This window comes from Neovison vison, chromosome 1 (assembly GCF_020171115.1).
Source record: "Neovison vison isolate M4711 chromosome 1, ASM_NN_V1, whole genome shotgun sequence".
Taxonomy (NCBI): domain Eukaryota; kingdom Metazoa; phylum Chordata; class Mammalia; order Carnivora; family Mustelidae; genus Neogale; species Neogale vison.
The window spans coordinates 28,886,526-29,030,704 of NC_058091.1; positions in this window are offsets into that span (position 1 = coordinate 28,886,526).

Here is a 144,179-nt window from a genome sequence, read left to right on the forward strand (position 1 = left end):
AAATTTTTATTTGGGACATTTTTCCAGAGCAAATGATGACAGCTATCGTATCTAAACCATAGCTATTTTATAAATCCAATATACTTTTAACAGATGTTTCCTTACAATATTATGAAAGGCAAAAAATTCAGGGACTCAAGAAAATTGCTAAGAAATATGTCTAATGTTAGAAATTGGTTAAAATTACATTCTTATTTTCAATTAGAGAAATTTCCAGTTAAATGCTTCAGGTTAAGAGAGTGGCTCCCATAAAATTATCTTGTCCTATAATGTCCTAAGATTTTTATTTCTTGTGATTTTTAAAAATAAATAATGAAGATTCTCTTATTTTACAAAGCTGTAGTCATCAAGACAGTGTGGTACTGGCACAAAAACAGACATAGATCAATGGAACAGAATTAAAACAAACAAACAAACAGAAATGGACCTGCAACTATATGAGCAACTAATTTTTGGCAAAGCAGGAAAGAATATCCAACGTGTCGGGGGGAGGGTGGCGGGAAACAATAGCAGTCTCTTCAAAAAGGGTCTTGGGAAAACTGGTCAGCAACATGCAGATGAATGAAACTGGACCACTTTCTTACACCACACACACGAAAAATAAATCCAATGTGGATGAAACACTTAAATGTGAAATAGGAAACCATCAAAATCCTAGAGGAGAACACAGGCAGCAACCTCTTTGACTTCGGCCATAGCAACTTCTTACTAGATACGTCTCCAGAGACAAGGAAACAAAAACAAAAATGAACTAATGGGACTTCATCAAGATAAAAATCTTCTGCACGGTAAAAGAAATAGTCGACAAAGCTAAAAGGCAGCCTATGGAATGGAAGAAAATAGTTGAAAATGGCCTATTGGATAAAGGATTAGTAGTCAAAATCTCTAGAGAACTTATCAAACTCAACCTTGAAAAAAGCAAAGAATCCAGTTTAGAAATGGGTAGAAGACATGAATAGACATGTTTCCAAAGACATCCAGATGGCTAACAGACATGAAAAGATGCTCAACATCACTTATTGTCAAGGAAATACAAATCAAAACCATGTTGAGACACCATCTCACACCTGTCAGAATGGCTAAAATTAACAACGCAAGAAAGAAGAGGTATTGACAAGGATGTGGAAAAAGGGGAAAGCCTCTTACACTGTTGGTGGAATGCGAACTTGTGCAGCCACTATGGAAAACAATATGGAGGTTCCTCAAAAAAGTTAAAAATAGCACTACTCTGCAATCCAGCAACTGCACTACTAGGTATTTACCCAAAAGATACAAAAATACAGATTCAAAATGGTACATGCACCCTAATGTGTATAGCAGCATTATCAACAATAGCCAAATTATGGAAAGAGTCCAAATGTCTATTGACTGATGAATGGATAAAAAAGAGTTTCTATAAATGGAATATTACTGGTAGTGTGTGTGTGTGTATAAATAGAATATTATTGGTTATTTATATATATGTGTGTATATATATATAATGTTTTATATAGAGTATATACATTATTATATGAATATTAGCCATGAAAAATAATGCAGTCCTGCCATTTGCCATGACATAAATGGAGCTAGAGTGTATTTTGTTAAATGAAGTAAGCCAGAGAAAGATTACTACCATATGATTTCACTCATATGTAGAATTTATAAAACAAAACAGATGAACATATAGAAGGGGGAAAAGAGAAAGAAGGAAACAAACCATATGAGACTTAAAGATAGAGAACAAATTGAAGGTTGATGGATGGAGGTGGATGAGGGATGGGCTAGATGGGTATTGGGTATTAAGGAGGGTACTTGTTATGATGAGCACTGAATGTTGTACATAAGTGTTGAGTCACTGACATCTACTCCTGAAACCAATATTGCCCTGTATGTTAACTAATTAGAATTTGAATAAAAATCTGAAGAAAAATAGTAATGAAGATTCTTACAAGGAGATAATCCTAAGTTGTAGAATTATTCAATTTTTGTCACTATGGTGATGAAATTCAGTATGATAGTGAAAACAAGCATACAGCCATGAAAATACATTTAGTTATCTATAAAGTATTTTTTAGAGATTTATTTATTTATTTGTGTGAAAGATAATAGTACAAGCAGGGGGAGGGGCAGAGGGCAAGAATCCCAAGCAGACTCCTTGCTGAATAGGGACCCCTGTGCAGGACTCCATCTCTCAACCTTGAGATCATGACCTGAGATGAAATCAAGAGTTGGATTTTTAGCCAACTGAGCCACCCAAGCACCCCAAGATAAAGTATTAATATACCAATTTCTAGGGTTAGACTTTTAAAATCAGCAAAAAGACCTCTGAGGCAGAGGTAGACTAAAAACCTAGAAGTCTTAGGAATTAATAGACCAAAACCTGAGCACAAACCCAGAAGAAGAGCTCTTAATTTAATACAAAGTATTAAACTAAAGATGGTTTATAAAAGTAAAACATGAAAGAGTTTGCAAATACATGTCCTGAGGTTATCACCATGACTTCTGAGTGTAAGTTAATGTTTATATTTCTTAAAGATGGATTTCCAATTATTCCAGTATCATTTTGCTGAAAAGGTGATCATTTACCCACTAAATTGCCTTTGCACCTTTATCAAACATCCATTGTCCATATAAGCGTGGGTCTATTTCTGGACTCTTGATTCTGTGTCATTGATGTATTCAACTTAATTTCAATATGAAGCTGATTTTATTACCTTAGCTTTATAGTAAGTCTTGATGTCAGGTAGTATTAACCCAATTTTCTTTTTCTTACTTGCTTCATCTCTTCTAGATATTTTTCATTTCCATGTGAATTTCTAACATTATAAGAACTAAAAATCCTACTTACAATCTCTTGAGGGAGCTTGAAGTAAAACCTTCCCCAGTCCACTCTTATAATGATTACAATCCTAGTTGACATCTTGACTGCAACCTGTTAGAAACCCTAAAGTACTCTAGAGGTCCTAAAATTATTAACTACAAAAACCAAGATAGGGACCCCCTCCAGTTTCTGGTCTGGCTAATAAGAATCTTGAAAGTCACCATTTCATCCTAAGAAGTAAAAAGGTGAGCAGACTGAAAAATCAACAACTTGTCAATTTTAAAAATAAAACAGCCAGTTATTTTATCAGCAAATTGGGTTTATCCAGGAATAGCAAAAGGAATTGCTATTTGGGACAGGCAAGGGATAGCCAAACTACAGGCAAGTCTGAAGAACAAAGAACAGGATTGCTCTTTTATAGAGGAAAGAGGAGTGTTGGGAGGGACTGTTACAAACAAAGCCCTTTGGGAGATGGGAAATGGGTGAAGGTGAGTGGGAGATACAGGTTTCTAGTTATGGAATGAGTAAGTCATAAAATAAAGGACACAATATAGTGAATACAGTCAATGATATTTTAATACCATTATATGGTGACAGATGGTAGCTACACTTGTAGTGAACATAGCTTAACATATAGAGAAGCAGAGTCCCTATGTTGCACACCTGAAACTAATGTAATACACATTGTTCATCAACTATACTCAAATTAAAAAAAAAAAAAATGTCCATTAGAGTAAACTGGCTTTTTAGTGGCCGGGTTCAGTTGTTAAAACTCAACTAAACTGAGTTGTTAGTTTTGCATTAGCTGGGCTCTTGCTAGGTAAGGAGAAAATCTCTCTTCCTCCTGCTGAGGTGGTAAAGTAAGCTTCCTCCTGTTGGGAATGTAAGGGACCTCTTTTCCTGTTGGGGTCTGCAACTGACAATGAGTGGCAGGACAGGAGAACTTCCCCTTCTGGCCTCTGATTCCATTTTAAATGAAGCTCCCTTTATCTAGTTTCATATCTTCCTGTTTTGATCAAGATCTTTTCCCAAAAACATCAGTGATCAAGTGTCAGGTTTTCCACATTCTGTGGCCTTTGTCCCTTGATGCCAAGAAGGACCTTTTCTGTGTGTCATTTCCCACACTTTAAAGTGCACAAAAGAGAAAATAGAATGGTAAATACAGGAAAAGAACTTTAGTCTTTTATGCTCCAGTATGAAGACAATGAATTGCCCAAGCATAGGCACTATTGTTAAGACCTCCAATTAAAAGGAGTCAGGAGGTGTACATAAGACCCCATAATATGTATTAACATCTGTGGATCCATTGATCAGTATAAAGTCATTAGCATTATTCTGCCAAGAGTCAGGTATTGTATTATTATACATTGAAAAGTTACCATAAAAGTGTGGGTATGTCAGAAAGCTTACAAGTGGCTCAATTTATATAGGCTCCCTTGCCTTATAGTGTCAAGAAATCTCATATTTCCATCCCAGGATTATGTGAAATTGAAGCAAGGAATGGGTTTAGGTAGGTCTAATATTCTAATCTTATGAAAAGGACCTGTGGAACAATTCAAAACCTACAGTGACATTTGGAATTTCAGAAAAATTACAGTATAAACTAAGGGCTCATTGATGTCTTGGGCAGATCAAGGTTTCTGATGGAAAATCCAACAATCAGAAAGGTTATCCACTTTCTCAAGGAACTGGGAAACACAGAAAAGGGCCTTCTTTTTCCATGAAAGAGAGAGAAGAATGAACAGTAAAGAAAGGATAGGCTTGGTCCAAAGATCTTGGGAAAGCTGTCTCATTAGATGGCATCTGCCTCAACTGGGGAATCTTTATTTTCAGGTCACCAGAAGGTATAGTCAGGGTTTGGTGCTTTCTTTAGATGTGTCATATGAATCCACTCTCTGGAGTTCACAAAAGACTTTCCAGAGAGATTGAAGAGTCTTTCCGGGATTTCTTTTCTAGTAGATGAAATCCCTAGGTTGCAAGGTGTGACACTTAAAGCCGTAATTTCCAGGAGTGTGCTATGAAAAGATTTGTGTATTAAACATAGTTAGTCTTAATAGAAATAATTAGGCCTTTACAACATTGAGGCATACCTTCTTTTATCAACTGGAGATTATAGAGGTGTGGGTAGGAACATTGGAAATCCTGTGACTGTCTCCAAGGGTGAGAGTTTAGGAGTTCCAAAAGGGATGTATTTTGAGTTCCAAAGGAGATTTACAAGGACCAAAGGCAGTGCCTTTGCCCAGGGTATTTGGAGGATCTCCAGAAATTTTGCCAATTGAGTCTTAATGAGCTGTTAGTGAATTCGACCAGCTCTTAGGATTGAGAATAATAAAGCACAATGAATGTGCTGTAAAACTGACCAAACAGCACAGACTTATCAAAGCACCTAATGTATCACTATAAAGTTTAAGAGGGGTTCCCCAATTAAGGATAATATACAAACCATAGCCGTATCCATGAGGCAAGGGAAGCTGTATGAAATCCTTTTGCCAAACCCTGAATGCTCCGTTGGGCAGTCTACAGTGACTGAGAGCAGGCAAGCAGATTCCCTGGATTGTACTATAGGCAGGTGAGTCAAATAAGGTGGGCACTTCTTTGTGGCATTATTGAACTTTCCAACAAATACTGGTTCATGTATGCTATCATTTTCTTAGTAGACCAATAGTTTAATGAACATACAATGTAAGTAGTGAGAAATTTAGAATTTCTGGAAGGGTCAGATATTTATTTGATCGAAACCAGACCTCTCTTTTTTATTGAATCAATTATAATACTTCCTGTATTGTTTTTACTTTGTTGAGATCAATTTTACCAAATTATCTCTGGTCAATTTGTCCAAATTATCATTTGGGGGAACATCCCTTTGGACTCTTGACAAAGGGTTATCTATTGGTTCCTTGAGAGTAGAATTTCTGGTGGAAATCCCAATGAGGAGGTTTCTTTTGGCCTCCTGCAAGTGGAGTCTGGCCTGGTCAGGAAACTTAATAATAGCCAGAATTAATAATAGCCAGAACAGCTGGCAAAAGTACAGCGTTTAATAAATTTGGACATAGGAGCCATTTTTATTTATCCCCATCGAAGTTTAAGGAAATCTTACTGTTTCCATATCATCCAAGGTCATGAACTACCCCAAAAGCATACCAACTCTCAGTGCAGATGTTTGAGCTTGATGCCTTGAAGAGCTACATTATTTATAGGTTATTGAATAATTCTGAAGAGAGTTTTTGAGGGATGTATTTGAATCTTGATGGAGATGCAGTGTGGATTCTGCCAATATCAGTTGAAGATTTTGTTCATAAAGAGGATGGTTCCTGATCTAGTAAGGACAAATGATCTGTGTCCCCAGACTCAGCATTAGTGCTGGAAGAGCACATAAAAGATGTTGTGGGTCATTAAGTTCACCTGATTAGTGAATTTTGATTATTACTGTCAAATTCAATAATTATTTCCCCTTTGGGAGAAAGAAATTCCAGCATGATGTATTTCTAAGAAATCTTAGACCAGTAAATGAATAAGGGTGAAGGAACTATGGGGAAAAGTGTAGGTATCTCAAAGGACCAGAACAAGAGGAAATAGGTTCAGAGACAGGATCAGAGACAGGAAACTGTTGAGATTTATTGGAGATCCCACTATTTGAACCATTTCAGTACTCTAAGGCAGGGGCTGCATTATAGCAATGGGTTTGAGCTCCAAGTGTATAGCTCCAGTGTCAGTAAGGACAGAGAAATTCACTCCCAATGTGGATTGTCATCAATCTGAGCCAATTAAGATGAAGGATTGGGAAAAGCCCCTGTATTTCCTTGGATCCCTGTTTGGGAATTAGGAGGACACTGTAAAGGCTGACTAGAGGACTCTGGATAACTGGAGTGCTTAAGTTTGTAACTTTTTTTCTAATATCCTGTATCTTTGCAATACTAGTAGAGACCATGAGGTTTTTAATTTTGTTTGGGAGCCTCCATTTGCTGGAGTTGAAAATTTAAGAGTTTTAGTAGTCTTCCTTTTAGTTGACTATCCAGGGTATAGGCCAGCCGATTTGCCAAATTAACTAAATCTGCTGTAAACATAGTTTCTTAGTCCATCCTAATCCTTTTAACTAAAAGAAAAAGATGCTATTTCAGCCCATTAATAAACACAGAGCTAAATGCTAAGTGGATTTAAGATCTAAAAGAAGACCAGAGCTTTCTTAAAAGCGAATTTGCAGTTGATTGTAACAGTCATGAACAGGTTAATCAGGCTTTTGTGTGCAAGCCTGAATTTTGTTTCAGTTAAAAGGCTTAGGAAAAGCTGTTGGAATTGCTTTGTGGAGATTTCCAGTGAGTGTGCTATCATCTTGCCAAAAGTTTGGGGTCTGTTTTTCTAGGGCACCTGGGTGTCTCAATTGGTTGTGTCTGACTCTCTTTCTCTCTTTCTTCCCTGCTCTCCCCTCTCCCCCTCTCTAAAGAAAAAGAAAAAAAGAGAGGAAAAAAAAAAGGATATTCCCATCAGCCTAGTTTCATCCAGTGTTTGGCCTGGCCATCATCAACAAGCATGGGGACTAACTGCTATACGTATTTGAACCATGTTGATAAGTTTGAATGACTCTATTGAATTCTTTAGCAAACCTATGGGGGTCCTCAGTTACTTTCAGAAACTCTAACTATGGCTCACAGTTCACCATTAGTCATAGACCATAGACCATAAGGAATGTGGGGGTTTTTGGGGGGTTATTTGGATCCTCAGAAGACTTAACTTTAAAGATTTAAACCTCTTAATAGGCTCAGGAGAGGAAGAAGCTGAGGAAGTTCAGAAGAAAAGGAAGTTCAGTGAAAGGATTACATTGAGAGAAGAGGGTATGAGGAGTGGGGATGGTACAGAGGGAATAGATGAAAATGGTGCCAGAAACAGGGCCTGAGCACAAGATCGCTGCTGTGTGTCTGGAGATAAGGAAGTTGGGAGCAGAAAAGGAAGTCTCAGAAACCATTTTGGCTTCTTTCAATTGTGTGTTTGCTTCAGTTAATTTAGAAATGGTATTACACAGAAGCAATTTTAGAACCTTGAAAATGTTTGGAAGCCTTAAAGTACCAATTAAAATAGGCATCCCATTCATGTTTGTGGTGGTGGTGGTGGTGGTGGTGATGGTGGTGTTTAATTTTGGAGCCACAACTATCTAATTTAGTTTTGAGAAAAACAAGTTTGGGGAAATTGTAAGTTTCTCATAATGGTCATTAAAGTTCTAAATTATCTTTAGCTAAGCTGGTCCAGTTAGTTAAAAATGTGTGTGAGGATGGATCATAGTTTTAAAACACAAAACCAGCCTTGGTCCCTGAAATGGAGTGCCCTCAGAGCACTTAATGACTATAATTCTTTTTCCATGGGTTTTTCTCCAGAGGAAAAGTGAATTTCCTGAACAGCCTGATTCCAAAGAAGTTGGGCCAAATATCAGAATAGTTTCAATAGGAACTCTTTGAATCCAAAGGAGTTGAACCAATTGGCAAACGAGTACTCACAAGAAAGGATAAAACTTTTAAAGTTAAAAAGCAAAACAAAATGGATCCCAAATAAAGCCTGGAGAGTGTAAGACACAGAATGGAGCTCAAATCCAGGTGAAAAGATACCCTCAAACCCTAGAATTTGAGAGAAAGCAATGAGCTCAATAGGCCCAATAGGCTAAATGTCTGTGTACTGGCACCTAATTGCTCACCAAACTCAAAGTTGTTGGAGGGATCATTTCTGGATCCCACTCCTGATCAAGTTATGTTGATCTTAAAAGTAAGAAATAGTTATCTTACCAATAAAAATGGTTTATTCAAGAATAACAAGAATTGCAACCAAGTAAGCTATAGCAAAAACCATTGGTAAGTCTGGAGAACATAGAAGAAAATTTTTATAGAGGAAAGCTGTGAGTTGGAGGGGCTATTATAAATCAGAAGTCCATTAGGGTAAACTATGAATTCAAATTATAGTTACTTTTTTATTGACTGAGTTGTGACAGTCTTTCATAGGCTGGCCTGTTTCTGGGTAAGGAAAAAATCTTTCTTCCCCCTGCCACAGTAGTAAAGTATCCTTCATCCTGTTGGGAATACAAGATACATCTCTTCCTATTGGGGTCTGTAATTGCTGGTGAGTGGTAATGGGTGAGAACTCCTCCATCTGAGTTCCCAATTCCATTTTATATGAGGTTTCCTTTATTCGGTTTTACAAACTCTTCTTGCATACCTAAGAAAGAGGAATACTGAAAAATTCTGCCCCCCAAATTGGAGAGTCAGAAGGGAATATACAGGGAGTCACAACTTATCAGAGCAGAAGCTTTCAAGTGGAACTTAGGAATCAGGAATCAGACCTGAGGCAGGAAAGCCTGAATAGCACTTGATGAATTGTGGAAGCTCAGTGTAGATATGTTTGAAAGTTAAAATTTCTAGGAAGACTCAGTCTTGGGGAGACCCCCATTGTATAATGAGATTTACCTCAAGAAGTGTGGCCAGCTTCCCATAGTAAGTATCAGAGAAAAATTTCCTCTGGCTTTTGGCAGGGAAAGGAAAAAGGAATGATTTTTAAATATACCAGAGTACTCTTTTCTCAACAAGGCTGGCCCCTAGAGGAAACTGACTAACCAGATCCTAACTTTTTAGGGTATTGTTACACCCTAACTGACCTAAGGGAAGGGAATACCCAACTCTAGCCCAACTAGGCACCTTTTTCCATCTAAGAAGGGAGAGAAACTGAGAAACTCTTATGATGCTCATAGTCAAGGGGGATAGACTCACCAAAAGACAGAGACCTAATCATTGGACTAAGACACTTTCTCCTCCACATGCCTTACCAGCACATTACTAAGGGCCATTGACAGCAGTTCTTTTTACCCAGTATATCAACACCAGCTATCAAGAAAAAGTCAGAAGGTGTACCAATAGCAGAAAACACAATTTGAAGAGACAGCAAAGAGTAGGACCAGACAGGCTAGAATTGTTGAAAACATTAGTCCAGGAATTTGAAACAGTTATGATTAATATGCTAATGGCTTTAATGGATAAAACAGACAGCATGCAAGAACATATTGGCAATATAAGCAGAAAGATGGAAATCCTAAAAAAGAACTAAAAGGAAATGTCAGCGATCAAAAACACTGTGGTAGAGGCAAAGAGTGCCTTTGATTGGTTTCCAGTTGACTAGAAACAACTGAGGAAAGAATCTCTGAGGTAAAATATATGTAAATAAATATACATGTATGTGTGTGTGTATACCTATATATATTCTAAATTTATAGATTTATATAGATAAAATCCTTAAAATATGTAGGATCCTCAAATATATAGAAATATATAGAATCCTTAAAACCTAAAATATGTAGAATCCTTAAAAACAATATATAGAATCTTTAAATACTATGTATATAGTTTATAGAATCCCTAGTATATAGAATATACAGAATCCTTACAAGTATATAGAATCCTTAAAAACTAAAAAACAAAGAGAAAAAAGACTGTAAAAAACAGAACAGAATATCTAAAGACTATGGGACATCTACAAAAAAACATAAAACATGTATAATGGGAATACCAGAAGAAGAAGAAACAGAGAAAAAAAAGCAGATGAAATATTTGAAACAATAATGAATAAATATTTTCCCAAATTAATGTCAGATGGCAAATGATAATCCAGGAAGCTCAGAGAACACCAAGCCAAGATGAATGCCCAACACAAAAAAAACACGCAGCTCAGCATGTAATTTTGAAGTTATAGAAAATCAAGGTAAAGAGAAAAATTTTAGGGGAAGCCTGAGGGGGGACAAAAAAGCAAAACAAAAAAACAAAACAAAAAATCACCTTACATAGAAGAACAAAGAAAAGAATGAACTATTTCCCTCTGTACACTATGGCCTAGAAACTGTCTCAAGGGACATAAACTGAGTTATTAAATTGCTTACACTGGATATTTTCCCTCTCTCAAGAATAATTGTCCTCCATCACTTGATGTCCACTGTCTTGAAAACAACTGTTTCATATGTCATAGTTTATTGTGTGAAGCTATATTTTTGAATCGAAAGATCTATTTACATAATAGTCCATGATATTATCTCTTGGAGTTCTTTGGTAAACGTAAACATGTTTGGAGCAGAATTTTTTTTTAAACCTAGAAACTATTCCACTATCTTTTATCTATCTACTTTAGTGCAAAATACTCTAGCAAACTTAAGTGCTTTCCAGGATAGTTCAGAATCTTCCCTGTATATACAATTTGCCCAAAGATCTATAAAACTTATTTCTACCGGTTAACTAATATTGTTTTAAAGAAAATTGAAAAATTCATATGTGTTTTCTATTTTCAAGGAAATGCAACCTCACTTTTTAAAAGATTTATTTATTTATTTTAGAAAAAGCATGAGCTGGGAGATGGGCAGAAGGAGATGGAGAGAAGCAGACTCCTAGCTGAGCACAGAGCCCCACTAGGGACTAGATCCCATGACCCTGAGATCATGACCTGAGCCAAAATTAAAAGTTGGACCCTTAACTGACCAAGTCATTCAGGGACAACAATGCCACCCCACTTTCAGTTGCAATGAAATAGAAAAAAATATTCAGTACAATTTTATTTCATAAGTATACTAAATGATTTAGATGGAAACCATAATAAATACTGAGAGTTGATGCTTTAAAAAAAAAAAAAAAAAAAAAAAAAAGCCCATTCTTCCCTGATCTTGAAGTAAGAGTAAGTTTCAGCATGACTTTGGGGAAGACACATTTGTTTTCCTCCTGAGATCATGAGAGAAAGAAGGGGAGACACCACATATTACAGAAGGAAAGGGGGAAAAGAGGAAAATGAGACTGACAAGATGCAGAGAACATATTCAAGTAAAATTTCTCAAAGATTACAAAAGTGAAAGATATTTTAGGAAATATGATGCCTGGGTGCCTGGGGGGCTCAGTTGTTAAGTGGCTGCCTTTGGTTCAGGTCGTGATCCCAGGGTCCTGGGATCAAGGCCCACATTGGGCTCCCTGCTTGGTGGGAAGCCTTCTTCTCCCTCTCTCTCTCCCTCTGCTTGTGTTCCCTCTCTCTCTCTCTCTCTCTCTCTTTCTTTCTGTCAAATAAAAAAAATCTTTAAAAAAAAGAAATATGAGGCTTGTAACACTCATTACTATTAATTGTATGACAGTGCAATAAACCCCTTTTCCACCTACCTGCAGAAATTGTCAAAAATTTAAAAATACAAATGCATACTGAGAGGGATTATTATTGTAGGAGCTAAATTGAACTTTATCATCACAGTGATAATAACAGGAAGAAGCACAGGACCCCAGAGCCAAGAGTAGAGGATACCAGAAACACAAGAAACACTAATAAAACTTGATGAAACATAGAAACACCTTGGTTTGTGAAATTCACGTCATGAAAAAATGTTAACTAGATCTCCATAAGTGGAGAAATCTGAATAATTTACTTATACAGGCATAAACTCTAATACTTAGAGCACTCAAATGGAATATATGCAGTTTGTTTTGACATTACAGTGAAGAGATTCTATTTATTTACTATTTATTTACACAAGAAAGCTGAACTAGAGAAGAAACAATAATGATGAGGAAGTCTAGATACAGGTGAGGTTCAGTGGGGTGGGGTACAGAGCGGATGACCAAGAAAGAATTTTTGAGACATCTGTGATGCAAAATGGTGGTTTATTAGAGCACAGGGACAGGACTTGTGGGGCAGAAAGAGCTGCTGCCCCAGGGTTGTGAGGAGTGATCCATTATATACTTGCAAGTTGGAAGGGGCTCAGGGAGGTGTAAGTTTCTAAGGAACTTTGGAAGCAAGGTTTCCAGGATGTTGAGGGGCTAGCTGTTGCTGGGAAAAGGTCATTTATTACGGTCTAATAAAACCTTAGTCATGAGATTCTTCAGATATATATGGGTGGGCCATATGCTCGGGGATGATTGCCAGCATACATCTTGGAGGGTTTAGAGATAAAGAAAGTTTCCAAAGGAATTTTTATATGTTGAAGTAGACTTACAGGATCCTAGTTGAGAATAGGGGTTGATCAGTCTAGGATTGCCTTTTGCCCTGAGCAAAGGATTAAGGTGGAGGCTGTTGAGTTCCTAGAGGAATGTCACTCTACCTGTTTCAAGGACTTGTCAGTGGGCTCTAGATAGTAAGGAAATTTAATAACTTTTCTTATGCCTCTTTTCCCACGTCAGTAAGACCATTTTCAGTAGAAGAAAATAAACACACAGATTTTATTAAATTTTTAGGCCAACTTCTATAACTTTCCCTTCTATTTTTAACATTTTAAACATAGACACAATAATGATAACTTATTTGAAAATCAAATATAACCAATGACCGTATGTCAAAGAATGGGTTTTCCTAGAGAATGAAAATATGTCACTTTTAGGATACATATACTTAGAAAATGTAAAGTTAGTGCTACCTTAGACATAATATCCTATTGCATCTTCACTAGCTAATATGAGACTTTCAAAATTGACAAGTATGTCATTTAGAGCCTAAGCCCCTTGTTTTCATTCAGTTCTAATAAAATTTTAAAATTGACATTGTATTTTCAGTTCTAAAAATCTCTTATGTTTTGAAATGTATAATTTTAACTCAAAGAAATAAAAAAGTGAAAAGCTCCTGAGAAGATGCATACAGAGATAAAATGACATTTTAAATTTGGAATAAAAAATGAGTAACAAATATTCTTTAAACATTTAGAGTTCAACATGCCTTTAGAATTAGTGACACATTCTCAGTGAGACCAATAGTTTACATTTCTCTTTTATTCAATTCTCCATTTTGTAATCATCCTTTGTTCATTTTAGGCTTCTTTCTTTCTTACTTTCTTTCTTTCTTTCTTTTCCTCTTGACAGAGAGAGAGGCAACACAAATAGGGGGAGTGGGAGAGGGAGAAGCAGGTCTCCTGCTGAACAGGTGGCTCCATGAGGGCTTGATCCCAGAGCCCTGGGATCATGACCTGAGCAGAAGTTAACCACGTAAGGACTGAGCCACCGAGGTGCCCCATGTTTCAGAATTCTGATGGCTTATGATCCAGATCAATAAATTACAGGAAACAGACACCACTCATACAGTCATGACATTCACAGTTGAGAATATGAAACAAAAAGCAAATGTTCCTTGTAGTTGACATGAACAATTATGGAATTTTTTTTTTATTATGGAAAAATTTTGGTTAAAATGATAATGTACCACTTTAGCAATTGAAAATATGCACCTAAATTCCTATTAATCCTTCATTTAGAAGGGTTAGGAAAGTAGCTGAGCATTTTGAAAGTAATATTCTGAACTTATTTCCTAATGAAGAGCTTGAAAAATAGAATCTCTCTTAAAAAATTATAATAATCTAGCAAACGACACAGTCTAAACTTCAAAAACTTAAGGCTTAAAAAAAAAAAAAAACTTAAGGCTTTTCTTTGACTAACTGCCAACGTTTACAAGAAGCTCTGTATTTTTTCTTATAACTTATTGTACTTTTGCAGTCTTACAAAGAAGAGTTCAACTACTTTCAAGCTTAATGAATTTAAAATGTTATTTTGTTACTTCTTTGAAAATCCTACCTTATCCACAGTGTGAAAACTCCCAGCGTACATGGGATTTCAAAGATTTCTGGTGCAGGGAGAAATTTCTTAAGCTTTTCTGAAACAACTAAACAAACACTGAAATTCTGAAATAAACCCACAGCATCATGTGGCTCATTTATAATTCTCTTCTCGTAACAAGCAAGACAAAAATCTTCCTTCAAGTATTTCATTAAATTCAGTACTTATACTTTGCAGAATTTCCCAGTCACATAGGCTCCTCTTCTCAGTTGGTTGAGGAGGATGGTATAGGAACCAGATGATCATGATCATCATTTTAAAAATAACCTTTTCATTTTACTTACTTACCATACAACTGTAGTGTACTTTGTTTCTTTTTTTATGCACTCAATTCAACAAATATTTACCAAAGTTCTACTCTTGATAAAATAAAAGCTGTAGGTTCTGTGGGGCACAAAATCAAACAACTGTTCTCAAATATCTGATAATCTGTTTAAGAATATATTATTATTTTTTAAATAAATATAATATAAATAAAATATAATCCTTTCCATTTGAAAGAGTAAAAATATTATGGCCTTTAGCAATGTCAGTGAATATTTCCAGTAGAAACAAGCAGGAAAGACCTTAAACAACTGACATTTAGGATGGCTCATGAAAGATATGCTGAATTTCACCTTCTATCATAAACAATCTTTTCTTTAAGCAGGTTTTGCTAACCTCTCATGAGAATTCAAGGATTCGGGAGCACATATAATTCTTGATACCCAAAGCTAAACTTGCTTCCGGATATGAGCTGCCCAGTTGAGATGTCAATAGTGTTATCAATAGTTGTTTAAAGACTATATCACCAATTTATATTCAATCCACAAATATCCTTAATCTCAAATAGTCCCTTATAGAGTTTATTATTTGAGGCAGATGAAGAAAATAAAATAATGTAACAGTGTGAGATAGCACTGTAGTAGAACAGAAACATACATTATGGAAATTTTGATATATCATTAAGTGGTAAATATAATGAGGTGGCAAAGGAATGATATCTAGTTATATAATTACCTGCAATCTCAATTTCATATTTACTCCATATTCTTTGTGTTATCATTGGCAAGTTATTTCCTTTCTCTGTGTTTTTTCCCTCAACTGTAATAGTAGCCTTATCAATGTTCTATCCATTAAACAAACATTTGTTAAATATTTAGTAATACTGTTTAAAGCATCAATGAATAAAAAAATCAGCACATGTGGAACTTACATTCTGGTGTAATGGGCAAAAAACAATAAATATTATAAATAAGTAAGATATATTGTGTGCTAGAAGTGTTAAGTGCTATGGAAATAAAACAATTGAAAGGGGTTCAGAAGTTCTCATGGGAGTTTTCCAATTTTGCTAGTATAATCCAAGTAGGCTTTATTGAGAAGGTAAGATTTCATTGAGTCCACAAAAAAATATGACAAAGCGAGCAATACTAATATAGGGGAAAAGAATATCCAGGCAGAAGGAACATGTCTGGCACGTTTGAAATAAAGCAAGAAAAGAATATATTTGGGAAAGACAGAGTGAGGGGGCCCTAGGGAAAAAGGAAATCAAATAGGGTATCAGACTTTTTGGTGCTTTGCTGGCCATTTTTAAGTATTTGGCTTCTCTTATGAGGTAGTCACTGAAGGTTTCTGAACAGAAAGTGACACTCTTTGACTTATATTTAATAGAATGACCGAGACTGTGGAGAAAGAAGAGACTAGGTAGCAGAGTAGATATGAAATACATTACATATGAGATAGTGGCTACATTGGCTTGGAAGCAACATAGCTGGTGATTGTTAATCAGATTTTTTATGTAAAACCAATGGGATTTCTTCCCCCCCCCCCAATTTCTAGCTCACTTTTTTTTAATTAACATATGATATACATATATTATTTGCTTCAGGGGTACAGGTCTGTCAATCAACAGCCTTACACAATTCACAGCACTCACCATAACACCTATTTTCCCCAATGTCCATAATCCAGCCACCCTATCCCTCCTCACCCTGCCCCAACAAATCTCAGTTTGTTTCCAAAGATTAAGAATCTCTTATGGTGGGGCGCCTGGGTGGCTCCGTTGGCTAAGCAACTGCCTTCAGCTCAGGTCATGATCCTGGAGTCCCCAGATCGAGTCCTACATTGGGCTCCCTGCTCGGTGGGGAGTCTGCTTCTCCCTCTGACCCCTCCCCTCTCATTCTCTCTCTCTCTCAAATATATAAATAAAATCTTAAAAAAAAAAAAAAAAGAATCTCTTATGGTTTGTCTCCATCCCCAGTCCCATCTTATTTCATTTTTTTCCCTCCTTTTCCCCACGACCACCTGCCTTGCCTCTCAAATTCCTCATATCAAAGATCATATGATAATTGTCTTTTTCTGATTGGCTTATTTCGCTTAGCATAATACCCTCTAGTTCCATCCACATTGTCACAAATGGCTAGATTTCTTTTTTGATGGCCTCAAAGTATTCCACCAATGGGATTTCTAATGGGGTATCTATGGAGTGCAAGGGAATAAGAGGAGAAGAATGAATCCAGAAAGTGGTATCAGGGGTAATGGAAAGATGGATTTGACATTGAGATGATACCATTGATGGGGAAGTTTTGGTAGGGAAGTTCTGAAGTTTTCTTTGGCACATGTTTAGCTTAAAAGTCATGTGGAGATATTAAGCAGAAGATGTAAATTTGGATGTATGTGCCTGGAATTCAGAGAAGAGGCTATGATTCAGGTGAGAGATAAAAACTTGGAAGTTGTCAGTAAAGAGCTATTACTTAAAACTATGAGACTGGGTTAGTTAATTAAATTAAGAAGTGAAGGTAGAGGATAGAAGTTCAAGAATTGAGTCCTGAGGGATTCTAGTGATTGGCGAATTTGGAGTGAAAAAGAAAAAAGAATCAGAGAGGTCTGAGAAAAAAATCAGTTCCATAAAAGTAAAACAAAAGAGCATGGAGTCTTAGAAGCCGTGTGATGAAACTCTACCCAATGAAGTAATTTATTTCTAAGTGGGAGTGATAAACCACAGTGAATGCTGCCGGTAGCTAAGATTTAACCTCTGGATTTAACAATATAAAGGTAACTGGTGACTGACTAGTTTGTTTTCACTAGAGTGATGGTAGCAAAATATTGACTATAATCAGTTTAAGAGGAAGGGAAAGAGAATAATATTGAAGGCATTAAATTTGGAAAATTATTTTGAGGAAATTTACTGTGATACTCAACAAAGAAATGGGAAAATATCTGGAGAGTAAATGGGTCAAGGAAGATTTTTTTAATGGAATTAGTCCAGAAAGGAGTTTTTTCAATAACTTTCTAAAATAGATATTATTTTCTTCATTTTAGAACTTAGAATGAGAACCAAAAAGATTGAGAAATATTCCAAAGCCCATACTTGTATGTAGTTGCATGGAGACTAAAATGCAGATTGATTTTACACAAAGCCTATGAAATTGATTTTTATTTTACCAAATTTTCTCCTGTCCGTTGTAACTCATGATTCGTAAGATGGAGCATATTGAAGAGAAATAACAAAATACAAAAAACTACTATGTGGAATAACAACTCACAGCTGTTTTTCTCAGGTTAATTTAATCTATGAAAAATAACAATGCCTAACATTTGTATATTATTTACTCACTTAAGAAATAGTTTAAAAGGCATTTTAGTCCAACAAGAACTCAATTAGATGAGTTATATTATTCCTGTGGTAAAGATTCGGAAATTAAGCACTAAGTTTAAAGAACTTTTCTCGATGTATATAGCAGAAAGAAATAGACTTTGTGATTTTACATTCTACGTTGCTCCATTATACCAAAATACTTTCCAAGTAAATTAGGACATGCAAAAAATGCCATAAGATATATGTAATAACATAAAGCTAATAATCAAAAAGAAAATTTAAGGAGTTTAGTATCTTAGAAATGTGTGATTACATATACAATAAATGGAAGCATATATGGTTGTAAGGAAAATGAGTAAGTGATATAAGTAATAAATTGTTTAGAATACTTCAAGTTAATCACTTCTGCTTCTTTCATAGATAGTTTTGTAGGTTTACAAAATTATTTACAATTAGTCAAAGTCACAATTGGTGTGAGAAGGTAACATATGCTATGCAAAACATGCAATTGTTGTAAAGGTTTAATTAATTTACAAAATGTATAAGAAAAATGTGTAGAAATCCTGGGAGCATTTAAATAAAGACATACTAATATCAAAAATGGAACTGACACTTATGTGAGCAGGGGACATTTCTTATATTTTATTAATTTAAGTTATTAATTTCATCACAGATCAGAAATTGAAGTTAAACTCTAGTTTGTTTATTTTGTTTGAAATAGTGCATATCAAATTATATAATGTATAAGAAATGCTACACATGTGATTATTATATATATATATGCCAAATACCATTATAAGGATGCAGAATCCATTTTGTTTACAAAAACACAGAGATCTAATGTTTTACTGGAAAAAAATCCTTATTATAGATTTTTTTTTTTTTAGATTTTATTTATTTATTTGACAGACAGAGATCACAAGTAGGCACAGAGGCAGGCAGAGAGAGAGGAGGAAGCAGGCTCCCTGTTGATCAGAGAGCCCTATGTGGGGCTTGATCCCAGGACACTGGGATCATGACCTGAGCCTAAGGCAGAGGCTTCAACCCACTGAGCCACCCAGGTGCCCTTATAGATTTATTTTAAAAACGGAAACAAAATAAAAACTCGGTTTTCTTTACTTCCCTCCAGTATTTATTTTTCATATTCTTACTACTTCCAAGAAGTTTATGACTCTTTTGAAAATTCTATTTTTATTTATCTGTATAAAGTTAAGTTTTATATAAAGAAAATCCACAATTTCCAACAAATACGTTTAGATCATTAAACATTTTAAGTTTCTTTTTTCAAAGTTTTATCTTGTTATACAAGTGTAAACTGTTACTTCTAAAGTAACTGTTCCTTAAGAAAACAGAAAATGTTTGCTTTATATTTAGCTCCCAGTGTACCTTTAACATGAATTAGAAATTCACCTAACTCAAATGGCCTAGGCAGAAAAAAAAACGAAATTTATTGTTCCACATATTCTAAATCAAAATGAATAATTGACATTACACAAATTTAGGAAAATTGCTTTTCACCCTTTCTAAAATAATAATCACATAAAATACATAGCACAGTAGTAAATGCTGTTATTATTTCTGTCAATACTGTATCAATAATAATAACCATACATATCTGTTAATGTTAGATTAATCTCTGAAGTACAGAATGTTATCCCACAGGACCATATTTCCTCTCGTGGTAAGTAACAACTGAAGAGATTTCCTCTTGAAGATCTTCTTGACAGTAAACTGAGAATAGGGGATTCTCAAGACATATTTCTTTCAGTTCCTAAAATAAGATTCTTGAGAGTACTGTTACATGACTCAGAAAATAACTATAATGTTGATAAAGACAATGTCAAAAACAACTGTGAAAAGTCTTTAAAGTGGTTTATATAAAGGGAAAATAATGATATTTCTAAGTGAATGTGTTATACAATATATTATTTTAAATATCATATGTGAAAATGTTAATATGTCAAATACTATAAATATATATTAAGTCCTATTTTCATCCCAAATGTATATATTCCACTGGTCTCTTTTTAAAGAATCTTTCATTTTAAACATGAAGTATTTTCTTATACTGTGGCATACCTAGCAATCCCAATATAAAGATATAAGGATGATAGTAATGAAAAATCCTTCCAAGAGACACTCACACATCAGACATGAACATATGAGAATGATGAAAATTACTATATACTGCTTTTAAAAAATTGGACTAGTTATTTAAATAAAATTTCCCAAATAAGTGACAAATGTATTAATGCCACAAATATTCATGATTCTGTTGCCTTATGATGACTAATGAGAAAGACCATTAAATTATCTTGTTTGGTTCAAGAGAAACCTACTGACATGGGAAGGGATTGTTAATGTAGCCCCTACTCAATGATGAACATTTGGTATACGCTATGTGTGTTTTTGGAGTTTGTATCTATTGTGTAGGTTTAAACCTTGGTCCTCTTTTTGTTTTTGTTTTTATCTATCTACACTCATATGGTGAACTCATTCAGTCTTGTGACTTAAAATGGAATTAATATGCTAGTAAATTTTAAGTTTAGATCTTGAAATATTTCTCTACAAATTCTAGCTTTATATATCCAGTGGCCTACAGGACGCCTGGGTGGCTCAGTTGGTTAAGCAGCTGCCTTCGGCTCAGGTCATGATCCCAGAGTCCTGGGATCGAGTCCCACATCGGGGTCCTTGCTCGGCAGGAAGCCTGCTTCTCCCTCTGCCTCTGCCTCTGCCTGCCTCTCTGTCTGCCTGTGCTCGCTCTCTCTCCCTCTCTTTGACAAAAAAATAAATAAAATATTAAAAAAAAAAGAATATTTCCATATATATGTATATGGAATCTCTCTCTCGCTCTCTCTCTCTTTATATATACATATATACATATATACATATATATACACATATATACAGATATGTATGTATATATATATATTCCATGCCAAATTCAGTATATCTGAAATTGAACGTCTGATAATTCTCCAAAACCATCTCCACTTGTATATAGATATACATATATTATATGTTATATATATATCATATATGTATATATGATATATATGTATATAGATATATGTGTGTGTGCATATATATATATATATATATATTCATTCCATGCCAAATTCAGTATATCTGAAATTGAACGTCTGATAATTCTCCAAAACCATCTCCACTTGCAGACATTTTCATTTTGGTTTGTGGAAGCACCATCTTCCCAGAGATTTGGTCCAAAAACCTTGGACTCATCTGCAAGTCAGTCTGTCATTCACTCTCCCCATACATTCCCCATCCTTCCATCTTTATATCTGTTTCCTTAAAATCAACCAAACAGAAAATCCTGCAAATATTACCTTCAAAATTTTCCTAAATCTGACTACTTCCCATTCTTTTTTTAAAATTTATTTTTTATTTTCAGCATAACAGTATTCATTATTTTTGCACCACACCCAGTGCTCCATGCAATCCGTGCCCTCTATAATAACCACCACCTGGTACCCCGACCTCCCACCCCCTGCCCCTTCAAAACCCTCAGATTGTTTTTCAGAGTCCATAGTCTCTCATGGTTCACCTCCCCTTCCAATTTCCCCCAACTCCCTTCTCCTCTCTATCTCCCCATGTCCTCCATGCTATTTGTTATGCTCCACAAATAAGTGAAACCATATGATAACTGACTCTCTCTGCTTGACCTATTTCACTCAGCATAATCTCGCCTAGTCCCGTCCATGTTGCTACAAAAGTTGGGTATTCATCCTTTCTGATGGAGGCAGACACTGTTGGTGGGAATGCAAGTTGGTGCAGCCTCTTTGGAGAACAGTGTGGAGATTCCTCAAGAAATTAAAAATAGAACTTCCCTATGACCCTGCAATTGCACTCCTGGGTATTTACCCCAAAGATACAGATGTAGTGAAAAGAAGGGCCATCTGTACCCCATTGTTTATAGCAGCAATGGCCACGGTCGCCAAACTGTGGAAAGAACCAAGATACCCTTCAACAGACGAATGGATAGGGAAGATGTGGTCCATATACACTTCTCATTTTTTTCTTCCTTTTGTTTCTCATAGCATGCATTACCTGAAAATATCCTGTATTATTTAGTTCTTTGTTGGTAATATTAAATGTTCATGTCTCCATGCTAAAAATACAAGTGTGAGAGGACAGCGATCTTTGTTAGATTTATTCACTGGTATATCCAAATGTCTGAAACAGAAGTCAGTGAATATCATCTATTGAGTGGATCAATAGAGTTGTTATTTATATTATGTTGTCACTACTCAGCCAATGTTGAACACAGGGTTAGATAACAACACTGATTTGAAGTATTTATGGAAACATGAGTGAATAAACACAATGAACTGTGTAACCATTCTAAACTGTACTCCACTTGAGTAAAATTTACTTAGCTATGGAAACCACATATTAAATATATTTTCTGGCATCACAAAATTTAGTATTCTTTTTTTATTCTATTAAACCTATCTGTATTCATATTCTCAATCAAATGGACTTTATCTCTTATGTTTTCTATTGTTTAGTTTTCTCTTCCACTCCATTTCATTTGTTTAAGTAATATTATTATCAATATTAATCAAATATTATCAATTATAAAATAACAGACATTGTGTTGCCAAGCCTCACATTTCCAAGCACAGTAACAATCAGCAACTTGTTCAGATTCTAGTCTCTTATGGAAACACATATTTTGACACAATACAAAGAAGAATTTAATATTGCTATGTTCATCAAATTGAGGTTCTCTTGCTCTAAGAAGAACTAAACACTTACATATATCTCTTTTATTCGTGTACAATAAAGTCCTAAAACAAAAACAAAAACAAAAGTCCACTCAGACCTCGTGCTGTTTCAAAATAATTTACAAGAAAAGTAATTATGTTCACATCGACATGAACAGTGTCACCATTAGTTAAATTAATTTTTCCTGAAACTTATTTATTTTAATTATAAAGAGCTTAATTAATATTTCCTTAATTGAGTATGAGTAGCATATACCATCAGTCAAAATGATTTAAGAGCTTTTATTTTAAAAAATAATGCTCATTTAAAAATATCCAGGATCGATCTATCATTCTCTCTCTCTCTCTCTCTCTTGCTCTCTCTCCATTTTTTTTTTCCTGAAATATTACTTCAAAATTTCCTGACAGAACAATAAAATATTCTTCTTTAGGCTATTTTTTTTCTAATTTTTCAGTCATAATTTAATACATGCTGGTAAAATTCCAGTAACTTTAGTGCCTTAATGTTCTTGAAATAATGGTGAAGTAGTACAACATTTGGAATTTATGAAAGCTTAAATGCTATTTATTCTTGAAATCCAAGTTTTCAAACTGAAGAAGGAATCACAAAAATGATTTAAATTAATATCAGTCAGTATATAAGGATATAAAGTGTTTTTGATTTTTTGTTATTTTTCAATGAGTTACATTATAAGTTAAAGTCCTATTAATAAGTTGACAGCTTTTGTCTATGAGTAAAATATGTAGGTCTAATGACTGACAATATGCTTGTTAGAAACAGGCCACATCACTTTGCCTGCTAGACCAGATACCATGGCAACACCTGGTTAGTGAAAGTTGAAGAAATATTTTGTAGTTTTGCATTTGTTAGAGCTGCTGGACTGTAACAGATATGCATTAATTGGAAGTAGATGTGACAGCTTGCAGCAGTTACTAAGATAGGAAGCAAACCATCAGCACCTGTCAAGGCTAAGGACTGAAAAAAGATGAATCAAATGCTGTGATGTGTGACTTCAAACACAGTGTCACTTTTGTGTATTCATCATTTGTAAAAAGTGTGGGGAAATGTGGGATTTTGTTAATATATAAATATTTTCATCAGTGTCTTCAGATATGAAAAAGAATCATCGCCTGTCAAGTTAAAAAGGGGTAAATTATAAATTCAAAAGAACACATAAAACTTTGACAGTTCTAATCATGTACCATCACCATGATTTCACAGTGCAAGATGCATGTATGCATGAAAAATATTCCAAATAGGAATCGGCAGTTTAAGTGCAAAAACAACATTGCCCTTTTTTCTGACAGATTAAATGTGATCAGATTATTTTAGAAAACAAAGCCCTCCAAAATTAAAATCATATTTTCATACTCTTCAATGATAGCCAGAAAATTCATTTTATCAATACAGCACTTTTCAATATGCTGAAAAACATAAGATATTGTTTCCATTCTTTGATCAGTACATTTTCTGTAAATGTGTCTAACAATTCACTAATAATTAGATATAGCAGACTCATAGCTAGAAGGAAATACATAAGTAACTTCTTTTGCATATGCTTGCTGTTGATTTCACTTCCCATATATTTTTGTTGATAAAGTTTGTATTTGACTAAACCATACCATTACAAATTTCAGTATTTTGAAATTTTAAGAATATTTAGGAAGGTAGGAAAGGGAATGTAGGGACAGAGTTGAAACTCTAAATATAGTCTTCAAACCTTTCCAAACAAATAAAATTTGATGTTATTATTAATGTGTAACTGTTAACTTTTAAGTAAGCCAAGAGCAACTACACACAAACCAAAGCAAAACAAAACATGCATGGCATAATTTTATATTACTTGGGAATAATATCTTACAGAAAAGAATGATTTTTTTTCAAAACAACTTAATCATTCCCCTTCACCTTCTCCTCTTCCTTCTTCCTCTTCTCCTTTAAAATTTGAGTATAGTTGACACACAATATTACATTAGTTTCAGGCACATACATAGTGATTTAGTAACTCTATACATTAACTATTATCACCACGTGTTAGCTATCATCTGTCACCATTCAACCATATTACAATGCCACTGACTATATTCTCTATACTATGCCTTTTATTCTCATGACTTACTCACTCCATAACTGCAGACCTGTATCTTCCAGTCCCCTACATCCATTTTGCCTATCACCTCGTCATTCTCCCCTCAGGCAACCATCAGTTTGTTCTGGTATTTATAGATCTGATTCTGATTTTTGTTTATTCATATGTAGGGTTTTTTGTTTTGTTTTGTTTTTTAGATTCCACATATGAGGGAAATCATATGGTATTTGCTTTCTCTGTCTGACTTACTTCACTTAGCATAAAAACTTAGTCTTAACATCCCTTAATAATGTGCCATTATTGAGAAGACTGTGTATCTGATAAAGAGCAATATATCCATTAATTTTGAGCTTGATTAAATAACTATTTTGCACTCTGAGACATGGTTTGAGAGAAAAGGGGATTTCAGGTGCTGGAGAGGGGAAGGAGCCCTGGTCACAAAGAAAGGTGAGAGAGTAGAGAGCCCAGGGTTAGACAAAAGGAGAACACTTCTCCAAAGCCATTGGCTGGAAAAATCAGTGTGGCTGATTTTCATGAGTTTCTGCCACCACTGGGGCTCAATGATTGGAGTTTTAGAGATCTATGGGCTTAATTGGGATAGAGACTTGAGAGTACTGCCCTACTCCTAGAGAGAGACAGGCAAACAACCCCAGGGAAGACAGTGTAATATGAGGATCTCCTAGTGCACATAAAGTGAAACTGATCCCTCTTCTTGGAGGGCATGTGTGAGAGGTAGAATTGCTTCTCTGGGGTCAAAAGAATCCATATGTGCCATTTCACTCTCTTGCCCCGTGACACTGGCACAGAGACACCTGCTGAGGGTGGCCAGCTTACACACTGGTTGTTTAGCTACTTTGCTCCAAATCTTGCACCCTTGTGCTCTGGTATGACTGCCCTCCCAAAGACCAGCATAGGTTCCCACCACACCAAGGCCCTAAAGTTTGGAGTTTTAAAAGATAATAGGTTTGGCTCAGATAGAATCCAAAGTGTGCTGCATTGCTCCAGGCAGGCAAGCAAGCCAGACAATTCAGTGTGAAAACAGTGATCTGAAAAAAAGCTAGGGCACATGAGGGGAAATTATTTGCAATGATCTCCTCTTTCCAGGGACAATGGAGCTGGCTGGTGCCATTTCCCTCCCCACCTCTCAGCATAAACCAATTTCAGTAAACAGCACAGTATCAACACTGGCTGCATAACATGCTTACACCAAGTCCTGCCCACCTGTGCTCTGCTGGTACTGCTTTTCTCAGGCAAGTGTATCTATGTACCAGCATGGCAGACCCCTTCCCCAGAAGACCAGCACAACCCCACCCACCCCATCCCCCCTGCCATGTACCACATCCACTGACGATAGAGTTCTACAGATCTTCAGTTGTAGTAGAAATAACATCAGGTCTCATTAAACCAGCTGGCCAAACACATAGTTAAAACTCACTACACCCTGGCCAAAGTCCAAATGCTGTCCATTGCCAGCAAGGAGAAACTCTAGAGAAGACTGACCTGAGGGATAGAGCAGCCATAACACCACAGCAGAGTCCAAGCATCACACAGCAGAAAGAATTCCTGAAGCACCAGATCCTGGACACTATATGACCTCTTCTTCATAAAGCCATTACTGCAGGTGCAGAAAACATAACAGGATTTTTAACACACAGAAGACACAGACAAAATGCCAAGACAAAGGAATTCATCACAAAAGAAAGAACAAGAAAAGTTCATGGCCAGAGCTCTAATTTAAAAATATAAGTAATATGCTTGATACAAAATTTAAAGCAACAATCATAAGAATACTCACTGGACCTAAGAAAATCATGGAAGAAATCAGGGAGATGCTTGCCACAAAGATAAAAGAGCTAAAAAACAATCAGGCAGAAATGAAAAATGCAATAGCTGAGATTCAAAACCTACTGGATGTAATGACCACAAACATCCAAAAAGCAGAGGAACAAATAAGTGACATAGAAGATAGAAATATAGAAAATAATGAAGCTGAACAAAAAAAGAGAAAGAATAGTGGATCATTAGAGTAGACTTAGGGAACTCAGTGACTCCATCAAACATAATAAATTTGTATCATCACAATTTCAGAAAAGGAGGACAAAGAAAGGGTACAGAAGGTTTATTTGAGGAAATAACATCTAAGAACTTCCCTAAGCCAGATCCTAAATCCAGGAGGCCCAGAGAATTCATATTAAAATTTAAAAAAATAATGTCAACACTAAGACATATTATAATTAAATTTGCAAAATATAATGATTAAGAAAAAATCCTACAGGCAGCAAGACAAAAGAAACCACTAACTTACAAGGGAAGACCCATAAGGCTAAAAGCAGATCTTTCCATGGAAACTTGTTAAACTGGAAGAAAGTGGCATGATCTATTCAACATGATTAATGGAAAAAACCTTTAGCCAAGAATATTCTATCCAGCAAGGTATTATTCAGGATGGAAAGAGAGATAAAGAGTTTTCCAGAGAAGCAAGTACTAAAGGAATTCATGACCACTGAATCAACCCTGAAAGAAATATTAAAGGGACTGTCTTTTTTCCACTGGGTATTTCTTCCTGCTTTCTCAAAGGTTATTGGACAGCTATATACAGAAGAATGAAACTTGACCATTCTCTTACGCCATACACAAAGATAAAGTCAAAATGCATGAAAGACCTCAATATGAGACAGGTATCCAACAAAATCCTGGAGAATGACATAGGCAGTACCCTCTTTGACATCAGCCACAGAAACTTCTTTCAATATATGTCTCCAAAAGCAAGAGAAACAAAAGCAAAAATGAAATTTTGAGACTTCATCAAGATAAAAATCTTCTGCACAGCAAAGGAAACAGTCAACAAAACAAAGAAACAACTCACAAAATGGGAAAAGATATTCACAAATGACATTATAGACAAAGGGGTGATAGCCAAAATCTCTAAAGAACTTCTCAAACTCAAGACCCAAAAAGAAGATAATCAAGTAAAAAAATGGGCAGAAGACATGAACAGACACTTCTCCAATGAAGATATACAAATCGTTAACAGATACATGAAAAGATGTTTATCATCATTAGCCATCAGGAAATTTAAATCAAAAGTTGAGATACCACTTTACTCCAGTGAGAATGGTAAAAATTAACAAGACAAGAAACAACAAATGTTGAAGAAGATGTGGAGAAAGTTGAACACTCTTACACTGTTGGTGGTAATGCAAGTTGGTGTAGCCACATTGGAGAATCCTCAAAAAATTAAAAATAGAGCTACCTTATGACTCCAAAATACAGATGTAGTGAAAGAAGGGCCATATGCACCCCAGTGTACATAGTAGCAATATCTACAATAACCAAATTGTGGAAAGAGCTGAAATGCTTTTCAACAGATAAATTGATAAAGATGTGGCCCATATATACAATGGAATATTACTCAGCCCTCAGAAAGGATGAATACCCAACTTTTCATCAACATGGGTGGGACTGGAGGAGATTATGCTGAGTGAAATAAGTCATACAGAGAAAGTCAATTATCATATGGTTTCACTTACTTGTGGAACATAAGGAATAGCATGGAGGACATTAGAAGAAGGAAGGGAAGAATGAAGGAGGGGGGAATTGGAGGGGGAGATGGACCACGAGAGACTGTGGACTCTGAGAAACAAACTGAGGGTTTTTGAGGGTAGGGAGGGTAGGGAATGGGTTAACCCAGTGATGGGTATTAAGGAGGCACATATTCCATGAGTACTGGGTATTATACATAAACAATGGATCTTGGAACACTTCATCAAAAATTCACGATGTACTGTATGGTGACTAACATAACATAATAATAAAAAATATACTAAAGGGGGGTATCTGGGTGGCTCAGGGGGTTAAGCCTCTGCCTTCGGCTCAAGTCATGATCTCAGGGTCCTGGGATCAAGCCCAGCATCAGGGTCACTGCTCCGCAGGGAGCCTACTTCCCCTTCTCTCTCTCCCTGCCTCTCTGCCTACTTGTAATCTCTGTCAAATATATATATATATATTTTTTTGATGTGTATAGATATGTGTGTTTGTATATGTGTATATGTGAGCTCTCTGAATGGGAAGGAAAGACCAGAAGTGACAAAGAAAAGAACTGAAAAAAAATCTCTAGAAACAATGATAAAACAAATAATAAAATGACATTCAATACAAATCTATCAATAATCATTCTGAAGTAAATGGACTAAATTCTCCAATCAAAAGACTTAAGGTGTCAGAGTGGATTAAAAAAACCAAGACTGATCTAAATGCTGCCTACAAGAGACTCATTTGAGACCTAAAGACACCTCCAGATTGAAAGGAAGGGATGCAGAAACATTTATCAAGCAATGGATGTCAAAACAAATCCAGAGTAGCCATACTTGTATCAAACAAACTAGAGGTTTTTAAAAAGATTTTGTGTATTTATTTATTTATTTATTTATTTATTTGAGAAAGAAAGAGAGAGACTACACAAACAGGAGAAGGAGTAGAGGGAGAAGGAAAGAAAGAATCTCAAGCAGACTTCATGCTGTGTACAGAGCCCAAAGCAGGGCTCATTCTTATGACCCTGAAATCATAATCTGAGCTGAAATCAAGAGTTGGATGCCTAACTGAGACCCCCAAACACCCCCAGAGAAACTAGATTTTCAACTAAATACTGTAAGAAGAGAAATGAAGAAGCGTATTATGTCACAATAAAGGAGTCTATCCAACAAAAAGCCTGGAGAAGAAAGGAAATAATAAATATTAAAGCATTATCTAGAAACAGTATTAAACATTATACAGAAACAACAACAACAACAACAAAATACCTATAGAACAGGTCAACAAAACTGGGAATTTATTCTTTGAAGAAAATAATAAAACTGACAAACCCCTAGCCAGATTTATCAAAAAGAAAAGAGAAAGGATACAAATAAATAGTCACACACACACACACACACACACACACACACACACACACACACAAAAGAGGAGAAATAGAACCAATACCACAGAAATGCAAACAATTATAATAGAATATTATGAAAAAATGTATTCTGACAATTTGTATTACTAGGTGAAAATTCCAAAGCATATAAAACTACTGATTCAAAGGGGGCACATGCACCCCAATGCTTATAGCAGCATTATCAAGAATAGCTACATTATGGAAATAATCTAAATATCCATTGACCAATGAATTGAAAAAGAAGAATAGCGTGCGCACACACACACACACACACACACACACACCCCAACAGGAGACACCAGTATATTACTCAGCCATAAAAAAGAATGAAATTTTGTCATTTGCAATGACATGGATGGAGCTAGAGTGTATTATACTAAGCAAGATAAATCGGTCAGAGAAAGACAGATACCATGTAATTTCACTCATATGTGTAATTTAAGAAACAAAACAGATGAACTTAGTAGAGGAAAATAAGAGGCAAATCCAGAAATAGACTCTTAACTATAGAGAATGAACTAGGGGTTACTGGAGGGGAGGCAGGTGGAAGGATGGGTTAAATAGGTGATGAGGATTAAGGAGAGCACTTGTTGTGATGAGCGCTGGGTATTGTACATAAGGTGAATCACTAAATTCTATACCTGAAACTAATATTACACTGTGTACTAACTAACTGGAATTTAAGTAAAAGCTTTGAAGAAAAATAAGTAAAATATAAATGAACAAATCATTCATATCTTTAATAAACCAGAATCCTACTTAACTCAAGGTAACTTGGAGACAATAATCATGCAGATCTTCCCATTACCATATATTCATAGCCTAAGAAAATATTTATGTATATTCAATCCCAAAAAGTCTAGCCATCTGATAAAAATATTCAACATTGCCTTTTAAATTACTGAAACTATTTCATAACACATCTTGTTATTAGACAAAGTGTTTACACTATTATGCTTTTTACAGACAGATTTTTTTAAGTAACTGTAAAAAAAAGAAAAAAAAAGTAACTGTAATGGTATACTATGTTTGAAGAAAAAAAAGATTTACCCACTTAAACATGATTTATCTCTGCATACTTTTTTTAAGGGCTGCATACTTTTTTTTTCTGTGTACTTCAGATAAATTTTAATATATACTATTTTAGAAAAACATTTTAAACTGCAGTTTAACATATATAATGGCAAATAGCCCTTCCTCTCTACCTCAGTTTTGGAATACATTATGTGACAGGGACTGCGCCAGTGTTGATGAAAAAATTCCAAAGAAATGCAGCCCATGTTTCCATATATAATTACTTTCTCCCAAAGTGGTTTCTTTGGAAATGTTGCTTAGCATGATGGGTCCTCAAATAAGTCTATAAGAAAACAAGGAAAGAAAAAGCTTTATTCCTTTACGATTTTATTTTTATTATTTTTAAAAGATCTCTATTTCCTTAACAGAGAAAGAGACATCAAGAGAAGGAACACAAGCAAGGAAAGTGGTAGAGGGAGAAGCAGGCTTCCTGCTGAGTAGGGAGCCTGATGTGGGGCATGACCCCAGGACCCTGGGATCATGACCTGAGCCAAAGGCAGACACCTAATGACTGAGCCACCCTGGCACTCTGAAAAAGCTTTATTCTTTATTACAACAAAACTACACTCTAAAAGGGTAATGCTTTACCTTCTGTGAATTAGTCTGGCAAGCACTTAAGCTGTTTACCAAAAAGGGAAGTAAAAAACAGGAATATGAGGTAGGGAATGGGAAGGCAAGGTAATAAATGATTTGTTAAGATAGTTAATGTGGACCCTAATGTGAGGCTTGAACTCATAACCCTGAGATTACAACCTGAGCTGAGATCAAGAGGCAGGCACTTAACTGACTGCGCCATCCAAGCATCCCTAGTTGTCATATTATTAAATATCACAAGTGGGGAGGCTAAGAGTACATATGTCTGAGAATATAAATCCTTTCGTTTTGAGTTTAAAAGAAAATGTCTAGGGGCGCCTGGGTGGCTCAGTGGGTTAAGCCGCTGCCTTCGGCTCAGGTCATGATCTCAGCGTCCTGGGATCGGGCCCCACATCGGGCTCTCTGCTCAGCAGGGAGCCTGCTTCCTCCTCTCTCTCTGCCTGCCTCTCTGCTTACTTGTGATCTCTGTCTGTCAAATAAATAAATAAAATCTTTAAAAAAAAAAGAAAAAAAAAAAAAGAAAATGTCTACTTTTCACTTGGGATCCAAAACTATTGTTTCATTTGAATTGTGGAAAGATTCATACCCTTTTCCGTTCCTTCACTTGTTGAAAAGTAAACCCTTCTCTATTGACTAAGTCCTAATTACACAGCTCAAAATCCTTCTCAAGGCATGGCATCTTGTGTAATATTTTAAAGAAATTTAATCGCTCCAGCTTTGTTCTTTTTCAAGATAGCTTTGGTTATTTGGGGTATTTTGTGTTTCTCCATGCATTTTAAAGTTTTCTATATATATGATTATGTCATCTCCAAACAGAGATAATAGAACTTCTTCCTTTCATATTTGGATACTGTTTACTTCGGTTCCTTGCCTAATTAGTCTGGCTAGGACTTCCAGCATTATGTTGATTACAACTGGTGAAAGTGGGCATCCTTGTCTTTTTCCTGATCTTAGAGGAAAAACTTTAATCTTTTCACCACTAAGTATGATATTAGGTATAGACTTATCATATATGGCCTTCATTATGTTAAGGTATGTTCTTTTTATACCAAGTTTTTATCAGGAAAAGATGTTGAATCTTATCAAAAGCTGTTTCTGTGTCTATAAGAAGACCATATGGTTTTTATCTTTCATTTTGCTAATGTGTTGAATCATATTTATTGATTTGTGTGCTTTGAACTATCTTTGCATCCCAGACTAAATCCCATCTGAAAATAATGTATGATTTTTTTAAATATGCTATTGAATTTGGGGTGCCAGTATTTTGTTGAGGATTTTTGCCTCTGCTCATCAAAAATATTAGCTTGTAGATTTTCTTTTGTTGTAACAATTGTATTTGGCTTAGATATGAGGGTAATACTGGCCTATAAAATGAGTTTGCAAGTGTTCATTTCCTTTCAAAGGGGGAATAGTTTGAGAAGGATTGGTACTAACTCTTCTTTATTTAAATATCTGAAAGAACTCACCATTGAAGCCAGTTTTCCTGGGCTTTTTTTGTTACTGTGGGAGGTGGGAATTGATTACTGATTCAATTTCTTTAATAGTTATAGATCAACTCAGATTTTCTATTTCTTCAGACTCAGTCTTGATAGTTTGTATGCTTCTAGGAATGTAACCATTTCTTTTAGGTTATCCATTGGTTGGTGCTAATTGTTCATAATAGTCTTGTATGATTATTTGTGTTTCTTTTTTTCCTTCCAAAAATTTATTTAAATTCTAAAGTTAAAAATTTATTTAACTTATAGTATAATATTGGTTCAGAAGTAGAATTTAGTGATTCATCACATACATACAACATCCAGTGCTCATCTTAACAAATGCCCTCCTTAATACCCATCACCCATTTAGCCCATCCCGCTGCCCACCTCCTTTCCAGCAATCCTCAGTTTGTTCTCTATTGTTTAGAGTCTCTTATGATTTGCTTCCCTCTTTCTCTTTTTTTACCTTCCCATATGCTCACCTGTTTTGTTTCCTAAATTCCACATATGAGTGGAATCATATGGTATCTCTCTTTCTCTGACTTATTTTACTTAGCATAATACACTCTAGCTCCATCCCCGTCATAGCTAATGTCAAGATTTCATTCTTTTGTTGGCTCAGTAATATTCTGTTGTGTATATATACCACCTCTTCTTTATCTGTTCATTAGTCAATGGACATTTGGACTCTTTCCATAATTTGGCTATTGTTGATAATGCTGCTGTATCACTGGAGTGCATGAATCCCCTTGAATCAGTATTTTTGTTTCCTTTGAGCAAATCCCTGGTAGTTCAATTGCTGGATTGGAGGGCAGTTCTATTTTTTAACTTTTTGAAAACCCTCCATACTGTTTTTCACAGTGGCTGTGCACCAGTTTCCCTTCCCACCAACAGTGTAAAAGGATCCACTTTCTCCACATCCTGGCCAAAATGTGTTGCTTCCTATCTTGTTAATTTTAGGGATTGTAACTGGTTTAAAGTGGTATCTCTTTGTGGTTTTGTATCTCCCTGATGATAAGTGATGTGGAGTTTGTGGGGTTTTTTTGTTTTTGTTTTTGTTTTTGTTTTGTTTTTCCCATATGGCTATTAGCCATCTGGATGTCTTCCTTGGAAAAAATGTCTATTCATGTCTTCTGCTCATTTCTTAACTGGATTATTTTTTTCCTTAGTTGTTGAGTGTGATGAGTTCATTATGAATTTTTGCTGCTAACCCTTTATCTGATATGTCATTTGCAAATACCTTCTCCCATTCTGTAGGCTACCTTTTAGCTTTGTCGACTGTTTCCTTCACTGTGCAGAAGCTTTTTATCTTGATGAAATCCCATTAGTTCATTTTTGCTTTTGTTTCCCTGCTTCTGGAGACACATCTAGTAAGAAGTTGCTGTGGCCGAGGACAATGAGGTTGCTGCCTGTGTTCTCTTCTAGGATTTTGGTGGTTTCCTATTTCACATTTTAGTGTTTCATCCATTCTGAATTTATTTTTTTTGTGTGGTGTAAGAAAGTGGTCCAGTTTCATTTTTCTGCATGTTGCTGTCCAGTTTTCCCAGTACCATTTATTGAAGAGACTGGGTTTTTTTTGTTTTTTTTTTTTGTTTGTTTGTTTGTTTTCCATTGGATAGTCTTTCTGGCTTTGTCAAAGATTAGTTACCCATATAGTTGTGGGTCTATTTCTGGGCTCTCTATTCTTTTCCATCAATCTATATGTCTGTTTTGTGCCAATACCATACTGTCTTGATGACTACAGCTTTTTAATATAACTTGATTCTTGTGTTTCTATGGCATCATTTGTAATGTCTTTCACTTCTGAACTGAGTTTTCTGTCTTTTTTCTCTGTTAATCTGGCTAAAGATTTGTCAGTTTTATCTTTTTAAAAATCAACTCTTAGTTTCTTTGAACTTTTCTACTGCCCCTTTTCACCCTCGTCTATATTTCACCAACTTCTGCTCTGTTCTTTGTTATTCCTTTCTTTCTAACAACTTTGAGCTTAGTTCTATTTCTAGTTCCTTGAGGGAATAAATTTAGGTTTCTGTTTTTGTTTTTGTTTTTGTTTTTTTCCCCCAAAAGTAGTACACTTTGATTCTTTTATTTTCATCATTTTTATTCTGCTTTAGTTTTTTGCTTTGGGGGTACCAAGAGATAGATATCTATATCTACATGCGTATACATGTATATATTTAAATACCTGTATTTCTCTCTCTCTCTCTCTCTCTCTACACACACACACACACACACACACACACACACACAAGGTGTCTCATTCTGCAGCATTCTGATAACCTAAGCTTCTCACCTTATTAGTTCTTCCACCAGTTTAAGAATTACTAATTTGATAAAACACAAGAACACTTCAGATTTCTTTTCTCTTCCACAAGGCTCACATCTGATTATTAGAGAAAACCTTGTTTCCCGGCAAACATGGAGAATACATATTTTTGTTTTATTGGCCATAATTCTAAAATATATCCAAATCTGACCACATATATGTTTCTCTTGATACAGCCTGAATCTAAACACCATCACTGTTCACTGTGCTATGCCAAACTCTTCCTAATATTTCTCCCTGTCTTTATTAGTATGTTTTATTCCATTTTCCATAATCTATACAGCAACCATAGTGATATTTCCCAAGCATAAATAAAGTACATAAATGCTTCTTTAAAATTCTTCAAAGGATATATGATATACTTACAAGAAAACCTAAATATCTTATCTAAGTTTACATGATCTAATTCTTGCCTAACTTTTACATTTGCTCAGTTCATCTTGTCATTCCTGCAGAATTTTGATGCAAGATTTTTACAATTGTGAGAAAAGATGGTGACGTAGACTTCTCCACAGTTTTGTGCATTTCATTGTGGTGGTTGTTTTCCATTTTAGCCATTACTTAAGTTAAAGGGATTAAAAAAAAAGTCACTCTTACTTTACATGTTACTTAATTCTACACATGATTGTGGGAATTTTTTTAGAGACTTGAGGCAAACCCTGATTTATTTAAAAAGATTTTTCCTGCCTAATTCTTAAGTACTTAAGGTTGCACAAGAGTTTATTTGATAATTCAAGGGGGCTAATGAACTTTATTTCAAATAAAGATGTAGCAATTAAAAGCACAAGTGATTCATAATGGCACAAAGTTTTGGAATAGGTCAACCTCTCAAAAAATTAAAAATTTAAAGCATATTGCATTCTTTCGTTCTTTATTTTAGAGAGGGAAAGTGTGTGTGAGCAGGGGAGGGAAAAAGGAAGAGAGTCCTCAAACAGATTCCTCACTGAGAAAGAACCCCAACTCAGGGCTTGATCACAGGACCCAAGATCTTGACCTCAGATTAAATCAAGAATTGAACATTTAACCAACTGAGCTGTTCAAGTACCCCAAAAGCATACCACGTCCTTGCTTTCTCTTATTAGCTCACATGCAATAAATATTTTTCAGAATTAAATGTAAGCATGATAATATTATAAAAAAAATTTCAGTTGGGAATAAATACTTTTGTTGAATGGATACCATTTTCCAATTCAATCTGAAAAGTTTACTGAAATATGTTTAATGGTAATTAACCTAAATTATTGCCACAGAATTATGGAGTGCTAATTGTCACTTTCTCTAGAAGCCACAGATCTTAATTAAAGAATACAGAGAAAGACATATGCAAACAAATGACTTTAATGAAATTTAAAGGTTTTGCTAACTTCCAGTGATTAATTTTTTTTTGTAAATTTAACTATTTCATATAAATGTGAATTCATAATTTCTGTCAGGTATTACATTTTTCAGGGAATACCTTCCAAACTCTTCAAGGAAATATTCTAATAGGAATTTATACAAAATCAAGATTCTTTTATATTAACTGCGCATTTTCTTATTTTATTAGGAAAAAAATGGCTCATACTTTTAGAAAATCTGGCATATGCAGAGTAACACACATTCAATTATTATGTATTAAATAGATTGCTCATTCTTATTACTCTGTGAACATTATTAGCTCCTTATATTGCTTTGTTACATCACTAAAGTGTGTTAAAGAAAATAGAAGTGTAGGCAAGTTCAAGGACAAAAAAATTAATCAAATAACCACTTTGAAAGTTTTGTAATCTAAATAGTTTCTTACGCTAAAGTTATTACTCTGGAGTTTTTATACTTAGCAGTATTTTTTACATTAAACAGATAAGTGTATTTCTTAGCTATGACTGAATTGATGGATTAATTTGGTGTTGCTATTGTTTAAAATATGCAATTAATATTAATAAGAACTATAACTACTACTAAATAGTATAAAGAATGTCATCAACTTGATAAAATTGGTATGAATTTCCTTTTTTCCATTTTCATATAAAAATGAGGAAAATGAAAATTAAGAAGAACAAGAGTAAATATTTAGTAGGTTTTAATAGTTTTCATTCTCTTTAATCATTTCAATTTCCAGCATTCAATAGTTTGCTTACCAAAATAAAAAAGGCAAAGTCAACTCATAATTCTTATAAAATCTTAGTGTAAACAGGCCTTGTTATTGTCTTCTTGATATTCCATCTTATTGAGTTCTGCTGCTTTTACTATTTTACATCAGTAAAGTTATTAGAATAGAAATAGCTGAAATGTCTTTGAAAGCAGAATAAATGATAAAGTGTTATATACATGGATAAAAATCTCTCTCTCTAACAGTGATAATTAAGTCAAATAGAGCACTCTGATACAGAGTGACACATTGTACTTTGATATGTCCTGCAAAAGCAATATAGGATAAAAGAGTTCAATAGAATATCAATAAAAAAGAGTTATATGATATAAGTACATATTCCTACATTAATAATGAGAAAACCTAGGTAATGTAAAATCCAATCATATTTATGAAACAAGCAGTGAGATAAATTTGCAAAACAATGAACTACACTGAAATATGGGGAATAATAGAAGAGATGGGATGCAAGCACTGGCTACTTGAGGCCCAGCAAATGAAACATTATTTACCTCAGTCTGTGTAATCCTACACTCAAAGTTGGCTTTAATCCAAAATTTAAGAAACATATGTAAATGCAAGACAAAAATAATATCAAGAGACAAATCATTTAACAGAACAGGATTGAATAAGACATAGATGTTGGAACCATTAGACAGGGAAATTAAGTACCTGTAAGTGATTTGTTAGAAATTATATTGAAAAAATAGACAATAGGGGCACCTGGGTCGCTGAGTGGGTTAAGCTGCTGCCTTCGGCTCAGGTCATGATGCCAGGGTCCTGGGATCGAGTCCCGCATTAGGCTCTCTGCTCAGCAGGGAGCCTGCTTCCCTCTCTCTCTCTCTGCCTGCCTCTCTGTCTACTGTGATCTCTTTCTGTCAAATAAATAAATAAAATCTTTAAAAAAAAAAAAGAAAAAATAGACAATATTCATGGACAGATTTCATGTCTGAAGGATTTCAATAGAGACATAAAGATTCTAAGAGTGAGTTATGCAGAAATAAGAACTCTAAAGTATGGTAAAACAGACTGAGAATACCTTTAGGGAGCTCATCAACAAACTACACATGGCTGAGGAATCACGGAACTTAAAGATGAACTAATAGTAATTGCCCAAACTGAAACACAAAAGAGTAAGCAATAAAAACTAACAGTTTCCTTGAGCTGTGATACAACATCAAACTAACTGTCTATACATGATTAAATTTCCATAATGCAAAGAGGAAGATAAGGATTCAAAGAGATACTTAAATCAATATAGCAGAGAATTGTTCAAAAAGAAAAACATCAAAACACAAATTCAGGCAACCAAGAAACCCAGAGAAAACAAATCAGAAAAATATCAAGCAAATAAATTTTAAAAAATTAAAACAACAGCATTATGATAAGTGAAAAGAGCTAGCAAATACAGCTAAAAATGCTGCATATTGTATGATTCAATTTATAGGATCATGTAGAATACCAAAAACTAAAGCAGAGCCAGACAAACCAGTTATGTCACATGCTGCTAAATATAAAACACATTTTTTTGGGGAAACCTGCACTGAAATGCACTCAGGTCAAGAAAAGCTACATCTGGGGCGCCTGGGTGGCTCAGTGGGTTAAGGCCTCTGCTTTCGGCTCAGGTCGTGGTCCCAGGGTCCTGGGATTGAGCCCCACGTCAGGCTCTCTGCTCAGCGGGGAGCCTGCTTCCTCCTCTCTCTCTCTCTGCCTGCCTCTCTGCCTATTTGTGATCTCCCTCTGTCAAATAAATAATAAAATCTTTAAAAAAAAAAAAAAGAAAAGAAAAGCTACATCTATTTTGGAAAAGGGTGCTGATAGAAATATCTAATCTTCATGACCCTCAATATTATTTATGGTTAAAGGACAGCTTCTGGATGACTATGTAACAACCGGAGCTACCTGGTCTAGGAATTGGCCTTATTTGGACTAAATCAGATGCTGACACCAGTATCTTCTTCCATTAATTTGAATTAGACCTGTCAAGACAGCTTAACCTTAAACTTCTTGTAGAGATATTAATTTCCTGTTAGATATTATCTAAGTTAGATATTAATTAATGTTTTTCTTCACATAATGACATTTGTTCTTTGCTGTATGCCTTATATCATATTCCTGTAGTGCATTTGTTTACACATTTTTGAGGGTGTAATCATGTCCACTATTCAATTTAGCTCTAGAACATTGAAAGAGACTTACCAGAAATTAAGATGTAATCAGCAATATAAGTTATTACATCAGATTAATTCTGAAGCTTTTATATTTATTTCTTAATAAAATAAATATTCATTAAATGCCTACTGTGAAAGACATATAATGTTAATGACTTAGGGTAATAAACATTGACCTGCCCTAAAACAGCTTAACCTTGTGGATAATTTAGTATTTAATGAAGAGATTTCATTGCACTAAAAAAATCAGCAATGTGATGTTCTACCTAAATTATTAGTGATTTGATATGCTTACTCTGAATATTAATAATACTTTATTAATAAATACTTTAAATAATTTAAATTTAAATTTTATTTTAAATTTAAATTTATTTTAAATTTAAATTTATTATTTGTTATTATTAAAGTTTATTTCTAGCCAAAATATAAACAAATTAATACATGAATGAATGATTAGTTTTATACCAACTTTTATATAGGAGTATAGGATTATGATTGGAAAGAAGCAAGAGGAATAAAAGAAAAGCAGGACTGAAGGAAGGAACAGTTTCTATAACAACGATAACCAGTTTAATTCTGAACTCTTTCTTGCACCATAGGGCTGATTTCTAAATACATCATCTCAGATTTACTGCTAAAATATCTGCATTCATAACAAAAATTTTAGTATAAATTTTATATTTTATACTACATTAAATTGCATATGATAATAACAGCTCAGCATGTTCTTAGAAATAAAAATATTAATGGAAAATCTGTTTCACAAATAAACATAAAAACTGCAGCAAAAATAAATACACATATGATGTAGAATTTATTAACATTTCATTTTTCACATAAAATATCACACATTTGAGATCATTTTTGATTAATTAATAAGCTTAAGTGAAGCCTTTAATGTGACATCATCATCTATAAATACAATAAAAAGATATGACTTTTATTACTATACCATCACTTATACAATATCTTTGTAGCATCATGTTGATATAAGATATATTTTAGGGAAACATTTTCTTCTCAAGATTCATCCTCTAAATCAATGTTGGTGAAAATCTATGAGAAAATATCTTAATAAAAACTTAGACAACGTCTTACCATTTTTTGTTATTTTCCTTGCATTTCCCATTGCTTAAGTACATATTGGTTTTTCCTGAAAATAGACATAACCAAGAAATAAAGGAAATAACAAAAAGGTATAGACTCATTCAGTCAAATAAGTAAAGGTGATTTTAAAAGATTTAACACTGCTGATACAGATGCTATTACCTGATGCCTCTAGCTTAGGCTGAGGTAATAGCCCACTCAAAATGATATCTTCTTATTTGTTTATATAAAATAAAAACTCTATGGTATACACAAAAAGCTATAACCAAAAGCTAAGGCAGTATACCCAAATTCAATGCCATGTTTGTGAATGTAAAGTCATTCAAATAAAATGTTTACTTTATCAAATATTTGCTCTCAGTATGACCTGAAATGACTGAATATATACACATAATCACACAGAACATAAACACACACATTACAAACCTGTTTGCCAACACAGAGATAATCCTTCATAGCTAATACTGAATGATGGGAATTATAGCAGAGCAAGATTATAAGCATATATTATATAGAGATTTTAAGTCATGGAATAAATTAAGCAATTTCAAAATTTAAATAAACACACATTTTTCAATCAATATATTGTTTTTATTCAAGATATTTTTAGAAGTATTCTCTATTTATTTGTCCTATGCTTTTTATTATTCAACATTCTCATGTGTTTTTTATTATACTGAAAACTCTACAAGATTCATAAAACAATGACATTATTCCAATAAAACAAAAGCAATCAATGTATAATTCAAGCATGAAGTTACTTATGAAATTATTTCCACTAAATTTTTTTATTCTGCTAAAAATCATATCACTAGTTATCTTCACTGCAATATTTTTGCATTATTAGTGGACAGCTTTGCTCATGAAGACCCAAGACTTCTCATTGCCTGAGGCAAAAAGTAGTAATACTAATGGTAATTGGGATCTTGTAGATTTTATGTCAAGGTTGACATATATCTGGAAATTCAACACCATCTAATATACTTAAAAGTGAGAACACTTTGTTCTAGGGGTATGATACACTACAACTCCATTACCTTCCTAAATCATCTTTAGCTTTGGAAAATAGCAAGGCTGAATAGTTGTGGAATATTTCTAAAACTGTCATTTTGATTGAAATTATTAATTCTGAAGAATTTTTTTAAAATATTTTATTTATTTATTTGACAGATAGAGATCACAAGTAGGCAGAGAGGCAGGCAGAGAGAGAGGAGGAAGCAGGCTCCCTGCTGAGCAGAGAGCCTGATGTGGGGCTCGATCCCCGCACCCTGGGATCATGACCTGAGTCAAAGGCAGAGGCTTTAATCCACTGAGCCACCCAGGCGCCCCAAGAATATTTCTTTTTAATTGGACAAATTTCTAATAGTAAGAAAATTAACCTTTTGCTGTGTTTTAAGAAAGAGTTGTCTGGCAGGAATAATTGCCCATTTCTCCCCAAAGTAAAAATTAATTATTTCTTCTTATATGGTTGGAGTACTATGGATACCAAGTGAATTTAAACTGGATTTTTAATAACCAATGGGAAACCATTTAATGCTATCGATGCAGATGGTAATGGATGTTGTGATCAGAAGAACTCTCTAATCATGTACTTTTTAGGTAAAATTGCTCTCGGGAAGCCAAGAGAATACTGAGGCTATTTCAGCTTGCTGCATAAGAGGCTGCATCATGGGAAATAAAGCGTGCATGCCATCAAAATGAAAGGGGGGCAAGGGTGAGAAATGAGAAGACAAAAAAAGAAATAATAATTGGTGCTATTATGGAGACTTTTCAGGTGGCTTTTGAAGAATGAAATTTTAAAAATGGATGTTCATAGGATTCTTATTATGAAGTTGATGGCACAGGAAAAAATATGAGGGACATGGATGTGTTCCATCAGTACTCCAACTGTTAAAGTGTCTTAGAAAATTTCTTCTATCCCACTTAGAATAATCCCCTCTAGTTCCTTCCATGTCAATGCAAATGCTGGGTATTTATCCTTTCTGATGTCTAAATAATATTCCATTGTATCTATAAATCACATCTTCTTTATCCATTCATCTGTTGAAGGGCTTCTTGCCATGGAGGACATTAGGAGAAGGAAGGGAAAAACGAAGGGGGGACTCAGAGGGGAGAAGAACCATGAGAGACTATGGACTCCAGAAAACAAACTGAGGGTTTCAGAGGGGAGAGGGATGGGTTGGCCCAGTGATGAGTATTAAGGAGGGCACATATTACATGGAGCACTCAGTGTTATACATAAACAATAAATCATGGAATACTGCATCAAAAAGTAATGATGTACTGTATAGTGACTAACATAATAAAAAATAAAATAAAATAAATTTTAAAAAAAGAAAATTTGTTCTATCTATCCCATTTTGGAGATTTTCAAATGAAATTATGAGGATCATAATGAATAATGAAAAATGCTTGAAAAATACTTTTGATTTCAGCTCTAACATTCAAAGAGCTTGGAAGTTGTTATCCCTATCTTATTAATAATGAGATAAAGCTGAATAAATGGAAAAATCAATGTTTTCTCTTGGACTTTTTAGAAACCTGAAGTGACATGGCAAACCACTACCCATAAACCTGGAGACATTGACAAATCAGTCATAATAGAGATCAGCTAGACCAATAAACATGTTTTAATACTTAGATGCTAATTTTTATGAAGTTCTGGATTGATTCTAAGGGTGGGCTACATTAAGATTAAGAACCTCACGGGGATCATAATATTAGGAAGGTCCCACACTTTTGCATATTTTACCTCCAGAAATCTAACCAGATTCTCATGGTGATGAGCCAAGAAAAATCCCCTCATGTTTCTGTAAGGGAGGAATAAACATGGTGTAAAAGATTTTATCAGAGCCTTATTCTACCTAATGAAAAGACAGTTCTCCAAATCCAGTCTACTCTATACACTTCTTACTACATTTGAGGAGAATAAAGAAGTTATGAAATACGTGTGCAGTTCACAGCTCAGGGACAACAGGTCAACTAAAAGATTGAGAATTTATCATAATATAGGACATTTTCTCTCCCTTACATCTTACTAACATACCAACAGGGCTCCAGGATAATAAGTGTGGTTAGTAGCTGAAAGATCTACAGGCCATACTGTATCTGAGAAGGAGTTCCTAAGGAAATCCAAAGATACAAGAACAAATGAGTAATGAAAGCTGAGAGAAGGAAATTCAAAGGAAGATAAAAATATGGGCGATATACAGATACAGATTTAAAGCTTCAACAGCATATTAAATCACAGCCAGATTAATATAAATTCACTACTTACCATAATTCCTTGAGCCAGGATATCATATATGACTTTCAGCAAAAATTTACAAGACTTGTTGAAAGGTAAAAAGCAAAAAACAAAGAAGTCAGAAGCATAAAGTAATCTTTTAAGGGGAAAAGTATGATAGATTTTTTGATTATCTAATAAGGAATTTAAAACAGTTATGATTAACATGTGGTAAGGTTTATAATGAAAAAAGTGAATATTATTCAAAACAGAAAACTGTACAAATAATTAATAAGAAATTCTAGAAATCAGAAACACTGTAAAATTATGATGGCTTTTATGGACTATTGTATTAGGAGTGATGAATATCTTAATAGGCTCATCAGTAAAGACTGGACATTGCTAAGGAAAGAAACACTGAGCTTGAATCTAGGCCAAAAGCAATTTTTTACACTGAACAGCAAATAAAATAAAATAATAATAATAATAATAATAGGGGCATAGGGGCACCAGGGTGCCTCAGTCAGTTAAGTGTCAGATTCTTGATTTCAGCTCAGGTCATGATCTCAGGGTCATGAGATGGAGCTCTGCATTGAGCTCCAGGCTCAGTGCAGAGTCTGCTTCAGATACTCTCCCACTGCCCTTCCCCCCACCCATGTGTGAATGTTTCTCTCACACTCTCACTCTCTCAAATAAATAAATAAATAAATAAAACTTTAAAAATAATAATTATAATGATAATAATAATAAATAAAGCATAACATTTAAGAACTATAGGGAAACTTCTAAGGATATAAAACATGTAATTGGGATACAGCAAGATAAAAGAAAGAAAATGGAGAAGAATAAGTATTTGAAGTAACAGTGGCTAAATTTTTTTCAAAATTAGTTACAGATACAAAGGCAAAAATCCAGGAATCTTCGAGAACACCAACCAAGATAATACCAAAAATTGTACCCTCAGTATATATTATATTCAAATTGCAGAAAACCAAAGACAAAAATAAAGTCTTGAAAGAAGCTAGAGAGAGGGGGACATCTTACCTACAGAATAGGTACAAAAAATATAGAAGACTGCTCAGAAATCACACAAGCAAGAAGAGAGTGAAGTGGAATATTTAAATTGTTGGGGAAAAAACCACAGCAGTAACATAGAATTCTTCAAAAGTATGGTCTTTCAAAAGTGAAGGAGAGAAAAAGAAAAGTTTCTCAAACAAATAAAAATCGAGGGAATTTCATACAGAACTGTCCTAAATTTTTTTAAAACAAACAAACAAAAAGCTCAGGAGAAGAAATAAGATAGATCAAAAACTCCAATCCACATTAAAAAAAAGAAAGAAAGAAAGAAAGAGCATAGAGAAGGAAAAAGTAAAGGTAAATAAAATCTTTTGCTTTTACCTCTTAAAAATAAAGGGATGGCAAAAGATGTATCTTGCCAACACTAATTAAAAGAAAGCTGGAATCCTAAATTAATTTCAGACAAAACAGATTTCAGCACAAGTGAAAATCTCAGGGAGAAAAAGAGACTTTGCATAATGATAAAGGAGTCAGTTTTCTAAGAATACATAGCTGTACCTGTATGTATGGTACTTGTATGTATATAGGCTTATAATTATACCTGTATACCATGTATGTACCTAATAAGAGAGGATCAAATACATGATACTGATATTGCTAGAAATTCTAGGAAAACTTCACAAATTCAACTCTCCTTTTAGTACATGATTGCTCAAGTGGACAGGAAATCACAAGGAGCTTGTTGGCGTAAACTGCCCTATAAATAATCTTGATGTAATTAAAATGTATAGACTATCCCATCTAGCAACAGCATAATGCACATTCTTTTAAAGCCCACATGAAAAATTCACCAAATAGACTGCATTCTGAGGAATAACATGTATCTTAACAATATTTTAAAGATGTTGTCATACAAAAAATATTAGACTAAAATGGAATTAAATTAGAAATCAATAACAGAAAGATAGCTGGAAAAATCCCCAATTATATTAACTAACACACTTAAATAATATATGGTCAAGGAAGTTTCTAATGATCTTTCATAAACATTGAAACTGAAAGAAAATGAAAATAGTACTTATCAAAATAAGTGAAGCACAGTAAAAGCAGAATTTAGAGGGAAATTTATAGCATGTAAAGCATATATATTAGAAAAGAAAAAAGATCTAAAATAGTCCAAGCTTCTACCTTGGGAAACTAGAGAAAGAAAAACAATTTAAGCCCAAAGCAAACAGAAGGAAAGAAGTAATAAAAATTAAAGTTGAAATCAATGAAATCTAAAACTTAATAAATTAAATATAATCATTTCCTTGAAAAAGATAACTATGAAAACTTACACAGCAGATTATCTCAATAAGTCTATTTCTATTTATCAAAAAGTGATATTTTTCCAAAAAAGGAAACAGTAGCCTATATGTTTTCACTAGTGAATTCTGCCAAAATCGAAGGAAGAGATCATATTAATTCTTTACAATCTCTTCCTCAAAAGAGAAGCAGAGGGAACTCTTCCTAATACATTTTACAAAGCCAACATTACCTTAAAATCAAAAGCAGATAGAAATAAAAGAAATGAACAATCATTCACAGAAAGACTTAGATACATTTTAAATCCATGTAACTAACTAAGTTAAAGAAGCCAGCTACAAAAATCTCTATATAAATCTAGAGGAAGTACTGGCATGAGTTATGTAGATAATCATCCCAAACAAAGCAAAACAAAATAAATAAGATGTGGGGCGCCTGGGTGGCTCACTGGGTTAAACCGCTGCCTTCGGCTCAGGTCATGATCTCAGGGTCCTGGGATCAAGTCCTGCATCGGGCTCTCTGTTCAGCAGGGAGCCTGCTTCTCTCACTCTCTCTCTCTCTGCCTGCCTCTCCATCTACTTGTGATCTCTTTCTATCAAATAAATAAATGAAATCTTAAAAAAATAAATAAATAAACAAGATGTATTACTGGCTCTTAGGAAATGGGAATGAAAGTTAAGATGCTGTTTTCTCATTCCTGAGTTAGTTCTTTGGGTTCAGGACATGAGAAGGCAGAGAGAGAGACAGAGACCATTCACCAACAGGTGAGTGAAAAGGAGCTGCACTAATATGAACAGGAAATAAATTGTTTGAAGCTGGATACAGAATAATTTCTCAAGGACTAAGATCAATGCACATAATGTAAATGGATTTCATTGGGTTTCTCTCAGTAAACCCAGTGGATTATAAATTGATGTCCTCTGGGATGGATTTATTCTACCCTAGACTTTTTGTATTGCATAACAGAAGCAAACTTGAAAAATAAGATTAAATGTTTAGAATGGTGACTTATCTATCATTCAGGTAAGGAAATGGACACAGAACAATAATCTATAGTAATTATATATTGCTTTAAAATACTACATTTTAGGGCACCTGGGTGGCTCAGTTGGTTAAGCAACTGTCTTCAGCTCAGGTCATGATCCTGGAGTCCCAGGATCAAGTCCCACATCAGGCCCTCTTCATCAGGGAGCCAGCCTCTCCCTCTCCCCTTCGCCCCTTTCATGATCTCTCTCTTTCTCAAACAAATTAAAAAAAAATAAAAATCTAAAAAAAATAAAACCTACATTTTAATTAAAATATTTGCCAATTAATAATAAAAGATTTTTTTAAAGATTAGCATTTCATTTAAATCTGTTGGATTGAATATGAAAGGAAGTAAGGCAGAAAGTCACCGGGAAAGATTTCTAAGTGTGGGAGGTCAGAATGTGGGAGTAAGGAAAGACGCAATTTATACAACTATGTATATTTCCCATCTAACAAAAAATAATCTTCTCTTTTTGTTTTATCTGGTGATACCTGGTCTGAGTTTACAAATTTATGTAGACTTACTGTAGCTGACTTACTATCAATATCACAAAAAGTGATAGTACATTTTCCTAAAGGTACATTGGAGTGGTCATCATTTCATCCATGTAGACAAATAAGGATCAAATGTAAATTCAGTGCTTTTCATTTGATTTTTGTATCTGCCAAATCCTACTGTGTCATCCAGGCAAATGGAGCTAAGGAGAAACATTAGTAAGGCTATTGAATGGCTGGTTCCATGACTAAATTATTCCTCCAAACTAGAAAGCTAGATCATGAGGAAAAGTGGGTGGGGGGTGTTAAAAGGTGGTCAAAACAGCTAATGTATAGAAATAAGCAGAGATCATAACAAGTAGGAATGATGCTTAAAAGTAAATCACACTCCCAGTAAGGATGCAATCACAGTATTTCCAGGAGAGCACCTCAGAGCCTCAGAATAATACCCATAGCTCTTTCCTACCAACGTAGTGGCAGTGCTGGGAGAAGCATCAGACCTGGTTCCTGTAAAGAAGGGATATTAAACTACGGATTTATAAACTCTATCTAAAGATTTCACTTACACAGTTTGGAATATGGAAGAGACAAAATACATCCTGATGACTAGATTTATGGGCCTCAACGTCTGCTTTGTTCACCCTTAATGTCCTATATTTACCATTCTATTTATCAGACATCCTGTGAAGTACTACCAATGAATCTTATAAGACAGACAGTAATGAAAAGCAAAGCTTATGCATTATATAAACCAAAGATCAAAATTATATAAATATATATATATATTTTAAAGATTTTATTTATTTATTTGACAGAGAGATCACAAGCAGGCAGAGAGGCAGGCAGGGAGAGAGGGGAAAGCAGGCCCCCCACTGAGCAGAGAGCCCTATGTGGGGCTCATTCCCAGGACCCCGGGATCACGACCCAAGCTGAAGGCAGAGGCTTTAACCCAACGAGCCACCCAGGCACCCCTCAAAATTATATATTTTTAAGAATGCTCCCTAAATATGAGGGATTGCAGCTGCTGTCCTTATATTTCACAATTTAGTATGCTCATTTAAATACATCAGTTGTGAATTTGGGTGAAATTTACTTAAGGGCAGTAAAAACGGAACTTGAGCAGCCTTGAGGTAGGTGTATTTGGGTATGAATTCTGGGTTAATGTTACCTACAACAGCCATTCAGAGGTATGCAAAAGGCAGTTTTAAAATTGTGGTGCACACAGGCAGTCTAAGCACACAACCTTTTTGGAATCCACATCATGTTCTCTGACTGCATGACTCTCAATGTTCAAAGGCAACACAGTATGTAGAGGCTTAATCAATAGTTTCAGATACGCTGTGAGGACTTTAGGAACTGCTCATGGGGTATTGGATCAGGCTGTAATGTTCCTGGAGGTAAGAAACCATGTTAAGAAAACTACCATTTTTCAGAATATAAGAAGGATCTGTACTCTAGAAAATAAGGAAGATGGGTTATAGCTGAAAATCAACTTATTATTTTGATGGATAATAAGGTCATAAGCGAAAGGATTAATAATAACTGAATAATGAATCTAATGCAGGATTTATCAACCTTCATTTTGGATTAAATAATTATTTGTTGTGAGTGACTTTCTTATGCATTTTAAGATTTTAGTAATATTTCTAGCTTCAATCCCCTAGATGCCAATAGCAAGACTCTAATTGCAATTACCAAAAATGTCTCCAGACATCACTAAATGTATCTAGAGGACAAAACTACCCCTGAGAACTTCTGCTCTAATGGATGGATAACCATACCCATCAAAAAAGATGGGAGGGCCTATATATTCACAGATGAAGGATTACTCGAAATTCTAATTGTGGATATCATGATTTGAAGATCAGTGGCTAATGAATATTCAAGAAGTAATCTAAAAATAGGCATTTGTGGTAACACACTATGGTAAGGCTAGGTAGGAGGTCAACACTGGTTATCATCGTTTTAATTATTGCTCTTTAACAGCCCAGATACATGTTTTTTTAAAAAGGCCTATCTTCCTTGTTCTACAGTTAGTTGATATTGGATACATAAAGATCAAAACCATATTGCCTTATGGGAAATAAATAGGTGGAACTATATAATGACAGCTGGAAGCCAGTATCTTTAAAAACCTATGCCATGATATGTGAGATATAGCTAACTTCACTAACCAAAAATAATCCAGACTTTATTGAACATTTACCTCCAGTCAAAATCTGCCATCAGGAATATGTGATATATTTGATATATGGTAAGTGAAACTTTAACTTCTCTGCCAGAGGTATACATTGTTGAAATAACATGTTCTGTTACTCCCTGAGAAAAATAAGTGAAAAGTGGAGTAGACATGATTTCCAAGATAAGAAAATATGTAGGTAAATGCATTTGAACCCAATAATTGTTGAAATATTTGTGGAAAACCATTGTTTATAAAAGAGGTAAGTACTGGGGCACCTGGGTGGCTCAGTCAGTTAAATATCTGCTTTTGGCCCATGTCATGGTCTCAGGGTCCTGGGATCAAGTCCCAGGTTGGGCTCCCTGCTCAGTTGGGAGTCTACTTCTCCCTCCTAACTCCTAATGCCCCTAACCCCTGCTCATTCTCTCTCTTGCTCTTGCTCTTTCTCTCTCTCTCTCTCAAATAAATAAGATCTTAAAATATATAATTTGTTTCTCTGCATTAAGTTTTTATTTAAATTCTATTCAGTTAACATATAATATAATACTTGTTTTAGGAGTAAAATTTAGTGATTCATCACTTACATGTAATACCCAGTGCACATCACAACAAGTGCCCTCCTTAATACCCTACACCTATCTAGCCCATTCCCCTACCCACCTCCCCTTCAGCAACCCTCAGTTTGTTCTCGATTGTTAAAAGTCTTAATGGTTTGTTTCCCTCTCTCTTCCCTCCCAATAAATTCATCTGTTTCGTTTCTTAAGTTCCACACATGAGTGAAAGCAGATGGTATTTGTCTTTCTCTGACTGATTTGGTCTAATACACTCTAGCTCCATCCACGTTCTTGCAAATGGCAAGATTCCATTCTTTTTGATGGCTGAATAATATTCCATTGTATATATATACCACATCTTCTTTATCCATTCATCTGTCAATAGACAGTTGAGCTCTTTACATAATTTGGCTATTGTTGATAATGCTGCTATAAACAACTGTAGTGAATATATTAAAATATTCAAATTATTGATGATTTTTTAAAAAGAGTTAATGCTTAGTGAATTAATAGCACAAGACCAGTAAAGAGATACAATCATGATTAACACACTTTGTAGAGGGACTTCCTATTCCATGTTGGATTATTCATTCCTAATTTTTGTTGCAGTCTTTGTAGGCTTATTCTTTTGTATAGTATTTTGCAGAAAATGCTTTAAGAAAAATTATAAAGATATCTAAGAAATTTATGGAAAGTCCGTATTGGCAAAGAAAAGTTGTACTGGGGAAAAAAATAAAAAGGTTAAGTAGCAGGTTTTATTCCATTCCCTCCTTTTGGAAGGATGCCCTTAAAGAAGATGCCTGATGTGATATATTAAATTTCCTTATAAATATACTAATAAATATACAGACCTCCTAACAAAAAAGACAATGATATTTGTTAATAGCAACGCCCTTAATGCTTAAAGATTTCATATACTACTTTGGTCCCAGAGCACATCTGATGCTACAAGAAAAAAAAATGGGAAATAAGGTTGCAGTCATTAGCTTTTTGTCTTCTTCCTTATATCCTTGTGTTGAACACTGGGTATTGTATGTAAGTGATGAACCACTAAATTCTCCTGAAACCAATATTACACTATATGTTGAATAACTAGTATTTAAACAAACAGTTGGGGAAAAAAAAAAAGAAGCTCAAAGTAAGCAGTTACTGAAAATGGTCCTTGGAGAAGAAAGCAAATTCTCTTGAGTTTGAAATATTTATGAAAGAGACACTAGGCATTAAACCCTGGTGAATTTGCTAAACTCTAGGAACAAAGAATACTCTAAGCTTCCAAAGGGGAAAAATTGGACTTTAAAAATGGAAGAAGATTCATAACTAACACTGAATCTATCAACAGTACTGAAATGTAAAAAACTGTGAAATATCGTTACAGTATTTTATAGTTATGAGAAGTATCTCACAAGTGACACATTTGCCATATATTATCTTAAAAGCAGGTCACTATGTCTGGCCTATACACAAGGAGAGGGGATTACAAAAGGAGACAAATACTAGGAATCAAGAATCACCAAAAGTCAGTTTGAAGGTGATTACCACAAGCATCTATGATAATTAAATTTACTACCTAGTTTCTGAATATTCTTGGGACATTGGATCCATAGGAAATAGGGAAAGAAGTCAGCTGTTAAATAAAAATCTGTAGAAATGATATAGACCTACACATAAATTGATAGAAGATGATTCTGGCATGCTTCATAAAAGGCCATTTTCATATTGATTAGAGTATCTAATTTCATTCATGCATATTTACATCCAGTTAATAATTAATTAACATAATAATATATTATTAATAATATTGATATAATATAGTATTAGAAAATATTTAAATTTCCAGAAAATATTTAAATATCCACTCCATTTCTAAACATAGAGAGGAGAGGACATTTATAAGACTGACAAAACCTGAGTTTTTCTGAGATGAATTCCAAGTGTCTAGTCAAGGATTACTTTTGACACATGGCTACAATTTAATATATCTTTTTTTTATTCTGATACATCAGGTTTCTGGAGGGTATTTTTGTTCTTAGTTTTTTTTGGGGGGGTTTGGCTTTTATTTTTTATTCACCCTATGATATTTCTTTTTTTAAGGTTTTATTTTATTTATTTATTTGATAGAGCAGGAACAGGGGGAGGAACAAGGGGAGAAGGAGAAGCAGATACCCGCTAAGCAGGGAGCCCAACAAGGGATTCAATCCCAGGACCCTGGGATCATGACCCAAGCTAAAGGCAGACGCTTAACTGACTGATGTACCCAGGTGCTCTGCTCTATGATATTTCTGATTTAACTTCACATAGACCCCCTTTCATTTTTAAATTAATGACTTATATTTATTAGTTTAAACAAAGCATGTAGCTTAAGAAAGATCTTATTTTAATATAAGTGTGTTTTCCCCCTCATACTCAACATATTCCTCTCTTGGCTTCAAACAAATAAATTTTTTTCTGAATTTTTACTTTAATTCAACTTGTTTTTATTCACAGTTTAACCACACACAGATGAGTCATTAAGATATACTTTAATTTGCTTAACTTAGCATTTACTTAAAATTCATGTAATTAAGTATATATCTGTAATTTTATTTTAAACTTAGTATTATGCTTTTTGAACTTATTCAGTCTGAAGCATGTTGACTTAGTTCATTCACTTTTATTGTTTTGTGATATTTTAATACAAATTTATTATATAGATTATGAACATTTAAAGGAATTTCAGTTAATAAATTGCTATTAGAAATGTTACTTGAACATTCTACTAGTACACACATGTATAAAATGTAATATTTCTTGATTTAGGAGGTAACCAATTTTAACTTTACTAGATCATGTATTGGGTTTTTAGCAGACACTTAAGATAATATTAATAGTGCATAATATGAGTTTAAAATTCTTTAGGCAGTAATAGTGTATACAAATCATGAGTAGAGATGTGTCTGAAATGTTGAATGGTTTTCAGAAAGGCTGGGATATAAACATTGGGAACAAGTCATGCAGAAGATACAAAGATGAAATCATACCAGCCATTACAGGCCCTACTAAAAATTTTAGAATTTCTACTTCAGTCATAGAGAAACTAGTGCTTTTATTGACCTAAAATTTTTAAGCATGCCATGACTGAATGTTAATTTTTTAATATCAATTAAACTCCTATATGAAGAAGTGAATGGATGATACAGTGACTATATAGAAACCAGTTAAATGACTAAACGGTACATCAAACAAAGAATAGGTTTTTAAAACTACATTTTGTCCAAAGAATTTGAAAGATGGACAGATAGATATTTTAATGAGGAAGCAATACAGTTGGGCATGAGGTGAGGGAGAACTAAAGGAAGTTCTTAATGAAACTTTTCAAGTTTTGTGGATCAAACAAAAAGTGAATACTGACACAATTTGTTAAATGGGAAACATTGAGAAGGGTTATTTGGGGAAGAGGCATTGTACAATGATTTGACATCTGTTTTGAATGTAGTATGTTGACATCCTCTGATTCATCCAAATGGAAATTTTGAGTATGCACTTAGATATATAAATCTAAAATTCAGTAGAGCAGTGTAGACTAGAAATACAAACAAATGTGAATTCTAATAAACACCAAAAAGAGGAATCAACTCCGTGGTGATAAGAAAAGGTTACCAAGAAAAAAATAATTGAGCTGTTCTATTACTGGAGGATTGTCTTGAGGAAGAAGAGTTGGCAAGAGACATGAAAAGATCATCAAGAGAAGTAAAAGGAGAACCAAGAGCCTATGTTGACACTATAGACTAGGGAGAAGTGTGAGTTAAGATGAGTTGTCTGCTGTGCTAAGTGCTGCATTGCCGTAAGCAGATAAGAGAATGAAATTTACCCATTAGATTTGTGTTGCAGACATGATTATCTTTTTTAAAGAGCATTACTTAAAAGATAGAAATAACCTTAATAAGAAACCTCTGGTTCCTCTGCATGAAGCTTTTGTTATATCCAGATGGAAACTGTTCTTTGGACATGAAAATCAAACACAATTCAGAATACTATGTTTATTTCACTTAACAACAAGCTAGTGTTCCCAGAACAGATGAACTACATACAACCAAAACAAAAAAACCAATCACCTCTGGCCTTTAATTCGCTTCATTTTTTTTTTCTAAGAAAAGCCCCCCAAAGAGGGACTGTAACTTAAACAGAACTAGAAAGTCGTCCAGATTGAAATATTTGCAAAAAGTTATCACACCAGACTCACCTTACAGAATTATCTATTTTACAAATTCTATTTCCAGTAGAATTCCCAAAGTACTGGTACAAGCTGATGAGAAAGGTCTCTTTTAGAGGGTTAGACTGTGTGTTGGATGATGCATAAAGGAATCATCTCAATAAAATAGGTAAACAATTTGGAATATATTGTTTTGTTTAGCTATCCCTGGGGCATCATTTTAGTGGATGATTACAGGCAAATGAACATTATCTTATAATTTTTACATGAGCACCAGAAGCTTTCTTCCTAGCTCCAGATTGCTATTTATTTTCTAATGATATTTTACAAAATCCTATCAGTTTAGAGGGAAAGCTCTGGGGATCCTCAATGGTAGCTCAAGTTCTTTTTGTTTTCTTACTTTTGGAATATCTGAAATGAAATATTAAAAAATATCTGAAAGTGAATTATTAAAAATAGTTAATTATATTGGTAATAAGAGGAAAAAGGAGGTTGAGGAAATTTTCTGTCTCTCTAGATTTTCAAGAGTTTATTTTAAATTATTTTTTGTCACCATCCCACTCAAAGAGCAGGCTACACTTTTTTTTTTAAGATTTTATTTATTTGAGAGAGAGAGAGATCGTGAGATAGATGGGGGAGGGAAAGAGAGAGATGGAGAGAGAAACCGAACTAGACTATGCTAAGCTCGTAGCCCAAAGCAGGGTTTGATCCCAAGAACCTGAAATCATGACCTGAGTGGAACAGGAGTCAGAGGCTCAATCACACAGATGCCTGAGAAGACTACTTTTTTAAGCACAGAATTAACATGTCATTCACCCCTTTGAAATATCTTTAGCTTAATTATTACAAAGTCTTCTTCTTTGAAAGTATCCAAGAGAAAGTATCTGCCAAAATTAATATTTTTTCAAGGCTGAAGAAAGTCTTGAGGTTTATTTACCTATTAGTAAATAAAAGATTTATTGCTTATTTTAGAGAGCATGGTGGAGGAGGATAAGGAAGGGGGAGAGAGAGAATTTTAAGCAGACTCTCTGCTGAGTGCAGAGCCCTACTCAGGGCTCTAGCTCATGACCCTGTGATCACACCTGGGCCAAAATCAAGAGTTGGACTCCTAACTGACTGAACCTCCTACACACTCTAAGGTTTGGAATGGCTTAATCTTTGCATGATACATATTAGATGCAGTACTTCTTCAACTGTGTACAGAAGTTGATCTTATAGTTTAACTTACCATTTCTGTTCTTTTTCATGAAATCAAATCAAACTTTGTATTTTTGTTTGTGTTTTGTTTTTAATTTTTGCTAAATTCTCCCTTAATACCTATTTCTGTTTGGACCCTTATGCCACAAAATTAAGATATGCAATTTTTAAGAAGATTTTATTTATTTATTTATGAAAGAGAGCAAACTTGTGCAAGTGTGGGAGGAGTAGAGGCAGAAGGGAGAAGGAGGAGAAAGAATCTCAAGCATACTTCACACTAAGCACAGATACCATAGGGGACTCAATCACATGACCTGAGATTATGAGTTGAGCCAAAACCAAGAGTTGGATGTCCAACCGACTGGGTTACCAGGCACCCTATGATATGAAATGTTTAATGTTTCCTTCTACTTTATCCCATATCCCTTTGCTATACTCATTCCTCAGCAAAAACTTATGTAACAGAGCATTACATAAAATTAATAATATAGTATTATCTCTATTTCTATGAAACAGATTTTGTTTTGATTTGTGCCATAGTATATCTGACTATATCAGAAGCACTTCTCACACTTGCTCTTATACATTTAGATGTTTGTTGCCAGTTCCTGAATGCTTTGTGTCAATGTTCTTTATCTTTTCCAGATATCTACTCCTACTGTATTGTACTCCAATTTTCTTATTCTCTTTAACAATTCCTTAATTCATTTTATTCCATAGTTTCCAACAAATAGTTTACTACTTTTATAATTTGCTAAGTGTTGTAATACTGTGGCAACTGGGTAGAGGGTGCATACAAAAGGATTGATTTCACAAACTTGTATCAATACTATGCACATTAAGACAAGTATTTATTTGTGACCCTCATATTTTCCTTCATTAATAAAATGAAAATAACAGTGTCTCTATAGAGTATTGTTCAGAATAAACAATGGATAAATAAATAAAACTGACTCATAGTTGATATCTGATAAAGTATTATGGGATTTAAACTTGCCAGCTTCACATTTTAGATTACTTCAGGGCCATCATTATAGATATAGGGTAATATAATTCTAATTGAATTGGAGACCTGGAGATTTTGTTCATAGAAATTCAATTAATCAGATACCATAAAACCAAGTTCATTTATTTCTTTAAATTAATATTGAATATATGGATTTTATTCCCATAATCATGACTTAAATATACACATGATTATATGAGCAAATTGCCCAGTTACTTCCATATTGCTATCAATATTTTGTCAATACCACTTAGTTCTGTGAAATATTTAAATGCATTCTGGGGTGCCTGTGTGGCTCAGTCAGTTAAGTGTCTGCCTTTGACTCAGGTCATGATCACAAGGTCCTGGGATTGAGCCCTATATTGGGCATCCTGCTTAGCAGGAAGCCTGCTTTTCCCTTTCCCTCTGCCTACCACTTGCTCTACTTATGCTATCTCTCTCTCTCTCTCTCTCTCTCTTTGTTAAATGAATAGATAAAACCTTAAAAAAATAAATAAATGCAGTGTAAGTGCAGCTGGCATGAAGGGTATGAGGAGTGCAGCTTCTTCTTCCGGTTGCTATTCTTCATGCATATTAGCATATCACATATATCACATTAAACTCTCAGTGTGAACAGGATCAGATCTTAATATTAATTTATATAAAACTGTATAGTGTTATGTTTAGTTGTGGAGGCTACCCCAGTACCTAGAAATCTATGCAAGATGTGAAAAACTTAGAATATTAATTCTATGATATGTAGAGTTCTATATGCATTTTATATGAACTAAATTTAAGATTACATACCTGCTAGATTTTAGTTCAAGTCATACATCTATTTTCATAAATATCACTTAATTTTGAAAATGAGCCCAATAACCACAGACTGTGCTTTTCCAAAACCCTATATATATATATATATGGTTTTATATTATATAATATATATTATATATATATATATTTTCCCAAAATGAGAGATATCTCTCCTGAAAGAGCCAAGGGCCTATTATGCTTTTCTTCAAACAAATTTCCATCTTGACAAACAATCTCATAAGAGAGAAAACTTTGTTTTAAAAATGAACAAAATATGTTTTTAATAAATGTACTCCATAAATTTACCATGCTTAACATAGTTATCGTAATCTCATTATTTGCACATAGTAATCAGGATTTAGTTGAATTTCAAGCTATTTAACAGACTGCACACCACCAGTTCTTAGTGGCAACACAGCTGGATTCATTTTTCAGGATGAAAGATCACCCACTATAAACTTGCACTGCTGGTGAGATTGAAAAATACTCAGATGTAAGCTTTAAATTGGCTACAAGGGTAGACATTTCTTTGCAACCCCTGTGTAGTATATTAAGCAAAACTGAAACATTTAATTTTAATTAGAATATTGAATTAGATTCTAAGTCAATTCTAGGACAGAGTTACAAAGGAAGCTGTCTAGTGGTTAAAAGTGTTAAAATGAATGTACTGCACCCCATATAGAACACTTATGGAATTTCAACTAGAAACCAATGATGGAAAGTGACTGATAAGAGACATTAGAAGTTGCCCCATGGGCAGAAAAATATGAAGAATTATAATGCTTCAAGAAGAATATAAATAGGCATTTGGATGATAATTTTCCATATGAATCCAATTATAGAGAAGTTTTAATGGTCATATTAAAACAGTTTTCCTTAACTGGCCTAAATAATATAACCTATATTATGGTTAATATCCTTGATTAACATGGGAAACTAATTATTGTATTGGACAGCTCCTGTAACCCTTCCCAAATCCATTTATTCCCTCCTCCTGTTCCTGCCAATCACTGCTGCAGCTTCAGCCAGTTTCAAAGCAACCCAACAGTTCTTTGCATTTGGACCAGAGCCATGTAACTCCTGCTTCTTGCTCTTGTGCTTCTTTAGATAGAGAAGTAGGATACCTGGGATAGCCCACTCAGGACTAATATGTGAACAAGTTGGAATTTCAACCACCTTTGAGGCCCCCTCGACCAAATGATGAATGGAGACTAATGGATGTATCATCCTGAAATGTTCACTGGGTTATTGAGAAGAATTCACGGGGGGGGGGGGGGGAGCACTGATCTTAGAGCAGTTGACAATCATAAAGCATTGTTGAACTGGTTCGCCATCCTTTCTTGCTTAATTCCTCTGTCACTACTGCTTCCTTGAATTTTCAAGTAAACTATTTCTACCCAAACCAATGTCTTGGATTAAACTTTCAGAGATCCCAACCTGAAATATATTTCAGAAACTAAGTAAATATTTAAAAGAACTGAAGGGGAGGTGAACCATGAGAGACTATGGACTCTGAAAAACAATCTGAGGAGTTTGAAGTGGCGGGGGGGGTGGGAGGTTGGGGTACCAGGTGGTGGGTATTATAGAGGGCATGGCTTGCATGGAGCACTGGGTGTGGTGAAAAAATAATGAATACTGTTTTTCTGAAAATAAATAAAGTGGAAAAAAAAGTTAAAAAAAAAAAAAAGAACTTGTTAATTTCATGATGACCACAACCATTAGTGACACTTTAAGTTTATGGTTAAAACCTTTAAAAGCCTAGTCGATGAGTATGTTCTCTTTTAATATTCCAACTTCAACACTTATAAAATTTATCTGTAAATAATTGAGGGTTTTGCATTTTGGAAATAGTTACAGTTTATTGTAGTTATCAAATTAAGGAAGTTATGTTCTTAAAAAAGTCACTGCAAAATCAAAAGGTACTTATCAAAAGTGAATTTCTCCAGAATCAATGTGGCAACATGGGTATGCTACAAAAATGCTTCCTTTAATTGATAAAAATGAAAGTAGTGGGGATAGGCATGAACTCTCTGAGTTGCATTGTGCTACTTCTGGAATCATAGACTGTTTCTGCTTCAAACTGTTTCTGGTTGAATTAATTGTGGTTGCTGTGACTGTAATTGTGGTTTTGGTGGTGACTGCTGATCCTCCTGAAGAGGCATGTCAGATTTATAGTTTTTCTTGAGAAATAATAACGCTCAAGGCACTGCAACATACACTATTTTCTTTTTTTTTTTTTTTGAGTCTAAAAATCTTTTCTTTTTAACTTTTTTTTCAGTGTTCCAAGATTCATTATTTATGCACCACACCCAGAGCTCCATGCAATACATGCCCTCCTTAATACCCACACTATGCTTACCTAACCCCCTCAAAACCCTCAGTTTGTTTCTCAGTGTTCAGTCTCTCATGGTTTGTTTCCCCCTCTGGTTTCCCCCAACTCACTTCTCTTCTCCTTCTCCCAATGTCCTCCATGTTATTCCTTATACTCCACAAGTAAGTGAAAACACATGATAATTGACTTTCTCTGCTTAACTTATTTCACTCAGCATACTCTCTTCCAGCCCCATCCATGTTGATACAAAAGTTGGGTATTCATCCTTTTTGATGGAGGCATAATACTCCATTGTATATATGGACAATATCTTCTTTATCCATTCGTCTGTTGAAGGGAATCTTGGCTCTTTCCACAGTTTAGCAACTGTGGCCATTGCTGCTACAGACATAGGGGTACAGATGGCCCTTCTTTTCACTACATCTGTATCTTTGCAGTAGTGCAATTGTAGGGTCATAGAGAAGATCTATTTGTAATTTCTTCAGGAATCTCCACACAGTTTTCCAAATCATTGCGCCAACTTGCATTCCCACCAACAGTGAAAGAGGGTTCCCCTTTCTCCACCTTCTCTCCAACACTTGTTGTTTACTGTCTTGTTGATTTTAGCCATTCTAACTGGTGTAAGGGCATATCTGAATGTAGTTTTGTTTTTAATCCCCCTGACTGCTAATGATGATGAAAGTTTTTTCATGTGTCTGTTAGCCATTTGTATGTCTTCATTGGAGAAGTGTCTGTTCTTGTCTTCTGCCCATTTTTTTGATGTGATTATCTATTTTTTGAGTGTTGAGTTTGAGCTCTTTATAGATCTTGGCTATCAGCCCTTTGTCTGTTGTGTCACTTGTGAATATCTTCTCCCATTCCATGGGTTGCCTTTTTGTTTTGTTGACTGTTTCCTTTACTGTGCAGAAGCTTTGGATCTTGATGAAGTTCCAAAAGTTCATTTTCGCTTTTGTTTCCTTTGCCTTTGGAGACATGCCTTGAAAGAAGTTGCTTTGGCCAATGTTGAAGAGGTCACTGCCTATGTTCTTCTCTAGGATTTTGATAGATTCCTGCCTCATATTGAGGTCTTTTATCCATTTAAGTTTATCTTTGTGCATGGTGTAAGAGAATGGTTGAGTATCATTCTTCTATACATAGCTACCCAATTTTCCCAGCACCATTTATTGAAGAGACTGCCTTTTTTCCACTGTATATATATTTTTTCTGCTTTGTCAAAGTTTATTTGACCATAGAGTTGAAGGTCCATATCTGGGCTCTCTACTCTGTTCCACTGGTCTATGTGTCTGTTTTTGTGCCAGGACCATGCTGTCTTGGTGATAACAGTTTTGTAGTTAAGCTTGAAATCAGGAAATGTGATGCCCCAAGTCTTGTTTTTCTTTTTGAACATTTCCTTAAAAATTCAGGGTCTCTTCTGGTTCCATACAAATTTTAGGATTGTTTGTTCCAGCTCTTTGAAAAATGCCAGTGGAATCTTGATCGGGATGGCATTGAAAGTATAGATTGCTCTAGGCACTATCTATAGATTGTTTCTATAGATAGTCTCTATAAATTTCTGTTCTATGTCATTCTTGGGTTCTTTCTTCTTTCTAGAATCCCTCTTAATATTTCTTGTAGTGCCGGCTGGTGGTCACATACTCTGTTAAACCTTGCCAGTCTTGATCTCTCCATCCATTTTGAATGTCATTCTTGCTGGATAAAGTATTCTTGGCTGTTCGTTCTTCTCATTTAGTGCCGAGAATATGTCTTGCGAGCCCTTTCTGGCTTGCCAGGTTTCTGAGGACAGGTCTGACATGTTCTGATGGACCTTCCTCTGTACATAAGGAATCTCTTCTCCCTAGCTGCCCTCAGAAGCTCTTGTCTAAAATTATGATTCATTGGTCTCACAATCAAGTGTATTGAGATCTTTCTAGATTTGTTGATCTTGGATGGTGTTCTTTCTGTCTCTAGGATAAGAACTCTTGTTCCATTCCCCAGACTAGGAAAATTTTCATCCAGAATTTGTTCAACTATATCTTCTAGTCTTCTTTTTCCACCCACTCAGGGATTGCAGTGATTCTGATATCGGAATGTTTCATGGCATGACTTATTTCCTTAATTCTGTTTTCATGGCTTCTAAGCTGTTTCTGCCATGGCTTCTCCTGATCCTTTTTGTCTATCAGGTTGTCCTCTAGATCACTAATTTTATCTTCTGCCTCAGTTACCCTAGCCATTAGAGTATTTAGATTAGATCTCACTGACAGCATTTTTAACTTCTTCCCAAGTGGATTTTACTTCTGCCCTTAGAGATTCTATGTTGTCACTAATGGTTTTCTCCAAGCTAGCCATTCCCTGGATAATTGTTACCCTGAATTCCCTTTCTGACATACTGTTTATGTCCATATCCAATAGTTCTGTTGGAGAGAGCACACAGTCTCTGATTTTTTCCTCTGTTGGGTGTTCCTCCTCCTTGTTTATAGTATTTCTTGAGAAATAATAATGCTCAAGGCAGTGCAACATACACTATTTTCTTTTTTTTTTTTTTTAGTCTAAACCATTTTTTAAACTTTTTTTTTTCAAAGTTCCAAGATTCCTTGTTTATGTACCACACCCAGTGTTCCATGCATAACCACTATGCACCACTAGGCTCACCCAACCACCATTCATTTTGGTGATAGGTTGTTGAGGGGATGGATAAGTGAATATATCAACTGCCATCCGGACAAGGTTCAGCCTGGAATGTTTCAGAGCAATCAGAAGTCACCACCAAAAAGAAAGAAAAAAGAAAAAGAAAGAAAGAGAGAGAGAAAGAAAAGAGAAGACCCAGTCAGAATGAGTCCCAAAAGTAAGATATATATGGTATACAAATAAGAACGGACAAACAAAAAGACCGACAAAAGTAAATGACAAGAGGAAAAAAAAAAAAAAAAGAATCCAGCTAAATGAACTCCAAGGATAAGATTTATATAATACCAGAAGCAAAACAAATACACAGAAACACTGACAGAAGAAAAAGATATGAGGGTGGTTATATGTCCTTGATGTGGGCGAGGAAGGTTATTTTGATTCTTCTTGGGTGTATCTTGATATCTTTGTTAAAGGTCTCAACTTTTCAGAGACAAAGGGAGAATAAAACTGATTTATGTATAGGGGTAGTATTGACTAGGGAAAGAGGATTACCTTGAAGCTTATATCTATATGTATTTTTAAAAAATAGAAAAGAAAAACACAGGCATATGTATGAAAAAAAGTTCAAATTAAAATATTATGGAATATGTTGCATTAAACCTCTAGTTGTAATGGTAAATAGGTTAAAAATTTAAGAAGAGCAAGAATAATGAGAATTAATTAAAAATAAAAGTTGTATCTATGAAATATACAGGTTTTAGGGCAATATTGGGAGCTTAGTATAGTTTTCCTCTGAAATTGGGGTTTTACAGTTTTTTGTTTTGTTTTTTTTTTTTTATTTATTTATCAGAGAGAGAGAGGGGGAGAGAGCAAGCACAGGCAGACAGAATGGCCGGCAGAGGCAGAGGGAGAAGCAGGCTCCCCGCCGAGCAAGGAGCCCGATGTGGAACTCGATCCCCGGACGCCGGGATCATGACCTGAGCCGAAGGCAGCTGCTTAACCAACTGAGCCACCCAGGCGTCCCGGGGTTTTACAGGTTTATGAGGACCCCTTGGTGGTTGTCTCCTTGTTCTTTTGGCTTGCTTTCTGGGGGACGGGTTGCTGCATTGTTTTTCAGTCATTCTTGCTTGGGTTGAGTCCTTCACCTCTATCAAGGGGCTAGGCTCTGTGGAAATTGGTTTTTCAGGCTTTTGTTCTATGAAGGTTTTTGCTCTTTAGCGGCTTTTTGCTGCTGTTCAGAGGTTTAGTAGAAAGCAAACTGTGCTCAAACCTCTGTCTCAGAGAGAAGCCTCAGAATGCTCCCCTCTGGGTGGTCCAGAACACACAGATTCCCCCTCTGCAAATTCTGCTGAGCCATGCAAATTCCCACAGGCAATGCCTGCCCCCAGTCAATGTCTCAGGGATTACCCCACCATCTCATGGATCACCCAAAGTGCCTGCTTGTCTCTGCACCCCCGTGCCACTAAAACTGTGAGTGATATTGGTCTAGGGAGCCTGCTTCTGATGGCTACCTTTGCTAGGACTGCTGTCTGGGATCCAGACCTCAGGGTTGTGCGGGTCCCCGGAAGCGAAGGGATCCTGACTGGAGATCACACTGAGTAACTTTGGGCACAGTCTGGGAGCATCCAAACCCTTGGCAGGTCCTAGAGACTGCTGGCTAGTGCCCACGCAGAGCTCTCTCAGGTGCAGGTGGGGAGTTTCTATCTCTACAATTAAGATGTACAAGGACTGCTACCTTATATTAAGATAATACAAAGGTAGATGAAAGTTAAGTAATGTAACTGTTCCATATTGGTAAAAATCAGCTGATTGAAATGCAAACCCATGTTTACTAACTCAAAAGCAAGAGGTCATTCCTCTGCTCTTGCATAAGCTGGTTGTTGGTATATTAATATTCCTTGATATACGTGACTTTCCTGAGCAATTTATTCTATTGTAAACTCGCCCTAGTTCATAGTTATCTTTCACAATACTAGCGGAAAAATATCTTGGTCATATCAGGAAATTCTGGATCAACTAAATGTGTAGAAATTGATGATTTGTTGTTCTGTTTCACCTTGTACTTCTTTAATACTACTCAAATTTAACATAAATATAAAAGCAGTAATTGTACCCTATTTTCATGATAGGCATATAATTATGAGCTTTTGCTAGCAATTCCTGTAAATATTATAAATAATTGCAATTTCTGATGATGACAGTAATTTTGTAAAATCTCCTTTTTTAAGTGTGGAAAGAGTTTGATCTCACTTTCAAGTCAATCTCATTAATTTTTTACTCTTATTAGATCTTTTCTTCCTAATCAACTGCCTTGGCATCTCTTCTAACTTCCTTTTCATGTGTACTAACTTTTCCTACCTGATTGGTGCTCCAGGAAACACTATTCACATCAACAAAACGTGAATGATACCTCTATAATTAGGCAACATGACACCTCATAAGTTTTATGGGTTTTTGGAACTTTTTATGAAATAATGACTTAGTTGTTGATTCTTGACAAACCACATACTAGCTGATGCCACCAATTTTATAGGGAGGATGTTACAATAAGACTTTGAAGTTTTATTTCAGTCCCATCCAATTCAGTTTATATCTAACACAGTATTTATGAAGTTTCATACAATATGGGCAGTAAGTTCTTCCTATTTTGTATCATTTACAGATTTCATTGACGCTACAAAAGAGCAGAATAGCTGTAGTAGCAATGTGATTTATCCATTTTCTTTTTTCAGGAATAATCTTGTTTAAGATGTTTATAGTCACTATCCACTAGGCTCCCTTACGTACCTCATGGGTTTTGAGATACTAGTATAGTATTGTGTTACTTTTTTTTATCTTGAAAACAACTTGAATTAGACACAGAATTTATATTCCACTACATTGCCTTTAATGCTATTGAGAGTTGGCATCCAGGAATTAAACTGGACGATAGCAGCATAAGAAAAGTTTAATAAATGCATGTGTAGAAATTCTTGTTGAGGAAAAACAAAACAAAACAAAACAAAAAACCATGTAGAATCAAAGGTAGAGCTTTACCAAGACAAAATTTCAGGGACGTTGCTAGTCATATAGGAAACTCAGGAGTATAATGTTAGATTCAAATTTTTTTTTTTTTTTTTTAGTTTTCTTTTTTTAATTTTTCCCCCTTCCACTTGGAGGAGAAACAATCCCTCTCCTGATTGTAATATTGTGGGAAATGAATGGAAGGCACTCTTGACAGTACTCAATAAAAAGGAAAGAACATATTCTGGAGGGATGGGATAGTCAGTTTTTTACATCTATCTGCTAACACGTTAATTTATATGATAAAATAGCATACTGATGCATAGGGACAGAACTAGAAAGAACAAAATACAGCCACAGTATGATTTTTTTTGTTTCATAGCTAAAACTTTTCTAACAATTTCAAAATGTATATGAGATATGGAGAGGAGACCCATTTACTTGAAACAATCTTCATGCCATCAGACTTTTCTTGAACCCCAATTCTCTCCAATGCAGCTGGTTTGCCCCTAAACAAGAATGAGGTCTGGAAAAAGAAGAGCATCTCTACCAAATGGCAAAGGTCACTAGGCCAACTCAGTGGGCAAAAACCACATTAATGTGAAAAAGTGTCACAATATCTACCAAGAATGGAGGCTGTTTTAAATATTTGGTGGATGAAGTGGTAGTTTGTGAAAGAGAAAACTCCTTGAGGAGAAAGTACATGTAGATGTAAAAACAAGATACTAAACTTGGCCAACCCCCTGAGGTTGATGGAAATTTGAACTAGTAATAATGTAGAACCAATTATTGAATTTCCCCACTTGCAAAACTTATATCCCAATTAACTGAATTATACCTTTACCTCTGTAAAACTCAATTTCCTTACCAAAGCCAATAAATAATAAGACTACCTATTTGACAGGTTTGGTGAGAAGAATACATAAGTTAATGCATGTAACACCCTCACTACAGTATAATCCTTCTGTGTGTGTGTTGCGTGTGTGATGGGCACTTGTGTTTATGTGCATATGTGTGTTTAGAATCAGCATATGATATCCTTAAATTCATAAGATAGATACTTGGGTTTATTAAATTTAAAAGAAAAAAATTCGGCATTCTGTTTTAAAACTGGCACAATTGTAAAGACAGAGTGATAAAAAGTAACTCTATAAAATAACATACAAAGACTTATTTGCATTATTGACTAAGATAAAGTCCCATGAACACTTTTGCTTTGAACAAGAAAGCATTCTGGGAAATATGCAAATATAGAGGCATGGTTTTAATGCTCAGTCAGAAGGCCTCAATTGGCTGAGAAACCTAGTCAGAGAACCAGGCTAACAGCAGGCTTATTGCACAAGAGCAGATATTTTGATCCAAACTTCTACAGCTTTGGCATGTAAAACATTTTAGATGCTAAGATGACAGAACTGCTCATAAAACCATCTGCTATTTACTGATCCATCTGTTGGTCAACAGAGAGCCATCATAACCCAAGAAATTGTTTGGTCTGAGAAACAGCACAATTTCCAGTTTTTTAAACTGAGAAATAGCTTTAATGACTTACAAAGCCTGTGTTTTATTATAAAAGACCACAAAATATTGGTCTGTACTCATTATCATCGTGATGAAGAATGAACAAAACTTAACATCACATTTATGACTTCATATAAAAATCTATATGCATAAAGATATTAAATGAAAAGCTTATACACAAGTTCATTAGTTAAGCAGTCATGATATGTGAGAAAATAATATTTTTATTAAGCAATTTGTAAACAATCACGTGCTGCCTAAATAGCAGATGTAGTTAATATAAAAGCATTCTAATCTAAAGTATGTGGTTGATATAATTCAATAAAATAAACATAAGGTCTTCAACAGTTTTCACATATGTAAAAAAACTTACATGAAAAACTTAGCAACTTATCATTTATAAAACTACAAAATACTCAGTTATAAAATGAAGAGGTTCAATTTTATGTGTAAACTGGTGTTCAAAGTCTACAGATCCTTATAATGTTTTAGAATAGATTATTAGTTTATAGTAATACAAAGTTACGTTATGCATATTACAAAATAGAACTTATGGTACAAAGCTCAAAAATTAAAAAAATTAAACACAGGCCCAAACACAGGCACATATGTAACCAAATGTTTGTATACTGTATCTATCTTTCTCTTTTTCTGCAACTAACACTGTCTTGAAGTTTATTCCAAATAAAGACATAGTTTCCTCATTCTTTGAAAGTTGTCTAGTATTCCATCATGCACAACAGTTACAAAGATTTAATCAGTTGTTAAAATCATTTAGATTGTTTACAATTTTACTGTTGCAGAAGAAGCTTCAATGAGCACTCGTGCACAAAGTTTGCACATCTACAAGCAAATTTTTAAGATAAATTTATTGAGATGTAATTGTTGGCATATTTCTATTTTAATAAGAATTACCAAACTGTCTTCCATAGAAGCTGTACAAATTTACCCTCTTACTACTAACATGTAAAATTACTCTACATCAACATCAACAAATTCAGTTGTCAATGTTTTTATTTTCATCTGTTGGATAGTTTGAAAATGACATTTATTGTAATGTTATATGGATTTATGAGTAAATTTACATGCATTTATACATTTATATGCATTGATGAATTTTTTCTATTCATATCTTTCCTGATATTTTAAATTTCATTTTCTTGTTAGCCTTTTACTTGATGATGTAAAAAAATTATTTATATGTTAAATTGTCCTTTGTATTATTACTCATAAAGATTTTTTCTAAAAATTATTTTTTCCTTTGAGTTTTTTTTTCTATTTAGTTTCATATAGACCAGGATAAAAACTTGATGTAATAAAACTGTTAATTTTTATTGTTTCCAGGTGTTGTTTTGGTCATGCTTTCAAAGATATTGCACATTTAGATTTTTCTGTGTTCTCTTCTAGTATATTCCTGCACTGATTTTAAGAAATAGATCTTCAATCCATTTTAAAATGGTTTTAGGGTATGTTGACTGCACAAATTCAATATTTTTTCCAATATGGCTACCTGGTTGTCTCAAAAGGTTCTTGAAAAATCTGTCTTTCCTCACTGTTTTGAGTTTCATCCTTTATGTATCTTGGCCTACTTCTATATTTTGTATGTGTGTGTGACTCAGCTTCATGCACTCTGATATATTTTTAAAAATATTTTAAATGTATAACATTTTTAAAATCTGGGAAAATTATCCCTTACCCATTACGTCTTTTTTTTTTCAATTTATTTATTTTCAGAAAAACATTATTCATTATTTTTTCACCACACCCAGTGCTCCATGCAACCGTGCCCTCTATAATACCCACCACCTGGTACCCCAACCTCCCACCCCCCCGCCACTTCAAACCCCTCAGATTGTTTTTCAGAGTCCATAGTCTCTCATGGTTCACCTCCCCTTCCAATTTACCCAAATTCCCTTCTCCTCTCTAACGCCCCTTGTCCTCCATGCTATTTGTTATGCTCCACAAATAAGTGAAACCATATGATAATTGACTCTCTCTGCTTGACTTATTTCACTCAGCATAATCTCTTCGAGTCCCGTCCATGTTGCTACAAAAGTTGGGTATTCATCCTTTATGATGGAGGCATAATACTCCATAGTGTATATGGACCACATCTTCCTTATCCATTTATCCGTTGTACCCATTACGTCTTTTTAATGAATTTTTCTGGTTTTTAATTCTTGTCTATGAACTTTAGAATCTACTTTTAGAAAAGTATGCTTTGATTATTGTTTTGGAATATAAATAGTGAATTAGAGAAATATAAAAATATTATTAATTAAAGTATTTCTATCCAAATACACGGAGGCATTTCAATTTGTTTGATTCTTTCTTAGCCACAAAAGGGCACCATATAGAAACCTGTGAAGTCTTCAGTCATTACAATTTTGCTTCTTTTCTCATGGATTACCTTTTTAAAAGATTTATTTATTTATTTAATTGAGAGAGAAAGAGAGAGTGTGCATGTGCACAATGGGGAGGGGTGAAGGAGAGGGAGAAACTTAAGCAGACTCTACTCTGAGAGGGGAAGCCTGATGGAGATTGTTGAGCCCAAACTGGGACTGGATCTCACAACCCTGAGATCACAACCTGAGCTGAAACCAAAAGCCCACACTTAACCAAATGGACCACCCAGGCACCCTTCTCATGGGTTATTTTTAAATCATGATTTTATGTTTTCCTTTTTCCTTTGCAGATGCTTATTTTTTTATAGGTATTTTCTCATAAGTTTTAAACTTTTATCTTGAGTGTAGAAATGAAAACAATTGATTTATTTATACAGATTTTGTATTTAGGATTTAAGAGTTCTCTTGTTTCTGTATGTTTATATAACTTCACTATATTTTTTTCTCATGGCTATTATTTTATTTCTTAACTTTTAGAATTAACTATGAAATATATTTAAGAAGTAAACTTACTGAAAAATATTTTTTCTTCTGTTTATTTTATTTTCATTTCTTCTAACTATAAAAATCAGTCTTACATGAACTATTGGTCTTATATGAAATTTTTGTATGAGCTACCCATCATTAGGAAATTGTACTAGAATCATAATTATAATTTAGCATGGATTCTAAGATTATGCATTTTATATAGTATATTTTTCTTCCACAAAAATTCCAGAGGTTTGTATAATTTATTCCATCAAGGGAGATCATTTTCTAAATTAAACTTTTAATCACTATCCTTAAAAAATGAGTACTATCTTCTTTCCTTGTACCAATAACCTTTAATAATCAATTTAAAACAAAACTTTCATTGAATTTTGACATGACTTGAAAATATTTAACACATTTAACCTGTGCCTATTACAAATTAATGTTAATTTTGCCCTTGAATCTATCAATCCCATTTTATTCTGTGAGGACTTGAACCTTTTTCTCCACCATTTCCTCTGAGATTTCAATCAAGGTTTTTGATATTTGTGTGTACATGAGCTAAAGAATCTTCAAATGTTTTATTTTAGAACACTGAAGACGGTATCACTTTTTAAAAGTCTTAATTGTAATTCATTTTTGCTGTTATCTTGCATCAGCTTTTACATTTGTGGAAATTTAGTTTCCTCATAAAGCTTGTTTCCTGTTGTTGTTTTTTTTTTTTTTTTAACTGCAGCAAATACTTCCTCTGTGTCCTTTTCTCATTACTCCCACTCATTTTTCCCTCTGTCCCCCTTTCCTCCCTATAGCTTGTCTTCTTAGTTCCCATTTGTATTGCAAGTGGTCACAGGTGTAGGACTGACTATACAGTTAGATAATATCAACAATCTGTTATATTGCCTTCTACCTCATGATCTTTTAGGTCCTTTTCTTTTTCTATATATTTTTTCTCCTTGGAACTTGTTTGGCCTCAAATTCGAGACCACTTCACTGTATCACTTCTTAAGCAACTTCAGAGCACATAAATAATGAACTTCATTATATTCAATTTTCTAGAATATGGACCATCCCAGCTATGTACAGATCTAAATAAAATACTTCAAAGTGTAATTTTTGACAATACTTCCACTCCAGAACTGCCTTATAGATAACTAGCACTGATGCAGAGTTTCAGTGATAACAGTGAAGTCCCTTTAGTCCACCTCTGTGGCTAGAGGTTCTTTTGTTGACTTTGCCCTTAACTCATACCTTTTCTAATACCAAAAAAAAAAAAAGCAATTCTAGTTCCAAGGTGAGATAAAGATGTTTTAATATATCAAAAATATCTGCTAATCAAGCTGTTCTTTGAAATTATAATAAGTAATAGTGATTTCTACCTTTGTCTATAATAAAGCCGATCATGACAAGGCAATGCTTTTCTGCAAAAATAAGGAACAATTAGGCATGTTACAAAAATTGTATGTTAAATGTATATTATATTTGTGAAGAAATAAGAACTAAAGTTTCTCAGAGGAGAACACCTCTGAGAGAACTGACCTGCCCCATTCGCTTCCCTGATTTCATTTGCCAATTATGGATGCCAGCTGAAGTTGGAGTTGGCCTTAAATGGAAGAAATACACTGAAGGAAATAAAACCAACAAATAAACTTCAGCAGTTACTTGAGCCTGGCAGGAAATAAATTTGGAAACGAGACCCCCAAATCCATGGTTGTCTCATCTAAAATTTTTGCCAGATTTTAAAGCTACATGAAGCCTGAGAATTGATTGCTGGCCCAGGAAACTCTGAAAAGCCTGCAAACTTTCAGGCTTGTATTTAGTAGTCATCTCTGTTTTTTTTCTTAAGTTCATAGTATTTTCCATACTTTCTAAGTTATGCTAGTTACATTTTTAAGATAAAAAAAATTAAATAAAGAATGACTTAGCCATTTTAGCCTACTAACTCGCTTGCCTCTTTCATGGAGAATATTCCCTGTCCAATGTTAACATGCAGCACCAAGATTTTAACACTTTTTAATATATGTGCATATAAATCAGGTATTCTGTTTGCAATCTTTCTAATCTTCCTGTCTTTCTCCTTATGGTCTCTGACTATCCAGCCAAGATATTCACCAGTGACTTTAAAAGTTCTAAATTCTAGCAATTTCTCTTTCCACATCATCTAAATGGCCAGGTTTACCATTTTCCGTTGCCACTGTCTTTCAATGTCATCCCTAAGTAGAGTAGTTGTACAGTTGTCTATTCGGGCTGCACCTTTATGTCAAACTGGCTTATCTGTGAACCAAGCTTGAACATTCCCTCCTCCATAAATAAGTTGGAAAATACTTCCCATATAACTTTATTTGTAACAAGAGACTATTAACATATTAATGGATGACATGAAGATGGGCTCCATACTCCAGGAGCTCACTTGTACCTTCTGGTTCTATTTATCTTGAAATTCCATAATTGTCACTTTTAACTAACAGTAAACTGCCACCAGACTGGGCTGATTTTATGACTTGATGAGTCTGACAGAGCTAGGTCATGATAAGTAATTGTGTCCGCTTGGTCAGTCACCTCATTTTCATTGAGACTCAATAGCAATTCTAGGGTTATTTTTCAAAAAAATATGTAATTCTCTTCCATAGATGCATAGTATTTCCCTGGAAATCTAAATGTCTGGATTGTGATATTCCCCTAGAGGCTGCTGTTGCTTTCACATGGCAATTTTTCACACTGTAGATACATCCAGTACCATAGAATTTATCCTGCCTTATAGCTCAAGTCCAGGGATGTTTGCACTGGAGCCTAAATCTACTATAGAACACTTTCCTATTCTGTTTCCCATACAATTCAGGCAGCCTTTTGTGTCAGGCAGAACCTAAATCAAAGTAATATTCCCAGGTGTGGGATACTGCCTATGCAATCCAGAGACACCTACTAGGTACTATATTTCCGCCATAATGGTGACAGCTGCAACTTGTATTAATATATTCTATTCTTTCATTAGTTTGTCTTGCCATGCCCATAACCATTCAAACCCTAAACATTTTACAGAAATGTCAAGCTCCTGAATCTTATTGTTTGTATCCCACTATCTGGAATACATGTGCATAACAAGGCCTGAGATGTAATAACCTCTTCTTCCTCTTCTAGTCCAACTAACATGATACCATCAATGTAATGGATCAAAGTGATGTTCTTTGGGATATTCAAATGACCCATTTCTTTAAGCTACTTATGAAAGAAAGAGAAAGTGTCAACAAAATACATGAGGAAGACTATAAATAGGTATTGTCCCTTCCATGTAATTTGTACTGATTCTGAGCACTAACAGAAAAAAGATCCAGGGTACCTGGTGTCTTGGTCAATTAAGTGTCTGCCTTTAGCCTAGGTGATGATCCCAGGGTCCCGGAATCGAGTTTCACATCAGGCTCCCTGCTCAGTGGGGATTCTGCTTCTCCCTCTCTCTCTGCCCTTATCCTTTCACATTCTCTATCTCAAATAAATAAATAAAATCTTTAAGAAAAAAAAGGAAAAGAATTCTTTCATCAAATCAATGGTGCAATATAATTTGTATGAGACTTTATTAATTTGTTTTAGTAAAGGTATCATGGTGGCTACTATCTGGGTTATTTTTGGTTGAGCTTGGGGTAACTTACTTTCATTCACCAGAATCTTTTTGGTTTTTGCTGAGGTCAGGTTTGTGAATAAAAATGGTGTATGACAGTGGTTACCACCATGTATCCTTTAGATCTTTAAAATTGGCCAAACGGGATGCCTAGATGGCTCAGTGGGTTAAGCCTCTGCCTTCAGCTAGGGTCATGATCTCAGGATCCTGGGGTCAAGGCCTACATTGAGTTCTCTGCTCAGCGGGGAGCCTCTTCCCCCTCTCACTGCCTGCCTCTCTACCTACTTATGATCTCTCTGTGTCAAATAAATATATAAAATCTTTTTTAAAAATTGGCCAAATCCTAGGGATGATATATAGTTTTATTTACTCTTCGCTACTGAACAGTTGAAAAGTGTCACAAATTTTCACTTAGAAATGCCAAATATGACTCTTTTTAAGAATTTGTATTTTGTTGTGGTAAGAACACTTAACTTGAGATCTACCCTATTAAATCTGTAACTCTATAACTCATTTTTGAGTGTAGGTATAACATATAGCAGATTTCTAGAGCTTATCCTTCTTGCTAAAATGAAACTTCTATCCCGTTGATTAGTAACTCCTCATTTCCTCCTCCCCCCAGCTTCTGGCAACCACCATTCTATTCTCCACTTTTATGAGACTGACTCTTAGATATCTCATATAAATGACATCATGCAGTATTTCTCTTTTTATAATTTATTTATTTTATTTAGCATAATGCCTTTAAGGTTTGACATGTATTATAATTACAGGATTTTCTTTTTTAAGGCTGAACATGTTTCTTTTATGGATTTGTCTTTCAAGAGACACTTGGATTATTTCCACATTTTAGCTATTACAGATACTGCTGCAATGAACATGAGAGCTAATACATCTTTTTGAGATCCTCATTCAATTCTTTTGGATAAGTATTCAGAAGTGGGATGATGGATCATATAGTAATTTTATTTTTAATTTTTTGAGGACCCCCCCATACTGTTTTGAATAACAGTTGCATCATTTTGCATTCTTACTGCCTATGTGGAAGGGTTCCTGTTTCTTCATCTTCTGTCAACTTTTGTTGTCTTTTGTCTTTTTTAATAGTAGTAATCCTGACAGATGTGATAACTCATTGTGGTATTAAATTGCATTTTTCTGATTCTCAGTGATGTTTAACATCTTTCACGTACCTGTTGGCCATCCATAAGTCTTCTTTTGAAAAAAAGAATAAAACTGGACCCTTATCTTCTACCATATGCAAAATAACTCAAAATGGTTTAAAAACTTAAGTTTCAGACCTGAAGCTGTAAAACTTTAGAAGAGCACACAAGGCAAAAATTTCATAATGTTGGCTTTGGCAATAATTTCATGGATATAACACAGAAAGCATAAGAAACAAAAAATAAAAAGTGAGACTACATCAAACTAAAAGGAAAATAATTTAGATGATAATAATCAAGAGTAAATAGTCAACTTTTTCACAAGAAAAATTTGCAAAACAAATATCTGATAGCATATATAACATATATCTAACATATATGATATGGTTTAATATATGTATAAATATATAACTATCCATAATGCAGCAGCAAATAAAGCTAATAACCTAATTTAAAGATGGGCTAATTGTCCAAGTGAAATGACTCATTTTAAAGACCAAGGACTTAGTATGAGGTCTTTACCCAGTTACCAAGTGTATGTTTCCTTTAATTTTATATTTGAGAGAATATCCAATGGAATCACTGTGATGCCAGATCCTGGCCAGAACTTTTTTTTCCCTCCCACTCCCAAATTTATTCTGAGATGTTAACTATAATGACATTTTGAGTCTTTGGGCACAATGCTCATGTGGACTTGTTATCCAGAACTCTTAAAATAATTGGATTACCCTGTTCCTTAGTGTTCTGTTACCTAAGCAAACGACTGTAGATGCTTTTGGAGAAGGACTGGGTGATCATTATCATGTAGACTTGTAGAATTAAAAACTTCTTCTTCTTGGAGATGAGGCTTTTTAATAAATCATTTTGTTTAAGGTTTTGAAACTGGTTCAGGTTTAACTGGACAAGAGATTATGACTTTTTTATTGGAGCACTGCTCTCATTCTACTGAGCCTTCATCATGGATTTGTTTTGATGATACAAACTGAGTAGTTTCCTTGTCATCCTTGTCGTCCATCAGATTTGCTTATAGGAATGCTAATTAGGACTCTCTATACATATGTAGCAACCCCCACCCTTTGCCATCTTCTCCTCTGATCTCACACATGATTATCATAATTATATTTTTATATTTTCATTTACTCAGTCAGGTGTCACAATCTGACTTTCATAGTTTCAGTGTTCTTTTAGACCCATTGTTATCTGTGGGCCTAGTTTTGCAGTGATATCTCCTCCCTTTTGCCATGATCTATACAGGTGAGACACCACTGAAATCCTTAGTAATGCTAATGCCCTTCTCAGTGTATTTCTTAAGGCCTTCATAAATTGTGTACTTTTGGTAGTTTTGTGGGGAAAAAGTCATCTTGTGGATTTTCCAATCTTACATAGACTATCACTGTATATTGACCACCATGAGCCTTTAATCCCTTCTTCCACTAACTGTTACAGTAATTCACCACCACAAAGTGTGGCAGTCACTATTTTATGCACCTAAGAGGTACCCTAGTAATGAGTTCACACCACATTGAAAGGCCCTTATTGTAATGTTAAATTCTGCAGCCCAGGAAATTACTCCAAAATCAATCAATTCTTGTTCATCTGTTTTTTTTTTGTTTTTTTTTATCTAAGACCTTCGTTCATCAGTCAACCTCAAAATCAAATTGCACATGCACTGTTCTAGTTCTTTGGTATATGCTTTTGGCTTTAGATTTTGTAACATCTTCAGAATATATCCTCTTTACCAGATCTAACACAAACCTGAGACTATGTTGTGACAGATTCAGGGACAGAAGAAGGTCATGCAAATGTCTTGAGGGGAAAAATTCAGTATTATTTCCAAGCAAGTGGTGATACTAGCTCTTAATATGGAAGAGTGGGTCACTTATGTATGTTCAGAGCATTCACAATAATCTGGAGATTCAGTGTTTTCTGAGTCATTGTGTCCATCCTACATTTAGCACCTCATTTGTTTCTAGGCAGAACTTGACCAGTAACTTGGCATAGCTGACCTTCCTTAGTGGAATATTTAAACTTCTTTGAAACTTGGATATTCTGAAGATTATAAAGTAGACATGCATTATATTTCTTACTCAGCTGCTGTAGATGCAAGCTTATTTGCAAGTTACCAGTATGGCTCACCACCTCTCACACTTAGCTTTTAATTAGCAATTAATTATACTCAGCTTTTCGTTATCATTTTCCAAAGCATCAGTCAAGATCAGTAATATCCAACTATTCCATTGCCCTCATGGTTACTATTTCTATCATATGTCTCAAAAGCCTAGACAATCACATCTGATAATGTATCCTTTTCACCAGTTTATCATTCCAGTTCACCAACAGTGACAGTTTTTTTTACCACCTGTGCCAAAGAATATTTATGTTTCATCGATATCCAATGATGAAGTCCTCACTGTCAACCGGGTGTCAGATAATCCAGAAAAAGTATCCCATCCTTGTGCCTTCCTTCTCTGATCATTCCTGACCCAATGTCACAGGTTTATGTACCTGAAGAATAGAAACTAGGAAGAGTTTAGCGTACAGGATACTCTAATAGCATCTTTGGGACCAATACCTGTAGAGAGGAAGGGAAGAAAGCAAAGTTGTAAAGGGAAAGAAGTTGAGCCAAAATTAAAATCTAAGGCATAAAAGAGTATGGGTTGACTCCATGGAAGTTTTGGACTTTCCGGAGTTTCTCCTATTTGTGTATTCCCACATTGATCAGTGTTTGAACAGACCCTGTACTGAAAATGAACATGATCTTGAAATGGGTCTCTACAGCTGAAGCAATTCCTGAAGAAGTTGACAACAAAGGCAGTGCATTGATAGTAGCCCCAGAAATAATATCAATAAGACTTTAACAAAGAGGGATGTGTTGATCACCAGTATTATTATCCAAACTTATATCTAACAAAGGATTTCTACTCAGAATATACAAATAATTTCTAAAATCAAAAACAAAATTACATGGGGCATCTGGGTGGCTCAGTGTGTTAAAGTCTCTGCCTTCGGCTCAGGTCATGATCTCAGGGTCCTGGGATCAAGCTCCGCATTGGGCTCTCTGCCCTCGGCAGGGAGCCTGCTTCCCCCCGTCTCTCTGCCTGCCTCTCTGCCTACTTGTGATCTCTTTCTCTGTCAAATAAGTAAATAAAATCTTTTAAAAAAATTAAAAAAACAAAATTACAAACATTATTGAAACTGATTTTTAAAAATAGGAAAAGGCATGACCAAACATTTCACAAATGAAGCAGATATACAGAGGACCAACAAACCCATGAAAGAGTGGATATTATTAATTATTAGGAAAATCCAAATTAAACCCACAACAACATGGATACTAACTGGTATGGCTAATATTGAAAGACACAAATACTAAGAACATCAATTATTGTCAAGAATGTTCACCAAAAGGAACTATCATACATTATTCTTGGTTGTGTAAAACATTATAAGAAATTATAGAAAACTTTTAAAAAGTCATTTTAATAAAGTTAAGTATTCACCTACTGTATTATCCAGCAATTTCATTCCTAAAAAAATGAAGTCCACACAAAAACCTATAATGAGTATTTATAATTGTTTTATTCATAATATTTAGAAAGTGAGGAAGAAAGTATACACAAAAATAGATGTGTGGATCGACAAATTGCAGTGTATTCATACAATAGATTATTATTCTGCAATAAAACAGAGTAGATTATCAATACATACAAAAACATGAAATTCAGTGGTATTTTGTTGATTGAATTAATCCAGATACAGAAACATATGGATTATAGGATTTCATTTATATGTAATTCAAGAAGATTTAAGACTAATCTATGGTAATAGAAATCAGAAGAGAGGTTGCCTGTGGTGGTAGTGGTGTTTGGTATTATGGGAATGGGAATTAATTGGAAGGAGATAATTTTTTAGATTTTCTTTAGATAATATAATAAGATAATTTTTTCAGGTGATGGAAATGTTGTATATATGGATCAGGGTCTGTGTGAGGGGATGGGTATTGGCTACAGAGTATATATATTTATCAAAACTATTTAGTTTTATAATTAATAATTATACAATTTGCTGTATGAATATTTGACATAATTTAAAATATTACCATACCGATCATTCTAGATATGCAAGCACCTAGAGCAAAAAACTTGTATATATAAGTCAAGGGAACTTTTGTATTGCCATAGAATGAAAAGCACACAAAGGAACATGTATTAGGAGAAACAGTGCTAGCTAATGTGATCAAAACCCATAAAATGTCAGTGACATAACATAATAAAAGTTTATTTCTCATTCATATAACATCAAAAACAAACAAACAAAAAGTTGGTGTCTCCCCTGAGGATTTTCATTCTAAGCTCTGCTTTAAGAATCATGGCTCCTGGGGTGCCTGGGTGGCTCAGTTGTTAAGTGTCTGCCTTCAGCTCACGTCATGATCCCAGAGTCCTGGGATCGAGCCCCACATGAGGCTCCCAGCTCGGCAGAAAGCCTTCTTCTCCCTCTCCCATTCTCCCTGCTTGTGTTCCCTTGCCGTGTCCCTCTCTGTAAATAAGAAAAAAAAAAAAAAAAAAATCATGGCTCCTTCCATCTTACAGTTCTGGCATGTGTTCTAGTCGTGAAATGGGTAAAAATCACTTCTGTAAATGTATATTGACTGGAATTAATTATATAATATCTAGATGATGTTGCTAGATATAGATACAGTTATAGATGATTCAGCAAAGGAAGCTGGGATATAACCTTTCTGTTTACATAGGGAAGAGAAAAGGGAGAAGTTAGTATCTAGCTCTTCTTTACCGAAGGATATATTATTGCTTTTTTATAATATATTAGAGATTAATAAAACACATATGTAACCTCATGCAAACTGAGAGAGGTCTTTCTACAAATGTATAACTAGTAGCAAATATTTTGATTAATGTAATGGAAAAAAATAAACAAACTTAAAAACATTGTTTATGAAAAATTGGCAGTAAAAATGGTATTTAAAGTGAAATTGAGCAGTTAAAAGTGAAGAATGAATTTAAAAAAATAAGTAACTCAAATTTCCTGTCATTATGAGTCTGTGGGTGGTAATGATTTCATATTAGTATTTATATCCTAAATCAGAAACAGGTGGCCACTGCTGTTTTACTGCCAGTTTTCTGATGGGCATTTATTTTATATCCTGGACACCAAAGTTTCCACTGCTACTCTCTCATTACTCTCGTTACTTCCTCTAAATCAGCTTTGTGGCCCAGAGTGCTACCTCTCAGGACCAATCTGCAAAAGATTTAAAGAATCAAAAATAATGTCTCATTTCTTTCTATATTTAGAACCCTGGGACCACCCTGTATTTAACACAAGTATGTGTGTTTCTGTCCTGTCAAACTCAAAATTCATAGGTCCATGATGCCAGGGTAATTGTTGCATATCTGTTTCCTCATGTCTCTCACTCCCAGCACATGTATAACATACATTTTTTCCTGGAAGATTTCTTCACTTTATGCAAATCAACCATGCAAATAGATACTAGCAAGTTGATAAGCAGTGTTAATCTAGGACCAGCCAGGGCCATCTCTAGAGTAATAAGGTCTCTGTCACAAGATATGGAATAGGATCAAAACATATGAAGGAAATTTGTAAAATAAAACCAGACTGTGTCAAAATAGAAAATATTATTTTAGTCATATGGCTTTAAGGTTTTCACCAGTTATACAATGGAAAATAAATGAGATCTTATAGTGTCTCTGCCATTCATTTATGATGTGTGTATACTTAGTAGTATTATAATATGTATGCATCCTAGTAATTATTACAACTACTGATAGAGATAACTACTTGGCCAGAAAGGACTCTGTATACAACTATTAAAATTAATATTCTGATGCCCAGAATTTGAAAGATCATTAATATTTTCCAATAACAAACAAACAGATATATTCAGAACACTTCATCCTAAAGCAGCAGAATACATGTTCATTTCTGGTGCATATGAAACATTCTCTAGAATAGATCACATATTAGGTCACAAATCAAGCCTCAATAAGTACAAAAATATTGAGATCATACCATGCATATTTTCAGACCACAATGCTATAAAACAAAGTCAACCACAGGAAAAAATTATGGAAAGACCACAAATACAGGATGTTTTTTTTTTTTTTTTCAAATACAGGATGTTAAAGAACATCCTACTAAAGAACGAATGGGTTAACCAGGAAATCAAAGAAGACATTGAAACACACACACACACACACACACACACGAAAATGAAAACGCAACAGCCCCAAACCTTTGGGATGCAGCAAAGCCAGTTCTAAGAGGAAAATATATTGCAATATGGTCTTACCTCAAAAAGGAAAAAATATCTCCAATATACAACCTAACCTTACACTTAAAGGAGCTAGAAAAGGAAAAGCAAATAAAGCCTACAGCCAAGAGAAGGGAAATAATAAAGATTAGAGTAGAAATAAATGCTATAGGAACAAAGAAGCAAACAAAAAAACAGTAGAATAGATCAATGAAACTCAGAGCTGGCCTTTGAAAAAATTAATAAAATTGTTAAAACTCTAGCCAGACTTATCAAAAGAAAAGGAAAAGGACCCAAATAAATAAAATCATGAATGAAAGAGGAAAAACCACAACCAACACCACAAAAATATAAACAATTATAAAAGAACATTATGAAAAATTATATACCAATGAATGGGACAATCTGGAAGAAATGGATAAACAGAAACATCAAAACTGAAATAGGAAGAAATAGAATATTTGATTAGACCCATAACTCACAAAGAAATTAAATCAATATTTAAAAATTTCCCAACAAACAAAATTCCAGGACCAGATGGCTTCCCAGGGAAATTCTACCAGACAATTAAAAAGGAATTAATATCTATTCATCTCAAACTGTTAAAAAAAATAGAAATGAAAAAAATAAAACTTCTAAACTTATTCTATGAAGCCCAAAGGACCTTGGTTCCAAAACCAGACGAAGACCCCACTAAAAAGAATTACAGGCCAATATTTCTACATTATATCACTTAAATATGAGTAACACATTCACTGTCTTCTTGTTTGGCATTGTACCAGCTTGCCTATTCTAATCTATAATACCTGATTTTCTTCCTCCAACATTTTATTGCTATTGTTTATGATCTAGGTCTAGTCACAGCTGAAATCCTACATTATAAATGGGACAATAACTTACCAGTGTCAACTTAACTGTTCACCTATTAATATACACATGTGTCTTGCCCATCCCAAACTTACTTCACTTGCTTATATTATACCATCTGGGAAATTATTTTAGCTTGGCTCTCTGCATGTTGTTCTAAAATGGAAAGACTAGTAGTCTTACAATATTTTTTTTATTTTTAATCTAAAATATTAATGCTGGAAACAGTCAACAAAGCAAAGATGCAACCCATGGAATTGGAGAAGATACATATGACACTACAGACAAAGGGCTGATACCTAAGATCTATAAAGAACTCCTCAAACTCAACACTCAAAAAACAGATAATCATGTCAAAATATGGGCAGAAGACATGAACAGACACTTCTCCAATGAAGACATACAGTTGGCTAACAGATACATGAAAAGTGTTCATCATTAGCCATCAGGGAGATTCGAATCAAAACCAGATTGAGATACCACTTTACACCAGTTAAAACAGCCAAAATCAATAAGACAGTAAACAACAAGTGTTGGAGAGAATGTGGAGAAAGGGGAGCCCTCTTTCATTGTTGGTGGGAATGCAAGTTGGCGCAACACTTTGGAAAACAGTGTGGAGATTCCTGAAGAAATTACAAATAGATCTTCCCTATGACCCTGCAATTGCACTACTGGGTATTTGCCCCAAAGACACAGATGTAGTGAAAAGAAGGGCCATCTGTACCCCAATGTCTGTAGCAGCAATGGCCACAGTTACTAAACTGTGGAAAGAGCCAAGATTCCCTTCAACAGACGAATGGATAAAGAAGATATGGCCCATATATACAACGGAGTATTATGCCTCCATCAGAAAGGATGAATACCCAACTTTTGTATCAACATGGATGGGACTGGAAGAGAGTATGCTGAGTGAAATAAGTCAAGCAGAGAGAGTCAATTAGCATGTGTTTTCACTTACTTGTGGAGCATAAGGAATAACATGGAGGACATTGGGAGAAGGAGAGAAGGGAGTTAGGGGAAAATGGAGGGGGGAAAAAACATGGGAGACTGTGAACACTGAGAAACAAATTGAGGGTTTTGGAAGGGGAGGGAGTGGGGGTTTGGTGAGCCTAGTGGTGGGAATTAAGGAGGGCACATATTGCATAGAGCACTGGGTGTGGTGCATAAACAATGAATCTTGGAACACTGAAAAAATAAAATAAAAAATTTAAGAAAGTAAAATATTAATGCTATTTTCACTCTTTCTTTTTTTTCACTTTTAATTTTTAATGTGGTAAATATCAATGAGTATAATCCACATAAACAAGTATAAAGGGGTCCTGAGATAAATAGGTTTTTTTTTATTTTTTTTTATTCAAGTTCAGAAATAGCCAGTAGAGTTAAGAGCTATAAATTATACTTGCCAAAGTTGGCAAACACAAACTAGGTATTACACCTCCTTTTTTTTTTATTTGCAAAAGTGAGAATGATAAAGTTATTTATTCCCTTAAGGGTAGGGTAAGGGATAGAGCAAGTAAGAAATTCTCTCTATGAAGTGTGGTTCCCAGAAGTATAACATCTACATCAGATTCTACAAGAAAACAAAGAAGAATCAAGGAACCTGAATCCATATGATAGAAGGATAATATGTACTAGGAAATTATTGATGAAGCAGATGAAAATTTTGACCACAAACTTTAAATACAAAAAGAAGAAACAAAAGACTTACTGAAATAATCATCTGTATGAAGCAGGAATACAAAGACGCAGGTCCTCAGGGAGTTGATAGGGCAGTAAGAAAAGATGAAAAGGAAAAAGCTAAGGATAGAAGTTAAAAAGAATTACCATCATAACAGTGAAGGTAGGGTCACCTGGGTGGCTTAGCAACTTAGGTGTCTGCCTTGGGCTGGGGTCATGGTCTCAGGGTCCTGGGATGAAGTCCCACATAGGGCTCCCTGCTCATCAGGAAGTCTGCTTGTCCCTCTGCTCCTCCCCCAACTCCCATTCTATCTCTCTCAAATAAATAAATAAATAAACAAATCATTAAAAAAAAATTACACTGAAGGTAAAACTGGAAGGAGAACAAGAGAAATCAGTCGCTACTCATTAATAATAATAAAAAAGAGTCCATCAAGCACAGTGATTAATTAAGGCCAAAAAGAACTATAAATGATCAGAGAAAATGACAAATATGGAATTTAAGTAAGATACAAAACATTTATACTTGAAATCCTCAAAGGGAAATAAGATAAAACATTTAAAATAAAATGTGGTGGTACGTATTGAAAACATGTCCAGAGTCCAAAGGGAAATTTGTCCAAAATGGCTAACTTGGCTATAGCACAGTAAAGTCATTAAATTCTAAAGTACATAAAGAATTATTTGGGGTGGCAAGCCAAAAATCAAGTCATTTATGAGGTGAAAATATAATGTGGCCTCAAATTCCACAGTAATAGTCATTACTAGGTGACACTGAAGCAACACCTACAAATTTCTACAAATTTACAAATCTGCAAATTGCTAGAACATGGAACATGATCTAAAGATTTTATATGAAACCAACAGAAAATTAAATTTCGATATATTGGAACTAACAGATATTATTGCTGTAATAAATCTTTCTCAATACTAGATAGCCACAACATAATATATATGTTATATTCTCTGCATATAGAGAATAAAATAATTAAGGGAAGTTGAGAGGTAGGTGGTAAATGTTATGGTTAAAGTAGATATGGTGACTTCTTCTCTTTATTTATAGTTTAAATTCAAAGAATAATATTTAATCCTAAAAATGTATTTTAACAGAATAACTAAGTCAATAAAATTAAGTGGCAGCATACAAAGAGGAATAGAAGAGATTTATTAATGCCATAATTGATCATAGCAGAGAATTTTTAAATACGGTTTAAAATGAGATAATTAAGCTTATTATTAATTGCTGTTAGAAAAATAATCACTGGAACTAAAATGCACAACTTTCTGAGTAACAAATCAAACATGCACAAGAGAAGACTGAACAAAGAAAACACATTATAGTGAAATATTTTAAAGCTATACAATTTGAAAGAATACAAAATATTATTATATAGTATAAATGTAAAAGAGTTCTTTATGCACTAAATACACATATTATAAGACAAAAACTTGTATTTTTTAATATTTATTTGACACAGAGAGAGAGAAAGAGAGAGAGAGAGCACAGCAGGGGAAGAGGTAGGCAGAGGGAGAGGCAGCCCAATGCAAGGTTTGATCCCAAGCCACTGGGACAATGACCTGAGCCAAAGTAGTGTTTAACCAACTGAGCCACCTTCATGCTCCAAAAACTTGTATTTGTTCCTAATGAAAGTCATGTATCTTTAAACCATATACAAAAATACATCTAGAGTGAAGTGATATAGAAGAATTGAAAGTATATTGTTTCTCTACGACCTCAAGTTTAAAAGGTTTCTTTAAAAGCTTACTTAAAAGTAATGAAAGTAAGGACCAAATTCTACTATATTAGAAGAAAATCATGTGGAAAAAAATCAGCTATTTTCAATGTCAGATTTGGAAAAATTGTGACCTGTAAAAAAAAAAAAACTAACCTTAATAATTGGGGAAAAAACCCCAATAACATGTATAAGATATATGCACATTTCACACAAACAGCCTCACATAAACACACACACACACACACACACACACTCACTCACTCACAGATGAACTTGCAAATGGCTTTATGGTAGATTGAAAAATGGCTTCCTCCTAATCCACAGAATCCATGAGTGTAGTTACCTTAGATACAAAAGAGACTTTGTAACTGTGATTAAGTTAGAATTTTTGATGGAGGGAAATCATCCTGAATTCTCAGGGTGGGTCTGATATAATTCACAAAGATTCTTGCAAAAGGAAGGCAGAAAGCTCAGGGAAGAGATGAAATGTGACAGAGAAATAGAGGTCACACAGAAAGAGATTTGAAAATCTAAGCTTCTGGCTGTGAAGATGGAAGAAGGGACCAAAATCCAAGGGATGTAGGCTACCTTTAGAATTTGGAAAAGTCAAGAAAACAGATACTTCCCTACATTTTCCAAGTAGGAACACAAAGCAGACTACACCTTAATTTTAGGATTTTGGCTCATCAGAATGGTAGGGTAGTAAATGTATACTGTTTTAAGCCACTAAGCTTATTGTATTTGTTATAGTAGGCATTGAAACTAAATATAACCAATATATTTAAAATTTTACTCTTCAAAAAATGCTGATTTAAAAAAATGAAACAAACTATAGAATAGGGTAGTGAAATGTATAGCTTCTGACTAGTCATTCTTAGTAAGATAAGCTGCAAGATAACAAAGAGACGCCATGGCATACTCAACAGAATGGCTATAACCCAAAAGCTTAAAAGACCAAGTGTTGGCAAAGATGTGGAAAAACTGAGTATTTACATATTACTGGTGGGACCATAAAAACCATTTGACATTTTAAAAAATATTTTAAAAATATATCTACCATATAGCCAAGCATTTCCAAGAGAAATAAAAACATATGTCCACACAAAATTTGCATTTAAATATTCATAGGAGACTTATTTGCAATAACCAATAAATAGACAATAAATTTACTATCACTTAATGAGTAGATTAACAAAATGTTGGGCGCCTGGGTGGCTCAGTGGGGTAAGCCTCTGCTTTCGGCTCAGGTCATGATCCCAGGGTCCTGGGATCAAGCCCTGCATCGGGCTCTCTGCTCAGCAGGGAGCCTGCTTTCCTTCCTCTTTCTCTGCCTGCCTCTCTACTTGTGATCTCTGTCAAATAAATTTAAAAAAAAAAAAATTAAAAAAAAAATGTGATATAACCACTCAGAAATAAAAAGTAACAAAATACTAATATAGGCAAAATTGTACAATCCCAATGAAGAGGGATTTGGCATGGTAACAAAATTATCCATGAATTTGCACTTTATTTCTGCAGTCATAAATGGAGAAATGTATCCTAGAGAAGGACACATTTACACTAGTTAAAAAAAAAAAAAAAAAAAAAAAGAGAGAGGGACGCCTGCGTGGCTTAGTTGGTTAAGCAGCTGCCTTCGGCTCAGGTCATGATCCCAGTGTCCTGGGATCGAGTCCCACATCGGGCTCCTTGCTCGGCAAGGAGCCTGCTTCTCCCTCTGCCTCTGCCTCAGCCTGACATTCTGTCTGCCTGTGCTCACTCTCTCCCTCTCTCTCTCTGATAAATAAATGAAATCTTTAAAAAAAAAAAAAAAAAGGAGAAAACATGACATGTACAAATTTGTTTGATGTGTCATTTTTTATAATGACCAAAGCCTGAAGTAACCCAAATGCCCACCTATAGAGGAAATGTTGAATAAAATGTGGTACACACCCAACAGAGTACTATACTGACATTGAAAGATGAGCTTGGTTGTTTTGCACTGCTGAAAAATTCCAACACATATCATATATATGTGTGTGTGTGTGTGTGTGTGTGTGTATTATATTTCTATATATGTGTGTGAACATATACATATGTATGTATATATTTAATATATATATTTTAAGATTTTTATTTATTTATTTGACAGACAGAGATCACAAGTAAGCAGAGAGGCAGGCAGAGAGAGGAGGAAGCAGGCTCCCTATGGAGCAGAGAGCCCAATGTGGGGCTTGATCCAGGACTCTGGGATCATGACCTGAGCCGAAGGCAGAGGCTTTAACCCACTGAGCCACCCAGAAGCCCCAATAAATATATTATAATGCATTTAAATTATATTTATATTTAAATATAAATTGTTTATGTTATATATTAAATATAAATATAATAAAATGTATATAATATATATATAATAAAAATGCAGACTTTTAAAACCATTATTCCTTTTTTTGTTACAGCAAATACTAAGTAAATATTTATTGCACAGTATACAAATTCAACAATGCATATTTTGTATGCCATATGTATTAGAGATGCACACTGTTGTGCATGTTTTATGTACGTTTTCTTGCACTGTCTTTCTTAAACTAACATTTTCTTTCCTTTAATTTATAGAACTCATGAAATCTTCCCTCTCTATATCTGTCTTCCTTAGTTTTTTTGTTGTTTTTTTGTTTTTTGTTTTTTTGATGAGAAGGTGCCTTTTTTTTTTATATTTTCAGCATAACAGTATTCCTTGTTTTTTGCACCACACCCAGTGCTCCATGCAATCTGTGCCCTCTCCAATACCCACCACCTGGTTCCCCCAACTTTCCACCCCCCTGCTGCTTCACACCCCTCAGATTATTTTTCAGAGTCCATAGTCTCTCATGGTTCACCTCCCCTTCCAATTTCCCCCAACTCCCTTCTCCTCTCCATCTCCCCTTGTCCTCCATGCTATTTGTTATGCTCCACAAATAAGTGAAACCATATGATAATTGACTCTCTCTGCTTGACTTATTTCACTCAGCATAATCTCTTCGAGTCCCGTCCATGTTGCTACAAAAGTTGGGTATTCATCCTTTCTGATGGAGGCATAATACTCCATAGTGTATATGGATCACATCTTCCTTATCCATTCGTCTGTTGAAGGGCATCTTGGTTCTTTCCAGTTTGTCGACCGTGGCTATTGCTGCTATAAACATTGGGGTACAGATGGCCCTTCTTTTCATGACATCTGTATCTTTGGGGTAAATACCCAGTAGTGCAATTGCACAGTCATAGGGAAGCTCTATTTTTAATTTCTTGAGGAATCTCCACACTGTTCTCCGAAGTGGCTGCACCAACTTGCATTCCCACCAACAGTGTAAGAGGGTTCCCCTTTCTCCACATCCCCTCCAATACATGTTGTTTCCTGTCTTGTTAATTTTGGCCATTCTAACTGATGTAAGGTGATATCTCAATGTGGTTTTAATTTGAATCTCCCTGATGGCTAGTGATGATGAACATTTTTTCATGTGTCTGATAGCCATTTGTATGTCTTCATTGGAGAAGTGTCTGTTCATATCTTCTGCCCATTTTTTGATATGATTATCTGTTTTGTGTGTGTTGAGTTTGAGGAGTTCTTTATAGATCCTAGATATCAACCTTTTGTCTGTACTGTCATTTGCAAATATTTTCTCCCATTCCGTGGGTTGCCTCTTTGTTTTCTTGACTGTTTCCTTTGCTGTGCAGAAGCTTTTGATTTTGATGAAGTCCCAAAAGTTTATTTTCGCTTTTGTTTCCTTTGCCTTTGGAGACATATCTTGAAAGAAGTTGCTGTGGCTGATATCAAAGAGATTACTGCCTATGTTCTCCTCTAGGATTCTGATGGATTCCTGTCTCACATTGAGGTCTTTTATCCATTTTGAGTTTATCTTTGTGTATGGTGTAAGAGAATGGTCGAGTTTCATTCTTCTACATATAGCTGTCCAGTTTCCCCGCACCATTTATTGAAGAGACTGTCTTTTTTCCACTGTATATTTTTTCCCGTTTTGTCAAAGATTATTTGACCATAGAGTTGAGGGTCCATATCTGGGCTTTCTACTCTGTTCCACTGGTCTATGTGTCTGTTTTTATGTCAGTACCATGCTGTCTTGGTGATTACAGCTTTATAGTCAAGCTTGAAATCAGGTAACGTGATGCCCCAGTTTTATTTTTGTTTTTCAACATTTCCTTAGCGATTCAGGGTCTCTTCTGGTTCCATACAAATTTCTGGATTATTTGCTCCAGCTCTTTGAAAAATACCAGTGGAATTTTGATCGGAATGGCATTAAAAGTATAGATTGCTCTAGGCAGTATAGACATTTTAACAATAAAACCATTATTTCTAAACAAAAAGGGGAAACACATATAAATGCATTTGTATCTATTATTGTGAAACTAGCAAAAATGCTTACTTCGGATGTTGGGGAATATTGTTTATGAACAGAATAAAAACACAACCTTCAATGGATAGATTTCAATATAGATTGACTCTTATTTTTTACCAAACTGCCTTCATCCCTTCTAGATCATATTAGATAAATAGATAATAGATAATTAGATAGATAGATAGATATAGATTAGTTGTACTTAAAAATGCATGTTTAAAAAATCATTGAAATTAAAACAATTAAATTAAAACAAATTTTAAACAAATTAAAACAAATATTAAACATTTATCTTAAGTTAGAAACAATTAATTATGAAAAACAAAGAATGCCAGTTTTGAATGGAATTTTTACTACAGAAAAGAACATATAGTTTAAAAATGTAAGTTGAAATAAGTTAGAGAATAAGAAAACCATCATTTTTCAGCACCTAATGAAATTTTTGTTCCACATAATATTGTCAAGTGATGATAAAATCTAAGTCTCAAAATAGGAGTTTTATTAACACCTAAGTTGTGATGCCACAAAATACTTTTTGTTTACAAAAAGAAAATATGCTTTTAGTGGAGAGATCAGGATGTTATCACCCCAACCTAGTGGTTAATATTAGTATTAATAATGGCAGGAAGACACATATTATATGTCTGCTGATATAAAGCAGTATAAATTATATCACACCACATAAGTTGTACTAAACTAAGATACTTTAATCTAGTTAATCCTGTGTATTCATTTTATAATTAACATGAAATATATGAGACAGAGAAACAAGATAAAATCACAGAAAGTTGGGAATTTTTACTAAGTATCATAAAAATAGATTGTAGGTAAATATAATAGAATTGTTGAGCAAAACTAACATTGTCTGGACTGAATACTAGTTAGGAAAAACTATTATAAATAACAATTTGGAGAAAAAGAAAAAATGTGAATATGGAATGTTAACCAATTGTCATTAATTATATTTGTCTTTTTTCCAAATATAATTTCTTCTTGTTTTCACAAACACATTATTTTGGAGCAAAATATCAAGATCTCCACTTTTTTTTTCTATATTTCAACATAAACTAATAAATTAAAAAATGGGCACCAAATGATTTAGCATTGTTTTATTCATATATTTAAATTTGCAGCAACTCAACCTTGCTCCTACACTCATTCTAGTGTTATTTGTGCTTTGTCTTATTTTTAATCAACCAAATTTTCATAACTTTATCAAATTTATTAGTCTTTTTAGGGAATCCATTAAAACTGTATTTTGTATTTGTTTTCTTTTTCATGAATGACACTTGTTTTTTATTTCCATTCTTTTACTTACTTCAAGTTTTCCTATTTTTTTCAACTTCTTAGTTTGAATATAACTTGGTTTTATGTTAAATCTTCCACACACTATCTTTCTTTTTTTAATTTGATAGTTGACTTAATTCATACTCCTCTCATTTGTGATATTTGCTGCCTGTGTTAAATCTGAGTTTCTTCAGAGAGGATCTGTGTTTACTTCTGCCAGTTGCCCAAGGTCACAAACAATCTAGCACTACTTTAAACCCTTAGTTTACAATTTGGGGACTATCTAAACAAGTGTGAATTTGGAACTAAAACCCAAATAAGAACCAATACCTGCTTATGAAGTTCTTTTACATTTTTTTTTCTCTCACACAGCACAAAATTCAGGCAGGCAATTTCTTGGCTATGCTAGGAGTACATATTATTATAGGAACATATTTATTTCTGTGTCATCCTGTACTAAGAATTTTGACCTTGAAGTTTCAACATTGTATAGGGTTCTGTAAATAGATTCCACTTCTTCATTAAAGCAATTCACATTCTTATTTCCAAAAAGAAAATATTTAAAAGCAATAGATTATAGAAAGTAAAGTATGAAATTTCTTTAAATACAAAAGCATTTTGCAGTTTGTATTAAATTATTCTTATTTTTATCTTTCTAGTTGGAAAAAATCCATTTAAAAGAGGATGTTAATGGAATAGGTTAATGTATATAAAATATACATTTCTCAGGCAAAGTTGTGGTCAAGTGTCATCACGATAAGTACAGTCATAGATTAAATAAAAACATATTCAGAATTTAATGACAAAAGTATACTTGAAATGTGGAAACTCACTTTTTGTGTGTTCTAAGGATAGAAGATTTCCTTGATGGAGAGGTTGGAAGTGGAAGAAAAAAAATGGTACTTTGTCCAATCAGTGTTACTTGTCAGCAGTGCAAATTTAGCCAAACTACTTGTTTGAATTACAAGTTATTCACTGATTAAAAACAAAACAAAACAAAGCAAAACAAAACAAAAACAAAAACAAAACATAAGTAATAACCAATTCTAAATTGTGATTTTCTGATTGAGATTATATAATTTTATATTATCAGTTATTTTAAAAAGTATGTTTTTGTGCATTTCATTAGGTTATTTTTTCTGCTTTTTGTTTACTCATTTTTTTTAGATTCTATTTATGAAAGGAAACATATGGTATTTGCCTTCTAAGTCTGACTTATTTCATCTAAGATAATAATCATCTAGGTCTTTCACACTGTCTCAAGTGGCACAATCTCATCATTACGTTACTTTCACTAGTCTCATTGCTGTATGGAAGAATAAGACAATTCAAGAACTCTAATAAAGGAAGATGTATAGGAAATACAGATTAAAGATTAACAAAAGATACTTTTGATTTGTGAAATTATTCATGACACGATTCTCTTAAAGTACTTTAAAAAACCCATGTTTGTTTGTTTATTTCAATTTTTAATTTAAATTCTGATTGGTTAACATATAATTTGATATTGGTTTCAGGAGTAGAATTTACTGATTCATCACTTATGGATAACACCCAGTGCTCATCATAACAACTGCCACCTTAATACCCAACACCCACCTAGCCCAATCCCCTGCATACCTCCCTTCTGGCAAACCTTAGTGAGTTCTCTATAGTTAAGAGTCTCTTATGGTTTGCTTCCCTCTCTTTTTTTTTCCCCTTCCCTGAGGCTTGTCTGTTCTGTTTCTTAAATTCCACGTATGAGGGAAATCATTTGGTATTTGTCTTTCTTTGACTGATTTATTTCACTTAGCATAATACACTCTAGCTCCATCCACATTGTTGCAAATGGCAAGATTTCATTCTTTTTGATGACTGAGTGGTATTCCATTGTATATGCATACCATATCTTCTTTATCCATTCATCAGTCAATGGACATTTGGGCCCTTTCCGTAATTTAGCTATTGTTGATAATACCACTTTTAACATCAGTGTGTATGTGCCCCTTTGAATCACTATTTTTGTATCCTTTGAAAAAACTCGTAAGTTTATTTAAAATATAATTCCATTAAGAATCTGTCATATTGAGGGGCACCTGGGTGGCTCAGTGGGTTAAGCCTCTGCCTTCAGCTCAGGTCATGATCTCAGGTTCCCAGGATCGAGTCACGCATCAGGCTCTCTGCTCAGCAGGGAGCCTGCTTCCTCCTCTCTCTCTCTCTGCCTGCCTCTCTGCCTACTTGTGATCTCTCTCTGTCAAATAAATAAATAAAATCTTAAAAAAAAAAAAGAATCTGTCATATTGAAAATAACCATAATTTATAAAATAGGCCTAAAATATTAAAACTGATTAAAAGCAGAACATTTTAAAGTGTCATTCTCAAAAAACATAGTGTGGAGTAATCCCAGATTAGCATAATATAATTAATTTTACATCTCAGATCATGTTTTCTTAGTTGATCTAGGAAATATTGCACAATAGTGATGGTAGTAGGTATTGTTTTTTTACTCGTGATATTAAAGAAAATGCGTCTTAGATATTCTTTTAACTATGCTGTGAATTCCTGGGTTTTAGTTGAACAGGTTTTAGCAAATAGAAGATAATTTCTTGAATTCCTGCTAAAAATAACTTTATCATTAATGTATTCTGAATATAATATATATTTTGTCTATTTTTAGTCAATTGATTATGTAATTTTTATAATTTGGCTCGTATATGTGATGAATTATGCAGAGAAATTTGTAAATGTTAATAATCCTAGACATATAAACCTTCCTGATATTATAATCTCTTTTTAAACTGTGGTTTCTATTAGTTTTCTATTACTGCTATAAAAACTTACCACAAACTCAGTGGCTTAAAACAAATAAATTTATATTCTTTCAGTTCTGGAGGTGAAGCTCAAAATGGGTCAGCTGAGCTAAGATCAAGTTGTGGTTTGCATTCTTTTGGAGGCTAAAGATGAAAATTCATTTGTGTGTGTGTGTGTGAATGTTGTGTGTGTTTTCAGCTTCTAGAGTTTTCCTTGCATTTCTTGGCTCCTAACCCTCTTCCATCTTCACAGCCAGCAGTGGACAGTTGAGTCTTGTACATCTCAAAATTTTTTATAAAGTCCCTGTGATTGAATTGGTGTTGCCAGATAATCCAGGAAAACTTATTTTTCCTAGTTTAGCTAATTAACAACTTTAATTTCTCTGCAACTATTACTCTCTTTTGCCATGTAACATAACTTAGCCATAATATTTTTAGTTTTGGTGAATTAATTCACCAATAGTTTTGGTGAATTAAATGTAGTTATCTTTTGAAGGCTGTTATTTCACCTACCACACAGTTCCCATTGTACCTTTTATCTATCTATCATCTATCTATCTATCATCTATATCTATCTTTCATTTATCTATCTATCATCTATCACATGTATGTATGTACATATACATATATATGAAAAATAGAAGAGACAGAAAGAATCAGAAAGATGGACAAAGATATTTGCTATAGTGAATTGTCTTTCACAGTAATTGTGGGCCAGGTTAAGCAAGGCCAAAGCTGACAGGACAGGCAATCTGGAAGGGAAAATGACATGCTGGGACCCCTTGAGAATGAACTTAGTGACAATTCTAAGTCTATTGAGAGTGTTTTTATAAATGGTCTATGGTTATGTAAGTTGTTATTATAAGGAAAAGCTGGATGAAAGGCAATAATGACTATGTATTATGTTTACAACCTTTCTATAGGCCAAAAATTATATAAAAATAAAATTTAAAAAACAGAGCATATTGATTAAAGAAAGGATAATACAGGTATGGAAAAGGATAAGCCGCATATGCTATTGAGCTAGATACACCTATTATTCAGAATTTGTTAAACTAAATCTTTCTGGTTCTTCTCAAATGTTACACTTTATATGGCATTTCATGAATTAAAAAGGAGATGGAGAATAAAAGACACATTACATTCACTGAAACACAATAAAACTGAATTCTGTGCCCTTAATAGACCTAATAGGTGAACAAAGGAAATAAAATAATATATTTAGAATGCTGATGGGTGATGAGGGATGGAAGATACAGGCTTCTAGGTATGGAATGAGTAAGTCATGGGAGTAAGAGTCACAACATAGGGAATATAATCAATGATATTGTAATAGCATTGTGCAGTGACAGATGGTAGCTACACTTGTGGGGAGCTTAACATTATGTATAGAGAAGTTGAATTGCTATATCACACACCTTAAACTAATGTAACATTATGTGCCAACTACACTCAAATGATAAATAAATAAAAATGGAAAAAATGAAGTGCCGAAAAATCTTTTAATATTGACTATTAATACAGTAATAGAAATCTATGGAAACAAAGTGCTGCAAGGTCAGTGATAGTGTCTACCACACATACGGTGAAAGGTATAGCCTCAAAAATGATTAAAGATACCCAAAGTAAATCAACAGTTAGTTACACATGAGTACATACACAAGATGGCTAAAATTAAAAGTGTTGGTGATGGGTGCCTGACTGACTCAGTTGGAAGAGCATGCAACTCTTGATTTCATGGTCATGAGTTTGAGCCCTATGTTTAGTGTAGAGATTACTTACATTAAAAAAAAAGATACATTTGAAAAGAAGTGTTGGTGAAGATGTAGAGAAGCAGAACCTTTAACATTTCTGGTAGGGGTACATAGTTGTAAGCATCTTTTTGGAAAACAGTCTGACTTTATCAAATAATATGTACATATACACCATGTATGTTAATTATCTATTACTGCATAATAAGTCTCCCAGACTCTGTGGCCTAAAACAACAATATTCATTTATTTTCTTTTGTGTTTTTGTGGAGCAAGTAATGGACATTTTAGACACATTCAGTCTCTAGAATCAATACTCAATACTATAGCCTGTGAATAATAGCCACTATTCATTGTTCATTACACATGCATTCTCTCTCTGTGTCTATGATATGAAGTGGTATTTTGTTCTACTAATGCTACTATAAAATATGCATTTTTCCCCAAGAGAGTAAGTCCAGTTTTCATTTTTGAACTCTTGAGTTGATTTTGAGTTTATCACTGTTCTTGTCTGCTTCCAATCCCATTATAGTGTTCTGTAATAATGTTCTGTGTGCATATTATTATGTGATTTCTTTCAGCTGTTTATTCATGATTTTTCTCTTTTCCTTTTTTTTTTTAATCTTTCAAGGACTTTCCCAATTCTCTGGACAATTAGTGTATATTATGCTGTTATCCAAACCTGTTGTTGACTTACCATTTATTTAAAAATATGCTTACTCATTTTATGAGGTTTGAGCTGACAGACGTGTGTTTAGTTGACTATGTTTTCTCAATCTCTGATTTAGAATTTATATGCTATAAAAATAGCATATATATCCTCCATGTCATCAATGTTCTTATAGAATATGAATTTTAGACTATAAAATAACCAATTTTACTAAATAATACATATTTCAATTAATCAATCTTCAATTAGATCTAATATTGTATCTGAAGAGTTTTATAAATAATGCTTCAAATAAATTATTCTATACAAAATTCTGTGAACATTTTAATTGTCCATCAGAATAAATGCTTAGCAGCAGAAAGCTGAATCATTTATGTACTGAATCAAGTCCATAAGCATCTGAAAGTATTTAAATATATGTTAGATAGGCCTTTATGTTCTTATTTCTGAAGTTATCCCAAATGTTATAATTTTGTATAACATTTTAATTACTGCTACTAATCACTGCTATTTTATTCTTAACTCAGAAGATCTGATTAAATAAATACTTATAGGAATGCTTCCTTAACCATCTAGTTACTTTATGTGTTACTTTCTCACTTACACTATCTAATGCCAAAAATATTGCAATAACACACACACACACACTTTGTGTTCTCAGTGTTTGACATCAATTTTTCCATATTTAACTCAGTCTTATTTAAGAAAATAATAACTTCTTACTCTCTTTGGTTTAAAATGCCACATACAGAAGAATAAGGGGTTTCACATTTTTTATAAAGATTTTACTTATTTATTTGACAGACAGAGATCACAAGTAGGCAGGAAGAAAGGGGTGGGGGGGAGCAGGCTCCGATGTGGAGCTCAATCCCAGCCCAGGACTCTAGGATCATGACCTGAGCTGAAGGCGGAGGCTTAACCCACTGAGCCAACCAGGCACCCCAGAGGTTTCACATTTTTTACCTCACTCTCTGTCAAAATAGTTCTCAAGTAATTAACTATTCTTTTGTGAAAACTACTAAAGCAAATTTTCAAGTACAGAAAAATAAACCCATATGCTATTTTGGGTACCCCCTAATATGCTATCTCTTTCCATTCTTCCTCTTTCTATATTTACACCACCACTATTGAGTATCCAATGGCTTCATGTCTCCTTCATCATAAAAATCTGTATCAACAGTTTCAAAACTCTTTAAGGCTGTGCCAACCTGCATATGTAACTCTTTAAGGCTGTGCCAACCTGCATATGTAAGAGGAAATCTACCATGTATCACACTGAGACTCTACCACATACAACAGTTGATATACTAGGCACTGTATATATGAAGAAAATTAAGGTACAGTTCCTGTTCTTCAGAACTTCAAAGTTTCATAGAGGAAAAATAAAGCTTAAAAAATTCTATTACCTCTGGATAGGTATGTATAAAGAAATCACATATGGAGTGGCTGTGAGTGCAAAAAGACTAGATATCTACAGAAAGCCTCATTGCTTCACAAAGGAGCTACTAATTGAATAGATTTTAAATGAATGTACAATAATTAACCAGGAAAAGTGAAAGGAAAAAGATATTTCAACAAAATAAACAATTTTGTCCAAGAGGAAAGAACTGTGATTTAGATCTGTGGTGTGGTTAATATAAATGTATATTTTGAGAGAAGACAGTATAATGAATATGAAAAGGTAAGTGAGAACTAATCTTTGTAAGGTCTTCTTTATTAAATCAAAAAGTCTGGGCTTGGGGTGCCTGGGTGGCTCAGTGGGTTAAGCCACTGCCTTCAGCTCGGGTCATGATCCCAAAGTCCTGGGATTGAGTCCCATATCAGGTTTCCGCTGCTCTTCAGGGAGCCCGCTTCACCCTCTCCTTCTGCCTCTCTCCCTGCTTGTGCTCTCTCTATATATATATGTCAAATAAATAAATAAAATGTAAAATACAAACAAACAAAAAGTCCCCCCTCAAAAATTTTGGGCAGGCAGTTGGAAACTGAGAGAACCCTTAAATAGAAAAGGAACATATACTATACTTTGTTTTAGGAATATGTTGTTGAGCATATAGGCAGGAAGAATGAATGAAGCAGATATGATGCAACAACTGGGACCACTTAACAAATCTGACTGTAGTCGTCAAAGGAAAAAAGATGATAATGGCTTAAACCAAGAGAACAGTAGGGAGTAAAAGGAGAAATTGTTTCTTCTATTTTTTTAACTTTTTCATCTTAAATAACATTGTTGATTCATTAAGGTAATTAGATAGTCATTAGCGGTGAAGACAGAGATTTTACTGCTGTGGGTCTAGTGAGATCTTTCCAACACTGTGAATGGACAGCTGCTGACCATGCTTAAGACAGGAACATTTTGAGGAGACTATCACTTGAGTACCACACCTTCAAGGAAGAAAGGAAATAAAACAAAAGAAAGTTTATGAATATTATGCATTCGTATATGAAATAAAAAGGAGAAGGAATAGACATCGGTTTGCAAGCCTTCTTGATGATTCCCTCCTTTCTATTTTATCCAATATTTTGCATAACAGGGTAGAAGGAAACAAAGAAAATTCACAAGGAAGTTAAGAAAACTCTGTTTAACATCACATCAAATTTAACAAAACTCTGATGTTTGTTCAACAAACACATCAAATTCTAGATATTTTCAGTGAATGTTTTTGTAAAATTCTTATGCAACTAGCCAAGAACTAATCCCTTCAAATTATGAGATTTTTCATTTATATTAACATATGAATTTTTCAACCGACCCTAAAAGCTTTTAACTTGGCTGGTGGTCAACAAGTCCATCACCATGTATTTTTAGACAGATTTTCTTCTTGTGTCAACTAAAGAAAAAAAAAATGAACTCACCTGGAAACAACTGATTACTGTCCATATGTATGCATGAATGTATTGGAATGCTTATTTTGATAAGTCTTTTTAAAATACAGTTCAAATTATTTGGGTCCAAACCAGGACTAAGTGTTAAGGAAAGCTGTTAAGTATTTAAGAGGGATTTTTCCTTTTGCAATTTGATAATTATAGATTTTTCTTTTAATTCCAAATACTTCCACATTGCTTTTTCTTGGCAGTGGAGATGTTAGCTATTTCTTAGGGGTACTGCTGTGCTCTTTTCCTGGAGCACTTTAAATAGCAAAGACACAATAACAGGTTAAAACTAGGGTTAGCCTCACTATTTCTCTGAACATATAATGTTCAAGACCCAGATGTAGGAATGAACTTCTCAAGTGTCAGCTTCTCGAGTTAACTGATCTTTAGGATCCTGGCTTTAGGAATACAACTCATATCCTCTAACAACCTCTGGAATATGATCAATCTAAATAATAGCTCATATAAATTGGAAGAGATTAGATACCCATTCTATTTACAATCTACTCACCATATGTGATGGTTTTGTTATAGTCCCTTGACTGTACCCTGGTATAATGTGAACTGCCTAAGGATGGGATTTTTTTTTCCCCATGGTAGAATGTAGAAACAAGTTCAAAACTAGGTGCTGTTTTATACTTCTAATTAGAGCACATAGTGTTTAGGCTGGCTTTAGAGAGAGAAAGAACATACATTATAAATTCAATCATTATTGGTTTTCCAATTTTAATTGTATCAGAACAATATAGAAGATAGAGAATATATGGTTAAAGAGAAGATACCAGAAATTTGGGTTAGAATAATTCAGAAAACAAAAATAAAACTATTAAGGACTTCAAATTATTTGGGTGATTAATATAAAAAATATAAGGCATTGTGCAAATTCATGGAAGAAAAATGGGAAAATTAACTACCAGTTTTCATTAATATGTAAAAAATATATTATAATTTGGAAGAAAAATGTCTATCAAGCTGAAAAAATTCTGGAGAGTACCATTGAGGATTTAAAAATAATTATCCCCAAATTTATCCAGAAGAAAATAGTCACACATTTTTGATGGTTTATCTTATGATTTAAATAAAAATAAAGCCAATTAACAGATGATTAGTGAAGGTTTCTATCATTTCTCTGATTTAATATATTACAAGTGGCATAATGAAAAAAATTCTAGAAATTTAACATGATAACATTGCTCGATTAAAGTCTTCTATTGGGGCACTACTAAACCACTTGTTTTTATAGGAAATAATAGCCAACCAAGTGTTGAGTGTTTATTGACCAAATTGCTACCAGAATGAGCAAATGGGGTCTACCTGATTTCTAACACTCACTCACAGAGGGCTTGAACAGAAGACCGAACCAGATGTATTTTCATATTGAAGAGGTTGCAACTATTTAATTTAGCTATCAATCTAAAAAACAGAAAAAGGAAATCCAGAAATATTCCTGCAATATCTATTTTGTTCTTTCCTCAATAATTATAATAAATTCTATAAAATAAATAAAATTCGAAGATTTGTAAAAAATTTTGACCCTTGCATATAGTAACACTATTGACTTACTACATTTCCAGTCACTTAGTAATCCAACAAACACTTGTTGAAAGCTATTGAGTAAGACATTATGCCCTCCAAGTTGGGGCCATATTCTGAAGATTATTTCCATTTCAAAAAATCTGTAAGTTATGTATTCAATTACAAGCAAATCAATATGAGCAATATTTTGAATAAACTGTAAATACATAGAATTGTGTTTTACAATAGAAATCCATATCTAGGAAGTTTTTCATTACTGTATGATAAACCATATATCACTTAAAAAATGATGGATATTGTGGAAGTCTTCTTAGGGTTATTGCCAGTAGTTTTTTAGCCTGTTTCCACCTGAAAGAAGATAGTTTTAACCATTTTTATTTATCAATAGATTATATATATATATATATATATAAAATATATATTATGGAAAGACTAAAGCAAATAAAAATAAACTTCTCTCTCATCACCAAATCTAAGTTTAGTTGAATAATTTCTTCAGTAAATTGATGATATCTCTAGAAGTTATATTTATTCTAGAAATTTCTTAAACACTCAAATTTATGCATTTGTTTCTTTATTTTTATTAATGTAATGCATATACACAATCAGAAAGAATCAAAGATTGGGGTGCCTGGATGGCTGAGTTGGTTAGGTGTTTGCCTTCAGCTCAGGTCATGATCCCAGGGTTCTGAGGGTTCAGCAGGGAGTCTGCTTCTCCCCTGCTCCTCCCCCTATGCTCACTCACTCACACTCTCTCTCTCAAATAAATAAAATCTTTAATTTTTTAAAAGAAAAAATTAGAGATTAAGAAAAGCTTATAATTAAAAAAAAAAAAAAGAACGCTGCCCTAACACTTCCCAATCAAACTTTCATGTCCTACATGATAGATTTCTAGACATTTCTATTGAGAGTTAACTCCTGATATTATTCTTGTTTCTGGAATTTTTCTTGTCTCATATTAATAGAATTAATTCCGTTTCTCACCATTAGGTCTGTATGCTATATCATTTTCCATCTTTGTACTTTTAATTATTCTGTATAGCTGTCTTTTATAAGTATTTCTTTAGGCAGTATTTAGTTTGCCAGTATTTTAGCATTTAATTATTTTAATTATAGAATTTAATTCATTTGCTTTCAATGTCATTCATATTTCTTGCCTATTTCTTACCTTTTTAATTAATTGCTAATTTTTCACTCTGCAGTTCTCCTATATATATCAATATATCTCAATATATCACTTTAATTTTTAATTTTTAATTTTTTGTGGTTTTCTAAAATTTTACTATATGAATCTTTAATTAACATGATCTACTCTAAAACAATTATCTGATATTTCCTTGTTTTTGCTGTGTTTTCCTTTTGTCCTCAGTGTTGGGTTTCCTGTGTGATCATCTTTCTTGATTTTATATTTTGACCTTTCTCTTTCACATTGTGAGGTCTCCTCAAATATCTATGACTCTCAATTGCCTAAACATATTTAATGATGAGGCAATAGAAATTCTTCTGTAAACATTTGGTAAAAAGGTTTGGCCTTGTTGAATAGAAGGTTCTGCTTTTGATTGTGGTTAAGTGGTATTCAGTAAGGATTAAAAAATATTTGGGTTCATTTAGTTGCTACAATTCTTGGAGAGCACTGTGAATAAAAACAGCTAACTCCATTTCAGTGCTTATAATGTTCCATTACAAATAATTGCCTTAATATTTTAACTAATTTAATTCATACAACTGTCAAATAAGAGAGGTATCAATATTTTTGCTCTTTTCTTTCCTTCTTATTATTAACATATATTATTTGTTTCAGAGTTACATGTCTGTAATTCATCAGCCTTATACAACACACAGTGCTCACCATAACACTTACCCACCCCAATGTCCATCACTGAACCACCCCTTTCCCTCACCCCCTTCCCTTCCAGAAACCCTCAGTTTGTTTCCTGAGATTGAGTCTTTATGGTTTGTCTCCCTCTCTGGTTTCATCTTGTTTCATTTTTTTTTCCCCTGTTGCATTTTTTTCCCTCTCTTACCCTATGATCCTCTGTCTTGTTTCTTGAATTCTGCATATTAGTGAGATCATATGACAATTGTCTTTCTCTGATTGACTTATTTTGCTTAGCATAATATCCTCTATTTCCATCCACATTATTGCAAGATTTCTTTTTTGATGATTGCATAATATTCCATTGTATTTATATCACATCTTCTTTATCCGTTCATCTGTCAGTGGACATCTGGGCTCTTAACAGTTTGGCTATTGTAGACACGGCTGTTATAAACACTCTGTGCAGTGTAGGTGTCCCTTCAGATCACTCCATTGTATCTTTGGGGTAAATACCCAGTAGTACAATTGCTGGGGATAAGGTAACTCTATTTTCAAGTTTTTGAGGAACCTCAATACTGTTTTCCAAAGTGTCTGCACCAGCTTGCATTCCTACCAACAGTGTAAGAGGGTTCACCTTTCTTCACATCCTCGCCAACATCTGTTGTTTCCTGACTTGTTAATTTTAATCATTTTGACTGGTTTGAGGTGGTACCTCGTTGTGGTTTTGATTTGTATTTTCCTGCTGCCAAGTGATGTTGAGCACTTTTTCACGTGTCTGTTGGCCATTTGGATGTGTTCTTTGCAGAAATGTCTGTTCATGTCTTCTGCCCATTTCTTGAATGGATTATTTATTCATTGGGTGTTGATTTTGATAAGTTCTTTATAGATTTTGGATGCTAGCCCTTTATCTGAAATGTCATTTTCAAGTATCTTCTCCCATTCTGTCAGTTGTCTTTTGGTTTTGTTGACTGTATTTTTGGTCTTTTCTTTTTTTTTTTTAAGATTTTATTTATTTGACAGAGATCACAAATAGGCAGAGAGGCAGGCAGAGAGGGGGGGGGGGAAGCAGAGCAGAGAGCCCAATGCGGGCCTTGGTCCCAGGACCCTGGGATCATGACCTGAGCTGAAAGCAGGGCTTAACCCACTGAGCCACCCAGGTGCCCTGGTCTTTTCAGTTAAGAACTTTTAGTCTAGTTTTCGTATTTAGTATGGTAGGTGCCAGACATTCTTACATGTAGGAAAATCTTCCTTCCCTCTACCCAGTTTTTTAATTGGACTTCACATGCCTATTCCTTCTATGCAATTAAACATCATTTTTTTTCTTTTTTTGACAAAATAGACAAACTTGGAAAGTTGAGAAGGCTGATTAAGGTTTTTAAAAATATGCAACCCAAAATTTAATATGCAGTGAATAAACACCAACAACAAACAACAACCTTGAATAATATGAATTGAGATGTGTGGGTCCATTTATGGCAGATCTTTTTTTCTATAAATATTGTGCAATACTATAAATGTATTTTCTCTTTTTATGATTTTAATAACATTTCCTTTCCCTAGCTTACTTTATTGTAAGAATACAGTATATAATATATATATAACACAAAATATTTGTTAATCAACTGTTTATATTATTTTAAGCCTCTGATGACCAGCATTTTGTATTTTTTAACATAGAAGTTCTGTACATATTTTGTTAGATTTGCACCAAAGTATTCAACTTTTAAGAGATTGTGAATAGTATTATTTCTTTAATCTTGGTGCTCATGGGTTTGTTTCTACTATCTATAAATAGTATGGATATTTTTATCTCACAACTTGCCTAAATTACATTTTAATTCCAGTTTTACTTTTTATTACAGATACCTTGGAATGGACTATAGCAACAATAATGTCATCCTACAACTAGGGGTCATTTTATTTATTTATTTTTTACTTCTGATCTCTATGACTTTTTATTTCTTCTTTGCATCATTGCACTAACTGGAACTTTTAGTAGCATGTTTAGTAAGAGGGGTGAGAGTGAACATCCTTGTCTCGTTCCCAAACATGGGGAGAAAGTGTTCAATCTATCATCAATAAGTGAGATGTTGACTATAGATTGATGTTAGATGTTCTTTATCAAATTTAGAAAGTCCCTTTCTCTTCCTACTTACCTGATAGTTTTTATCATTAATTGGTATTGAATTTTGTCCAAAGTTTTTTTAAAAAAATTTTTAAATTATTATTATTTAAATTCAATTAGTTAACATATAATGTATTATTAGTTTCAGAGGTAGAGTTTAGTGATTCATCAGTTGAATATAGTACCCAGTGCTCATTACATTAAGTGCCCTACTTAATGCCCATTACTCAGTTATCCCCTTCCCCCACCCACCTGCCCTGCAACAATCCTCAGTTTGTTTCCTATACTTAAGAATCTCTTATGGTTTGTCTCCCTCTCTGATTTCATCTTACTTCATTTCCCCCCATTTCCCCTATGATCCTCTGTTTTGTTTCTTAAATTCCATATATTAGTGAAATCATATGATACTTATCTTTCTCTGATTGACTTATTTCACTTAGCATAATACCTTCTACTAATGGTAAGATTTTATTTTTTATTATTACTTATTTATTTGACAGAGAGAGAAAGGTCACAAGTAGGCAGGGAGGCAGACAGAGAGAGGGGGGGAAGCAGACTCCCCGCTGAGCAGAGATCCTAATGCAGGCCTGGATTCCAGGACCCCGAGATCATGACTTGAACTGAAGGCAGAGGCTTAACCCACGGAGCCATCCAGGTGCTTCTAAGGTTTCATTTTTTATGGCTGAGTAATATTCCATTCTGTATATTCATACCACATCTTCTTTACCTATTCATCTGTTGATGGACATCTGAACTCTTTCCATAGTTTGGCTATCGTAGACATTGCTGCTGTAAACTTTGGGGTCCAGATGCCCCTTATGATCACTATGTTTGCATCCTTTGGGTGAATACTTAGTAGTGCAATTGCTGGGTCATAGGATAGCCCTATTTTTAACTTTTTTGAGGAACTTCTATATTGTTTTCCAGAATGACTGTACCAGTTTCCATTCCCATCAACAGTGTAAGAGGCTTCCTTTTTCTCTGCATCCTCTTCAACATCTCTCATTTCCTGACTTGTTAATTTTGTCAAATGCTTTTTTTCCTCTATCAGTTGATATGATCAAATAATTTTTATTCTTTAGCATGTAATATTCTATTACATGGATTGATTTATTCCAGTAATAAATCCCACTTGTTCATGGTATATGTTTCTTTTAATACCTTGCTGGATTCTATCTGCTAATGTTTTGTTTTGTTTTTTAATTGTGTGTGTGTGTGTGTGTGTGTGTGTGGCACCTAGGTGGCTCAGATGGTTAAGTGCATGCCTTCAGCTCAGGTCTTGATCCCAGGGTACTGGGATCAAGCCCCATGTTGGGCTCCTTGATTGGTGGAGAGCCTACTTCTCCCTCTCCTCCTTGCTTGTGCTCTCTCACGCTATCTCTGTCTTTCTCTCTCTCAAATAAATAAATAAAATCTTTAAAGAAAAGAAGAATTTCTTGTGACTTTATGTATGGAGGATATTTATCTGCAAGGGCTTTACTTGTTTATTTGTCCTGCCTTTGTCTGTTTTGGTATCAAGGTAATTCTAGCTTCTTCAAATGATTTAGGAAGTTTTCCCTCCTCTACTGAGAGAGATAGTGTAGAAAAAAATGTTGATTCTCTTTAAGTGTTTGATAATATTCTCAAATCGGCAGGGGTGGGATCCCAGCATTCTACCTGTCATTTTCTCACATGCCCCCAGCTAGGTTGTTGGTAACTTTCTATAGTTTCACTCCACACTCAACTAATGATGTTGTGAGGTGGGAGGTACCTTTCTGTTGTGTTTTGGTGGAGTAGAGTGCTTATATCTAAAAGTTTTTTGTTGTTGTTTTGATAGGTTGCTCCTTTCATTTTGCTAGAAGAAGCAGGCTTTGGTGGGGGCAGGGGGTCTCCTTTTGTATCTCTTGGTGTTTCTTATTTGTCAGCTTCTTTAGCTCCAACTTTGAGAAACATGAGGCAAAAAGAAAACCCAGGGGACTAACACTGTTCTGTTCCTTAGGTCCTCATATCCCTAACCAGTGTAACTTCTTTCCTTGTTTTTGAATCAATCTCATTCTCTCTCTCTCTCTGTATGTATGTATGTATGTGTGTGTGTGTGTATACATAAAATGTTGGGGTTTTTTTCCATACATGATGAGTGGATGGGGAATTATTCTATTCCATCTTTCTGTAATTGGAAATCTCACTCTTTCCAGAGTTTTTAATGTGAAATTTTAAAACCAACAATAACAATCTGTTCTAACACATATGCTAGTTTAACTCTCAAACCTTTCATCTTAATTATGATAAACGCTTGAGTCAAATTTAAACATAGATCACAATATTCAAAATAGAGAGTGCTCAGCCAAAATGTCAGTGAATTATGGTTAAGGAATTATATGGCCAAATACTGATACTTCCATACAGTGAAAAACCTTATTCAAGAAATAAAAAGAGTTGAGATTCAAGAAATAGAGGAATCGATTTAGGAGAGACATAGAAAAAAATATAAAAAGAAAGTCAAGCCTAATAACTAGGCACTATTAAGTTATTAATTTAAGAGTAAAACAGAATGTTAGATAACTATGTATACTCCCAACCTAAAAAAATGAAATCCCCATTAGTATACTATAATAAATAATTTGAATGGTTTCATTACAAAACTGGAGACATCATAATAATTGCACATTAAAAATTATGATATCTTTACTCATGTTCCTGCCTTTTCCCCATATTTAAAGTTCTATTTTTGTCCAAAAGTACAGTTTTATGCCATACAATAACACCTTATTATGTAGTTTTAGATGTATGATTAAATTTTACATATATTCTAATATATGCATAATAGCATAAGCACTGATTATTGTAGAAATTATTTTTAAAACTGATTAAAATAAGCAAAATATAAGACACAAGTAAGTTAAAGTGAAATATTGAAATAATTTTAGACAAAAAAGTTTTGAAATAATAAAATAATATAAAATTACATCATTAAATTTTTAATGTAATAAATTATAAAATAATGCCTTAAAATGTAAAATGCAAAGTGAAAGAAGAAATGCAAGATATAATTTGACTAATGGCCAATAAAAATAGTAGTAATAAAAAATATACCTTTATCCCACATCTGCAACAGTCCTGTATTAGAATTTTTTAAAGGATGGAGCTGCCATGTTTGCTTCAAAAGAAAATGTCACCCCAAACTGTGCCAAGTCATGGAATAAGGTAAATTTTAAAACTCATTTGATAATAAGAAAAAAACATAATTTATTTAAATCAGCATGATGAAAACTTACATATATTATTGTAAAAAAATTATAGAGAAATAAGCACATAGTTCAATTTAATTTATGTTTGAAGGCAATAACACCTCTGTTTAACTATTTTATAAACAAAGAAATTAAAAAATATAGGAAAGTTTTCTTCTAGTGATAAGATTAGGCAGGTAAATGTAGATATGTTCAATTGCTTAAGCTGGGTATTGGGTACATAGATATTGAATGCATTTGTGTTCTTTAATCCCAATACACACACACACACACACACACACACACACACACACATATATATAATAGGTACATTATATAGAGATATATTATAAGAAGTAATTTCTGAGAAGTTTGATTTCAAGAATAGAAAGATATTACTTTTAACATAAAATTTAGTATGTATTTTTGCACCTCGTGTGTGTGTGTGTGTGTGTGCATAGAAATACCTATATTGAGCATGATGTTCAATATATACTGAAAGAAATATTGAATATTGAAATATTGAAATTTCTTTCAATTTTTGCACCTCGTGTGTGTGTGTGTGTGTGTGCATAGAAATGCCTATATTGAACATGATGTTCAATATATACTGAAAGAAATATTGAATATTGAAATATTGAAATTTCTTTCAATACATACTGAAAGAAATTTGGAAAGCTATACATCAAATTCTGCCAGTGATATACCCGAGGTTTTGGAATGAACACTGGGGATTCTATGATGTCAGTTTTATTTTTTTTAACTATTTACATATTGTTTAAATTATATTTATAATATTATAGTTCTTTCTAATTTAAAAATTTTTTTAAAGAAATTAAACGTGGAAAAGTTAAAAAAGGGGTGCCTGGGTGGCTCAGTGGGTTAAGCATCCGCTTTCAGGTCATGATCTCAGGGTCCTGGGATCGAGACCCACACCAGGCTCCCTGCTCGATGGGGAGTCGGCTTCTCCCTCTCTCTCTCTGCCTGCCTACTTTGATCCCTCTCTGTCAAATAAATAAAATCTTTAAAAAGAAAAAGTTAAAAAAAAAGGAAGCTTACTACCAAGCAGAGAATTTTTTCATTTTTTTCCAGATCAAAGTAAAAGTCAATGATTTCTTAATTTTAAATGGAATGTCCAGTATGTAATAATGTACTTTTCAGTTTTTCTAGTTCTTATGTAAACTTGAAATGATTTCTAAAGACCCTAATAAAGAGAAATTATTTTATTATTTATTTTTCCTTTGTCTTAAAGGAAACTAATGGAAATATTATAAACCACTGCCAGCCATATATATGTACTATAAAGACTGGCCATTTTCTGCTATATAGTTTCTTACAGTCATTCAGAATTCTAGCTATACTCTATAGTTCATCAGATATCTGTGTTATTAATTTACCTCTTTACCAGAACATCTTTAAAATCTTTTGTGACAACTACCGCATACAGCCACTTTACAGCCCTTGTAAACTAAGTGTACCTTCTTACATGTGTTTGCTTTTTTTTTTCATTTGTCTACTCTACCCACTTTGTTCTTCATTTACATATTTAACAAGCATCTCATTCAGTCAAAATATCTGAATTACATAGAACCTAATGTATTTTCAATTCTGTTATTTAAGAAATGATATATCTTGTTTTATTATTATGTGTTAAGATCTAGTACTTTTATTTCTTAATTGCTTGTTTTTTCCCATTATTGTTTCTATGACCAATAAAGGAATATTGATATACAAAGAAATATATTTTTTAAAAATAACATCTAATTATCATGTCTAATTTATTTTTCCAAGTTCACATTTAATAAATGAGGGAAAATAATATGTTATAGATTATTTTACATTTTGAGATTAATAAATTAGAGAAAAATTATTTAAGAAGAAATAAGTATTTGGCCTGCAATCTGAAGAGGTTATAGCCATTGTTTTTATATCAGATTGTGCAGAGGGGAGGAGGGGAGCCAGAATCATTTGGTCTTAAAGTGTAGGGGAGAAATAAATCAACAATTCAAGTAATATAAAAGTACATGTAAACAGTTCTAATTTAGAAGATGAATAAAGCAGTTAAAACATATCTCTAAAATGTGTAGATTAGTCATAGTTCCCCTGGAGTTATTCTACTATATTTATTAAGCTAATTTTCAAAATTTTACTAAAAATTCCAAACATTTGCTGAAAGCTGCATTGTATTCTAAAGACACAAAATATTTTATTGCATTACTCTTGAAAAACTGTTTTGTTACCCATGAACAGTCTGGAGCAGAGCTAACTGATTATATTATGTAGGCACAATGACCTAAAAAAAAGCAAACAGATACCAGATGGCAATAAAAGAGTAATTATCAATAACACAGCAAGAAAAAATTGTCCATATCAATTAAATCTATCAAACCAGTAGGAATTAAAATAAATAGGTTAATTTGCATGCATATTCTACTCTCAGAAACATAAAAAGGTTAGGAAAAATATCTATCAATAGACTTCTTGCAATACTCAAGATTGACAGTCCATTTTAATATTTTGTCTGGCACAAAAGATTGTTCATAGATTAAAAGTGAGATCCCAATTAACATCTACTGTTTTTTCTATGTTATGACTGGCAGAAGGCTCCTTGGAAGAGAAGATTTTACTGTGGTCAAAGATAAAGATCCACAAACTCAATACATTCTTGAGAATCTACTAAAAGTATGATTAAGACCATGGATGGCACTGCTTCCCAGAAACCAAGTTTTCTCTCACTTAATGTCCACCTACTTCTATTTTCACAGTCTTCATCACAGTAGAAATAAATATTAAAAGATTCTAAATACTATATTTGGATTGCAATTTTCTGTGAGCAAAGTAAAAGCCATTTTTAAAAAGCTCATTTGGCAGCAGTTGATTAAATTAAATTAAATTTTGTTCCATCCATTATTTTAACCATGTAGACTCTGTTCTTTTTTGTGGTGTTAACAGCATCTTATAGTGGCTATACTTTCAGATTGGTTGCCCTTTAGTTACTAGTTATTTTATGCTCACTTTCATAGGACTTTTTTCTTCATAGAATGGTGTCCTAAGTAGTTGATCAAAAGAAGTTGAGCTAGAAAAAATATGAATGACCTTGTGCCTGACTGGCTTGGCTTAACACCTGGTCATCAACTAGACAGTTTACATTGATATTCCAAGAATTATTGTTTGGGAAAGTAATTTCCTTTCTCCCAGCATCTGGTTGCATGATATTCCAGCAAAGCCAAAGCATGATATTCCAGCAAAGCCAAAGCAACCTTAAAAACCAAAGTCTGTAATGTGGACAACTAATATTGAACATGATGAGGTCATGAACTTAGCTCTGATCTAAAGTTCAGAAAATGTTAAAAGATGTTTTCTACAGGGCATGGTAACCTGGCTGAACATTTAATAAATGCAATTGTTTCTAAGTTATTCTACTAGTCATTATTATGTGGTACTTCCATTGAAATCCTATGTTATTGTGATATATGACATATTTGTGTAGTGGTGCCTCTATAAATAAAAGATTCATTCATATAATCTAAGCAAAATGCTTAAGGGCTATTACTAATCTACAGGATGGTTTAAGTGTTTCTCTGCCTAAAATGTGAGATAAACCTTATGGACCAACTTTCCAGATGATTATGTTATGGACTTGTACATTGTTACCCTAACTCAGAAAATATCTATGTTTCCTGAACAAGAGATTTTACAAAGGATATATATATAAATATAATCTCATTTGGTTTCTTCAACATTTCTTAGAAATAGTTTGTTCTAATCTAGTTTTAAAAAAAATGAAGACTGAAGTTCATAAAATTTAAATAATTATCCAAATGTGTTTAACTTTAACATGAGAAATCTAAGATTAAGCCATTAGACTTAAGACTGAAACACAATTAATTGCCTTTCCTTTGAAACATTATTTCCATTTTTAAGTTTTGACAGCAGAAAATAGGGCACATTTAGTTAAAACTATTATTTATATTGTTATTCACTCAATTCAGAGACCTCTATGTGAATGTTTACAATAGCTTTATCTGTAATCACGAAAAACTAAAAACAACCCAAAGACCTATTAACTGGTGAATGGTCAACAAATTATAGTATATCCATTCAGTGGAATAATACTCAGCAATAAAAAAAAAAGAACTAACTACTGATAGACTCAATAAGGTGGATGAATATCAAATTCAAGCCAGACTCAAAAGCCAAATGTAAAATCTTCACAGTATATGCAGTATATGTTCTATTTTTATGACATTTTAGAAAACAGATAAAATTATGGGAAAGAAAACAAATCAGTAGAGTTCAGAAGCTGGTATAGGAGAAAAAATTGGAATATAAAAAAGCAGAAGGGAAAGTTGTTGCCATTATGGTAATATTCTAATTCTTGATTATTCTGGATGGGCATGTGACTATATATACTTGTGATGACTCATAGAACTGTGCAACTAAAAAAAGTGAAATTTTACTTTATCTAAATTATACTTTAATAAATCTGACTTTAAGGAGCATCTGGGTAGCATAGTCAGTTAGATGTCTGATTCTTGGTTTCAGCTTGGATTGTGATCTCAAGGTGATGAGATCAAGCTCCTCTACCTCCTCCTTCAAATAAGTAAATAAATCTTTACAAAAATCTCACTTTAAAATATATCTATTTATTAATTTTCTGAATATATGAAGTGATACACAGTTTTCATAATTTTTCTATCTCAGGTGGAGACACATGTAACAATTTGTTCTAAATAAATCAGTCTCAGGGTTACACATAGATATGATTAGCAGATTTTCATTTAATATTAACTGTGGATTTGAAATACATTTTAATTTAAAAGCAGATGAGAGATAGAAAATGAAAACCTGGCTGAGAGCAGTCAGAGGTGACAAATACAGTGGCAGTGAAAATAGAAAACTCTTGTATTTTTGTGTTTTCATAGTCCTTAATAAAGCCAACATCCTCAAGAAGTGATATTCACTGAAAACATAAATAAGAAAAATCTACCTATTGGCAATAGTCTTAAACTGGAAACACAGTCCTCCCCTGACACCCAGTATCCAAAGATCCCTAACTATAGCTTAAAGAGGTTTGTTGTTAAACTTCTATAACTCTTTTAACTCAGAAAGCCATCAATATTAAAGAAAATATGGGTAAGTTAAACAGGCAAGGAAGGACTTACTCAAGACTATTGCAGTAAGGAAGAAAGATTAAGCTCAATGCTACAGGAGAGGTTTTAAGCACTGGGAAGAGCTAGTGTCAAAGTACTGGAGGACATCAGTGGGAAGGTTGAAAAACGTGAATAGCCATCTGTGTTTGCTAATTGGGACTTACTGAGGTTGGGCTCCCACCCTCCCACAAAGATGGGAAAATAGCAGTGCTCTCTTTCCTGGTGGTTACATTTCAAAGATATGGCTCTTGGGTCCTGGAGAAAGATATTTCTGGGTCATGAAACTTGCAGAAGTTTTGGAGGATATTTACATCTTGACAAGGCAGAGACAGAATTTACACCTGCAAGATTTTTGGTAAATAGTCTAAGGGAGGTGAAGAGACTATAGCCAGGAAGAATCCTGTTTAAGGAGAATGTTAAGGTAGTCTTAGCATAAGCTAGGTTCCAAGACTTTCAAAACTCTAGAAATCCCCAAACCACTTTATATAAGCATATCATTATACTTGTTCCTAGAGAGTTCTTCACAAAAATACATGAAAAAATGATCCTTAATAATTATTAGAAGCAGAAAATGAGTAAGAAGAGACCAGCTAGATGACAAAACAGTATGTAAAATATATACATTTGAAATGATGACATATACCAAAAGGAATTGACACAATAAAAAAAGAGCAAGACAGTGTAATATTTTAAAATTAAATTTTCAAAAGAACATCCTGATAATGAAAACACCCCTTCCATTATGTTCAGGGGTCACTTCTTACATCCCTCTTTTGCTGGACATTATTGTTATACCTCCACACTTATTCTCTGATCTGGCATTTATTATCTTTCAGTAGAACTATAAACAAAAAATGGAATCAATACTTGTAGCAGGATTTGTTTGCAACCCCCCTGAAACAGGGCTTGGCATTTTGACCCACATCTAAATAGTACAAAACAAAACGAAAAGAAACAAAGATTCAGACCCTAAAGAATAACCACCAAATGGATATTTTAAGAAAGTTGTCATGGATATATGAAGCAGCATATACAAAACACAATACCCAGTCAGTTCCCTTATCCTGCTCCTTCAAACAGCTCATTTTCCCTTCCTACACCGAGTCTTTGAAATAGTACCCTCTGTTGTCCTATTAATTAAGCTATCAACTTCATTTTGCATATGTGACTTGGGAAAACAAAAGTCCAAATATTAGCCAAACTATCATCTGTCTTCCTTAGACACCCTTCCTGGGGTCTGCATTCTCACCCCAGTTGACCAAGTTTGGCTTTTTCCTTTTATGTTCTATCTAATGTTGTTTTGTCTTGTTTTATATTTTTCTCTAGAGGTGATTTTGATGCCTATGTGTATATCTATATCTATATATTAAATAGAAGATAGATGATAGATATTCTTTCCATATTTCTGAGTAGTTTGATTGTTACTCTTCTACTTTTAGACTATTTGAATCTTGAAGAAAAATATTATTAATAAATAGATATGCCTCGATTACAGGAATGAATAAATATTGTAAGTGTATCCTTTTAATTAAGATTTTATTTATTTATTTGATAGAGAGAGTCACAGTGAGAGAGAGAGAACACAAGCAGGGGGAGTGAGAGAGGGAGAAGCAGGCTTCCTGCTGAGCAGAGAGCCCAATGTGGGGCTCCATCCCAGAACCCTGGGATCATGACCAGAGCTGAAGGCAGAAGCTTAACAACTGAGCCAACCAGGTGCCCCATACATGTATTATAAATAGAAACCAAACACTGAGAATAATATTTGATATAGAGCCAACATTAGAGAAACATTTTTGGATTGAAAACCTGGAATAAGATTCAAGATAAAACTTTGGTTTAGAATATGGAGATATTTGGGTTTAGAAAACAGAGCAAATATATAATAAACATTTTGTACAGATACTGAAATGATAATTGTGTGTAGAATTAATTGAAGAGAGACACTTTTTTTAAGTTCCAGAAGGAAAGGGGGAATAAATATGTAAATGAAAATTTGCGAGACACTTCAGAGACAGGTATTTTCTTTTGAAATTCTGAAATAAAGCTATACTATAATTATTATCAGTAATAAAATAGGAGAATGGAATGGTCAGTTGTAAGTGGTATTCAAATGTTAATTTTGTGATGATCAATTTTTTTTTGTGATGATCAATTTTTTAAAAAAAATTTTACTTATTTATTCAAGAGAGACAGAGACAGAGACAGAGAGAGGCAGAGGGAGAACCAGGCTCTCCACTGAGCAGGGATCTCAATCTCAGGACCCAGGATCATGACCTGAGCCAAAGGCAGACACTCAATCATCTGAGCCACCCAGGTGCCCTGTGATGATCAATTTTTTTTTTTAAGATTTTATTCATTTGACAGACAGAGATCACAAGCAGGCAGAAAGGCAGGCAGAAAGAGAGGAGGGGAGGAAGCAGGCTCCCTGCTGAGCAGAGAGCCTGATGCGGAGCTCTATCCCAGGACCCTGGGATCTGACCTGAGCTGAAGGCAGAGGCTTTAACTCACTGAGCCACCCAGGCGCCCCCATGATCAATTTTTTAACTTATATTATTGTTGTTACTGAATTACAAGGATTGAACATGAACCATTTTATGCTTTACATATAGAAGAATATGTATTAAAGGTGCACTAATAGTGTTCCACTACCACTGCAAAATATTACATATAAAATCTGGTTTCTTGAAAGGTTTCAAGGGTACACATGGCTTTTCAGAATGAAAATTGGATCATTTTGTTTGTTTGCTCAAAATCTTACATGTAATAAAAGGCCATTAGTGTGTCAATAAAAATAACAGGCTTCCTGGCATAAATATAAAGGCATCTCCCACATAACTTCAGTAATCCATTACAGAAAAGCAGTAATTATGCCACAAGATGCTATCAGATGGTCTCTTTCCCATTCTTCTAAATGGGACATGTATTATGAATTCCACATTAGCCTAAAATCCCGAAAAAAATTCCTAAAATGTAATTAAATACAATAAAGCACCTGTGCAGCAATTTATTATGTAAAATACTTAAAACTTAGTTTCCTGATGACTGATTAAAATGGGTTGTTAAACTTTTGGCTCGTGTGCTTTAACACATACAGTTTGCACACAGTGTCACAAGCATCATCATACAGAGAAATATATAAATATATTAGAAAGCAAGTAAAATATTTAAATAAAAATCAATGCAATTTATTGTTCCACACCAAGTTGGACAATAAAGCTGCAGTAAGTTGAAGAAGGGAGTGGAAGCAGTGATTGCCATGGGTATGGAAGGTGGTGCTGCATAGGAGCATAGAGTGAAGGATTAATTTCAAGCAAACTCCCAGACTCAGAGGAATTAGTAGATAATCTTTGTTGTTTTGATGCTGTTAAAAGGATGGCTATGAAAAATATTCTTTTAAGGTGATGTGCCATTTAGGATGAAAAATTCAAAAGTGTTCTGTGTGTAACTGTGCTTATGTTTGTAAATTCCTTACCTGATGAAAGATCTTGCATCCCGTTTAAACAAAACTCATCTCAACAGATCACTTTCATATTCATGATAATTATTTGTGTCAACTTGACTCCATCATGGGGTGCCCAGGTATTCGGGTAAACATTATGTCTGGGTGTGTCTGTGAGGGTGTTTGCAAGTGTGATTAGCATTTTGAGCTGTAGATGCGTAAGTCAGATTGCCCTCCAAAGTGAGTGGGTATCCTCCAATCTGCTGTGGGCCTGAATAAAACAAAAAGGCAGAGGAAGGGGGAATTTAATCTCTTTGCCTGGTTGATTTAGCTTTTCATGGATCTTCTCCTGCCCTCAAACTTGGACTTACACCTTAGGTTGTCAGGCCTTTGGACTTGTACTAGTATTACACTACCAACTTTCCTGATCCTCTGGCTTGCAGATACCCTGATCCCATGAGCCAATCCTTCATAATACCATCTCTTTATACATATTGTATGTATATATACATCTACCCAACACACACATACATATAAAAATGCACTTATGTGTGTATATGTATGTATATGTGTGTGTGTGTACATATATATACACATACATATGCATATACATATACATTTTCTGTTTCCCTGGAGAACCTTCAAGGAGATTTTGGTACCAAGAATGGGTGTCATTGAGCCTACATAGCCCACTATTCTGTGGTGCCTGTCTTATCACGAGCCAAATTCAAGAAGCACATTCATTTGCTAGACGTACTAGTGGTCTTTTGGAATATCAACATTCATTTTTAGGATGACTTTTGAGAATTGTTTTGGTCATCATTTTGTTTTTAATGTATTAAATTAAGCAAAATGCATACTTCTTCTTAAAAATAAAAAAGATTTTATTTATTTATTTGAGAAAAAGAGAGAGAGAGAGAGAGCATGAGGAGGGAATAGCAGAGGGAGAGAGAGAAGCAGACTCTTCTTGGAGCAGGGAGCCCGATGTGGGATAAATCCCAAGATCCTGGGATCATGGCCTGACCCAAAGGCAGACACTTAACAAACTAAGCCATGCAGGTGCCCCCATACTTTTTCTTATAACAATATCCAGAATCATCCAGTTTATTTTTTAGTATTAGTTTTTAGAGATAAGCATCTATAAAGTGTGAGCATTAGAAACCAAGAATCTTTTTACCAAGAATCTTTTTACAGTGCAGACCACTGTTTAAGGACTCTTATTGATAATTGTTCTTGATTTAAATACACACATTTTTCTTATTCATCTTGTACCTTCAGGTATATCCCACACAAATCAAGACTGTAGTTAGGCCATTAATAATTTTGGTATCAATAGAAAGGATTAATTATTAACAAATTATATGTTCATGAGGTACATTTAATAGTTTTATTATAAAAACTATTTTATAAAAATTAAATAAGAGCTATTATGTTTGGAGATTAGTCATTTTAGTGACAGTTAAATATTACTTATCTTGAAGTGTAGATCATTATAGAACTTAATTACCTATGTAGAGAATACCCTAATTTTAGAATGCTTTCAAATTGCTTGCATTCATCATTTCCATATAAATTAATACTCCAAAATTATTGTATGTGTTTGTGTGGAATCTATTTTAAAAAAATAAAGGGGATGTGTTCTAAATCAAGTAGAAATCTTTATTTCTAAAGAAGTTAATTCCAAAGATTTTAAAATAAAATTTCTTTTTTTAAAAATTTTTTTTAAAGATTCTATTTATTTTATTTGACACAGAGATAGAGATCACAAGTAGGCAGAGAAGCAGAATCAGGCTCCCTGACAAGCAGAGAGCTCGAGGCAGGGCTCGATCCCAGGACCCTGAGATCATGACCTGGACTGAAGGCAGAGGCTTAACACTCTGAGTCACCCAGGCGCCCCTAAAATAGAATTTCTTAATGAGGAGACTTACTAAAGTTTTATTTATTTTATCAGGTTGGTAGTGACTAGATTGCAATATCTATGGGAAACTGGTAAATTTTATTATGAGCATTTTCAGAAGTATTATCCCTTTATGAATCACGCTGGTGTCAGCAAAAGATCCAAAATCTTTAGCATGGCAAACAGGTTGTTAGTGTTTTGATCTTTCCTAATTTCTCAGCCTCATGGATTTAAGTTTGAATCACTCCCAAATGTGCTATGTTCTCTCTACCACTATATTCTATGCTAGGCTTCCTTGACTTTTCTCTCATCCCCTAAGCTTCCTGGATAACTTCCACTCATAACTCAAGATTCCACTGGTATCTCTAACTCTTCTTTATAAATAAATAAATTTCCGTCTAAATAAAGTTCCGTCTATACTGACAAACACTCTCCTTAATCAAATCACATAATGACTCATTTTCTTACCCCTCCACCTTCCCACCAAAGATCATGAGCTCATTGAAATTCAGAAAAAAATATTTTATTCATTTTCCTGTTTCGAAAGCTTGGTTTAGTGTTAAATATTTAGAATTCCATAAATATTTATTTAGAAAGATCCAAATTAATGAACCAAAAGAGTATAGCACAAAAATAGTAAATTTCAAACCGAAGATTCATTGAGTGATCTAGAAAAAATAATTGAGATAAGTTGTCTTTCTTAAGATTTTCAAAATTCCTGGAGAAATCCTTTATAGTATTTTAGGTTCACTGTCTTTAGGGGTATGTGTTTATTTTGTTATATTATAAAGTAATATCTTTAAGTTATTCTCTCCAAAGGCCAAAGTAGTAAACTCTATGTCATAGTTATCATCAAACAAGGCATATTTAAAAACCTAGGACCCGTTTACATTATTGAAGAATTGAAAACCCAAGTATGATAAAGAGTTGATCTTGTTTACAACTTTAAAAATTTATGGATATTTAATATTTACAACTTATTTTATCATTTACTTTAAAACAGTAAGCAGTAGAGAAATATTAAAATCTAATCTTAAGATTCATGTAGGTTCAATTAAAATTATTATGTTATCATTAACACAGTGGGTTATCTACTTTTCTTTGGATATGTGATAAAATTTTTGGTCTATAGTGTGCTATATTCTGAACCAAATGTATTCTTAAAATATAAACCACTATTGCCAAAAAATTAATTTTATTTTTCACATAGGATTTATAAAATAAATTAGTAAATACAGCTTAGAGATTCTTTAAATTCTTTTTTTAGTCCTTGTGAACATCCCTAGATTTGGCTAGGAATTCAGTTGGCTTCAGAATTGTACAACAAACCTCAATTTCAAGTAATCTCCAGAGAAGTAATACTTCTGGGAATATGTGTATAGTGTTTTAAATGTTTTGGAGACTTGCTACAGTGTTTTTCTCTGCTTTCCTTCACTTCCTTTCCTCTTTATATCCCCTAAGAAAACCTCAGGCACTAGATTTAGCAATAAATTGTTATGAGTGTTATGTCAGAAAAGAAAAGGTGCTCTGAGATACAGAACAGAGGCATATTGCCTGTTCTGTGAGGTCAGGAATGTCCTCCTTGGGGAAGTTTTGAAGGAAGAGGATGAATAGTAATTATATGGGGCAGATTTTCCAGGCAAACATAATAGCATATTTAAGGGTTTGGGAAAAAAGAAAGAAAAAAAATAACCATTTACCTATCTATATAGCTGTGTGTGTGTGTGTGTGTGTGTGTGTGTGTGTGTGAAAGAGAGAGAGAGAGAGAGAGAGAGACTGTCCTTATCATTAGCTGAGGTTACAATGGTCATTTACCCACAGATTAATCTAGTTAATCTAAGCAGAATCTGCAAGGAAATGTCCTAAAATCAACTTTGTGGCCATTAGTTCACCCTACTCTAAAAAAGCTTATGTTGAAGAAGTTGGGAGATTTACATGGAAGATATCTTTGGAATGTTATAATATGTACTCTCCTCTCCCAGTGAAAAAAGGAGATGTTTGCCTTCCCCTCACAAGTTTGATAAGCCATATTTCAAGGGACAACCTATATAAGGATGAAAGAGGAGCACTTCATGGGCTCAGCTCTCTCCTGTTCATAATTTTCCATTTCAAAGTTAACCCTAAAAGTGAGTGAACACACAGACACTTATTACCTCATTCTGACTTTCTGTAATTGCTCAGGAATACAAGTAAGATTCTCCAGGAAAATAGACTCAGAGGTGGAAATTTGAATACAGAAACTTTAGTCGATATGCTTCTTAGAAAAACTATGTAGGAGGAAGCAGAGCAGTGAAGCAGTTACAACAAAATGCTCGCCCAGCTACAAAGCCCCTTCATCAATCAATCACAGGTCAGGAAAAGGGACCAGACTCCTATTTCTGTATTAGCCAGTCTTTCCAGGCAGGCCACATCCAGACTGATCGTGAGACCTAACAGGAATCATGTCTTTCTGCTAAGGCAACACTTAGAAAACTCTCAGCTGTGTTGCTAGTAGGCAATATTTCCTACCACTCATGAAATAAGTTCCTTGTTTTGGAGGGGCATACAAGTGACTCACTGCAGTGTCTACCATATACTATCTTGTGATATGTTTCTTATTCCATGGCAGTGGAGAATGATTCCATCCAGTTTATGGGACACGCCAGCTGTGGAAACTAGCTAGCTGGGATAGCTCAGCCAAGGTGAGACTTGGGCTATGCCTCTGGAATAATAACGTAGTTGCTAAACCTGTGTGGGTATATAACATTTGTGTCTAATTCAGTCAGTTCTTTATAGCAGTTATTACTCAAACAGAATTCAGAGATTCACAGAGCATTCAGTTAATTGGAGGAAATTCAACATGATGAAAGGTTAAGTACCAGTGGGACAGAGGGAGACGAATTTGGAGAGTAAAGCAAGCACAAGTTCATATCCTGCCTAAGAAGCCACGTTTGAAAGTTTGGACTTTATCCTAAGATAAATCAGAAAACACATCAGAAGTAACAGGATCAGATTTGAATTTTAACATGCTTACAGAATAAAGAATGAAGAAAAAAAATGTTTAAAAGTTGGAAAATTACCTGACCAGGGACTTTGCAAATAACATGTTCAAAACAACAGAAATCATTATAAACTACTGAGCCTAATTAGTCATTCAGGAAATGAAATTTTAACCAAAACAAGATGCTAGATAGTTATTATGAAAAAGAAAAAAAAAACAAGTTTGGCTAGAGATAAAGAAACCTAGGGCCTTTCATTACTGCTGGTATTTAGTATTACTGCTTTGAAAACCAGAAGCCTGTACAAAAGTGAAACATAGGACCTATGACCTAGCATTTCTACTCTTTGGAATATATTTAACAGAAATTCATTCATATGAGGACAAAAATCACACACAAAAAAAGTTTATAGGAACCTTATTCATGTTAACTAAAACTGGAATTAAGCAAAATGTCTATCAAAAATAGTCATCAAAAATTCCTGGAATGTTCACTATGAAATACAATTTGCAGTGAAATAGAATGAACTATTAATACATGCAGCACGATGAAAGAATCTCCAAAGGTAATATTGACCAAAGAAACAATACATGGAGTTCATTTGGCATAAAAACAGCAAAAACATTTGTTAAGAGAAAAAAAGTTTTCAATGAAAAAGTTAGAAAAAATAAGAGGAGTTATTATCATAGGACAGATATTAACTGGGGGAAAAGTTTGTGTAAATTTTAAGCAAATGTACTTATAAAACATGATTACATATTTTTCAATGTATGCAAAATTTGATGTACATAGAAATATGTATTATGAAAAAATCAGAAAGGATACCTATTGGTGAGAAATAGGACTAAAAATTGGTAATGGGAGCACCTAATATAATAGTGTGCCATGAATTAAGAATTAGTGCTGACTCTCCTGCACCTGACATACCATGTTGATGAAAAAATTTATATTATAGTTATTCATGTTACTGGGAAGATTTAGTAAGTATACTTTCCAGTCCATGAAGATGAATCCTGGTATTTATTCTGCAGAATGAACATTAAGTATACTTAGCTAAGTCTGGAATAGGTACACCAATAAAAATATAAAAGCCAAATGTAGACCATCTAAAATTAAGAGTTTCAGGGGGCTTGGGTGGCTCAGTGGGTTAAGCCTCTGCCTTCGGCTCAAGTCACAGTCTCAGGGTCCTGGGATCGAGTCCCACATTGGGCTCTCTGCTCAGCGGAGAGCCTGCTTCCCCTCACTCTCTGCCTGCCTCTCTCCCTACTTGTTATTTCTCTCTCTGTGTGTCAAATAAATAAATAAATAAATAAAATCTTTAAAAAATTAAGAGTTTCTCTGTATAGTTTGTGATTCTCTTTGAGGAATTATTACTTTGGTCAATCAAGACATACAACATTGTTGATTTATTCACTTGCATATTTAATCAATACAAATAATGTAAGACCAAGTACTTGAGAGGCAAAACATTGTTCTGGAGCCTAACAAATCAAGTGGAGGATATGGACAAGTGAATCATTTGCTACAATATGTTACACTATAATATGCTATTGTGTGACAGGAGGCATGAATAGAATGTTTTATAAGGTAAGGTAAATGCATCAAACCTAAAGGGCATACTAGAAATGCATTACCCTGAAAATAAGAGAAAATAAACTAAAAGTTGACTGGTCGTAGTTCTGGCAATGATTTTGGAGCTCCACAATGGTAGATCCTGTGAATACGTTTTTTCATTTTTTTTTTTCCCCTTGCTTCTGGTTTATAGTCACAAATTGATTGTTGCTGCTTCTCCAAGAGACACATATGGTTCCATATTCCAAAAAGAAGAAAACAGTTTCTAGACCTTTATCTTAGTATTTCTGAGGGAACAAGCCCTGTAATTTCTGGTAACAGTTCATTGACCGGGATTACTACATGCTCACTCTAACAATAGAGTTGCTTGGTTAGTTAACACTTCAATTTTCATCCTTTGTGGCAGAGGAAGACAGAGAAAAAGTAACTGGGAATCGATGTGTATGAGAAGTTTTGAAGAAAACTTCAAAAAGCCAATAGAAGGTATTATTTGAGTTTCATTTTCAGTGTCAAGCAGGATGTCAACTAAGTGTATACAGGGAGAGGAGAGAGAACAGCATTCCAGGAAGAGGGAGCCACTTTTAAGAAAAACCATGAGCCCTGGATAAAGCTGTAATTAATTCTATGTGGGTGAACAAGGAGATGTTTGGAGTGGTATAACTTGAGACTAGAATGGTAAGCTGGAATTACTCCATGAGATGCTTTCTAGAGTAAGTTAAGGAATTTGAATTTTGGATAAAAAACACAACAAAACATTAAAATACCCTTAAGAAAATGCTATATAGTCTAATTTGCATTACAGAAAAATCATTCTTATAGAACACAGAAGATGAAATAAAGGGATGCCAGACAGTTGCTAGCTGAGAAGTCATGAAAGAGATAGGAATAGTAAAAATATGATTGGAGTCAGTGAAATCTATTTAAGACATACTAAGGACATTATATCTATTGAAAATATAAATGACCAGAGAATAAGTAGTAGATAAGGAGATAATAAGAAATCTAGAATGTTTGTCATGATTGTGGGCTGATAAATGAATGAGACTCAATCCATTTACAATGTCAAAAATACAAAAAGTTGAGCAGATACTGTGAGAAAGAAATTAAATTCCTTTTTGTATTTACTGAGTGTTCAGTGTCTCTGGACATCCAAATGTATGTACCAAGGTAGTGGATGGACAAGAGTAATAGATTGAGAATATGGGTAGTAATAGATCGGAATGCTGATTATAGATGAAGTTTACTACAAATTTTATGGAGAGAGGTAAGAGTAAGATCTTGGGAGGAAAATCAATATTCAAGGGCTATGTAAAGGGTGATGGCCCCATGAATGAAATTAAGAATAAGTAGCCCTCTAAAATGTTTGAAGAATACTTTAAGGGTTTAGTGTCAGAAACTGGCAGCAGGTATGGTCAAGTGAAAGCAATGAAATAGAGAAGTCAGTAAGGTAAGTACAGAAAAAAGAATGAAGTTTTTAAGAATGAAGTTGTGAATATATTAATGAGTTCTGTTTTACTAGACTGTTGATAGAAAAGATAAGCTAATCAGTGAGGAAGAGAAGTATATGCAGATGGAAAAAGAGCATAGTATATGCTCTCAAAAACACTTTCGTAATCATATATATGATCTATGAGAGCCTATTCATCACATGATACTGACTTATTTGAAAGTATGCATTTTCAGTAAAAAAGCATAAAGCAAAGGTTTTTAGTACTTTCAGTTCTTTTGATTTCCCTCTCCTACCCTGTACTTTTCCCAATTTTTTACTCCTCAACAGACTGCATCTGCAGCTTTAAAAAGGGCCTGTGTCTCACTTGAACTTACCAATTAGTTATTACTGATTTCAGTCAAGCATTAAGTAAATATTTATTAACCCATCCTACCCTACTCCAAGCACACATTATCTCAAAACTGAATAAAATAATTATATTGAAATAATTTAAATTAAATTATAAGTCTTCAAGCTGTTACTCATGGTAGAGTTGCTTCTTCAGTGTTTTAATCTAATAAGATCTCCATTGGTGAAATACACAAGGGAAGTATTTGAACATGAGCCTTCTTGGGCTTTGAAATTGACACATTTTTTTTTTCAGTCCTATCCAGTTATCTTCCAGAACCCAGACATTTTATCATCTTTCTAAATGCCAAATTTATTATATTTTCCATTCCTCCAAAGCACAGTAAAACACAGATATCAGCTAGGGAGAGACTGAATTGGTACAAGGTCTAAACCTAGAGAGTGGAAATGCCACAATTTATTTATTTTTATACTAATGTCCTTTCTTCAACTTAACACAGCACTCTAAATAAATCAGGAAAAAGAATATGAGAATATAAAGTAATTATTTGTGTAATCACACAATCACAAATATTTATTTTAGGATATAAGAAAGGACTTTACAAATGACCATGAATAGAGATTAAATGAAGAAGTATTCTTGAGTACATAATTACCTCCCATGAGTGCTATGAGAATTAATGAGTTAATCTTTAAAAAGCAATTTGAAATATTTTCATGAGAAATGCCATTAAATACTTTATAACCCCAACTTGTTAATTAAATTTCCTGAGGAATATCATTTTATTACTGTCAAATGAAAGTACAGGGTGTCCCCTTCAATGTGACTTGCTGTATAAAGTTATAGCTTTTAGCCCTGGAAATTGCAAAGACAGTAGAGAGTCTGGTCAAACTTACATGTAGAGGGTTAAAATCTGAGGGAAAAAAATAAATGAGCCTCCTTTTATCCAGAAGAAAAAAAAAAAATGCTTTAGTCCATTTTAGAACACGGACCTTACCTAGAATGAGGCTTTTAAAATGTAAAAGAACATCTAGATTTTTGATAAAGTGGCTAATCGTTTATAAAATGCCAATTCCTAGATGAAATCTAAATAAATAAACATATGACACTCAGCAGAAGAAGTTGATGTGAAAACATTTTAAATCTGTGCAGTTAGAGGCTGAAAGAGATGGCAAGACAGGAAGTAGGTATAAAAACCTTTGCAAAAGAGATGTTTCTATATTAAAAAAATATATGCAGGGCAGATAACCAGTTTCTGTGGGATTTTTGACTTAACACACATTTATATGAATGGCACATCTAATGCTCATTTCAATCTGTAATTCAATAAAACTTAAAAAAGAGAACTAAAATATGAATCATTAGTACTAGCTCTAATTTTCATAATTTATAGAATTCAGAACTCTAAGCAATAATAAAAACAGCATTAAATAGTTTGGTTTATCTCATTTTGTGAGTGTCTTCTTTACGTGATCATGGTTAATTCTTTCACTTAAAAGTACTTCAGATCCTCTATTTAAAAAAAAAAAAAAAGCACCAAAGCAACATCACTAAATCAGGAATCAACTGAAATTAACAATATTTTTATCATTTACAATGTTGCAAGGTTTTCAACTGATGGGGGAGTAACACTAACTAGTACTTGTACTTAGCAGATCTTGTTTCTATTAAGAAAACTCAATAACCTTTATTTATTTATTTATTTATTTATAAAGATGTTCTTTTTTGAGAGAGAGAGGAAGAGAGTGCATGTGTGAACGGAGACAGGCAAAGGGAAAGGAAGAGAGAATCCACAAGCAGTCTCCCTGCTGAGCACAGAGCAGGACTGGATACTCCATACCAGGACCCTGAGATCATGACCTGAGCCAAAACCAAGAGTTGGTAGATTAATGGACTGTGCCACCCTTACACCCCAGAAAAACTCAATTTTAAAAATTGATAAATTTCCTTTTTTTAATGTTATTTGAAGTATATGCAGTCAGAAAAGTGAAATATTTCCTTAATGGCTCGATTAGAAGGGAAAAAGTCGTCAAAAGTACTGAACTGGTTAAACACTAAAACCTTGGCTTTATAGTAGGGTCTGTGTTAATGGATAACTTAATTATCTAATTAAAAAAAAACTAATTTACCAAGTAACAGTTGAAACATTTAACCATGTAATATGAAGCAAATATACTTTAATGTTCTTGCTATTTTTAGTCATTGATAAATATTAATTTCTGATAAATTAATGGATTATTATAAACATATGTTTTTATATAGTTTTATGTTAACTCTAGAAAAATCTGAAGATTCCCATGTTGTTTCTTTTTTTTAGTAAGACTGGAATTTTTCTATTACTAGAATTAGAATACTTTTGTAACATTTTCTTATTTTAAGATAGTTTTAATGCATTTTTAAAGTAAATTTCAACAATGAACTATTATCTACAGTTATAGGTGCTCAGGTATATTCTATGTGATGTTAAGGATTTTAAAACTTCAGAATCACACCACATACCAGGGGCAAAATAAATCAGTAGTCATAATTTTTCCCCCAGCTACATGATTTATTTTTCTCTTGTGAAGTGATCAGAAGTCTCTCCTCTGATGGTCTGAAAGTGTTGGGTCATGGCCTGACCCTGGGGCAAAGGAAGCAGAAAGATTTCTTAAGGCAAATACTCTCTGGAAGATTCTGGAAAAGTAAGCCTTGGGGTAGATTCAACTGACAATTATCCTTGTTAAAACAGATCACAGACAAAATATTTCTGTGCCTCCAAGGGAAATGTCCTCAAAGGAGATGAACTTTGAACTGGATTCCTAAGGGATTATAGAATTCAGTTAGGTAAAAAAGTCTGTGGAAGGCTAATGTAAATGGGAAAATAATATGAGATATTAAAATCTTATAGAAAGAGTAGTGTATAAAGCATTATAGAGGTGGCTAAAAGATGGAATATATGGGAAACAAAATAGGTTAGAGAAATAACTTGATATCTTTGATCTATCAACAAATGAGTGGTATATTTTAATATCACCTCCAGATTGTGCGGGCATTCAGTTCTAATTTAGAGTATGGTATTTCCTATGGGTTAAAAATCACAAAAGTTTTTATCACAGAACACATTAATTAAAAAGAAAAAAATCTAAACATGCACCTTCGTATGATATCTATTTCTGTGTAGTAAACTACCCCAAAATGTTACTTCTTAAAACATTAAGCAAATGTTTATTTGCTTTATTTATTTTTAAGCAAAAAATTCTAAACATGCTCCTTTGCATGATATCTATTTCTGTGTAGTGAACTACCCCAAAATGTTACTTCTTAAAACATTAAGCAAATTACATGTTCACAATTTTCTGGGCAGCCATTTAGGATAAATTCAGCTAAGTGCTCACTCATCTATTTATCTATGATCTATCTATTTTTATTACATGCTGAGTACTCTTCTAAGAGCTTTGCAATGATTACAATTCTTCCTGAGTACTCTTACATAGTTTTATTATTATTTCTATTTAGAGCAATGGAAACTGAAACAGACACATTAGAGACATGCCCAGAGCCACAAAAGAAATAATGGATATAACCTGTCTATAATTATATAAAAATGGGATTTCACCTTTCAATCATAATTGATGGCAGAGGAATTGTCAAATAGTCCACAGAGAAAAGTAAACTGGGGGCTTAGAAAAGAATCCTGAAGAATACCAACATAGAAGGGACAGGCAAAGGAAGGAAAGCATTTTAACAATGGTCATAAGCCTGGCAGTAAAGCTAAACCCTGAGGAGTTTTAATGAACAAATCCTTAGACCCCAGGACACAGTAAATATGGCATGGAGCCATGGAACCTATATTTTCTCATACTCAAATTAGGTAATCCTAGAGCATCCACTTCACAAATATGCACTTATGTACTTAAGAGATCATCTAAAAACTCTATATGAGGGGCCCCTGGGTGCCTGGGTGGCACAGTCAGGTTAGCCTCTGAGTCTTGGTTTCTGCAGAGGTCATGACCTCATGGTCGCGGGATAGAGCCCCACATGGGGCTCGCACTGAGCATGCAGTCTGCTCAAGATTCTCTCTCCCTCTTCATCTGTCCCTCCCTCTCGTGCTCGCGCTCTCTCTCTCTCTCTCATAAATAAATAGATCTTAACAAAATTTAAAAAAAAAATGAAAACTGTACATGAATAACCAGAAACTTGGTAAAATAATCTGTGAGAGTTCAGAAACCAAAAAGAAATATTTCAGGTAAGATGTGATTGCTACAGTGGTAAAGGACACTTGAGCATTTCAAATTCTAATGAGAAGAAATCAGTAGAAAAAGAGAAGTTGAAGACATAGGAAGGCAAGCTGGTATCTATAGAGTAAAAACCTAGAAAGATAAGAAAGGGTTAAAGCAGCAATTGAGAGTTTAGCTTTTAACAAGAGGCAAATTTCCCAAGTGTGCAGAGAGGTGGGATGTTTCAGTATATAAAGTGTGAACAAATCAATTTACAACATATGAGAAATAATTGCCTAAGGATACAAGTGAAACTTATAGGAAGATTTCAAAGCCTAGTTAGAGGAGAATATATTTTCTTTGTACTGCTGTGAAAACTTGTATATTTTCCCCATCAGCTCCCAGCAACCATTGTATAGTACAGATAAATTTATCCAAGTTCAGTGTTTTGCCAGACATTTTATAATGAAAAGGAAGTGAAACTAATTGACTGCCTTTGGTTAGGGTGGAAACATCAAGTCTAGGTTGAATAAGGAAAGGAGTTGTCAGTGGGTAGCTGCCTCTTTGGAGATGTAGGGAGAGGCAAGATTTAATGATTTTTTTTTTTAGACCAAAGTATTTCAAGTACTCATGCCAGTTTGATGATCTTGAATATAATTTTCTTCCTCACTGTCACTTCTCTGAGACTAAAATCCTACAACTTCATCTCTTTAGCACAAAAATTCACTCAAATGAATATATTCAATTATTCAATTGTTGTGCAATCAAAGCTTTCTCTCCAAGGTTTGTCCTCTCACCTGGCAATCTGAGAACTGACAAAGATCCCTAGCATTGTTTTCACCTTGTTCCCTGGCACATTTTTCCTGATGTCTTTCTTTTACTCTTTGCCTGTCTTCTACAGGCCACACATCTGTACACAAATGTTGGTGGGCTATTTATTTAAGTGGAAACTTAAGAGGTCTCAGCAGAATTTGAAGGGAGAGAATTACTCTCTCCTTTCAACTTCAAAGCCTGGTGCTTCCACTTACATCCATCTGGATGCATGTGTACTTTATCTCTTAAAATTTGCTAAGTTCTCTTTTTACTGATACTATCATTCTCTACTTTCATTCACTTCTCAGTTAATTCCTTGCACAGTTTTGAATCATTTCTTTCTTTCTCTCTTTCTTTCTTTCTCTTTTTCTCTCATTTATTTAACAGAGAGAGAGTGAACACAAGCAGGGGAGCAACAGAGGGAAAAAGAGATGCAGGCTCCCCACTGAGTAGGGAGCCCAGCATGGGGCTCCCTCCCAGGACTCTGAGGACCTGACCTAAGCAGAAGGTAGACACTTAACTGACTGAGCCACCCAACTGCCCCAGTTTTGCACCATTTCAAAATGGTACATTCTTGCTTGTGTCATTCAAATATGTCTTGCTATTACTTTATCCATCTGATTTAACTGTTATGCTTGATACACTTTCATTGATTTTATTTATATAAATCATGATTGAAATTAATGTGTATTTTTAAGTTTGTTTAAGCAATCTCTATATGCAACATGGGCTCAAACTCATGACCCAAGATCAAGAGCTGCATATTCTACTGACTAAGCCAGCCAGGTGCTCCTGAAATTAATGTTTTTGATATAGTCAAGAAAATGTGTTTTCTCTTACTTATTTACTAACGAAGTAGCTACATAACCTTAGAAGATATCATTTAATCTTTTATTATCTTTTTTTATTAGGTAATTCAGATATATTGCATCATTAAACTAAGTGTACCATCCTCATCTCACTGTTATCCATGATTGCTACACAAGACAGAAGCCACCCTGGGCATGTGACCCTCCATGTACTCATTGCCATATTACTTTTTTACTACTTTTCTTCCAACCCAACCTTCCCTTGATGCTCCATTACTGTCTAATGTGCTAGATCAAACCCATATTATTTTGTAAACCAACACCTGGCATCCTCAGCCATTTTGTTGAAGACTTCACTTTACTACAACTTAATTGAAAATTGTCTCCATTCTGAGGACATACTTTTCATGTTTTTTCTTTCAGGAGGAAGAAAATTGCTTTTTCACAGACTATGAATCTCAGGAGTAGGATGTAAAGTACATATATTCTTCATTCTACCCTGTTGAATTAAGATTTTCATTCATGGACTCTTATGGGGGGAAAAAAAATCCCATTGGCCCAATTCCTTTTATTTTCATACTATCTGGCTATCCCAACATCTGTTCTTCGCACTTGCATTTACATGTTGCTTTTCTTGTTCATTTGTACACTTCCTAAGCATTGAGGCAGAACCTACAAAGTGATCAGAGATCAAAAATCCATTCTCCTAAACACACAGGTAGACATCATCTTTAAGCCTTCTTTGCAGTTAGCAGGTGCCATGTGATTGGGTTCTGACCAGTAAAATTTAGGCAAAAGTGATATATGGCATTCTGAGACCGAAATAAATCTCCAGTATTCTTCTCCATACTTTCTTCCAATCTACAAATTAAATATGCAGATGGAAGAAGTATTTGGATTGGGTGTTTGGATTGGTCAGTTTGATTTAGATACTCCTCCCTGGATTGAGATAAGAGCAGTGTAGGTTGAAAGAGAGTCAATATCCCAACTAACTAAGAACTTTGGATATCATAAAAGGGAGAAAGTGACAATAAACAAAAACAGATACAATAAATGATGACAGTCCATTGACTTCTTGCTACTGGTTAGTAAAAAAATAAAGAATTAAATTGAAATGAGCAATTCAACTAAAGACCATTGAATCTAACATAAATGGGAATTTTATCACACTTTTAAAAAAATTCATCTTGCTGCAGTTTACAAATGTACCCAATTTCAGTGGATTGCAGTCAAAGAATAAACACCAGAGTCAGAGAAAGACTTCACTATACCTTCCAAAATTTTCTCTCCTTGCAAAGAAAAGCTCTTGATGAAGCCATCAAAAGTCTTTTTAAACACTTTCAAACACTTTTAAAACACTAAACACCAAAGTCCTGAAAAGGACTATTGTCCTTGCTTCAAGTGTTTAGTAGTGGGCTAGACCTGTTGCAAATGCTGGCTGAGAATGAATTGAGCCAGGATGAGCAGAATGCTTAAGGGAACTCTAAATAGTAATGGGACATTTTTGTATTTTACATATATGAAAGGAAGGAAAGAAGGAAGGAAGAAGGGGGGAAGGAGGAAGACAGAGCCGAGGGAGAGAGAGAGAGGGAGAAAAAGAAATTTAAAAAAAGAGGGAAACAAAAGAAGGAAGAGAAAGCTTCACATAATTTTTTGATAGGAGTGTATGATGGATATATTGCTCTGATGAAGATGTCATAAAGATAGGTAAAATGATGTTATGACCCATTTGAATCTTTTTTAATCAAACATACAAATTATCTACTTTATTACAGGCTAAATTTTTTTTGGATCAAAACACATGATTTATTTTAAAATATTTTAATGGATTAGTTCAACTCACCACATAACTTTGGTGTTCTTATTCCATTATATTATGGTAAATATATTGTACGTGTATTTACATAATTTTTATGTCATTCTACTTTCTTAAAATATTTAGGGTATTTTCAATTCAAAATAATCGCATTTGCACAAATTCAGTAAACATCTGTAAATAGGGTGAACTCAATTCCTTTGAAATGTGTGTTATCTATTCTCACAAATTTAAAATAATTGAATTACATATATTTGAACAAACTTTATTATCTTTATGATACAATAATATACATTCTTTTTTTTTTTTAAAGATTTTATTTATTTATTTGACAGAGAGAGACCACAAGTAGGCAGAGAGGCAGGCAGAGAGAGAGGAGGAAGCAGGCGTCCTGCTGAGCAGAGAGCCCGATGTGGGACTCGATCCCAGGACCCTGAGATCATGACCTGAGCCGAAGGCAGCGGCTTAACCCACTGAGCCACCCAGGCGCCCCCAATAATATACATTCTTATAAAATCCTCCAAAAGGCAATTCACATCAAGTAATTACTTAGTACAATTTTAATAAATCATAGACCAATCATCTGGAAAAAGTAGAGTATGTATAGGCTTCTAGAGATACCTAACTTTTTATAAATTAAACTGTCAACTAAGAAAAAAGAATACAACAAAACTAATGCATTTAAAAGTTATCCTAGAGAGGCGTCTGGGTGGCTCATCCGTAAAGCGTCTGCCTTTGGCTCAGGTCATGATCCCAGGGTCCTGGAATCCAGTCCCACATAGGGCTCCCTGCTCAGCGGGACGCCTGCTTCTTCCTCTCATAGTCCCCTTGCTTGTGTTCCCTCTCTTGCTATCTCTCTTTCTCTGTCAAATAAATAATTAAAATTTTAAAAATTATAAATAAATAAAATAACCTGTGTATTGGTTAGTTAGAGCTGCATAACCTATCTCCCCAAATTCTGTGGCTTAAAAGAATAAGCACTGTTAATGTTTGGGAAATTACATCTTGTCTGGGAGGTTTTGATAATGTGGGCCATTTTCCCTTGACTTTGGCCAGAGTTACTCATATGTCAACTGCTAACTTATCAGTTGGCTTGGGGGATAGATGGCTTGTGATAACCTTATAGATGTGTCTGCTGATTGGATTGACTTGAATAACTTAACATATATCTTTTACTATCCAATAGGTTAGCCAGGCTTATTTGCAGGGCAGTAGATTTTTTAGAAGCTTTTAAGCTTCTCTTGGGACTGAGTCCTGCATCAGCCTCCCTGCTCAGCAGGAGGCCTGCTTCTCCCTCTCCTACTCCCCTGCTTGTTTTTCTCCTCTCTTTGTCTCTCTCTGTCTAATAACTAAATAAAAATCTTAAAAAAAATAAGTAGAAAAAGTTATCTCTGGCAAACTGAAAGAATGTTTTTAGCAGAAATAATTCACCAAAGATAATAACCAAATCCCTGTAAAAGGATTTAAATTGACTTTAAAAACATGGGAACACAATCCATCACTTCAGCAATTTTCATCAAATTGTGTCAAGCAATATGCAGAGAATTGATAAGGAAATGAGTTAAAATAGAAAGCAAATAAGAGTACACATGCTTTTTAAATTCATTCTGAAACTAGCCCAAAATAATCATGACCTGAGATCCCTCAGGTGCTTTTATTTATGTAGGTATATAGGTAGTTTGAAAATGAGAGGTTTTGAGTGAGCCAGTGATAACCTGATTAGCAGAAAACTATTTCAATCATGGGGTAGTTCACCTGCTTTGAGCTTTAACTCCAGTAAATTTCCCTCCACACAATAAAAATAGGATACATTTTAAGATTTACATAAATTAATTTCCTTATCTATTCAAGTAGAGAAGTTCTTGATCCTAAGTCACATAGTGAATGAAATATAACAGTATAGAATGCCATATTAAGTAGAGGAGCTTATTTGTTATGTGAATCAAATAATCTGTTACTTTCAGAATTGTTTGTACTATTGCTATTCTCTTAAGAGAGCCTATGCACAATTTAGCTGTGTTCATTCAAGGTGTTTATTCAGGGTTTATTTAAAAGTAAAATGTTATATGGTGGGGCTCCTGGGTGGCTCAGTCAGTTAAGTGGCTGCCTTTCGTGTCTGCTTCCTTGCTCAGTAGGAAATCTGCTTCTCCCTTTCCCTCTGCCTCTGCCCCACCCCCGGCTTGTTCTCTCTCTAATAATTAAATAAATTAAATCAAATCTTTACAAATAAATAAATAAATAAATAAATAAAAATAAAAGGTAATACTGAGCTCAAGATATGTTTTTGTGTGTAGTTTATCCAAGTAAGTATCGCATTATGCAGGGGAATATCTTGAAAGTACTTCCACTGCCCAGCAGGAAAAAGTATTAAAATTCTGATAATATTGGCTTACACTTTGTAACGTCCAGTTCTCTGGTCAGAAGATCAGCAGCATTTTTAGCATTAGCTCCTCACAGTGACAACAAACAATATAACTGAAATAAAAAGAGGCGCAACACTTGTTTATTTATTTATTTTTTTATATTAACATGAAACAGCTCTGTTTCCTAACAGTCATATGTACTTAGTTGGTTCAGTCTTCTACTTCACAGCAAACAACAAATTGGACCTATTCAAACCTCAAACCAACACATAAAACGTCACTGAATTATGCAATTGTCCAGTGCATTTTTAGAAGGAGTCTTATTACATGAATAAGAGACTGGAAACCCTGTCCAAAGTTAATTTTCTGGCAGTTTTGCCAAAATGACAGAGAATATATACAATGAGAAGGTCTGGGCTTAGTCTTGGTTCTGATACCTTAAAATGCCTTGGAATATTAGGAAAATCACTTTATTGCCAACATTTGTCCTAGCTGAAAATGTAGGCAAAAAAAATCTTATCTACCATATCTCCCCCCACAGAGTTTTTGTCAAAGTTGTTAAGAAGATCTCTTTATAGCTGTGTGATCCTACCTTACTTCAGCCCTACTTCAAGGCACTAATAAAACTTATTTATCATCCAACCAGGTTTTATCCCTTTAATAATAGGTATCATTAGAAATTACATATCATGGAAAATGTTTTGTTTTATTACAAATAATGTAAAAGGAGGAGAGCCCAAAGAAAAGCATTAATTAGTAGAGAGTCATGGTCTAAGTGTTTGATTTTTCAGTTTTTTTTAATTTACATTTTTCTTGTGAGCACATTACAAATTTTTCATGCAAGAAGAATTGAATGGGAAAAGAAAATCTTCAAACATCTCTAAGAAGGTTTAATAAAGAGACCTGAAATTTGTTCAATATATTAAAAATTTAAATTAAAAGAGACAGTCATATTAGATTTCATTAAGAGGATAAATGAACACAAAGCCTACACACATATTCAATTGGTACTTCATGTCAAATAGCAAAATAAAATGTACTGGGATCTATGCACTTGTCAACAAAACAATAAAATGCAGTTTGTTATAATCCCCAGTCAAAAAAGATTTTGCAAATCGAGTTTGCATGCTGAAATGCTATTGTAATGTCCTAAGGTTATATTCCAGCATTCAAAATAAATACTCACTATTCTCTCTGTAGGATAATATAAATATAAATAAATGCAAATATAAATTCCTTATTCTAACTCCACATGTTTACAATGAATCCAAAATGTCCCTCAAGGTTGTAGAAATGTTATGGCCTAAAACCAGAATTGGATTTGAACTTTGAAACTTTAATTTTTAAATATGCATGTTACCTAAGATTTTAAATTATACAAAGTTTTTTAAATTTATTTTTTATTTTTTTTTAAAGATTTTATTTATTTATTTGACAGACAGAGATCACAAGTAGGCAGAGAGGCAGGCAGAGAGAGAGGGGGAAGCAGGCTCCCCGCTGAGCAGAGAGCCCGATGTGGGACTCAATCCCAGGACCCTGGGATCATGACCTGAGCTGAAGGCAGAGGCTTTAACCCACTGAGCCACCCAGGCGCCCCAAAAGTTTTTTAAATTTAAAATTGTAAACTTTGTGAACTCATAAACATATGTAATTCAGTTCATTTTTTTTCTCTTAACAAAAAAATTCACAAAACAGTTATTTTCATATTGCTTCATTCTTTCCGTAGTGGATATACTACAGATCTCAAATCCTTTATTTACATTCAGAAATCCAAGAACCTTTGTTTCAAAGTTTTGGACTACATTTATTTGATGGCAAGTATGTCCTGCACTGGCTTAGATTATTTATAGTCTTTTTAAAATCTCATCAGCTGTGAATATTCATCATTTTGTTAAAGAAATATTAAAGTGCTTGCTTATGGAGTACTGTTCACTGGCAGTGTTACATAATCTATTCTATATCACCTTTCTTCACCTCTGAGATCTTTTGAATAGCAAAACACATCACGCCCAAGGTTTTTTTTTAAATAAGGGACCAAGGTAGTTCAGACTAAGATTACAGTACTTGGCTAATATATAAGTCATAATTTAGGTTTAAGTGGGATATCCATGCAGGTGAGAACATTTCAAAATATTATTAAGGTAAGTAACCTAAGTAAAAATATTTTAGTCTGATGACTCACTCCATCACCTGGAATCCCTTTCATTTTCTTTCTGTTGTCCTTTCTTTTCCTTTGCTGCATTTATGTGTTCTTTCCACCTTTTGTGCCTCATAATTTTTTATTGTGTTTTGGATATTGTTCCTGAAATAACTATAAAAATAATTTGAGACCTAGAATTGTATTATCTCTCTCGAGAGGTTTTTTGCTTACATCCAACAAGCCTCAAGGGAATCTGGCACTCTTAGTTCCAAAGTGTTGCCCCTAATGGGATTCCAACTCAGAAGCAGGTTTGCAGGTATACCTCCTCTTCTTAAAAAACCTCAAGTTCTAATATTTGCCTGTCAATGAGATGCTTTTAAGTGTGTGATTTGGCTTCTTTACCTCATCCAGAATTAAAAATAGCTCTAGAGGAAAAATAGCCCCACATTAGCCAACCTAACTCTCTAGATCACTGTCTTCTCTGGCTCTTGGTTCTATAATTCCTCACCACTTTTAACAAGCCAATGCCTCCTTACATTTTTTTTTTTTTTAAGTCTCATATTTTCATTTTTCTTATGTTAGTGGAAAGCTCTCTTCCCTGGCCTGGGTTCTTGAGAAAGAATTCAGAGCCAAATATTAAACAAGCAAGCATTTAATAGTGCTCAAAGCAAAAGTACACTTCCAAGGCAGAAGAGCCAGCAAGGCCAGAAGGCTGCCCGGGTCAGGGTTGTCTTAAGTGCTATATTTGCATGGGTTATGGGTCATGGTTGGGTCGTCTCTGACTGAGGTTCAATCATCTAAAGAACTCCTCCTAACAGTGGGGAGAGGGAGTTTTTGACCCAATATGGTCCTTGTCAAAACTATTATGGTGGCCATCCTCCACAAGAGCCAAAACCGAAAAACAGATGTATTATAATGAAGCTGTATGTTACTTTAGGGCAATGGTATAGGGAAGACCTCATGAGTGTTCCTTGGGGTTTTCCCTGGCTGTTCATATTTCAGAGTTGGTTGGCAGTTTCCATCTTTTCAGCAGTTGGAAAGTCCTGTTTCCTGCTCCTATCTAGCTAACTGGTTACTACTCTATCACTTAAAGGGAAGGTTGTAAAATTATCTAGTCTTCCATTTTCATAATCAGATACCTTGCATAATATTGACTAATTATATAAGAAAAAAAGGACAGATGGTTAAAATAGATTCCATGGTCCAGTTTGCCAATTGCTTACAAATAACAAAATTTTTATTTTTCTTTTAAATGTAGTGTGAGCCATAAAGCCCATTGGAAAATTATATATCATATTTTGTATCATCTTCTGGTATCATTTTCCTTCTTAGATTATATTCCTTTGATTTATTTGTTTGTTTTTATATATATAAAGGTTGGTTGGCAGAAATTTGCTTGATTTTATTTATCTGAGAAAGTCTATTTTGCTTCCATTCTTAAAAAAGACATTTTTTCTAAATATGAAATTCTAGGTTGTTGGTTATTTTTTCTCAGTACTTGAATGTATTTCTACTTTCTGATAACTTCCATATTGATAGTGAGAATTTAAATATCAATCTGATTATAACTTATCTTTAAGAAGTCTATTATCTTTAGGGAATTGATTATTTTCTCTGATAAATCTATTTTTTGTTCTATTTTTGTTTTTGGAATTTGATGTTTTCATATGTGTGTTTTTGGAATTTGATGTTTTCATATGTGTTTCATATTTTCATATGAAATTTACTGAGATTTTTGAACCTGAGAATTTTCAAAATACTCATATTCATCATAATCTCAATTGCTGCTTCCCTTTTTTTCTTTATTATTTCCAAATGAAAATGTGGTTAGGTAGGTTTTGGGCCATTTCATTCTCTCCTATAATCCCTTAACTGCTCAGATATATTTTGTCTTTTCTCCATTCTAGACCGAATTATCTGTACTTTGTTACAATGTATCTTTAGTCTACTAATTCTCTTTTCTGATATTTCTAATGTTTGTTTTATGTTGTTATTTAATTTATGACTTTTTTTTATCATATATTTGTAAGGTTTTATAGGCGAGATAAACACAACACCAGGCAATGCGGGCGCAAGGCAAGATTTATTAAAGGTACTCTCCGGCGAAGTTTCAGGGCTCAGGAGAGGGGGAGCCAGGAAAGTTGTGGGGAGGAGGTGGGCACCCTCGGGCAAGGTTCCTCAACTCCAGAAAGAGGAGTGGGGGAAGTCACACTGGGAGAGAGTTGGCAGGGGTCTTTTATCGGGCCAAGGTAGGGCATGGGCTTACATCCATATATGGTAGGGTATTTGGTGATCGGAGGGTATGGGGTAGGGGGTCCTGATACCTCTGTTTCCTGCATAGGTATCAGGTTACCTATGGCGATGTGACCTGGGCATACATCCTTTTGGTGGGAGAGTCAAGGGTTAAGGAAAGGGTGGGGTGGAGGAGGCTAGAAGACAGCAGGACCTAGTGGTCATTTCTATTGTTCCTCCTGCACTCCTGGAGCCCACCGACCCAACAATATTTATCTCTATAAAATTAGTTGCATTTTTGTATCTGCTTAATTCACTTTCAAGGTACCTTGCTGCTTACTAATATCATGATATATTACATGTACTTAATAATCTGAAACTGATAATCTAGTAACAACAGTTGCAAGCGTAATTCTAAATTCATTGTTTTTTCCAGCTATAAATAGTGGCTTGTTTTCTCATGAGCTTCATATTTTATCATGAGCTCACATTACCTGCAATTCTAACACTGCACATTTTTTGAGCTCCACTTATAAACTGTAATACTTCAGAGAGGATGTGGTTTGCTTCAGCCAGCTACTAGAGGGGAATTAAAAATCTATGACCAACTTAACCTAGTCAGAAGACCTTATAAGAGTAAGCTTTTTTTTAGAAATTGTAAGGAGAGACTTATTTTTCCATCCTCACCCAGAGCCCAGTGTGAGACAGGTGTCACTCTCAGCAAACCAGGTGTGTGTGTGTGTGTGTGTGTGTGTGTTTTGGCGGATTACATACCAAGGTAAGTTATGATTTGGGAACCTCAGAACCAAGTTCAGTCCTTGTTTTGGCCCTAGGCTTTGTCTTCTGCTCCCAGTGAAAACAATGGTCTGGGATAGTCACCAGAAGTTAGCAGATGCCCCCAAGGCAACTTCCAGATTCTTTGCAAATTTCTTTCCATATAACCCTGGTTTCGTGCTGCTCTGGGGGCTCTGATTTCTTTGTGCTCTCTTTACAACACAGTTATACAGTCAAAACCAAGATTCTCTGTCGTGGCCGACGCAACAAATCGACCAGGAATGTGAGGGTAAGAGGATGGTGAAAACAACTTAAGAGACAAAGAGATGGGGGCAGGAGGAGCACTGAGGAGGATGTCCAACAGTGCTAAGTTTATTCAAAGCCTTAAGGCCATATATATAGTGATATTACATCTGTGTCTAGTTAAGCAACCACGAGTTCCTCGTGACGCCAAATGGCTGGCGCCAGTACAAATACAGCAAACCTGGAAGTAATTTATGGGCTGTACTAGGGCAGCAAGGACCAGCAACGGACTTTTACCCCAACCGAATTGTTCTCAGTTGTTTAGCAAGCGTGTGGGAAGTCACTCAGGCGAGCGCACAACACATAGCACAGACCCTTGCTCAGTGCTACTCAACTTTTCCCGTCCTAAACCTTTCGTTAGGTTATTCAGACTTTGAAGGTCGCACAAGTCAGGGCCTGGCTTGGTCCCCGTCTCAAGCCTTATTGTGGCCTCCCACAATTCTCATACTTTATCTAATGTGGTTGCAGAAGTCTTTCAGCACGCCACGTAAGATTTAATTTAGCTGAATAATATTGGATCCAGATTGCTTAGGTTTGAATCCTACCTCTTCCATTTATCAGTTATAAGACCCTGAACAAACTCTTAAAAATTCTAAGGTTCTCAGTTTTTTCGTCTGTATATTGGAGAAAAATAATAATAACTGCATCATGGCTTAACTGTGAAAAATGCATGATTTTAACTTATACACAATGTAAGTTAAAATCAAGCATTTTTTTGATATTGTTGGACTACTTGGTAATCAATAGTGCTGGAAATGGAAAGATTCAGGTTTTTTTAATATAATAAAATGATCATATTTCTGAACTAAAATTAGAAAATAAACTACTTGAATCCAACATGAGGTTTTCAGGAAGTAGAAACAATTCTCCTGAGATTAAGGAAAGAATGATTTCAAATTGGTCCATTATGTAGAGTTGCCTTGCTTTCAGAGAACATATTCATTTTAATCTGCAGGTATGATGGAGAGTTGTCATATTACTATAGGAAATAATTCTGCCCTCAAATACATTTAAAGACATCATACAAAAATAAAATACGATTCTTAACTTCAAAGACTTGGGATGAAGCTTTCCAGGGTTAAATAATTATTAAGTTGCTTATGACTTTGCAAAGTTTGGAATCAGAGCTCTTGGCTTATTTCTCAAAATGGTTAGTTTATGTACTTTATACATATGAAAAAGCCTCAACTTCCATGACGTATTTCCTAAGTACCACTTTAAAAAAAGAAGAAGCATTTTTGTGAATTTGATGCCAGGTTTAGAAAGCATGTTCTTTTCTGGAAAGTTGTCACATGATACATGTCATAATAGAGCATTATGATGATATGGAACCAATTGATCTCTCCAGGTATCTTTTTGAGATTTCAAGTCAAAAACACAGTTCAGGTAATTTTTAGAGAATAATAATATAAAATGCAAATCTTGAAAGCATCAGTTTATAGAAATTAAAAGAGGAAAAATAGTTTATTTTCCATTTGGTTATGACATATTTTGTCATTTAACAATAGCTACCTATCTTTACAAAAGTCTAAGTTTAAGAAACCTTGTCATCTAGAAGTAAAAAAAAAAAAAAAAACCATTTAACTCAGATTTACTTCAGGTCAGTCAATAAGATATCTCAATTACCAACTTTGACATCTTTTAGGTGTTCATTAAATATTTCAGAAGGAATCTGTCAATAAATTATCATCAATGAATTGAAGAGTTAACTTTCTGAACCTTGCCATATTCATAAAATCTAGGACATCCTGAATTTTACTGTTAATTTCATTCTAAATACTTCATTATTCTTGCTTTTTACAAAATAAAATAGACATCTATTACCTTTATTTATTTCTTGGGTCTAGTTTTCCAACTAACCCTTTTCCTTCACTCATTTGACATCTTAAATAATTTATATGAGTTCCCAAATCACACAAATTTCACAAATAGTGATGTCCTAAGTTATACCATTTGTTGTTGTTGTATCTTTCTCTTTTTAGCATGGTGTTTATATAACTCTATAATGCTAATATCCATTCCATATATTACCTATTTTTTCTAATTTTAATATAATATTAATAATTACTCATTCCTCTGTATACTTTTTTCTTTTTAACAGTCCCTTTTAAATTCTTTTTTTTTAAAGATTTTTATTTATTTATTTGATAGACAGAGAGAGATCACAAGTCCGCAGAGAGGCAGGCAGAGAGGAAGGGGGAAGCAGGCTCCCTGCTGAGCAGAGAGCCCGATGTGGGGCTCAATCCCAGGACCCTGAGATCATGACCTGAGCTGAAGGCAGAGGCTTAAACCACTGAGCCACCAGGCGCCCCCCCTTTTAAATTCTTGATCAAATGTTTTAAACTCTAAGGAAATATTGTATATTTATTTCATCAGCTTTTCAGAGGTGTCCATCTCAGCAACTTCATTAGATATGCAACAGTTAGGCTTATCTTTCTTAAACTATGCAATTACCTATGCTTCTATTTTTTCTAAAGTAGCTTTCAGATTGAAAGTCATTTTTTTTTATGGCATTAGGCCTGCAAGTGGCAGCAGATGCACTCACATGTAATGAAGCACAAGGCCCCAATTTGGCACTGCTAGTCAAGAGTTTCCTCTTATAGGAGATGTCACTTTTTGCACTCAACAAGCTCTCCTGCTAAATTAATCTTTGGTTGGCATTTATGTCTACTTGAAACTAGCTTGCCACTTCCTCAGTATGGCACCATGACAACCTAACAGATGGGCCTAAGGACATGCATGCCAGATGATCTGAATGACGACCAGGTTTAAGTATTATGGGATAGATTCCCAACCTCAAATATTGCAATAACGATCCACATCAAATATGTGTGTATTTAAAAAAAATTAGGAAGAGTCTCATTGCAACCTTACATAAAATTATAAGTACTTTTTTCAAGTATATGTGAAAATTAAAGATACATCACACCTGTATTGACACCTATGTTTTCGTATGTCCAGATACCAGTTAAATGAAACTGAGGCCAAACTTGATCCTAAGCGCTCTTAGAATCACAGAGGGTGTTAAAGGTAACTTCTTCCCTCTGATGAAACATTGAAATGACTAAGGTCAGGTATCTGATTTCTTACTCAGCTTCCTAAATACCTTGTCTTGGTTACAGGCCAGTTTTCTGTCCCTCTTCATCTTCCAGATACTAATCTACCATACTCTAAATTATTTACTTTTTCTTATTCTTTATTACCTGTCTCTTTCATATTTTTCCCTCCCAGTGTAATTTTACTTCTTGTTTTTACTCCAGATTCTAAAAACCTTGACTCCTTATTATCAATCTAGTTTTACTTGCTATATCTATTACATTATTTATCATTGTCATTATCATTATTATTTTGTGGCATTAATTTCCCCTTTAAACTGTGATGCACCTTGCCACAGGATCCTGTGTTTGGCCAGCTATCATTACCAGTACTTGTATGCCTTTACCTCATTTTTATCTTCCCTTTTTTTGTTTTGTACTTCTTGTTATTCTTGGGAAGAAACCTCAGGTTTATATATCTCTTGTGCTTAGTGACAATATTAACAAAAGTGGTTCTAAAATGTGGATGGATTATTATTTGAAAGTGATATGGTTGAATATGGCTGTATTCTTCCAAAAAAAAATCAGTTATTTTCCCGAGGGTAGGAGGACTTAAGGGCTCTGTAATTTGGCTAGGTTTGCCCAATACAGGTTAAAACAGAAAACTAAGTCAATTAGACAATTGGGAACCAAAAATGTTTTTATTAAATCATTGCTTTATGGGGCGCCTGGGTGGCTCAGTGGGTTAAAGCCTCTGCTTTCAGCTCAGGTCACGATCCCAGGGTCTTGAGTTTGAGCCCTGCATCGGGCTCTCTGCTCAGCAGGGAGCCTGCTTCCCCTTCTCTCTCTCTCTGCCTGCCTCTCTGCCTACTTGTGATCTCTGTCTGTCAAATAAATAAATAAAATCTTAAAAAAAAAATCATTGCTTTAGGATAGCCTGATATATGTTAGAAATGTTTTGGTGTCCTAAATCTTCCCAGGTATGAGCTTGAATTTCCACTATACTTTCATAAAGTTTTATCATGTAGTTAGAAAGGAGTTTACATGAAAATTTAATCTAGCACTTTTAAGTAGTTAAGGCCACATATTATTTTAAGGTGTATTAGTAACTCTCAGAGAGCTTTAATGTTTCCAGGAGTCATTCAAGGCTTATAGTCCTTCTTTTTT